Source organism: Musa acuminata, chromosome BXJ3-3 (genome assembly GCF_036884655.1).
Source record: "Musa acuminata AAA Group cultivar baxijiao chromosome BXJ3-3, Cavendish_Baxijiao_AAA, whole genome shotgun sequence".
Lineage (NCBI taxonomy): Eukaryota > Viridiplantae > Streptophyta > Magnoliopsida > Zingiberales > Musaceae > Musa > Musa acuminata.
This window is the reverse complement of record NC_088351.1, coordinates 5855806-5972500: the sequence shown is the minus strand read 5'-3', so window position 1 is coordinate 5972500 and position 116695 is coordinate 5855806. Positions and strand designations below refer to the sequence as shown.

Genomic DNA, 116695 nt, shown 5'->3' with positions numbered 1-116695 from the left:
AGACAGTCTAGTCAAAAAAGGAAAAAAAGACTTTTCAGACAATTAGAATTGATTATTTATGGAACTTTTTGATGATGCTTTTGCATATAGTTTTCATTGGCAACATATTGATGCATAGAAAGCTTCATCTAAATGTTCATATAATTAGAATTCTTTAGGACAAAAATATAGGTTGTGTGCTTTATTGGTAGTTGCAAAGTTCTTCCAAGTAATTTGTCTATTTTATGTCCTTATATATTGTTGGTGCAGGTAGCTGGTGCTTCGCTTTTTGGCTTTCTTTTGTCTAAGTATAAACTTGCAACATGCATTAAACTTTCATGTGCACTGACTCTATTCACGCTACCTGTTCTGGTAGGTTTTTATCTTTTCACAAGACACCTTACTATCCGTATCTCTTCTGGTTTTCCACACTAATCTTTCTTTTTGCAGATTGTACTGGGTCAGCTAATCAATAGACTTTCCAGTGGAGTTCTTGATCGCTCCATGTCTCCTCAAACTTGTGACAAGCCTTTGACAGCTTTTACTTTGTTCAATTTGAGAAAGATAGGTGAAAATTCTACCTTGTAGAATTTTGTATTTCTCCTGAAATCTTAATAAGGTAAGCTAATCCTTTTGAAACTTTTCAGTTGAAATTGGACTGACTGCCATAAGATATGGATGGATGGAATATAAGCATCAACCAGTTCTTCCAGCTAGTGTGGCATATGTTCTCCTTTGTTTGAATATTGCTCTTGCTCCAGGTGCAATGATGACTGCATTCCTGATACATCATGGTACGTCAACTATTCTCAACATGCAAAATTTTCAGTGACAGATCCAGTTCCACATTTAATTATATATTGCCTTTCTGGGAACTTTGTATTACTATATTTTTTTGGTCATGTGGATTAACTGTATTGCTCAGAATTGCCTTGTTCAGAGACTTACTGCTAACATAAAATATTGGTGTTAGTTAAGACTTCAAGCTCAGTTGCAATGTATTCCTATCATATGATACGGTGAAACTTAGTACAACATGATCCATTATAATCTTAGGTGCAATGAACACAGTACAGGAAGATGCCACTGCCTTCCACTGGCTTTGGCTTACATTCTGCATCCAAATTCTTTCAAGATTATCAAACTTCCAATGTTTTTAACATTATTGTATTGTGTTGTCCTAATCGGAAAACCCTTCTGAATATTTTCATTTGGCTCTCTGGTTAACACTTCATGCTCAGTTCCACATCTTAACTGTATCCCCTCTTGCCTTTTCCAAGTCCATGAAAACTTGAAAATAATTCCCTGAAGGCATTGGCCTCTACTTCTGAAGTGGTAGTATAGGTTTCTTTCCTGTTAACTAATTTTGTTTGGCTTTAAGTGAAACCATCTCTTTTGTTGCTTTAAACAAGGAATGAAGGTTTTCTCTGCCGTTTAAAAGTTATCATGTAACCTGTAGATGCTCTATTTTAGAAAGTCACAAGGAATTTATTTTGTGTATAATATGTACCAATCAGGCCAACCATATTTAAGGTGTATGAACACCCTCACCACAGCAGAAGTTCATTACAGTTCCCTGGTGAACCAAGAAGTTATGAACAGTATGCTCCATTGTAGTCCATGTGGCAATATGTGACATTACTACTGTTTACTTATGCATGTCCCTTCTTACTGCAAATTGAAACTTAGGAATAAATAAAAAGAGAATGTTGAATCATTGGATACTCTTGTTATAGTGTTGTAAGGTACATGGTTACTCTCTTAGCCTTTGTGGTTTCTCTATCTGGTTGATGGTTACTTGGAATGGCTTTCAAATAATAAGCTAATATTTGATAAATCTCTCTCAATAGTTGTGTTTGGTACTTCTCTTTTATTTTCCAATGGAAGCTTGTATTATTTTGAGTTTGCATTGTTTGTTTCCCTTTAGCAAGCTTTACTATTATGTTCATAACAGTGGATCTTTTCTGTGGATGTTGGTTATTATGTGTGAATTATGTAAGCTTTGTTGCATCTAGTAATTATCATTTTTTCTATTCTCTCCAACGTGCTGGATACAGTTTAAGAACAAAATTGAGCTTGATCATCCAAAATTTTCACACCTCACTGTGGTGCCTTTACCTGATTCCTCAACAGTTGGAAAAAAATGATTATTGTCTCTATGGTTGTGTACTTCTCAATAGTCGAAACTTTTTCTTTGTTTAATAGGAATTGCTCCATCAGTCATCGGTGCATTTGGTGGATTATCCGCTCTCATGGGTGTCGGTGCAACATTCATATCTGCAAATTTAGTCAGAAAGCTTGGCATTTTAAAGGTTCGTCTCTATCGAACCATAGCTATTAAATTCCTTATATCTTCTTGTCAAAATCCCTGATGTTGATGACACACTACATGTATCAGGCAGGAGCAGCTGGGTTGATACTCCAGTCCCTGCTTCTCACCATAGCTGTTGCCGTGTGTTGGAGTGGTTCAATATCCATGCCAGGACCTCTACATCTCTTCCTATCTTTAATTGTAAGGACGGAGATCCAACTCTTCCATTCCTACACTATAATGAAGAAGCATGAAAATGACAGACTTAGATTATAACTTGTAACCAACACAGTGACCCAAGCTCCAAATAACAGTGTCTTTCTTCGCGGTTGCAGGTACTGTCAAGATTGGGCCATATGTCATATAGCATCGCGAGCATTCAGATCCTTCAAACAGGAGTTCCTGCTGCAAAAGCTAACCTCGTAGGAATAACGGAGATGTCCATTGCGAGCCTTGCAGAGCTCGTAATGTTAGCTGTTGCAATCATTGCTGGCAATGTTCGACATTTTGGTTCTCTGGCATTGCTCTCTGTATCGTCGGTTATTGCGGCCACATGGATCTTCTGCCAGTGGTTGGCAAATCCAACAGAGGAGCAGAGAAGTCTCTTTGCCTTTGATCCTCAGCTTTAAGGTATTCATTTTAGACGTATATATTTGGTGCATTTGCAATGCATGCCATTTCTCGTAAATTATAGCCTCAACTTACTTGAATTCTATCAATTGAATTTTTCTTTTTAACAGTCCTTTCACACAAGCAATTTCTCTGCCTGCAGGTATCAAGGATACATATATCGGTGTCTCAGATTTTGTATTGAGGAGCCTTTATAGAGAGAGAGAGAGAGAGAGCATGCCATGGTGGACTTACAAGATGGACATGGCAAAAGCTACTTGGGCTAAGTTAACCCTGTATGGTGGGATCCACACTATTGCGCACTAATTAGGCATGTAAGCGGTAATATATATTATTTTTAATGTAAGAGGTAATGTTAACTCCTCAACTTTATAGTGTGATTTAATTAAGCTAAACAAGCATTCAACTTTATAGTGTGAGGCAAAAGAGCATTTGTGGCTATCGGAGTCAGTCCGTAGGTTCGGAAGATTCAAAATCTTTTAAGGTTTACTTGACACGGAGCTATGAGATTTCTTTGAGATGTACTATGCCCTTATTCTAGCACCAAGCTATTACACTAATTTTTAGACTGTTTGAGCTAGAAGCTGACATGATCATTCGAGCCTATCTCAAGATGGAGCTCATCCAATCAAACATGCAAAACTACTTTAAGGTATTCATGAAAAACTCTTCTGATACTTAAGTCAATAATTTAGTTAAACAAGTTAGACTTATTGTTCAATCTCTTTTATAATAAGCATTTGGGAGGATCTAGTTTATTTGGTAATAGAACTAATCATAATCATTGTCTTTATTGATGTCGAATCATTATATCTATTTGTTACGTCGGTTCAAATTATTGTTGACTAATATTGGGCTATTATGCTCGTGTATCATACTGTTTATCCGATATTAAATCGGTCATGTGTTGATCATGTAGCTTGGTCGTATAGAGAAGAAGTATCAAACACTACCCAATAGTACTAATAGAGTAATCATGTCATTTTTTTCATAACATATATAATAAATAAATAAAATTATAAAAATATATTATCAAAATATCTTTGTATTGATTGGCCGAATGGATTACTTAACAGGATGAGATGACCTAACTTTGTCAATATATAATTATATGGGTTTTACTTATTAATAAGATTCACTCATTGGTAGATAACTTTAGAAAGAGAGCCTATGTTGGAAAATATTGGGGGTGACATCACATGCGCAACGAAAAAATAAAAAATAAAATCTCTAATTCTCAAATATATATTCGTGTTATCGTGCGAAGATTGGTTCGTAAAAATCCACGAAATATAAAACCACGTGTGAGATAGATTATGTTACCTAGGAGATCGTATATTCCTGAATCCCTACAGATCTTTAGGAGAGGGTGAAGGAGGTCAAGCGCCCTTCTCTCTAGCGGTAATCCATACAACAGAGCTGCGATGATGCTCTTCAAAACTCTAAGTCTGCTCTGAGATGGAGAGAGGGAGGAGAATATGAGAAGAAGCAAAAGCTTTAGCCTATAAACTATTGAAACCCTCTTATTTATAGAGGTCTCCTGTCAACTTAACCATAATGGATCCTCCCCTATTGGGTATTGGATCTTCATCAAAGCCTCTTAAATTATTGGATCTCATCTATATGATCTAATAATTTAGAGGCTTATTGGATATCCAATAATTTATGGGTTTATTGGATATCCAATAAGATAGGGACTCTGACGGATATCTCATATTCGAATCTCTACTCATCGCAATGCTTATCATATGTGTGTGATCTTCTAGGCCCAATATCGAACTAATTGTGAGTTATATATATGTCAGAACTCCTTTTCGTTTTGTGAATTATTATCTCCATAATAATTCACTCGATTCATCGACTACGAACGTACTAAGTCATTATGTCGTAGTCCCCAAATGATACAGGGAAATCCAATCCATTGGATTTATCTATCCTCAGTTACTATGTACCTATAGTCCCTCATCCATCTAATATCTTAGAGACTGTATACTGGGCATAATGTTTTTAGACCCATATGGTTTCTACTCAAGTTTCACTCTAATCAGATTCTCTCGGAGAACTTTTTCTCTATCAATCTGAATAACCCTGGCCAAAGATTTGTCTAAGTAAAAACATATGAGACATTCCTCTCATGACACCGAGAGTGGATGATTCTCTATCGATACTCAATAGTCCTCGTAAGATTGACTACCACTCCTGATGACCGGTTATGCTAGATTTGGGACATCTAAACATATAAGTCTGGTATCAAAGAGTGGAGCACTCATACATGACATTCTTGGTGTCTCAAGCCTAAGGACCAGATATACCACTGGGACTACGGAATTGATGTATGATAATAATGTATTATCAACCATTCAGCATTCCGTAAGCGGATCAATTAGTGAACTTATTCCCCAATGAGCACCTATATTGTATCCTTAATGTCCTAACACGAGTAGTTATGAGACTAGCTGTATCTATCATATAGACATGTATACAATATATCAGTCTGTTCGGTTATCTCGATATCCTTCTCAAGTAACCTATGACCAAAATTATTTAGGATTCGTATTTAAAGGTGAATCGGTCTCATTATATTTTTTATATAGCCTAATAAAAAATATAAAATCTAAAAAATCCTTCAATTAAAAAAATCTAAATCTACATATACACAAAAATAATCTACCACCCAAAAATATTTATTTAATTATTTTATTAATTATATTTTAAATTTAATTAAAATAATTAATATATTTATTCTCTTAGTTTAAGTAATGTAGTGGAAAAATTTGAGTGGAACCCATTATCTCCCATTCTCTTTATCATCCCTAATTACATGTTCCAAAAAAAAGGCGATATAAGAAGAGCTTCAACCAAACTCTATTTAACTACACAATACAAAAAAGAAAGAAAAAACATTATTTTTTTTAATAAAAAAAATAACTTGGTTAAATTATAAAGGTTCCTCCAAAACCATCCATTTTAGTTATTCTCTCTATCTCTATCATTGGCTTATTTAAATAAAAAAATTAAATATCATAAAATCAACTTGATAATGATAATGTATTACTTACTTTCGTCTTCAAAATGTATCGAATTAGATTTTCAACTCTCAACGCTTAATAAATAAATTTAATATGTTATCATCAAACAAATATTTTAAACCTTACATATTAAATATTACTACATGGTTTTGAGTTATGTCCTCTTAGATCTCACATCGTATAATCTAATTACAGATATAAAAAGCACTCTTATCATTTTTTTTTTGTCTACTTTAACCATTTCAACTGTTCAAACTCATTTTAAATCTGATTTGAGTAATTATTTTCCTATTTTTATGTGTGTTCTAATTTGACTTTAGCGAATTGGAATAAGCCGGGGGATACAAGAAGAAATCGGCCCACCGGCCCGGTTCGGTACACTGTCAATTGCGGTTTACAAGATTGGACCGAATCCGGTTCAGTTTATTATTTCGGCTTCTGACCTATAAAAGCTTCTTCTTTGTGCCTCGCCGCACTTCGGAGCCTCCTCCTCTCGCCACTTCGCCCTCCGATTCCTAATTCGGTCTCGTAAGCTTGGTCTTCGATCGAGGTGGTAGATGGCGTCTAGGGTTTTATCTCGTATTGCTAGAAGCGGCTCGTCCCGCCGCTTGATTTCGCCGTCGTTCCGGCAGGAGTCTCTGGGGAATCTCTCCGGCGGCTTGCCTCCTGCAAAGGAATGGGCATCATCTACAAATTCTTCGGCCAAGGTCAGGTTTTCAACATTTTGAAAGAACTTTTCAATGATTTGTAGGTGATACTGGCAAAAACTTTCATCTGTTGGTCTCTGGCGTTTTAGTCAGGTGATGTAATTGACAGAGGGTTCTCTGGGGTTCATATTGCCCTTATCGTTTTAGATTTTGTAGTTTGACTTTGATCGAGACCTAAAAGATCTTGTCTTTCACTATTAATGTGGATCCTTCTTATATATGGAACCAATCGGGACTGAGTAGGTTCTTCCATTCATTCGTTGCTATTAGAATGGTAACTTAAGTAAACATTGTTTCTTTATAAAACTTACGTGGAATTGGTTAACTTGCAAGTCATCTTAAACTGAAAGGGCTGGGACTTCTGGTTTCTTAATGGTTTCTGATGCAGTGTAGCATCAATAGAGAACTCATAAAACGTAGTGCGGTATGGTCATTTCTGTGACAGTCATATCGCACTAGTACTCACATTATAAAACGATAATCTTGATCAAACTCAGGTTAAACCATGAGTTTGGTATCACCAAAGTAAATTTTATACCTTATTGCAGATTTCTTGTTAGATTCATGATTCATTATCATGAGAGGAACTATTTGTTGCCACTGTATGGGTTTTTCTCATAATTAATGACTTAATTTGTCAGAGGATCATCCATTTAATTGCAACATGAAGTTTGCACTACTTATACAAATTTTTCAAGACTGACCATGGCTGTTAGAGGAAACGTGATCTTTTGTAGGGTCTCTGTAGAACCAATCTTGCTTAGTTTCCTTTATTGTTCAAGGGATGTAGTAATTAGTTTCTTTAAATAGTTCGTAGAAAGAGTTGATCGGTAACTAACTTATTATTTTTGAGGCTTTCTTATAAACAAATTGTTGCATGAGAGTTTCCCAGAAAAAAGAGTGTATTGTATGTTTAGCTTCTATGTACTGTAGTTGTCATTCATCTTCTGCTTCTTTGTCGCCAGTTGTTAGTGCCACATAGAAATATGTACTTAGTCTTTTCATGTAGGATTAACTGGTTTTTTCGTTTCTCTTAATGCAGGATGTGAGAAAGGCTGAAGGTTAGTCAAATCTGTAGGTTTTGAATGCCAGTATTTATTCTTGTCTTTAAGTGAATAAATGCTGTCAGTATGTTATTACTATGTACATTTTTTTGTTGTTAAACTGTACAAATTTTACACTTGAATATGTCATCTCTTCTGCAGTGTTTTTGAATTTTGACTTTCAGACTTGTGTATTTAGTTTCATGTGATATGCATATAATGATGAGGTTCAAGAAACTCAGATGAAATGTCCTTGGTCTCATTTGATTAGTGTATTTTTTTTCTGTATGAAATTTTGTGATCTTAATTCTTTTCTTTGCTATCTACTGTATGTTTTGTCTCCCAATCCAACTGCAGCTAACAACAGTCATCACTCTTGCCCTTCTCTCCCACTTTCTGCTTGTGTTCCTCCCGTTTCTCCACTGCTCTTCACTGTCATCCTCCTTCATCCATCTTCTCGTTGCCCCATCTTACCTCCCTCTTATTTTTCTTCTATCTCCGTGGTTCAACTAATCAATCTATCATGACAATTCAGACTACATTTCAAGTACAATGGCAACTGTAGGTGTGTCAGAGGAAATATCACCGATAAACAATAGACAGTGTCCAGGATGGGAGTGTAATTATTTAAAGGATCCAAATGACCTAATGTCATCCTTACATGTTCTCTGACAAAATCATTTAAGGTGGAATATTTTGGGTAAGACAATGTCAAGTATTCATTTTGCAATAATGATATAAAACTTGTTTTGATTGAAGTTCTTATCTAAGTAATCATTTTTATCCTTAATTCTATATTTATAACTTTTTCAAGGTAAGCATCTTGTTTTCTTCGGACAAGTGCCAACCTCTCAAGCAATAAGGGACCTTGGCTCCTTATGGTGCTTAGTGCTTTGGAAAACACTTGAATTATTTTGTTCATCATAGTCAAAGCAAGATGACCGACCATATATTCTTAGGCGGTGTTCATGGATTTTCTTTTGCTAACTATCTCAGCCATGTTTGATAATAACTTAACAGGATAGGGTACTGACAGCTGAGGACCACAGCTGTCATGTAATTGATATAAACATTTCCCACTTATGTTTTTGTCTTTTTAACTTGAGAAATTTGAAATTCTTGATGAACTTGCATGAGAAGGCCTATATGTGTGTGAGAATAAGATGATATCAAGGTTTTATACAGCGATTTCAATAGGCGCTCAAGCGAGCGCCTCGCTTCTAAGAGGCGCTCGCCCGAGCCCAGGCGTCGGGCGCTTCGGGTGAGCGCCCAGGTTAAACCAAGCGATCGAACCAGTGTTTTACGTTTGGTTCGGTCTTCGGTGCTTCAGTTGGTTCGATTGAACCAACTAAAGCACCGATATCAGCCTCCCAACATCCCTCTCGTGACTTCCCCAACACTAACCCTGCTCGCGATTCTACCGCTGACATTTCCTCTCTATTGCCGCTATCGTTGCTTGTCTTCATTGTCTCTGCTCTCCGCTATCGCTGCTTGTCGTTGTTGTCGCTGCTGTCGTTGTCACTATTGTCGCTCCTGCTACCGCTGCTGCTTCTCTCAATCAGCAGCCTCAGTCTTACTCTTACACCGCTGCCGCTACTCGTTGCTACCGCTATCGCTGTCGCTGTCACTACTGTTGTTGTCGCTGCTTGCCACTATCGTCGCTCCAGCTCCCGCTGCCATTGCCGTTGTTGTTACTCTTACTCCATCTACTCACATCGACTCGATAGTATACTGTTAACAGTATATTAATAGTATAATATTAATTGTATACTAGTAACAATATTTTTTTTTATTTATTAGATTAATAATATATTATTTTGATTTTAATACTGCTAATTTTTATTTATTTGAAATTATTGTTATTGTTTTGAATTTTGAGATTTTTTGTTAATGTGATATTGTGATTCTGTAAGTTTTTTTAATTTAATATCATATTTTTTATTTAAATGATTATATTTATTAATTAATTTATATATTTATATATTTTATCGTCTCGTTTAGCTCGGGCGAGCGCCTAGCGCCTCGGGCGTTTTTGCACCTTGGCGCCTTTTGGCGTCTAACGCTTTTTAAATCGCTGGTTTTATATAACTTATATTAACTAGCTATCTAAGTTCTCTTGCCATCTGCTTATCTCATTAATTCATTATTGGTGTAGATAAAAAGTAAGTTTAATTAAGTCAATGTTTATTTGAAATTATAAAATTACTTATCTCCTCGCTTGAACTGCTTTTGTTCCAACTATTCAAGATATGCCTGGCATTGAGTGCAACCTGTCAATTTTAAATCAATGACTCGCAGAGATGTATTTGCTAAAAATTGTTTGTGCGCTTCAGCTCCTTATCGTTTGGTTTATTTTGCAAAAGGAAAGATGCTGTATATGGAAAAGTGATCTTTCAAAATTAGTGCATGAATGCCGAGGACTTTTTCCGTCTTTTTATCTGCATGCTTAACATGTATGTCATCTGTTTCTGTGCAACTTTTATATGGTGCACTAGAAGAGCATAGCATGTACTAATGCATGTTTTTGACATGAACACTAGGATCGTTTAGTAAACTTTTCAGATGGCATATGATCAACAGAAATCATGCAGTTCAGCCTACCATACATGACAGAAAGCACTGCACAATTTCTTGCTTAGTGAGAACAACTGCATCAAATTATTCTACACAAGCATCAGAACAAAGAACAAAAGAGGTTTGTATTTTGTCACTAAAGCTATGAGATCATTCATTTGACATCTTAGCTCCCCTTTCGTCCCTTGGTTCTCTTTAATGACTTATATTATTACTGTTAGTTCTAATTTATTATTAGAATATTTTTATTACATATCACATAATTTTTTTAAAGAGCCAAGGAAAAAAAATAGTGCACCTTTTACATTCTTCACAACTTATATTCTTTATTGTCTTATTTGCTGAGAATATATGAAAAAGTAGTGTAAATCTAGTGGACGTGCCTAAAGGGAATATTAATAATATGAGGTTAACATACTGAGGAAACACTATGGAACAACAAATTCTCAAGTGACTGCATGCAATGTCTTTAAGAATACTTTTTGTACCCAATCTGTAGTTAATTTTGAATTCCTTTTAGCAAATTGTTAACCATGTATGCATATACTTTATTAATAGTATGAAATTAGTATTAATAGGTAGTTTTGTGGATTGGTTTTCCAGGCTTCCAGGCTTCCTGGTTGTTGCACAGCCATATTGAGTAGCGAGAGGACACCCATTTTGAAGGAGATGGAAAACAATCAGGATGAATTTACCAAGGGACTATTGAATCTGATCTTGAAGGAAAAAAAGGTTTTGATTGTATGATAATAGATAGGATGACACCCTAAGGGAAAACACAAAGGAAGGGAAGAGAACAATATTGGTAGACAATAAAGAGATCTATTCGGTTTAGCTGTAAGGAAAAACACAAAGAAAAGGGTAGAGAACAATCCTGGTGGAGAATTACTATTCAGTTTTGGTCCTGTAGGATGGCAAATGGCAAATGCTAAAGGAGCTGACATTATACGATCAGAGATGGGGCTTCATCATTACAGTACATGTAATATGCAATAGGATTGTAATTAAGAGCTTGAAAAATGGTAAAAGACAAAGATTGTAATCAGGAATTTTAGGAATTTCCAAACATCACTTTGTTGCTGATGTAGTTACTAATAGGTGCTTTTGACTTTTTCGACCAGCCATCAATCAGGAGACTGCTACATTGTGAACCAAAATTAGCAAAGTTTGTATTCGGGATACCAAGGCTAAAAAGATCTGGATGCTTGATAATTAAAAAGGCCTTAGTATTTGATATTTAAAAAGGTTTTATCACTGATGAAGTTAGCAAATGTATTACAATTAAAGAGCCAAAAGTGTGGCAGCATAATATGGTATGGTTCAAGAAAAAAATTTGAAAACAGCAGTCATTCTTCGGTTAGCAATTAGGAATCGCTAAGGATAGATAAATATAGGAAGGAATCACTTAGTAGACCCATATATGTGCCAAGAAGCTGACAAAGATGTCATGCATCTAGTTTTTGGATGTAGCAGTACAAATTAGGTAAAGGAAGATATATTATCATTCTGCGGAATCAGAAAGCAGAAATCTTGGAGCAGGAATAGAAGTGGTGGGTTGATCATTATAAAGGAGGATCCATTGCATGTGTTGTGATGAAGTGAATTTTTGTGGCTTCAGTTTATCACATCCGGCAAAAGAAAAACTTTAAAATCTTTAAACCGAGGAAGGGCACAAGAGAATAAGTTATTAGGAAAGTAGTCTTAGGTTCTCAGTGGACAATGTTGGAGATAACCCAGTTAACAAGGAACTGATGGAACTATGGGTTAAGTTGCAAGACAAAGAAAATTTTCAGCATTGATAAACAAGCATTCATAGAAGACGAGGATTGACAGTCCTCGAGGGCCCCATATTTAAAATAGCAAAAGATTTATAAAATAAAAGTTTCCTATACCATCCCACAACTCATACTAGTTACCTTCTCTGGCAGCATGCCTAGTAAGGTAACCTCACTGGGCGATGTGCTTGGTATTGAATTGGAGGTCCGCATATTGGTCCATACTGACCAGTATAATCAATATTTATAATAGCAATGGTAAGCTGTAAAGTCGCAATCATTTGGGGTCAGTTGCATAGATCTTTTTCCACTACTAAGCTCTGAACAAAGCCACAATCGGGATTTAAAACCTTGATAAAATTTACTGAAGATCTTATCTTTTTCAAAGTTATTTATTCATCTCTGACCTGTTATTGCAGTTACAGATAATGGTTTCACCAAGCTGATTTAACTAGAAAACTTATCTAAATGAGAGTATTTTTTTAATTAATTCATGATTCATTTTATCAGTTCTCTTAGTTCTCACTGTTGATTGTACTTGTACCATGTGGTCTGCTTTATGTTCATGGCTTCTTTGTTCATGCAATAATTGTAATTGTTTTTTGATAAGAGCCATGTATCATATGAACTTCTCAGGAGAAAAGAAAAGATATATCTACAGTCGAAGATCCCTTTGATGCACCTACATACAATATTCCAGAAAAACCAGTGACATTTGCAGAGGGTGCTTCATACAGTCTAATAATACTTGCGGGTCTGGGTGTTGCAGGCTTGGCTGCATATGCTGTCTTTAAGGAGTTAATTTTTGAGCCAAAAGAGTAAGCTTTTCTTCATATTAGTTTTAAAGTAAAGATAGAAACTATAACTACAGAAACTGCAACTACATAGTATATGGTAACTCTTCCAGTTCTACTTGAAGTTTAAAGTTTTTTGAAACTCAACATGTTGAATGTAATGTATGATTAGATACTACACTCAGAGTTAACCTTGCTTTTTATTAGTCTCTGCTGCTGCTATAGTGACAGCTGCTATATCGATTGCCCATTTATGAATAAATTACAACCAAGTTTGATTGCAGTTACAAAATTATGCTGAACATCAATGGTCATCAAAAGATCTTTTAACTTTTGGTTCTTGAGTCAACAGTGGCTTAATAGTTAAAACCATTTTGTCATGCTATGCAGCAGTTGGTATTATATAAGGAGAAATATGACATGTTATCATCATAAGTTCTTGATAACATCTTGAGATGTCCGACTCTTATGTTGAGTGGGTAAACCTGCAGAATCTTTCATTTTAGTCAATATTTATTATTCTTTGTTACATGCATTTTCTGTAGACTGTACTTTTCTTTTTTGTTTTTATTATGTGATAATAAGTTGGTTTTTGTATGTAAAGGGTTGGAATTTCAGATTTAACTCACTAAACTTCAGATATTAATAAGGTTTGGAGTTTCAATTTCTGCTCATTCTGGGAATTTAGGTTCAGCTCTTTCAACAATCTTTAATGAGGACAAGTTTCTACCAAAATTCAGGAAAGTAGTATTAGAAGGCTGCTGTTTAATTAGTGATGTCTTGACATCATATTTTTGTGTGATGCATCACAAATATACAATTTAGGAGGATATAAGGCATTCATATTAATTTTAATTGCCACTTTTAGGCTGTTTAGAAGTGTGACTATTGATTTTTGACTTTAGAATCGTTACACAAATGAATTATGATGACTATACTTAATGTAGAGTCTATGTAGTACAACTGTCTTTCATCTGTCATAGCGCTTGAACAAACAACAGAAACAAGTGCTAGTGCCCACTCTGGATTGCTATGTGGATCATTGACATCCCTTGGCAGAGAAGGCAAGCTGGAAATATATTGGCTGGTATGTCTAGTGGCATGTGTCAACCATGTCATGTCATGTGTCATGAGCACAGTCATCTAATTAGCTTTGACATAAATGGGGGTTGCAGTGCCATCAGTCAAACAGGATGGAGCAGCAGATATGGACCTTTTGCCTGCTGTTTAGTATACCGATAATGGTGAAACATTTTACTTGCTTGATTCATTCATGCCACACTAGATGTTGTATCAATATTAATTGTTTGGTTGTCTTCTTTAGTTATGAAGCTTTTAAAGAAAAAAATTTTTTTTGATAGATCAAAACACATGGATTTGATTATGGAAGTATGTAATTTTAAGTAAAAGATGTGGGAACACCTTCAAATTGTTGATTTCAGCTCACATTTTCACTGAGCCTCAATGTTAGATGGATCAAGTTGGCAGGAGTTTTTATTGTTAGTTTTATTTGACAACGTGGAGTGAAGAGACTACATTTTACTAAGAAGATGATTATATTAGATGGCAAAATGCTTGCAATTGTGCAGTTATGAATTCTTTGTAATCTGGTTGGTTTTTTTTAATTGTATTTTTTTCCTTTTCTTTCATTTCTATATATTAAGAAAGTAATTTATTATGCATTTTCTCTTTACCTATTATGTAGGTACAAGATTTTCGGAAAGGCTCTTGAAAGGGTGCAGAATGATAGTCAGGTATGTATCAGAGAGCTGGTCTATCTCAGTCATGATTTCTATCAGTTGCCTCATTAACTCATTTGGGATTTTTTTTATTATGTTTTCTTTATTATATTTGTGCTCCATATTGGGTTGTCAGGTTACTGTGAGAATTGGCTCTCCTGTTACTGGCTATGGCCAAGAAAGCAGAAATCGGGCTGCTCGTCAACGTATTCCAAATAGGGTTTGGACTGATGAAGATGGTATTGAACATGTTGAGGTAATATCTCACAGGAGAAGCTTTTATGCATGTTTTAGTTATAGACCAATCTGAACTTATTAGCCAATGTGATAGTTACAAATTATAATCTTCCATTTCCATGCAATGCTTATCTGGGCTCCCTTGAATCTATTCTGGAAAAGGGTAGTTGGTGAAAATTAGCAAAACCTGTCTGGACTAAGAAAATGAGGTCAATCTTCAAATGATATTTGGATTCTGGCAAACCTCTGAGAAGGATTTTACCACCAGCCTTATCAAAGTAGATTATTGGGAAAGCAGTGAGTTTTAAGTAGCTGTAGCAAGAATTGGATGTTAAGAATTGGAAAAGACTAAAGACTGGCAATACTGGAAATTATCCATTTAAAAAGCTTTCTGCAGAATGTTCGCTTCAAGAATTGATTCTCTGAAAATTAATAGTAAGACTAGGATTTTGCTTCCAGAGACTTATCATGCACTTCCTTGGTTGTTGAAGATATCAAACGCGCATCAGGGTCACCAGGAATGAACATTTGACTTGTATCTAATTTACATATAGGTAAACTTCCATATTCGCGGACCACATGGATTTGGCAAGGTGTACACAGAAATGTTCAAAAACCAGGCTGACAAGAAGTGGACATTCACATACTTGATTGTGGAGATCAAGTCCCCGTCGCCGGCACAACTGATGCTAGAGTCATATGTTCCTGCGTAGCTCAAAGTCAAACCAGACAGTTTTATCAGGGTGGTTCTGATGGTCGCTAAAGGTGAGCCCCTCCACATCTGCTGCAGGTTTCAACCATCTGCTAGACAAAGAGGGCAGAATGCTTGTCATGCTTACATTTCATTTTTGACATGGCTGAGCTGTTCTTTTGGGTACCTCAAAACATCCATGATGATTCAGATACCGTCTAATTTCTTTCTTCCATATTGACGGCGAAGGAAAACAAAAAAAAGAAAAAGAGGTGGTTCAAAGCTAGAACTTGTGTCCTATATCCTTTTTTTCCTCATTTTTTTAATACTATGTCCTATTCTTTTTGCTTATGGCATCAAGAAAATTATCATGTAGGATGAGATGACAATCTATCTAGAGTGTAGTCTTTTGACCTATTTACAATTGGTGGAAGAAGATTGCAAGGTGTGCTCATATCAGGTTGATCCAATTATTTTGAACCCAAACAAAATGCTGAACAAATTAAACGTTCGAAAATTTCTGGCAACTGATTCATAGCAGATTGAAGCTTTTGAGCACCACAAGCAGCTGCTGGTATATATATGCCCCTCAAAAAGTTCGAGCTTCTATAGGTTCAGTGGTCCATTTAAAAGACCCATCATATTCTAACATCAAACCACTACAGTATTTGTTTTGGGCCTCCCAATACACATTTCAGAATGCATGAATGAAGAACTATAGTCATTAATGATGGAATTCGTCGGCTATGATGGATGTGAAAAAGATGGTTTTTGTGGTTTTCACAGAAGAGACAAAGAGAATTGTCAGGGAGGGCCTTAAGGTAATCGGCAACATAAGCATCTCACTATCCATGTCAGAGTCATGCATATTAATATAAGTTGATCATTTTTATTAAGTAGGTATTGTCCAATCAAGCATCAAGTTATATGTTAATATGAAGATGACAACCAAACATAATATAAATATCTTCATTCACAGGCCTGTAGGTGAATAGAAATTGATTTACTTTCTTTCAAACATGAGGATACTACAAGAAGTACTTTTTCCTAACTCAAAAGTCAATTCATGTGGCTCAATTTTTGACAAGAATGGCAGCATAATTACACCCAAAACGTTTTGGGTAGTGTACAAAGCAGTAGGTCTGGAGACTAGTGTTATTGGCACCTGGATTGAGAAGAGATCTTTGTTTGTGTGTTCATATCAGCATACAAATGTGAGGATCAAGAAAACATTTTACAGATTGAACAAAACCTATGGGATTAGTATCGCCAAATTCAGAACTCATTAAGTAAACAAATGTGAGAAATCAATCATAGAACGAAGAAAACATTTAATATATTTCCAACAAAACAAGACTAGTCATATATAATAATGCACATGAATTCCAAAACCTAGAGTGGCAACAACTGAAATATACAACATAGACTATCTGCAATCCTTTTTCCCCACAGCCGTTACCTCAGCACTCTCATGACAAAGCACGAGCTTAAGCCTCATCGACCTTCATGCAGATCCTCAGAAAATACTGCTGTTCTGGAAATGTTGTCATTGTCAAAAAGGCTTAGACCTGAGAAAGGACCAGAAGAGAACATGGACGAAGTGGCATCTGATTCAAAAGTCGTCGACGACTGCTTATTATGGGGATTAGTTGATGGGGTCGGCAAGGGATCCTGGCATTCAGCTACACGCTGCACCATTTTAAGGGACTGCACCACTTCACCCATCGTAGGCCTCTGGTTCGCCTCATGTGCAACGCAAGCTGCTGCAACTGTGCAAACTCGCACAAAATCATCCTTGGGGTACTTACCTGCAAGCCTAGGGTCTGCAAGCTCCTCTAATCTGTTACTATCACGAAGAATTGGCCGGGCCTGCAAGTACCAGAACATATGAATGCATGATTTACCGCCTGATGGATTAGTATATATGGTGGGGGCTGTCTGAAGTATGCTAGCTAGATTAACGATGAAAACAATTGGTACTTAAATAAACTGCAGAAAGATTATCATGAAAAGAATATCTTAAGCTGTCATAAAGAAATTATTATACTAACCTTTGCAGATTCTATTTAACTGTTTCCAACAGAAACTTTTTCCCTTTGCTATGTCTTTCACTTAAGAGATTATATATTTTTGTCTATATATCATTATCTTCACTGAAATTTAACTACGCCACCAACACCATGTAGACAAATGAGTAAATCAGATGAGGTAAACTGTAAAGGATCCACTAATGTATATTAACTTAAAAATAAATCGTGAAAAAAAAAATCTAACCCAAGTTACAAGGTTTTCCTGGCCAGATGGTTGTGACATATCTACAGGCCTCCTTCCTGTCAGCAGTTCAAGTAGAACTACTCCGAAGCTGTACACATCACTCTTTACTAACAGGTGTCCGGTCATGGCATATTCGGGTGCTACATACCTGAAATGACATAGGATGCAAATGGTGCAATAATATAAGTCAAAATAAAGTAACTTGAATGAAAGGAAATTGACTACTCACCCAAATGTCCCCATGACGCGAGTAGAAAGATAATTAGCACGACCTTCAGGTGCTTGCTTGGCCAGACCAAAGTCAGAAACCTTGGCGTGGAAGTTGTTCTCAAGCAATATATTGGATGCTTTGAAATCCCTGTGAATCACACAGGGTTGAGAATCCTCATGTAGGTACGCTAACCCTCTTGCAGCATCAAGAGCAATCTTCATTCTAGTTTCCCAATCTAAAGGACAGTTTGCTCCCAAGGGGCCTAAAGAGAAGGCACTTATTAGTATCACATTCGGAAACTTAGATGTAATAGAATTTAAGGCTCAAAATTAATGATACCATGAAGCCAGGAGTCCAAGCTTCCATTTGAAACTAACTCATAACACAGAAGATTTTGTGCTGAGTCACGGCAGCTGTAGTAACCAACAAGTTTCACAAGATTTCTATGATGCAGCCTGCTCAGCATCTCGACCTCAACCAGGAATTCTTTATCTCCTTGGTGTCCTCCACTGGAAAGCTTCTTGATGGCAACAGCAGTCCCATCACTCAATACACCCTTGAAGACACGGCCAAAGCCACCTTCCCCAAGCATGCTAGCAGACTCAAAATTGTTTGTAGCATCTTTGAGCTCCTCATATGAAAATAACCGTGTACTAGTGGGATGAGGAAGAGCCGCTTCCACAGACACTGTATCTGCAATCCTTGACTTCACTGCAAAGTAAAATTCTGATGAAAATCTAAATACATAAAATTATATGGTATCATAATTGATCACTAAGAAATTCAACTTATTGCGCTTAAACTAAGAAGTTCTGTTGTGAAACTAAGAAATAATAACCGTTGTCCTATTACATTAATCCACAAAATAAGAAATCATAGGAAGGATATTTGAAAGGTATCCCTGTTACCAACGATGTTCCCAATCTTGCTCACTAGCAACAAAACAAATATCTTGGGCTAATCTTAACCTATATCCAAAACTATAATAACTTCAACATGGACAGCCACCACATCTAGGCTAAACCATATCACATAAATACAAGAACCCATGTCCAAAGTTCCCATGAATTCAGAATCAATTGCTTGAGAATTGATTAATAATCAATTTAAAAGGCAACCACAAACTTGAGTTGGTTTTCGGATGTAACTTATTAGAGTGTTGACTTTTGCTTCATAGTTAATTATGATGAAATAAATAATGATGAAGATGATGATAAAACTTTAGTCAAAAGTGTTTCTTTTTCCTTTTCTGCTTTGCCAAAAGCTTGTAAGTCATTAGTTTGAAGTTTTGAAGTCATCCAAAATCATAATATTCATCAGCTATTATTCAAGGAACAGCCAATCCTCGTTTCAGCAGATGTGGATGTTAACATGTAAGCTTCAAAATCAACTTTCTAGTTCTAAACTGAGATATGCAAAAATCAATTGTCAGATGCATATTCAATTACTTTGCAACCTTTACATGATTGGTTCCTCGCCATATCTCAATTTCTGTGCAACATTTCTACTAGAATTCAACCATTCCATATAATTCTTCATAACTTAAGCTGGATGTGGATATCCTAACTTATAAGTTTAAGCAACAAAATAGGACCTAAGCATGTACCTGCTTCTTCTGCTGGTACCTCCTTCCTTTTGCTAGATGTGCAAGAACAAATTACTAGCATGACTAAAGTAACCGCTAGCAGAATGCTGATACATATCCCGATAACAATTATGAAACTTGAATGGTTTCCACCTCCAGTATCCTTGTTTGGTACAGATGCAGGCAAGTAGGGTGCTGCAGGTGATGAAGCCATGGGTGATGAAGCCCATAAAGGAGCTGGAGAAAAAAGATTGAAAAGTCAACCATCATTTCACCAGATGCCATCTGGGAATATGAAATCTATTCTAGAGAAAATATCCATAAGTTTCACTAGAGATGAAATGATATCCCTACAAAAAATTTCACCACAAGATAAATGGAGATAGATTAACATGGAAAGAGAGACATTTTTAGTATAAATCCGCTAGATACAACCAAGAAAACAAGTTCATTACAAGACAGAGAAGATGACAGCATTCTCGGATATATAGCGTGCATTAGGTACATCATAAATAACCTCTAAAATGTTGAGGAAGAACAAATGATAGTTGCATCATAAATAGAAGTTACATCCAGCAAGCTTTAGATGATTTAGCCAGGGCACTCATGGTATATAGTAATCATCTTATTGTTGACAAAACTAGTTCCTTAAAAGCAGAAACAAGTATCATGACAATCACAGAATACACTAAGCCTATAATGGTCAAAATTGATCTAGTTTCTTCTAACTAAACAAAAAAAATCAATAATCAATCAACAACACAAAAGTGCATCTGCATGTGGTTCCATTTAGGTCTTGAAGTTGATTTCAACCTATGAAGTAAACAAATGAACCCAAGAAAAGTCCAAGTGTACCGTGACAGTGGAAGAGAATGGAACTAAAGGATAAGAGAATTAAACAAAATATATCTCAAAATATAAATATGGTTATTACTCTTTTCTGAAGAAAATCATCTCTGACATCTGCAATGTGACATGTCATTTTTTCTTGTATGATTTTGAATTTAATTTTAAAATTTTGAACAAAGATATTTGTTCAATATTTCTTGTAGCTTTTCCAAAATACATTTCTAAGATATACGGATGTTAACATATGGTAAAATCGAACATCTACATGAACAGTCTTTACTAACAAGAAGTCAAATACTGTACATGAAATGTACAATTTTATGTGAGTCCCACATATCATAAATGATATCATGATTACTATAACATCAGAAGAATTGGTTGCTACTATTATAAGACAACTATGGCAGATATGTTGTTCAAGTTTATCAAGTTTAAGCATGAAACTTGTTCCATAATTAATTCATGTTGAATGATCTATTAGCTGCTAAATTGTTGCAATGTTCCACAAATTTATTTTTATGTCTGCAATTTTACCTGTTCAAAACCATGCTACATTTGTCTGTTTGATGGTTGAGAGTGAAAAATATGCAGATAGTAGATAAAAATTATCAAAGACTGCAACTTTGAAAATAATGGATTACATATCTAATAGACTGGAAGAAAAATAAACTTTGTGACAATCTAATAACAATAATTTACTATGTTCTTCTAGTGATTACCAGGAGGAGGAGCAAGTGGTCTAAACCAAGTCAAATTGAGAAGTCTATAGTCGCCAACTAGCCCAGGGTTAATGCGAACCCTATGCAGTGCAAGCGAAGAATTCATTGCAATAACTTGATCTGCAGAGAAACTTATCCCTGTATGTGGGGCTATGTCCATTGTGATATTTAACCCAAATGCACCAACAACGTAGAAATTAACAATCTCAAACTGGTCAATCCGCAGCTCAAGCTGATAAGACAGTTCTTGAAGAAATTCATTGCTCCAATTTGAAATCAGAGAAACATTCTGCAGAAAGAGCTCGACTTTCACAGGGTACACACAGTGGCAATCTTGAGTACCTTGTCTTTGCACCATGTTTGGCTCACAACATTCTGTTCCAATGAGAAGATATTAGAAATAAATATATTAGCATAGTGATTGCTGGAAAAAACAATGCCTTCTTATCTTAGTTCAGTTAGTTATTACTTTCTAAAACAGGATAATCAGATGAGAGAAAGTTTTCCATCCTTAAAGATTAAAATCAGAAGTATACACTACAGTTTTCACCAACATAATACACATTTTCAAGTGACAAAGATTTCCTACCTTTGTTTTCCCTGTCCAAGAAGAAGTCATGTTTCAATTCCTTTTGAAGTAAAACATTTATATTACAGACTTCCTGAATAAAACAAACATCGTTTACTTAAAATTATGAAAGGTACATACTGAACACACTTGTACATGAATCAAACTTTCAAAATATAAAACATGCCAAATCCTCAAACATTCTTGTATTTCTTTAACAGTCCATTGGATGTCTCACAAGCTAGAAATTAGAATCAATGACCACTAAGTGAATTGTCTGTTAATATTCTAGAAGAAGAGGCCGATGTTAAGAAGATGAGACATTAAATTTTTGGTACTATCAAGAGAAAATTAACTATAACAACTCAGAAAGAATGTAAGCAGATGCACATAGAGAAGTGTGTCGTGCAAGTTAACTTCTTTGTTGAACTACAAAAGAATGAACACAAGCTATCTTATCAGAACGTTAGAAAAAAAAGTTGAAATACATAATTTATCTTACCAGTTTCAGGAGACAATGGTGGTTGTGCCAAGCCAGAAGGAAGTGAGGTTGAGTTTGAATATACTGGAGAAGAATGGCCAACAGATGAAGGTGTAATAGCCAACTCTGTGGAAGTATGTTGGCTGTTTGGCATTGGAGGATTTACTAAACTTGACAAGTTTAAAGAAGCAGTTAGAGTGTTATAATCAGGGGAACCTCTTATTGGCAATTGTGAAGCTGCAGCCTTCTCTACAGTGTACTTCAAGTGTCTTCTACTGACCAAAGGAAGACTTGCTGGCAAGGAAATTTCAACTTTTGATGGCGTGATTGCGGAATGAACTTGGTTCCATTCATCTAAAGGAGAAGCAGCTGCCACGGTAGCGGGAGATGTGGGAGCTGCTTCTGGTAAATGACTGGTAGGTTTTGCCTCCACGATAAGTTCCAAGTGCACTACTATCAACAGATAACACAGAAAAAATATCCTTGACAATCGTTCATGTAATCCTGCATGCCACAAATTAAAGTCCAATTGAGGACTCAACATGATCAATGCATTAGCTGGTTTTTATTCAAAATAGGAAATGAAGATCTAGTTCGATAAACTAAACAATCGTTCACCAATCAGGCAAAAGTTGGCATACAGGAAACTGTTTTGTCTATTCTAACAGTAAGCTACTACTATATGCCACAAACGTAATCAGACTGAAAGCCCAAGAAAAGAGAGCATAGCTGAAGCAAATTCCAAATAAACAGCCACATTATCATGTAGGTGTTGATGTCAAGAAAAGTAGTCTTTTTGGCTTTGCAAACAAAGGTTGCATTGTGAAGATAGGCCATTACAAGAAGCCACGACTCGAAAAACTGGTTTAATCCATCCGCACCTCAAGCCCCACCGCCATTACGCACCAAACTCGAAAAATAGCTATGACACACCCACAACGTGATCTTCCAGCGAACGATCGCTCTACAACACCAAGTGAAATCAAGTAATCACAGAAACAAGCACAAACAGTACCTTTCCAGTGTGAAATCCTCGGCGCTCGCCCAAAACCCCCCATCGCCGATCACGGCCGAAAAATGCGACACGGATCCACAGAACTCGGCGTAGATCAATCCGGCAAGGGGCGGGGAGCGCATGGAGGCCTCGGAGCTGGGCAGTCCAGGAGCGGGAGCAGCGGGCACCGGCGAGCTTTACGGATCAAAGGGAAAGAGATCGCAGGATCCGGAGCTCGACGGGCTCGGTCTGGCTACGGCGAGGGCGATGACCGGGGAGGGATCGGAGGTCGCCAGTCCATGGGTAGGATTCCGATCCGTGAGCTGTTAGGGTTTTTAGAACCTTTTAATCCATGAAGTGCTCCGTTTCGCTTTACTCATTTCTCATGCGCTTTTTTTATTTGCTCTTTGCTTCTTTCTATAATAATGTTGGAGGGGCCTACCAACGCAATTTTATCCTTTTTCTCAATATGGTTAGAATAACAGTACTGTCAACTAACTGTTAAACGTTCCAATAATATATCATAAGATTTACCACTTACCTTTTATATATATTTATATTATATCAGTTGTAGAACAGACGTTATATTTTTTAGATTAATATATATATATATATATATATGGAATGACAAAATAAAAAATTATTAATGATATGAGGAGATAAAAGAAAGATTGAAAAACTTAATACAAATTATAAATAATATTTTAAATATTTTTAACATAATCAAATATATAAATTTTTAGAAAAATTTGATAGTATATCATACTCATTTATTAAAGATTAATTAAAGATTTAAAATTTTATCTGATATATTTAAAAAATAAATAACTTAGTTGTGATGGATTTTAAAGTTAAGAAAGTGATATTTTTGGACCATTTGTAGTACTCATTGTTCTTTTTCTTGATTAATTATTAGTTAACTGAAATAAAATGGAAAGAAAATTTACAACAAAATTTAATAATTAATGTTCAAACAGATATTAATCTTTCTTTTGAACTAAATCTTACATTTATTTTAGCTTATTTGATTAGTGCAATAACTTTGATTCTTGATAGTAAGATCTGACATCAAATATAGTCTTTACTATTTATCTTTAGTAAAAAAAAATAGAATTAGATTGTTGATATTGAAGTGAATAGAAACTGTTAATTTTTCTTTTTTTGTTCTTAGAATAAGGGTTCAGCACATTTGTTTGGATCAAAATTGCTGATGATTTGATGAACTTAATATAAATAATCTAAATCTTGTTGACCTCCTTAGCTCTTTCACTGATAAAAGTATTGTTTAAATAGGCTGTTCTTCAATGATAATAATAAAATCAATTTGACTTTTAATAAGCAACTATAAATAATTCATGGAAACCTTATCCATTCATTAATTATTCCCAACCTTCTCCACTTTCGGCAGCCACAACTTGAAGGAACTGTCAAAGCATTAGTTGCAGCATTCATTAAATATTAAGCAAACCTTATCTCATACTTCTCCCAAACAAATGTTCTCAACACACTCGCTACCTTTCTCTCTGGGAGGACAACAGTCAAGGAGAGAGAGGAGGGGGGTTCCAATAATAATGATTTCATGGAGATTAGTGCTTTTGTCCTCATAGTCTTTCTTATACAAGAATATTGAACTCTTGGCTTCTTTTAGATTTGGAAGCATATATAATACTCCAAAGTCATTCCCACAGAGATATGAGAGCTAAAAAGACGAGCATTATTTGTTCTTATTATAATATAATAATGTCCACCTTTGCGACGGTGGAATGGAAAATGATGTTTGTTAAGGAGACGACTGAATTATATATAAATATATATTTGTTCTTATTGTAATAAATATATACAAATAATAATGAATTATTTGTTCTTATATATATATTCATATATATATTTATATATTGATATTTGATGGGTCTAAAATATGAGAGATTTTTTTATTGGGTGTTTTAATTAAGTGTGTGATGGATATAAATTTTCTTGTCTATATATTTTCATATTTCATGTGAAATTGAGTGACAAAATACAACTAATCCCCACAAATTCAAATTGATCATATTCTAATTTAGTCTATGGTGGACTTAACCCAGAACTGTTAGACCCAGCAGCCGGTTCGGCCTATCACTCAACCATTCTAAGCCGGCACATTTGTTGAGGCCCAGTCAGATACAAATGGGCTATGTACGGGCCCAATTTTGAACGGACCATCGTATTACGGGATTTGAAGGACTGGAAGATCCTCTCCAACATCACCTTTAAATTGAATCGTTAAACTTCCGATATCAACACTTGAGTCATCCCATTACTGTCCGATGGATCACGTAGAATAATTGTAGAAGATCCTTCAACATTCAAGAGAACCGCTTACTGCGTAACCGTTCTTCCAAACTGCGTTGCGTTGGATGCGTCATTTTGTCCGGTTCTGTACGTGTTGCCGGGAGGACGGTCCGAGCTCGGGGTTGGACTCGAGTCAGCAATTGCGCGGAACGGGGTCCGGCTTCGCGAGTGGAGGAGTGCTCCGATTGGGTCGTCGACTGCCATTCTGGAAGCCCCCAGCGGAGATCCGAAGCGAGTCGAGCTCGTTCTGTTTGGTACTCGCCCCGTGCTTCCAAAACCCTAACTCGATCTCAGATCTCAGTCTTTTTTACTAGGTTTTTGTTGCTAACTCAAAGGGATTGTAGCTCGGATCCTCCGGTGGCTCTCTTTTGTTTGAGTCATCCTTGTTACGGCTACGATTCTGAAGTTGCTTTTGAAAGATTGATGCCGATGAGACTTAATTTTGTTTTCTTTTTTTGTTGTGCAGTAGTTTAGTGTTTGATTTGGAGGATGCAGCACATTCCGGCGACGATTGACGACCAGCTTTTTCTGAAGGCTATTAGGGAAGAGAGCCCATGGGAGAACCTGCCGAAGAGACTTCAACTGACGTTGACTTCAAAAGAAGAGTGGCATAAAAGGTCCCGTGCTCGGAATCATTATATTATTTGGACTAACTAGTTAGATCGGGCATAGTCTAGTTGATAGCAGTAAGATCGGAAATATGTCAAATGAAAAATAGAACTTGCAAGTTGCTCTTTTGCTCAAATTTTTTGGATGTATGCATTAAGAACTTGTGATTCGTGCTATTTGAACGGTAAAACACTTTGTTGTGACCTCTTTTCCGTTATTTAGCTAGGTTTTTCTTATCATGAAATTCTAGAATGAGCTCCATTTGCTGCATCTAATTGCATCTTTCATGAAGAGCTTACCATAACTTTATGAGAGGGTCGAAGCACTCATATCAGCATCGTAGTCAGACCTTGACACTGCACTTTTTGTTACCAACAAAACTTCAAATGTTTTATCTACCCTTTCTTGTTTGCCACTTCTGATTGTTTCCTGTAGCTGTTTTATCTGTTTCTTATGCATCTGTATTCCTAACTAGATCTTTTGCTCTTGCATTTTCACTTTTATTAAGAGTGAAGAAATTCTTGTAGTATGTTTTCCAGATTCTTATATGAGGTTGCCAGTCATTGTTATTTTGTTAATTCTGTGGGCAGAACCTCGATGGCTATGTGTTTTGATATTTTCTTTTTGGTTCCATATCTCACTTGTATGCTACAAATTCCATGGAGGGTATGTGTTGTCAATACTGAATTTTTCTTCATGGGTTGCAGAATCATAGACTACTGCATCAGGAAGCGTCTACAATGGAATCAATGTTTTGCACGTAAAGTCTGTAAAGAGGGAGAATATTATGAAGAAATGATGCGCTATCTGCGTAAGAATCTTGCTGTATGTCCTGGAACCTCTTTTCTTATTGATTCACTCATATTTTCACCAATATTTTATGAATTTACATGGATCTTCTAGCCCAGTCTGTCTCTTGACCTTTGTGGTAATTTTGTAGACCTTGTGATCTCAGCTTGTGTTTTATTTTTCACTTTCTCTTTAACTTTGGATTTATAATGTTAGGTGTCCCTGTTTCTAAATCTTGTGGATTTTTTTCTCATCTGTTTAAGTTGATATGTTTTTTCTGCAGTTATTTCCCTATCATCTTGCAGAATATGTGTGTCGTGTACTGAGGGTGTCACCTTTCAGATATTACTGTGACATGATCTTTGAAGTTTTAAAGAATGGTAATGCCTTATTCCTATCGACTCCTTTCCCTAGCTTTTTCCTCTTTTCTTTGTCTCACCTTGGAGTGGTTGCTTCTAAATTTCTATAAATATTCAGTATAGTTTTTTCAAAATATGAAGGTAATGTTGCTGGTATTTTCTATCTTCACACAGCAATGCTATATTAGTATATTGTCCACTGAATGAACTCATCTGAACAGCAATTGATTTTAACTTAACTTTGGCAGTTATTCATCACTATAATATATCTCTAAGTGCTGCCTTAAGTGCTATCTGGCTGGTGAATGGTGATAGTTTATGATGTTCAGTTTTACATCAATATGTTTTCAGACTTGAATTGCTAGTAAAGTTATCACATGTCTATAAATATCGTTGCACAAGTTTCTCAATTATATTTTGCTTCTTTCAAAATTGATATAGGTTTCTTGTCCTATAAATACTACATCCACATATACCAGGATGTGATATTCACTACTTTATGAGTTTCAACATTTTAATTCTTAATGAAGATAATTAAAGATGTCCACATATTATTTATTGTGAGATGGTTGGATAAAAGAAAATGCTATCTTGATTAGATTCTTTGTAGTGCTTAGTTTCAGCCTTATAGTCTTTTCCTTTCTGACATTTCCAATCTTTCCATGTCCTATATATGTACATTAAAAAAAAAAGGGTAACTTTACCTAAGGAACTTATACTTGTTTTATGATCTGGAAAGAACTGTATGAATATATACTAATGTTCCAAAAACATTTTGCAGAGCAGCCTTATGATAGCATCCCCAATTTCAGTGCCGCAGATGCTCTGAGGCTTACAGGAATTGGACGTAATGAATACATTGATATTATGAACAAGTGCAGATCAAAGGTCTTCTAATTCCTTATCATGTGTGCATATAAAGGGTTTGCCAGATTTCTTTTTGTTGGTGGGAATGGGTTCACTTTTGAATGTTGGTTTTTGTTATTGCTTGATGAACTTTAGATAATTCTTAGTTTATACTTTATAGCCTATATGCATGGATTGATGCAAGTAGAAAGTGAACATATTGTCATGTGTTTGACAAATCCAACTTAATGTAATATTTTGTAGAATTCTCAGTTCTTGTGTATGTATTAATATTCTTTTTATGCAATATTAGCACTTCTTTAATGAATTGGTAATACTTTAGGTATGTTATACATAGAAATATGTGCAAAAACAAAAAAATAAGCAGTAAGTTTCAATTATTTGTGGTAGAAATACATGCTTATACTTTATGCATAACATATATTATATATGTATCTGTCTATGGGAGCACATAGATCTTTGTTGAAAAAGGGTACAATTGCATGATACAGTTTGGTATAAGTCTATTCACCATTTGGTGGGGTGAATTTAATAGATGATACAAACCATACCAGACCAAATATAGTGAAATCCATATGCTGATTGGTTGTCCGATTGGTGAATACTATAATGGCCAACAAAAGCGAAAGTGGAAAGGTCATGATCTTGAGGAAGTAAAATAGTGCTAATTATCTTTTGGTTAATTGAGATTGATGAAGATAAGAAACTTGTTGGTTCTAAGTCTTTTCATGAGTAGATAACCAATTGGCATTTTGCAAGAGTTCCTTGCATACCTAGATAATAATATCATAACAACTTCTTAGGCTATTTGGTGGAAGCTAATTTTTTGTAAGTTAGATTGATGTTGAAATAGTTATTGTTGTCCTGATGAGGTAGTTACGACCACCAAAGATATACGAAAGAGCTTAGTGAAAGTCCATTTGATTTGCTCCACATATGCTCCTAGTAGGGAAGTGTAAGTTATATGTAGTGCCCTTTATAGTGGGGAAGATTGTAATTTCTCTATAGTCCCACTCTAGAGAAGATGGATTTCTATATGTGGCTTAGGTTGTTTGTCAACAATAATTTTATTTAAGCAATATTGCATCATTTAACAAGGCCATCTCCATTCAAATTGAAAGTTGCTAATTACTTCAAACCAATGTTCAAAATCTCGGTCCAAGACCTGTACCAGCCCTTCACGTTGATACAGTACCTTATTAGTTGACATGGGTATGGCTTGTGTAGACTTTTTTCATTAAGTTAAACATAATAAGAGTTAATAATCAGTAAATATACGCAAGGTTTGACATGAAGTGCATGCTGGTAGGAAGGATGTTAATATGAGGAACTTTTATCTGATTCGAGATCATACAAACCTTATAGATTTCCCTGTAGTCATCAAGAAGTTGTGTGGATCCACATGTGCTATAATCTTCTTTATGGGTGATATGACTGAAATATTTTCCCTAGTCCATGTCCTGCTGGTTTTTGTCTGTGTAGCTAGGACATAAGATCCTTAATCTTGGCTACTGTCATTGGTAAATGTGTTAATCTTTACATCAGACATCACAAAGTGTGGGATTTAGAGGGAGATCTTTTGTTAATGGACTGTACCTGTTGCTCATCAAGTATATCTAAAGGGTCAATTAATTGCAATGAACTATCTTTTCTTTGATGTGATAATCAGATGATTGATTCTGATATGCTCTACCATGACCCATGAAGGATTGACTGCCTGTAGCACAACCACGTCGAAACTGAGTAGCCTCCTGTGACCCCTTTCATTCCTCTTCCTTGACCGTCCATGGAATAAAACAAGATGGGCTGGTGGATCTCTTGCCACATCTAGAAGTGAATCACCCAGATTCTTCACTATGTTGTACTCAATATATCAATCTATCTTGCAGGCCAAGTCATCATCGTATAACTCCATAACAAATGAATCTAGCTCCTATTTTTCCTTATCTAGCTCGTAATAATGCAGCCTCAAAGATATGTTATAATGAATGTATACAAGTTTCTCCTAGCATCTGTAAGAAAGAGAAAGATGGTTGCAAACTTTTGAGAGTATCAATATGAATATAGACCGATTATGATCTCAACCAATGGGTGAAGTGGCCTGTAATAGAACCTTCATTGTACTTTCCTTGAGTTTGATGCAGATTCTCCAAATTGTATCTATCACTTAGCTGCAAAAGGGTAATTAAACAATCACATTAGAGTTTACCTGTTTAAGTGAGATGTAAAGTATACATTTTAGTTGTAATTGTGTTACCAAGATCCATGTTTTATTGGCATGGAATAGTGATCTTTCCAATAAATGGGCTGAAAGCCTCATGAAACAAGCATCTCTAAATTAACATATATAAATAAGCAATCGATGTATTACGAAGGAAATCAAGATGTACAAACATTTATTTTGTGTTCATATGGCTGTGATAGACTTCTTGAACTTGATAACTGCAGTTGCTGATACAAGTTGGTTGTAATAATCATTTTTATCGGGTTTTTTGAATCTTAAAAGAATAATAAATGCTTGAATTTGCTTTTGCATGATATGGTATTTTGGAAATTTTAATATCTATCAACTTATGCAGATGATTCCATGGATTGACATAACTTCTTTGATCTTTATTATAGTAATGTGACACTATAAATGAAGTTAATTTATGTTGTTTTCGTCTATATTTCTCTTTCTTCTTACTTTTAGTTCTAGCTGCTGCTGTTTTGCTGTTTCCTTGACTATTATGATTTCTTGGAGAGATCCAGAAAATTATGTGGAAGCTGAACAAGTCAATTGCTAAGGAATTGCTGCCCACACAGCCTGTAGATTTCCCTGTTGAACCATGGTGGGGAGTTTGCCTTGTTAACTTTACATTGGAAGAATTTAAGGTGCCCTTTCTTGCAAACTTTGTTCATAAATCGTCAGAAAGCATATAAACATCTATGATAAGTGAGCTTGATAGATGAAGTACATAAGCATAAACATCCCTGTTGAACCATGAAGTGTCACTTTTCATCCATGGACATTTGAGTTAGCACAAATTTACTTCATGAAACTAATTTAGGAATAGGATCATGAAATAAATGCCACTTCTTTCTTGATGATGCCAATACCAACTTATCATACTGAGTATAACTGGTTCTAGTAATGTAATATACTCTTGTAGAAACTCACTGAAGAAGAAATGGCAACTATAGACAAGGTCTGCAAGGAGGAAGCAAATTCATTTGTTCTTTTTGATCCTGACATTGTTAAAGGTCTTTACAGAAGGGGATTAGTATATTTTGATGTTCCTGTTTATCCTGATGATCGGTTTAAAGGTACGTACGACAGTACCACAATACATTTACCTATTGTATGTAATATGTAAAAATTGATATTAGAGAGCTATCAAATCTAGCCAATTCACAGATGGGGCTTTTTGCTTTATACACATAGACCATCTGGCAGATGTCAATTTACTGGACCCTATGCATTGTACTTGCCATATTTAGTAGTACCACGAGGTCTATTAACATAACATGCCATGGGAATATTGACAGGATTGTATTACTTGTATGAAATTAATATTAGAACAGGTAGACCCCTTAGTCTCCTGATAGTTTTAAACTTTTAGGATGGGTTATATTGGTTTTGCAACAATACATTTTGGTGGTTATTTATTATGATAGTTTGCTTTGCTCACTAAATTATCACATTGTATTTTATTGAGATATTATGCTCATGATACATTATTGTGGTCCTAATTGATACATATGGCCATAATACACATTAACATGTTATTATTTTCAGGCATTAAAAACCAAAAAACGGAAATATGAATATTTTTTATACCAAGTGTACAGATCAGTAAGGACTGAGTACTTACTAGTCTAATGGTTGACTGATACGTGGACTGGACGATTTTATCTGATTTGGTTTAATTCTGAGTGTATCGTTCACTAGCATTATCTAAGTGAGTACACCCCTAGGTAAGATGATTGATGCAGAGTTATTCTGGGCATGAGACTTACCAACTGACACTAATTAATTTCTAAAGTTTTTTTTTTAATTTTCTTAATATGGTTCCTTCTCCCTTCTTCTCAGTCGTTGACAGTTGATAGTTGTCAATAACTTTTCTTTGCAACTTCTCTTCTCTCTCTTCCCTTTGCCTTCGAGCCTTTGCCACCCCGCCCCCTGCCCCCCCCCCAACACACAACACCAAAAAAAAAAAAAGAACTCTCTGTCCTCCACATCCACCAACTCTTTGCATCACCACTCTCCTTATGATCTTGAATTGTTGATGCCTTCTCCACCTTATGTTGTCACTTCTGCTCATGTTGCCACTTTCTCCTCCTTGGGTATGTGTTACTGCCTTCTCCTCTGCCAGTCAACTTACCCCTTATTCTGTGTTTCCTCCACCTTCTCATCCTCTTCTCCTTTTTCTGCTCCTCTCTTTTTCCTCTCTAGTCTGGACAATGTTGACCCATATTGGTTATCAGTGTGTCAATCCGTACTGGTCCAATCACCGAGCGGCGTTGGCATGATTATCTGTACTGGTCCATATTGGGACTAGTACACAGTATAACAATCCTTGTATCAAGCAACATGATTATCCACTTTTTGTTTAAATGCAATAGATGTTGAATTTTTTAAAGAATTATATCAATTGCTTCTGAGTAGGAGTTTTGTTTGTTCATCTTTTGTTCAGTCTTGGAACTTACTAGTTGGAATTTCCATAGAACATTATGTGCTACTTGTTTTTATTTTCCAGAAATTCTATATTATTGGTGTTCTTAACATTTATGTTTGTTAGGTTGTTTTTTGTGAGTACCATGTTCTAACTTTTCAACACATTTTTATATGATTTTTGAAGTTTATTGTATGAATACCTCATTACATGGTAGCTCTTGGTAGATTGTGGTCATCAATTCTATTATTTGGTTAAACCTCTCTGGAGTTTGATTACTGTCAACAAGGATTGACTCAATGAGTTACATTTTGAGGTAGATGGTAAGTAGAGTCTCGAGAAGATTTTTTCGAGGAGGAAACACAAGAGTACATCCAATTCAAACACTAAAGTACATGTTTGAAATGTCAATGCATGTCATATCAGGTGAACCTGAAAGCTTAAAATTTTGCATTTACTTCCCATATAAAATCCTAAACTGATTTCTGATTTAGTAGGCACTGTATCTTCTTATGGTTTTATCAACTTTAACATGTCTAAAAAATTAAGATTAAGAATGGAGTCTTTTAACTTTTGAAAGTTAAGTTAGTGGCAAAGTTAAAGTTGCATTGCAGGAAACCAAATTCAGAATGAGTAGTATCACCCTTAGACGGCTGTCCAACTGAGAGCTTGAGACTTAATTTAGTAATTCTATAGAACAACCTAAGAAGAGGAGCAAAATGGGCATAAAACATTACATTTCACTTTGCAGTGACTTTGACATCATTTGAGGTATTATAACTTTGCCACTAACCAACTTCATTGGAAGCTGATATATAGTTAATGCAGAGGTACAAGAATGTAACAGTTGAAAATTTTCTAGAATTGCATGTATGTGATCGCCATAAAGAAAAAGAATTTTTAGTTGATGCTTTGATTTCCCAGGTATCTACAGTTTATTGTGTAAATAGGACATAGCAAGCTATCCCTACATTTGACCTTGTTATGGTAATTTTGTGAATACGACAAGCTGCTATAATTAGAGCCAACTTTGATGCAAAAATACATGATGTATTCCATGTGTCCAATCTGGAAAACAACACCAAGGAGAGCCTGATGTCACCTTAGTGTTATTGCCACCAGAATTGATTGAAACCATGTAAACATGTGGAGATTAATCAAAAGCAGCATTGCGCAATCTATGGAAGGATTTAGACTGAAGTGCTTGTTTGATGGAATGACTGCACTAAAAAATATGCAACTATGGCTTTAGAAGATCAATTAATGCGAAAATTTATATCTGCATACCCTTGGGAGCAAGGTGAATCTAATAGGGGAAAAAAATTAGGATATAGTATTTATAGGAACCAGACCTCCATCATCTTAGGAAAACTCGTAGGCAGACAGTATGACACCCTGGAGCCTTACTAGCTGAACCAAGATGTGATGGGGCGCTACTACAAGGGGCAACCATGAACACTTATTCTATCTAATTCAGAAGTTTAACTAGCTTTTATCAATTTTTGATGGGTTGATGGGATTGACTCTTAAGTTGTATTAGAATTCAGGTGAGCTCAGTCCATCTTAACCTTATCTCCTAGGGTCAAGTCTAATTTCATCCGAACTCATTCAAACATACACTTTACCAGCTTGGAATATGGAGTTATGGACAACGCATATTAAAAGGAAGGCGAAAGATTTTTTACCGCTTTGAGAGTCTCAAATGGGAAAGGATGTCCTGTTTGCCCAACCTTAGATCGGTGGCCAATCGTTGGATGTGGTCGCTGACCTTTGGAAGCAACAAACCATGCTCTAGTCTACCACTAGGTGTCGGGCAAGGGAGAATACAACAGTAAAGTTATTTTTTTTTGTTTTTACTAGGGTTCATGTCTTATTATTTAATATATATGAGTTATATGAGTTGATGTAACTCTTGTCTTGTCACTTGCATAATAAGTCTCTCTATAGTTCTCCTTTGTCTCTTGTCCTCTCCTGCACACTGATTTATCTCTCTTTTTTGTCTCTCATCTCTCCAAACTCTCTTGTCCTCTCTTTTTTGTCTCTTGTTCTTCATTCCGAAGAAAAAACAGAAAAACACGTTATAGGTGACAATTATCCCCATCATGTTCAACTATATCTGAGCATATATTATTTTCCTGATTAGCTATGGATTTCATAATAGCCTGATATGTGCAATACTTGTTAAAAAATTAGGTTTAAGAAGTTCTGATAAATGAAAACTGCTACAGCAGCGGACAACCTTAACCTTTTCCTAGTTTCCCTTTTGCCATTGATATCTCAGCATCATTCTCTCTCTTGCCTTTTCTTTTTCATATCTATCACTTTTTTGTGGATATGCTGCTTCAAGGTAATATCCTCCAATTTTATATCTAGTTCAGGCATTCTATTTGTCAGGGAAAACAAAATCCTGTAATACCTCTTGCCAACAAAATTTTATGACCACATCTATCTTTACTTGTAAATTTGCAATAGAAATGGACCTGCAAGTAATACCATTTTTATTTTTGCAGAAACCCATGTTTGTTCTTTGATGTGCACAAGTTTTATTTTATATATAATTCTCAAACCTCTATCAAAATCATAAAAGTTTCCAATGAAGCGAAGCTTGAGTTTGATGTTACATTATAGTAATCTGTGATTCCTTCCTTTATCACAATTCTCTGTGTTTATCCTCTTGTACTATGATCACATAATTGACTTCTACTTATTCAGTTTCCAGGCTGGAAGGATTTGTTTCAAACAGGGAACAGTCCTATGAAGATCCAATAGAAGAGTAAGATACATTTAGTACAATCGACAGATTGTTGAACCTATATGATAAAAGAATGCCTTTTGAAGCACTTGTAAGATATCTTTAATCAAATATATGGAACTTTTTGCAGGTTATTATATGCTGTTTTTGTTGTCTCGAGTGAGAATGCTACCGTTGCTGAGTTGGCTGCAACCCTCCAGGCTGACCTTTCTCAGCTCCAGGCTGCTGCATCATTTGCTTGCCGATTAGGCTGGGCTGTAAAACTTTTGGATCCGGAATCCATCCTTCGAGATTCTGTCATGCCTGGCTACCCTAGTAATATACTAAGTGATGATGAAGAGGCTTCTACTGCTAGCATCAACTCAGAAAAGTCTGGTCAGCATAGTCATGATCTAGTAATTGAAAAGGATAGAATGATTTCAGGCACTGCCCATGTTGCTTTTGTTGTTGATGCCAATATTACTTCCTATTTAATGATGGGATCTGTCTCACCAGGTTCGGTTCATTTTTGTTGCATGCCCATCTTCAGATTGCATCCTGATGCTTTATTTATAGTTCTAGCATTATTTTCCTTCTTGTGGCTGCTGTTGGTTCTAGGGATTGATAAACCATTTGTACATTGGGTTGCACTATACTGTCTTTCGACTTGTTTGTAACTTTCATGAGATTAGCACTCTCTATCAAAAGTAAATTTGCAGCACCTTAAATATTTTTGATGATTTTTCTCTAAACTTTTGTTATGGAAAGAAATTTTCCATTTTTTTCCTTGTAAAATATATTTAATCTTTAGAGTTGAGTCTGAGTAGCCATACAGAATTTTGGATGGTAAATTACATGTGAACTTGTTTGCTGAACTTCTATAGTTCTTTAATTTGGCTATTTTAGAATACATATGTCAATGTATGCAGTGCTAATATGAAAACAACTTATTTATAGTCTATAGAATTTTATGCTTGCTGGCTTTGTAGGATTTCTTGAGGGATTATAGAAGTACACATGAATAAGAGGTCATTATGAGTGAGTTGAAAACTCAAACAAAAAATTTTGAAGTGCAAAGTCCAAGAACTAATTATTTGAAAAAGGCAACAAAGAGGACAAGCTTAATGCTTGCTGATGAGAGAGATTTAGAGCAACAAGAAGTACCTCAAATTAGTTCATTTTTATTGCATTTCTGTTTCGTTCTAGAGGATGGAATCATAACTGTATATCCAGATTGGACAATAAGTAAGCACTTGAGAAGTCACATTTAATAATTTATTCGATTTAGGCTTTTAGGAACTTCTTTTGGAGTTTGGACCATAATAAGAATTGTGGTTTTGGAAATGGAACGTAATGAACTCATTTGGTATGCTGAGTGTGGCATGATGTCATATTTTCCTTACCATCCTGTCGAATATTTGAAGATATGAGTTGTCACAAGACGAGAGAAATATTCATGCTGACTTGGTCAAAAATGGGAATTTCATTTCCATTGGGTAGTTCAATAGTACTTAGACTAGGATTTCCTCTCATTTTTCCTAGTTTGAAGTAAAATTTTACAAAACTCAACCAGAACTCCCTGATACAATTTTGGTATACCAGGCAGTGTACCAACCTTTGAATGCAGGCACCAACTTTGAAGTGTATTTTATTTTTAATTAAGTTACACATCCAGTTATGTTCATCAAGCACCTTTACCTATTGATTTCTTCATTCCCTAGTACTATGTTCTAGCAGTACTTTAATTAAGTCAAGGTTCTTAATTTTGGTTCGTACCGATGTACTGAGCCCTACTCGGTACGGAACGTACTGATGCATACCGATGGTACATCGGTAAAAAAAGCTAAAAAACCTCCAAAATACCTGGAGATTACTGTCCAAAAATAGTGGGGTGTACCGATCGGTACACCTCAGGAACGATCGAAATCTGGGGTGTACCGTACACCTCGGTAACAATCGAAATTCAGAGCGTACCGATCAGTATGCCTCGGTAACGGTCTGATTTTGATTGTTACCGCTCGGTACAAACCTCGTACTGTTCGATACGGGTCAAAACATTGGTACCGCTCGGTAAAGGATGGTCCATGTACTGGTATCATCTCGAACTGGTACGTACCACTCATACCGAGCAGTACACATCGAATTTGAGAACCTTGAATTAAACTTTCTTAATTGACTTGTTTAGTTGCTACTTGCAGGGTTGAAGTCTCATGCTGTAACACTATATGAAGCAGGAAAACTTGGTGATTCTAGTATTGCAGAACTTTGCAGGGATCTCTCAACTTTAGAGGGAAAAAAGTATGAGGGTGAACTACAGGAATTTGCTAACCATGCATATAGCCTTCGATGTGTTCTAGAGTGTCTTCGATCTGGTGGAGTAGCTTACAATGAGAAGTTTGACATAGCGAGTAATCCAACTGATACACATTCCTTCATTGATGACATTACTTCAGTTGCAGCCGAAATTAGTATCTCTGAGGAATCTGGTGATTCTAATGTAAATGAAGCAAATCATGATGACTCTTTGGAACACGGTCATACTGAAGTTCCCCAGCCTGATTTATCTCCAGACAAATCAGACTCTGTAAATGGTTCTACTCCTGTATGTTCAGGTACTTCAGCTGAAAATAACACATGCAAACCTGATTATGATTTACAGAATGATCAGAGAGTTACGTACTCAGGTGGTTCAGAAAATGAAAGGACTGTTCTAAAAAGAAAAAGGAAGTACCGTGTTGATATTCTTCGTTGTGAAAGCTTGGCCGCTCTTGCACCAGCAACACTAGAACGACTACTTCTTAGAGACTATGATATCATTGCATCTATGGTTCCACTTCCTGCCTCATCAGTTTTACCTGGACCTTCAGGTCCGATCCATATTGGACCACCCTCATATTCTTCAATGACGCCATGGATGAAACTAGTTTTGTATAGACTGATGGTTAGCGGACCTCTGTCAGTTATTCTGATGAAGGGGCAGTGTCTGAGGTTTCTTCCTGCACCATTAGCTGGTTGTGAAAAAGCACTAATATGGTCGTGGGATGGTTCCATAGTAGGAGGTCTAGGAGGCAAATTTGAGGGAAATTTGGTTAATGGAAATGTGCTTTTGCATTGTTTAAACTCCATGCTTAAGCATTCACCTGTTCTAGTACAACCCTTAAGTAGATACGATCTTGATAGTTCTGGAAAGATTGTCACAGTGGATATTGCATTGCCGCTTAAGAACTTTGATGGATTGGTTCAACCTGTAGGGTTAGACATGAAATTAGACCAGGAGAGAATTGCAAACTTAAATTCATTGTTAAATGATCTCTCAAGCAAAATTGAGTTATATACAGTAGGTTACGTTCGCCTTATACGACTCTGGAAGGGAATACAATCAGACGTGTTAACACCAGATCATGAACAATATGAATGGGTTCCTTTGAACTTGGAATTTGGTATTCCTCTATTTAGTCCCAAATTATGTGGCAGAATTTGTGAAAGGATAGTTTCTTCACATTTACTACAAACAGATTCGCTTAGTGAGCACAATGTTGCAATGCAAAGTCTAAGAAGAAGATTACACGAATTATGTTCTGAATACCAAGCAACAGGTCCTGCTGCAAAGTCGTTTCACCACATGGAACATGTGAAGAAATCACCTCGTCAACTGACAAGCTATGCAAGTGGTAGATGGAACCCACTGTTGGAGCCTTCAACAGCAATCTCTGGAACCTCCAGTGAACACCAGAGGCTCAAGCTTGCAAATCGACAAAGATGCCAAACAGAGGTTCTGAGTTTTGATGGGAACATACTCAGGTACTTCAACATGATACTCTATATACTTCTGCTTCTGTAACATCAATTGTGAATTGGATTAATAGTTCTACTGGACTGATCTCAATGAGAATGTACTTTTGCTGGTTGGGAAGTTTGATTGAACTTTAGAATCTCTACAGAAACATTTCTGAGACTGCTTCAGTTCCAACAGTTCTATCCTGATGGACTTATCAAGCTGAAAAGCTTTTTTCATGGTCAATTTTGAGTTCCTTTTAGCTAGCGAGAACAAACTTCTCTAAATTGTTGGAAGTACTTTTCCACTTCCTAGAAATCTGATGGAAAATTCTTTTAGGTAATTTTATATTAAGATGTATTAAGCTATTTGTTACTTCATATAATAAGTATGACATTGACCCAACATTATTATATATCTATCATCAAACATGAAAATGGGAAATGGGGCTGATTCAGGTCAGAGATTGAAATTGGTGGTTATGTCTGAGTACTGGGCAGTGTGTATCAGTTGAATTTCAATTGGACCACCTGGCATGATAAGTATACCGGGCATAACCCTTGTACCAAATTTAATAAGGCCAACTTGTCAGATCCACATACTGATAACATGTACTAGTAAATACCAATCTGTACCAACCGGTGTGGTCGATATTTCAAACTATATATGTTGAACCTTAGTTCAGAATATAATAGCTGCATAATCGTCACAATTGGTTCTCATCTTTTGACAAATCTTTCTGTCTAGGGCTTAATTATGGGAATTCTATAAGTTGTTGTAGTACGTAGTCATTGGTATTTTCTTAAGCTTCTTCAAATCAGTATACAATCATCAGATGTCAAGTATATTGAAGTGAATGTTTCATTGACCATTCATGTATAATTGTTGAATCCACAATACTCATTCCTACTTTTCCAAACTTCTGCCTGCAGGGCCTATGCGCTTAGTCCTGTATATGAGGCCATTACACAACCTGATGAAGGGTCGACCCCTGCCAGTGGAGTGAAACATGAATCCGATGAGCTAGACGGCAGAGAAGTTGTCCTACCAGGTGTTAATCTATTGTTTGACGGGTCACAGTTGCACCCATTTGATATAGGTGCATGTTTGCAGGCTAGGCAACCTATATCACTAATAGCAGAAGCTTCAGCAACATCTGCTTCTCTTCAGGCAACCAGGATACAAAAATAACTTGTTCTTGAACTATTTTCCATGTACCAATTCAATTGGTGAGGCTGGCATTTCTTCTATCGGTTGTTCAGATCTCTTTCTGCATCACCAATGATTTGTTATTTCAAGTTCTGAAAATTTTCTGTTCCAGGGGTTCTTTATTCGGGCAGGTGAGTCTGGTTGTGTCCCAGTAATCTATATCATAGAGGTTACTTGCTGAAGGTTGATGATGAAGAGAAGTGGTTGGTAAAAGATATTTTAAATGCTCAAATAGACATGTGCATACGATCAGTTATACCTGGGGAGCCCAGAAGTCTTATGATGTGAATTATAGTTGCTTTAAGCAGTTTTTTGGAAGATTCTATTGGTTCAGAATAAGATGTTCAAACCTTTCTTAAAAGTTTTCAGGGAATTAGTGACACAGTAAAATGAGTATGAAAATTAAAAGAAAATAGAGGCGTTGTGGGCTTCTCTTCTATTTAGTTTATCGGCCATTTCATGTATGCACACATTTCTTCTGATAGTTTCGTCAGATTGAGTCATAATTCAACTCTATTATTCTTTCTTTTATTTTATTTTTTGTCTGAAAGCCACTCCATTCTTATATGGGAATCCAATCTGACATGTCTTTCGTTCTAATCTTTTATCATTGCAGGGACTGTTGCTATTGCAGAAATTTGTTACACTTGTAGCATGAGATTAGCATGAAGGATGCTTTTCCTTGTATAGAAATTTCTGTCTGAAAGATATAGACCACGATCTTCCATTGCATCTTTGGACAATTGGCTATAGAGATGTGAAGTCATTATTTCTCTTCCATAGAAGGTGCTATTTCCATATGAACTCACTCGAAGGACTTATGCATAGTTAAGGCCAACAAATCAATTGTTGGACGATAGAAAAGTATCCTACCATCTTATTTACTACTATTGTTTGATGATCACTGGCCTCGGGAAGATATTGCTCGTATTGAAATGGTATATTCATGTTTTTTATTCATTTGTATTGTGTCGCGTGTCATGTTGAATGATTAGGGCATTTTACCTTAAAATAAGTTTTAATTGTAGGCCTTTATCCCTCATTGATTTTTACTTGGAGGCTTTCCCTTTATTTTTTTGCCACTGACGAGAATTATTTTTCCACCAGCTCAACCATCACCCTCACCCTTGACTATCGATAAGCCACCACTAGAGTCGTCATTGCACTCTCATTTGTCTAGTCCAACACTAATCGGAGAACCTCGACTAGTTGTGCAATCGCACCCTTTGTCTTTGCCATGGCCTCTGCTCCACCCCTTCTCACCATTGCCATGGCCTCGAATGTCAGTTGTCACCACCTTGTCCTCCACTAGTAACCCCATTTGCCTTGTGCCTCCCCACCATTGTCACCAGTGAGAAGTGACAATGGTGCTAGAAGTCGTGAGGGAGCCAGAGGTCGTGGACGCCATGGCGAATGTGATGCTGATGACAGTGGTGAGGGGCATGACAACGGTTGTGTTGGAGGGAATGATTATGGTCTAAGTGTTTCGGCGTGGGTTGGATATGGTGGTGAGCGAGACTACACTTCGGTTGGATACGGTCTAAGTTTTACGTCGTACCCCTAATGATGCAGTGTACTGTGACATAAGCCTGACTACACTTCGGTGCCCCTGCACATGTTGGAGAACTACGAGCACATACGTCCCATGACAGACGGTACTGGTAAATTCTTTCTTCTTTTCATTTCCTTTGATAACAACAAAAGGAATTGAGGGGTAATTCCACTAACCGTGGAGAATTAGGCAAAGGGAAGTATACAAATGTACTATGAAATCAGAAACTCAACAGAGAGAAGAATAAAAAAAAAAGATTTCACAAAATATTGAGTGATGTCAAGATGTGGTCGGTCACGAAGGTATTTGGATCCTGTGCTCCTCTTCTGCCGATCTATGACTGGTCCATGCATCTACTATCTGTTGTGTTTGACAGACAACGACACCATGAGCAAAAAAATAAGAAAATAAATCAGTTTGTTTCGTAGAAAAAGGATGGGAAAATTGTTTCCATGTAAACTTACATGGAACCGCCGCAGCTGATCCTGCTGCTGTGCTTCTTGCAATGCCGAAACGAACTGCATCACCAAGTAGAATGGCAGTAGGATTCCGCTGGCTCTCAGCAAAAGCACCTTCAGCACAAGCATTTCCACCAAATCTTTAATTATCAGTTGACTGCATATATGTGATCAGTGGCACACAGAAGAAACCCAATTCTTACAGTGAGAACGGTAGATGCATAGTGATCGGCACCAACAGTGATCACAGCAACGAGATTTCTGATCACCAATACGATCATGAACTGCGATCAAACTTATAAGAATCAACTTCCATGGTCTAAAATATATAGCTACGGGAATCCAACTTCAGTCTGATTAACAAGCTAAACAATGTACTTCATTTGTGATACAAATTCGCGTACCATGAGGGCGATCGATCGGATGTACGAGGCATGCCTGCGCGATGCAGGAGAGACCTCTGCGCACTCGAAGTCGGAATTATTGTCACTGATGAACTCTGGGTTGTGAGGGTCATAATTGAGCCTGGGCACCTCCAAGCTTCCTCTGTTCAGGAAGAATGCAGCTGGTTAGCATCAGGGTCGAGATCAGTTCTACTGTTCAACCTTAAATGCTTATCATTATGCATCATCAAGGTTAAGTTTCAGAAGAGAAGTTGATCTGCACCCACTATATCCATAGTTCAAATCAGCAATAGGTGGGAAGCATCAAAGAAAGCTGCAAGTACAACAGGTGCAGGTGGTCCACCAGCAATGGACATGGTGGTGGAGGTGTTCAGCTCACAGGCATACCAAAAGAGAAAGGATTCAAATTCAAACACAATAATGCATATCAGGTGGGCCCCAGTGGCATGGATTCAGAATCTAGTAATAAAGAAAAGTGTCTGTGATGAGAAAGAGAGAGGGGATGATGGTCAAAAAGTTAACCTGATGGTCACACCCGCATCAACCGAGGCCTTCTTCTCAGGAATGGTATATCCAGGTTCAAATTTCTGCAAGATTTGTTTTAGTCAAGAGATCAGTTGGAAGGGAAAGCTCTTGGAATTTGAATGTTATGCAAGTTAGACTAAAGTACAGCTATATTTAAATAAGATAAGTCAGTTTGACACACTTGAAGAAGCTGCATAACATCTTTCAAAGATCTCATAGTTTTACTAAGATCTTTGGTAGGTAGAGAGGAGGTGGAGAAAGCATTTTTAATCACTGATGAAACTGTTAACCCGATAATCATAGCTTCAACAAGAAAACCATAGACGAATTCTAATCAGAAAAAAAAAATTGAAATTTTGAGAAAAATATGGGATTCAAAGTAATTCTTGAAACATCAAGGTATAATCAGAAACCAAAAACTTAGTTGCCTATTATTCTCAGTTCTCGAACACAAGTTAATTTTGAGAAGTTTGAGCTTGCTTTTAAAGGAAAAGACATCTTATTGTTGAGAAAAGGAAAAGAAAAAGGGATCATACTTTATCATCCAAAACTATGTGAGATTGAGAGGCATTTGGCCGACAAAACGCCCCAAAATCAGAAAAATAATAATAATAATAATAATAATAACAACACTATGAACAGTTACTAGCAAGAAATAGTTTTCTTCCACAGAAAAAAGCTCAAAAAGTAAGGGTAAAAGTCCTCCATCATTTGTTTCCACCATCAACCTATGCCTCTATCTATGAAGGGGTTCGAACCTGAAGGCATATCTCACAGACATTGCTTCCCTTCTCATCGCACCATCTCTGAATGCATTCCCTGTGAGCAAACTGGAACAGTGGAACACCGAATCAGCATCACCACCGCATCAAAAACACCAAATCTTTGTCCACATGTCACGAAGAAATCCAAATAAGAGCAAGAAAAGACGGAAAGCTGTTACCTTTAGGGTTCCGGAACAAGCACAGGGGGATTCCATGGTCGTGGACCTCTCTTCCTCCTCCTCATGGCATATCCTGCAGAGACACATGGAAGCAGCAGCAGGAGAACAGGGGGAAGACATCCCACGGTCATCCACCAGCAGTCTGATATCTTCTCCGTCTCCGAATGCCATCTCTCTTTCTCGGTCTCGGACTCTCCGTCGTCTCCCCTCTCCCTTTCTTCGAGCATATAAACGTGGTTTGCCATGTCCTGATGCGAAATGACCAATATGCCCCTGGGGAGACCACCAAAGCTGACTTCTTCTTCTTCTCCGTGAATTGAAACCTTCCACATTTCGATTGGACATTAACGCGAAATCAAACCTTCAATTCGGCACCTAATTGGACTAAATCGAGCACGAAAGGAAAGCAGACGGCGACGCCATTGGGCGGCCAATTTGGATGAGGTCGTGTGCTCGTCAGCATGAGCATGCAAAACTGGTCAACGATGTATACGTATCTAACACTGTTTCAATTAAGATAAATTCATTTTTTAAATAATGATCAATATATCATTTTATGTTTGGAGCTTATTATTTAGAGCCACATTTTAATATTCAAAATAATTTTACTATTCATAATTTATTTAAAATATTATTAATAAATATTTTTTTATTTTTTTTATAATTTTAATATTGTTTGGAGCCTATGGACCTTGTTGTCATCGACTCTCTTTATTTTATTGGATAGCTTATAAACGCTCTAATATCTTTTGAATTAATATAATTAATCTATAAGATGATATCTTTTGAACTATTACAAAATATATATAATCTTAAAATTATTAATATAAAAAATTAATTCTCACCTCTACTTTTATTTTATTCATCGATTCATCCCATTTAATTATCTATTTTATTTTTATCATTTCGTGCTATCTCACATGATCAATTGGAGCCAAAAAAGGAACATAAGGGAAAATTGAAAAAGAAAAAAAGATTATATGTAAAAATAAATAAAAAGATTTTATTAGAATTAAATTAAGGACTTATATGTCTAATTATAAAGGAATAATAAGAATATTCAACGTTCTTAACATCAAATTGTAAATAATAAAAATAATTATAAATTATATAAAAGTTACTCTACCCTTGTATAATTATATATTTGCCCCTATCTAATTCTTAAATTATATATCTACCCTTATAGTTAAATATTTGTCCCCTCTCTGTATAAAAATTATTTTCGAGAAGATTCTTTTTCTTCATATTTTTTTTTAAATGACACCTTCGATTGATATAATCTGAGGAATATCTTTTGACGACACAACTATAAGGTATATTATATGGACTAATCTATAAGGTAGACTAGACTGGTTTAATCGCCCATATATAAGATTTACAGTATCCATTAGTTCTAGTGTTTTTGGTATATCCAGGAAACTATAAGTTTATCCAAAAAAATATTATAACTAAGGTAAATAGATTCAAACATAGTAAAAATCAACTCATACAAAAAATAAAATTTTAAATAGGTATCCTTATTAAAGATATTTATTTTAGTTATAATTTTTTAAATATATTTATGATATTTTTTGAAGAATTAGATCGATTTATCTTATGGACTGATCCACAATGTATAATAAAAAAAATACTACTCCAATTATCTTTTCAAGAGAATATTTTAGAAATATAATAAATAAGAAACGTCATTTGAGGAATACAAAAAAATATGTATACCTCCTCGAAAACAAAGTAGCACTGCCCAAATGTCCGATATCATGTTGTCTTGTGTCGATAAGGACAAGTAATGGATTGACCAATGAAGGATTGAAGCTAGACATGCAAATAATTGTGTGTGGAATGGAGGCCAATGAAGTTGCTGATAAGGCGTATTTTGGGCCCAGGACATGTCACAATCGATGTCATATGCCAAGTCAGAATATGTACCGAAACGTTGTTCAACATGTCTTGTCTGAGAGCTCGCGACGGTGTCGTCTAACGTCGTTCCGCATGTCCCGAGACGACGGTCAATCAGAAATGTCGTCCCATCCCTCGAGGATCAACGGCCATGTCGAACCCACATGTAATCGACTCTCATACAATAGTATAAAATCCCTTGTTCGACATCCGACCGAGGGGGCGCAAAAAACAATTCAACCCACTACTGACTTACTCGTCGGAGGGACCAAAGTCGGGAATCAACGAAGGTCGTTTTTGTAGACAAACGGCCACCCCGGAGCCACGGATGCCTCGACCTGGGAATCGTCTCCAACCAGCCCAGGAATGGAGAGACGCTGCTCAACGCAAACGATGCCCAAATCGAGAAACGTTGATCAATACCCCGTCGCGAGAGCCCGATCGACCTCAGCATCAAGCTCAACCGACAGGAGACTCCTGACATTGACGCGTAGACCGGGTCACGTTGACTCATCAATCATAGCATATTTGTTCACCAACAATTGTCATTTGTCATCAGATGACCATCATGACATGGACTCATGTGGCCTACATGACTCATTTATTATTCTTTTATTATTACTAATCTTGATCTTTTCAAATCGGCAATTCCTTAGCTCTTTCTCCACCCAAAGATTACTCGATTTCTTATTATATAATTTCTCATACACGTGTTACCAATTAATTTCAAACCAAACATTTTCGGAGTTTAACTCTTGTAAATATTTTTTCTTATATATATATATATATATTCATTTATGTGTAATGTCGAACTACATATATGAATTTAAATAATAGTCTGTTTTGATTCAAATACTCTTTCACATATTAGGCAGAGGGTTTTTCACAACATTTTACATATATTAAAAATCATATATGAAAAATGTTATAGCGAAAGAAAACAAAATTTTCTTGCCTTGGGAAGATGTTACTGTTGATAATTTTAACTATTTATCTTTTTAAGTTTTTAGGTTTTCCTATAGAAAAATTATAAGAAAGTGTTGGAAAATAGAGGGAACTTAAAAGTTTTCTATCCCTCCTTTTTATTTCTTGTTCTTCTTTCCGATTTGGCCCGAAGCAATCATTAAACTATGTTTATTGGTCATTAAATAATTTTTATTTTTACTATTTTATGAGTTTAATTCTGATCCTTCTCACATAGTTTTATGAGTTTTGATATAAGAATAATAACATAGAAAAGGTCATCAACACCTAAACGTGAGTGACACCTCATTGTTACGTGATTAAACGATTCATCATCATCGTACATAAGATTTGACTCAGTCAATCGTTATCTCACGCAACACATTTTTCAAATTCAATGCTAAATGATTACATATATATATAATTAGAGGAAGCATATAATCATTGACCATGACCTCGATCCAACAATCAAATATCGTACTATAAAAATTCTAAAGGTATGTTCTCAAGAAGTTTCTCTTCCTCTAGTGAATTATACCTTCTATAATTGACATCTAATCGAATACTTCAAATCCCATATTCATTTATGATCATCTTAACATAGTGACCCAACGATCAAACATCGTACTATAAAAATTTTCAATGTTCTCATGAAGTTCCTCTTTCTCTAACGAATTACACCTTCGAATACTTCAAACCCCATATTAATTTATGATCATCTTAACATAGTAACTCATCTTATGACTTCGAGTTTACGCTAAACTTACTCTAATCAACTTTGCGCCCCTCCGCATATTAGGTAACCAAATAATTTCAGTGATTATTTGTCTCTTAGATAACATCGGCTTGAATTTTGTGATCGTTAAGCTCTTAAGAAAATTCACACTGTTACATGATTGTTGTTCGTATAAAAAACCAAAGAATCACTGAGAAAATGATTCGTTCTTCATTACTCATTCAGTGTACTTTCTATATACAAAAATGTTAAGACATAAAAATAGAAAATATCAACCTAATTTCTAGGAAAAAAAATTACATAAAACGTAATAAATTGTGTAGAACCATATTTCATAATACTATACAATAAAATCCTAAAAAAAATCTTCATTGCACAATTATTTGAATTGTTCCTTTACACCTTCTCTTTTGGATTATTTTCCTACGAATCTTTATTTGATTTCTCTTTTTTTTGGGGGGGGGATCTCCTTTTGAATTAATTTCTTGATTACATGCAAGTGTTATGATAGTTAGAAATATTCTCGAGAATTAATGCACAATAAAACTAAAACCCACCGTTAATCGAGAAACGTCATATCACATCGTCCCACACCGGACGACACGTTTCACTCCAACACCACTGGGTCCCACATTCGTGTGTCCCACGTCAGTTGTTGCGTGCAGGTAAGTAGACGCGCGGCGGTTCAGCGAACCTGTTGGCACCGTATTGTGCGGAATTCTGACACCAAACACGCTTTTATTCCCACAGTTCCGCGCCAGGTCAGCCATGCAAGTTACTCCGAGGCAAATCATTGGAAGACACCGTAGGATGCTGCAAGATCTCCCACTCGTAAAAGCCACGTACTTCGTAACCTTCTTCATATCAATCTGCAGCTAGCCTTCCCTTGCCTCCTCCGTTGCACCACCTTCTTCCATGGGTAATCTACTCTCCCACCCCTCGCCGGGCGCCTCCGGCGGAAGAGTCGTGCTCTCCGATGGCACCGTCCACGAGTTCGAGCGTCCGATCCCCGCCGCCGAGCTCATGCTCGACCACCCACGGCAGGTCGTCGCCGAGGTGCAGCTGATCTCTGGCGGCAGTGGCAGCAGCGCTGAGCTCACTCGGCCGCTTCCCGCCGACCACGTACTGAACCCGGAGAAGGTATACGCCATGCTACCGATGGCGCGGAAGAAGGCCGGGGCGTTGTCCGCCGAAGAGGTCCGCCGGATCCTGGAATCTCTCGGGGGGACACCCAGAAGGAGTGACATGAAGGATGTGGTGCTGACGGCGAATGAAGCGGTCGGACGAAGGGAATGGCCGGTGCCGGAGTTCTTGATGAGGCAGCACTCAAGCAAGAGGTGGAAGCCAAGTCTACTTTCCATAGAGGAGGGGCATCCGATGAGGAAGCTGCCTCACTGGTTGTTCTGAGGAGACAAGACGAAGGGACAGTCGATCACAGGAAGAGATACGATGGCATATGTAAGGGAAATCACATTAGAGAAGGCACCCATAGATTACATTTGGTATGTTGATAATGTCAGATAAATGTAATAGGCACAATTTACTAACCACATAATATAGAGGGAAGAGGATGACTCTTATGAGATTGATATGTACATTCAATTAATATTTTATTGGATGAAGATGGGTCTATTAGTGATCTAAAATGGGCTTAATTGAGCCTTTGACTGGAAAATAAGTGAACAATTTATTGTTGTATGGCAAATCCATTCCTTTGGTGGAGCCATGCTTGTGGTTATATTACAAGTATTGGAAGGCACTGAAATCTAGTTTGTGTTAATTATATTTATATATACTTTTAGTTCTAATTTATCTAAATCATGGTTGTGTAAATAATTATCACTCTTTTTTTATTAATAGTTTATTGTGGAAGAATATCTCGATAAGAAAATCAATAAAAAAAATCATAGGATAATCAAGTAAAAGGAATAAACCTCCTTCTTAAGTTAATCAAACCTTAAGATAAAAATCTTGTACTTTCTTTCACATAAATATTATTTTTTTTGAACTTTTCTAGATATACTAAAGAAGACCTAATGAACTTTGGAGTGTTTTTTTTCTCAATGTCTCTCTCTCTCTCTCTCTCTCTCTCTCTCATCAAAACCATGATATATATAAGGTATTTATAAAATAATTAAATATTATTCTCGAAGCAATTTGAATCCATTTAATACTTAAAACCAAGGTATGCAATACCGTATCGGTGTTTCGAGGTTGGCTCGGTATGGTATGGTACCATATACCGAGCGGTACACCAAGGCGTAACGAGCGATATACCTAATTTTAAATATTTTTTTTTCTACTGTAGTAATGTGGCACTACTAAATGTAATACTATAGCAATGTAGTACGTTAACGGTCTGTATACCGATATACCGTCGAATCGATACGTATCGTCGTATTGGATGGTACCATTCGAAATTACATACCATACTTAAAATATTTTTAAATTCTAAAATAAATAAAAAATAATTATTATATAATATGTTCAGAACCACTTCATAGTTAATAATTACACCTGAGATATGAATACATTTTGCTTATGGAAAGGACAGGAGAGGAAGAATGATTGTCCAAATTTTGAGAGCACTAAATTCAACGACGAGGCTACTCATTGATGATCAATGGGTTTAATTTTCTTGCCTAATTTTCTCGAGATTTTTCGAACTTTAGGAACACTTTCATTAGTTAATATTGTATGATATCTTGTTTCTTGTTTCTATCATACCATAATAATTGGACCAACTCAAGATCTATGATATCTTGTTTCTTGTCTTTGAATGGTCACATCTACATCTTCAATGTGGCTTAGACAAGTCTTCAAATCACCATTTTTCAACATCTCTTTCCATGTAGAACTTTAGCTTTCTGCCATAATTTGCTGACGACGAATACCCAATCATGTTGATTGACCATTTACAATGTTATCCCTTTGGCGTAGACATCTTTCCTTTGTGATGCATCTAAACATCACCTTTATTGGAGTCTCAACCTCCAATTGCCTACCCATTTAGACATAAAAGATTTTATTTTTTGGAGTTTAGTGTTTGGATTTCTAATCACCACTAATTATCATTTGAAGACACAAAATAATAATAATAAAACCAGCAATCAGAACTAATTTCTATATTAATAAAAATTAAGTCTCCAGTTCAATGTTTGTATCATATAAATTTATAACTTAGTCGGTAAAGATGCATCATTTATGATTAATTTTTAGTGTGCTACCTAATTTGATGAAAATGGAAAAAAATTATTGAGAGATAAGATGAATATTCTTTGGTTAGGCTAAGTTTGGTCGAATACTATTCTATTTTTTACCCATTTATTTTTATGGGAGGATATCTCATTGAGCTAAGTTTGGTCGAATGAATCTTATTATTTAGTGAGTTTTTAATTTTCTTTCATAAGTTTGTAAACTTTACAAATCAAACTCATGCTTTCAAATTTGAGTTAGGATCGTGGAAGAATACATCATTTCTAACAAATCAAATTATTTTTATAATAGTAACTCAAATCAAATTTGAGTTATAAAAGATATGATTTACGGTTTGCTCGATATTGGGTCTAGAGTGTCACACATATATGATAGGCATTGCGATGAGTAAAGGTTCTATGAGATATCTACCAGAGCCCCTATCTTATTGGATATCCATTAAGCACTTGAATTATTGGATCCTACGGATCAGATCCAATAAGAACCAATGAGATAATAGAGATCCACTAATCTAAAAGGCTTGGGTAGTTGAATGGAGATCCAATACTCAATAGGACAAGATCCATTAGAGTTAAGTTGACAGGAGACCTCTATAAATAGGAGAGAACTAGTGGTTCATAGGCCAGAGCTTTGAAGAGCGTCATCATAGCCCAGCTGTGTAGATCAGCCCTAGAGAGGAGGGTGCTTGACCTCCTTCACCCTCTCCTATAGATCTGCGTGGATTCAGAGATATACGATCTTCTTAGGTAACACAATCTATCTCATATATGATTTGATCTTCTTAGGTAACACAATCTATCTCATATATGATTTTCGGTTTCGTGAAATTTTGTGCACCAATATTCGCATGACGACGAACACATTTTTGGGAATTGGGGATTTTGTTTTATGTTCTTCCGCTGCACATGTGATGTCGCTCCCAAGAATTTTTCTACACATCTAACTATCCAAGTCTCTTAGATTAGTGGATCTCTATCCAATAATCTTTCATTAGCTTATATTAGATCTCATCCTTAAGGCAGTGCCCGCCCCGCATACCTACAGGAAAATCTTAGGACGACATCACATGCGCTGCGAAAGAATAAAAAATAAAATCTTCAAATTTTTTAAAGATGTGTTCGTTGTTGTGCGAAGAATGATGTGCAACATCCGCAAAACTAAATCAATCAGTAAATCCATTAAGCATTCCGTGAGTGAATCAATCAGTAAACTCATTATCTAATTAACACCTGCATTGTAATCCTAGTATCCCTGCACGAGCAGTTATGAGACCAGTCGTCTCTATCATATGTACGGGTATACAGTACACCAGTATGTTCGGTTATCTTGATGTCTCTCTCGAGTAACCTATGACTAAGATTATTTAGGATCTATGTTTAAAGACGAATCATTCTTATTATTATGATTTCATCATGATCTAATTCTCATTGCACAGATATGAACATCACAATGCATATATATAACAAGTAATATAAAATGATAAAAAATTAAATAATATAATAAGCAAAAAGAATGTGTATTATGTCACACGTGTCATCACTCACGTTATTAGCTCGTAGAATAATATGACTAGCATATTGAATGATATTCATGTCATTTTTAGTTTTAGATAAAATTAAAAAAATTTATATCCAATTTATTGGTAGTTGTGTATATCTATGAAAATGTTGGTACACAGTTATGGAACGAAGACAGAGAAGGCTAGTAAAATTTACAGAATTTTTCCTCTAAAATCATACTAGTGCTCTTTCCAAATCCCATGGATCTAACAACAGTATGAATCTTTTCAAGGGTAGGGTTCACAAAATGAGTTGAAGGTTGATATGCACAATCTGATAGCTTGAATACGTAGTTGCTATTAGATATATGCATGCCTCAACTGGTTTCAACCATTGTCTATTGATATTGCCTAACACCCTTGTAATAATAAATTGATATGAAAAAAATATCCTAAGGTAATAACTAAATGTGCTTATCAGTTTCCTAATTCTAGAATAGAAACTAGTTCACATGGATAACGTAGTCTTTGGTATATCCCGGTTATCCCCATAATCCAAACCTTTTTTTTGTTGAAAACAGCTTCACAAGCGTTTACCTATTACAGATAGATTCATGCATTTTCATATCAATATTGAAGCTATTTGCTTTCTATGGTTAGCATTTTTTATAACTATTAAATATTTATTTTTGTACTTATTCTCTGTCCTCCTAAATTTAGGATCTTTAGAAATTAAAACTAAACTTAACTTTTAAATACCAAACAACAAGGTTTTTAAGGGACTAGTTAAGAAAAAATATGAACCGTAGAAACAAAGAAAGTATGAAGATGATGGGGTTCATTGAATTTCATAATTGGGGACTGAATTGACCCCTTGACCAATTATTCGATAGGCTTAGGGTGGTCTTAGGACGTTGGCACTATGTCGGTTGGGGAAATCAATATGTGCCAATGACGATAGAGCCGAGGATTATGTCTATGTTAGTTGTAATGCATGTTAGACTAAGTAAGGTAAAAGTGGTGCGATGACTTATATTATGCATATTAACATATGTGCTTATTGAGTAAGGTTTAAGAACACCTCGATGAGGACGAGTAGATGGCTCGGAGCCGTCCCTAGAGATTAGAGACTTTGATCATTGAATATGCACTAGTATCGTATTGGTATTTGTGTCAAGGTGGATGCACCGATGTGTGATCTTTTCAATGGGTGAACGTATTATAGGTCGAGGTTAAAGTCTCTTCGCTTGAGCATTCATTGATGGGATCAACAAGTGAGCATTATAATGATATCGGACTCTTCTTCTGGTGCTAAAAATATTATAGTAAGATATCGTTGACGCTTTGGTTAATCTGATATAGTTTAGACCTATGTATGCAGGATTATCCAATGCAGGATCAAAGTAAAAACATCGAGCTCTTAATGTATTACTTACATGAAAATCAAAGTTGAAAAAAGATTTTTCAACTCAAATTCCTTTAATACATAAGTTAATAATCCGAGACAGATGAATATCACCGGTGAAAAAAAAAGAAAGAATTCCTCTCACAAATTGACTCTTATATCATACTATCAATGGATAGGATATTATAACATTCATCAAGAAATAATATTTAACCATATTTAATAAAAATAAAATATATATTTTATATATAATAACTTGTTTTGGACTCATATGCACATCAACAAATCGATGAAAGTTTTTCTTTCTCTTCGTGAATATCATATGAAGAACACATATCAGATGGTTGAAGTTATGTTCCGAATCAAATCCAATGTGTGATGAACCGAGACACGATTAGGGACTTGTCACACTTGTCATTCTTCAATGTACCAGTTATGTCCTGTCTCAGAAACCATGTGCTGAATCGAATGGATTGAGCCCGTCATATGGCAACTCAATCGCCCCTCTCCACTAAATGCCACACAACAATCGTCACCGGTGACATTACTGGGTAAACGCCAGGCGTGGGTTTCATGATGAACACCGGCGGGCAGGGGGTGGGGTCCGTTGGTGGCCCCCCACCGCCGTCGAGTAGATCTGATGTCATGCGACTTGACCCTATTCAGTGTGATGTTACCAGCTCGATCCGACCCACTAATGGTGTTTCGTGTGCGGGCTTAGGCACATCGGACTCGAGACATGCCGACGAATCTGTGGCATGTGGTTGCGTCAGACCGAGTGATGGAACATCCCTCGTTTCCGATTTGCGATCTTATCTTCTCACTCGGATGAGGCACAGTCAACGATACACGATCGAGCAAAGAGTGCTCGAGTACATGTACCAAAGGTCCCCTCCAAACGTACTACTCACCGTATCACCAGGCAATAATGTGGGTCCCGCAGTGGTATGGGCAGGAGGGTCGTTGGGTACACAGGAAAACAACGAGCCATGGTTGACTCTTATATGAATCATTTGTGATTAATTTATTAAACTTATACAAAATTATGCTTATCATTTTTCATTAATTAATCCAAGAACGCCGGACACGTGAACCCACTTAAACAATGCATCCATGCATACCGGACGAGAGAGACAGATGGGATAAGTTCACTCGGGAGGATTATTGAGAGAAATTTGACTTTTTTCCTTTCATGCGTAGCCATCAAAGATAGTATTAAGGATTGGCTTCACATAATTTGGAGGTTAATGTTGGTATGGTATAATGTGATGGCTGTCATGCACATCCCGTAAGCTTAGTCAAACGAAGGATCAAAGCCCCAATCATTTAGCTTAGGATAAGTCTCGCTGACAACTCATCGCCCGCCATCTTCCCCGGCCAGCTACTGCGGTCGCGGGCCCCGCAGAGCGTTAAAAAAAGAAATAATAATAATTATTATTATTATTATTTATATTCTCGACTTGCCTCCAATGTGATCGGCACGTGTCACGTGTGTCTCCGCCGACCAGCGAACACCGCTGTCCTCGCTGCTCTGGCGGGTCCCGCAAAAAAAAGCAGAAAAATCATTGACTGCCCTATAGCGGCCGGAAAAGCGACAGCACCGCTGAGAAGGGGCCCACATGTGGAGCCCACAACAGGGCCACATGTGGAGCCTACAAGAGCGTGTGAAAAAATTATTCATTTATTTGATTCATTCTCATGTGATCTCTCGTTATAAATGTTCTAAAAAGAATAAATAATAAGAAAAAAACATAATCACATTAAGGTTAATCAAACAAATGGTGTTTTATCTAAGATAAATTTTCATAGTTGGCTTACGGAATAATTTGGTGTTCGATATTCTTTCTTTTTTTAGTCAGATAATTCTTTCCCTCTTTTTCTTTGTCCACTTTTTTCCCTTTTCTTATAATCAATATATGTAACAAAATTAAGAACGCTTTAGATTTTGTCACGCTATGTAAATATTCTTTATACCAAAAGAAGTTTTCTTTTGTGATAATAGATGAAAAAAAAAAAAAAGGAGAGAAGAGAAAATAATAACAAAATAAATAATATGAAATCGGACGACCACCATAGTCATTAGGGCCTCAGGCATTTGAAATATGGGAAAAAAAACTATTATTTTGATTGATCAATTGGATATCTCTCATGTTCTAACATCTTTTTATAAACCTAAAGCAGAAGAAAACGAAAAAAACTAATAACGAAGAAAATATAATCTCATCAAGAATAATCAAATAAATAATGTTTATATTATTTGAAGAAGATAAGTTTTCATTTATTTATTTATCTTTTTCATTGCGCAACTAGAAAACAAAATTTAAAATTCTATGGATAATTTTCACATAGTAACTTATAGAATTTACAGGAAATTTTATTTAAATATGAGACAATTAAGGGTTCGCCTCCTCTGACTACTTATTGATCACTAGGGTGACGACGCGATAGCAGATGCGAAAGCTGTTTGCTGTTTGCTGTTTGCTGTTTTGCAGCATCACACACCCCTTCGCTGTTTGACACACACTGTCCGGTTAGCAACGGAGGGCGAATGTGGGTCGGTTACCTACGCGTGTCATTTCCAATTCGCCCCGTGTATAAATACCCACCGAGCTCCGCTCTCTCATCATTCTTCCTTCTTCTTTGCTTCTCTCGCCGTCCGTCTGTGTGGGTGTGTAGGTAGGTGTCTGGGATTTGTCAACCGGTCGGCCGGCATGACGATGGGGAGCGAGATGGAGGCGGACATCGACGATTTGCCGAAGAACCCCGCCAACTACATGGCCCTCACGCCGCTCTGGTTCCTCGACCGGGCCGCCCTGGTCCACCCGAACCGCCTCTCCGTCGTCCACGGCCCCAGGCGTTTCACCTGGGCCGAGACCTACCGGCGATGCCGCCGCCTCGCCTCCGCCCTCGCCGCCCGCTCGATCGGCCCCGGATGCACGGTGACTCTCTCTCTCTCTCTCCTCCTTTTCTACTTGAGATTCCTTTGCCTTTTCGTGGTCCTATGCACACAGGACCCTCTGAGCGTCGCGTCGACCGTCGGATTCGTATGGCTGACTTTGTTTTGGATCAGTGATTCATACAGCAGATTTATTTTGATGATTTCTTTACATTTTTTTTATTATTGCCTATTCATTTCTTTCGAATCTATTCTCTCTCCTCATTTCCTGTTCTATTTTAATTGCCTTGTCTGATCCGGTTGTTTTTAAGCGTTAAGATTCGTGCTGAGGATTGGATGTGTATGTCTGCAGTTGATTTTAGAATCAGGAAAATTAGATTACAACTTTTAGTTTATTCTTTTGATTTTTCTTAGAATTTCGGATCCTTTACTCTTCTTGCTCTGTTCTATGGTCGGGTATAGAACGGGATGCATAAAAATGATCTGTGTGGTTGTTAATATGTGTGTTATTTTCTTTTTATTACTGTTTGGATTCAATGTTTAGATCGCTCTGATTTCTCCTGGTTAGGGTTCCATATACGGTCCTCGGAGACTCGTATTGAGGAATTAATGGATGTGGATTTGATTATTCTGGATAAGGGATTTGATATGTTTAAGACTTGATTTCTTTCGCCTTCCTCTTACTGATTTGGTTTGTCGTGGTTATGGTTGTATATGGGTGGTTTTGATATCAGATGTGCGTGGATGAAGTACACTCCGAATTAGCGGATAATATTCTGCTCTTAATTTATTTATTTCCTTTTTTACACTCACGCCAACAATTTTCCTACATAAATTTTATTCATGCTTTGTATTTTATTTTTATGTCATACACTTAGAAATGGGATTAGATTTGCTCATCTACTTTACTAGATTAAAAGAAAAAAGGGTAGAACATATCATGATGGTTGATCCATATCATTGTCATTAAAATTCTTTTAACATATACATAAATGATACCGATAAATCTGCCTCATGCAACTCACAGAATAAAACATCTCTTCTTGCTTTGGAGTAATCTGCAGATGATCGTTCTAAACATATTCACATGTTTCCTTCAGTTCAAAGTCCAGAATGAACATGTTTGGTTAGCTTTCCAGACAAATAAGATTCTTGAACATGGAAATATCCATCGAGGACTTTAACAACTTGTAAGGAATATATGGTTGCTTCACCTCAAAGCATCCATCTGCTTCTCATGGTAACCATATAGATGCAGTGGTCAAATAAATATTTAGCTTAAATCATATATGTTATTCATTTTGTTAGGTGGCTGTAATTGCACCAAACATCCCAGCTCTCTATGAAGCTCATTTTGGAGTTCCAATGGCCGGAGCTGTCTTGAACACTGTCAACATTAGGCTGAATGCTGCTACCATTGCCTTCTTACTGGGCCATTCCTCGGCAGCAGTGGTTATAGTGGACCAGGAATTTTTCACTTTGGCAGAGGAAGCTCTGAAGATCATAGCAGATGAAAAGAAAGGTGCTTTCAAGCCTCCTCTCCTCATTGTTGTAGGTGATGAAACATGTGATCCCAGGGCTCTTGATCATGCTTTGAGAAAAGGTGCTATTGATTACGATAAATTTTTGGAATCTGGGGACCCTGATTTTGCTTGGAAGCCTCCAAAGGATGAGTGGCAAAGCATTGCACTAGGCTACACTTCTGGGACAACTTCTAGTCCCAAAGGAGTGGTGTTGCACCACAGGGGTGCTTATCTTATGGCTCTAAGTTGTGCTTTAATATGGGAGATGAATGAGGGAGCTGTCTACTTGTGGACTTTGCCCATGTTCCACTGCAATGGTTGGTGTTATGCATGGACAATGGCTGCCCTTTGTGGAACTAGCATATGCCTTCGCCAGGTAATGTTGCAATTTGCTGTTTTTTATTTTGATTTTTGTTTTTTTTTGCATCTTATGTGAGTAAGACTTATACTTGCCTTTTATGCTTTAACTAGTTCTGTTATGAGTATATTGAGTTGATATTTTGATCCTCATGTTCCTACTAAATAAATAATATACAAATCTGGCCTGAACTATTTTCCTGATGGTTAAATCTCCAACTTGGTCCGTCACATACAAAGATACAACATATCTGGACATTCTTTGGTAGTAGCACAAAAAGATTCCACAAGACCATAAAACAGATCCATTCAGGTAGGACAACAAGAACTGTGTCAGTGAATTCTGTGTCCTGTTTCTATTTACTTGCTTGCAATTTCTTTCTTTTTGTCAGGGAAAATTGAATTTTAGTTTTTAAACTCTATTCTGCCTTATTTACTGGTGGACTGAATGATTTGTTCATGTTTCGTTTATCAAAAGGTAATATCGTATAATTCATCAGTCATCTAAAATAAAAAGTCCACATAGTTGTAGACTTGGCCGAGGAAAGTTTTCTTGTTTTCTTGTTTTTTGCTGAGAAAAGCAGCTTTGGATTCTTAAAGCTTAATCACTTTGTGTTTTTATTTCCTTGTTGGTCTTTCTTGTTTAGGTCACAGCCAAGGCCGTATACTCTGCCATAGCCAAGCAAGGTGTCACTCACTTCTGTGCAGCCCCGGTTGTCCTAAACTCGATCGTCAATGCGCCTCCAAGCGACGCTATCCTCCCTCTTCCCCGTGTTGTCCGCGTCAACACTGCTGGCGCTGCTCCGCCCCCAACGTTGCTGGCGGAAATGACCAAGCTTGGTTTCCGCGTCACCCACACATATGGCTTGTCGGAGACCTTTGGCCCTTCCGTTGTCTGCGCATGGAAGCCGGAATGGGACCTTCTTCCACTCGACGAACGAGCACGTGTCCATGCCCGTCAAGGTGTTCGCTACGTCGGCCTGGAAGGCCTCGATGTGGTTAACTTGAAAACCATGGCTCCAGTCCCTGCCGACGGTACCACGCTTGGGGAGATCGTCATGCGAGGCAATGTTGTGATGAAGGGCTACCTGAAAAACCCAAAGGCTAATGCGGAGACCTTCGCCCATGGTTGGTACCACTCCGGTGACATCGGTGTGAAGCACCCAGATGGGTACATAGAGGTGAAGGACCGCGCAAAGGACATCATCATCTCGGGGGGCGAGAACATTAGTAGCTTGGAGGTGGAGAGCATCTTGTACGTGCATCCCGCGGTGCTGGAGGTCTCGGTGGTGGCTCGACCAGACGAGCAGTGGGGGGAGTCACCATGTGCATTTGTGACCTTGAAGGATGGTGTGGATCCATCCAATGAGCAGGCACTAGCAGAGGATATCATAAAGTTCAGCCGTGCAAAGATGCCGGCGTATTGGGTCCCCAAATCTGTGGTGTTCGGGCCGTTGCCCAAGACAGCTACGGGGAAGATCAAGAAGCATGAATTGAGGACAAAGGCCAAGGCAATGGGACCTCTCAAGAAAAGCAGGCTCTAAATTTATTTCGCTGCTTTTGTTCTGGTTTACAGTTTATCCTGATGATACCGAGCTGTTGCTGTTCCAAAGTGGTCTAAAATTTTTTTTCTGTTCCTAATCTGGGAGAAATTTCAACAAAAAGTCTTCCTTTTGATGATGAATTCGTAATAAGATTTGTACCTTTTATTGGAACTTTTGTCAGGAGAATCTGTAAGTGTAGAACTTTGTAGTGGGTTTCTCGTGGGGTTATATATATTTACTTTTTGGTTTAGCCTAACGTGAGGAATCATCATCTTCGGAGTGTAACACAAATAACTCAGCTTGGTCTAGTGGTAAAGTCAACTACTTTTTTAAACTCAATCGTATCATCTATTTGATCATGTCGTCAAGATTATTATCAAGTTATGAAGTTGATCACACTGTTAAACCGTTTATTCTCTATTATTAGAGTTGATAGATAGAGAAATATTAGTCTCAATTAAGCTTGACACGTGATGACGCAAAGAGAAAAAAGCTCTAGTCGAGTCATGCAAATATGTAACTCAATGTAAAAGGCCAAGAGAATATTACACTTGTACCATAGAATATTTTTCTTGTTAAACTCGTTATGAAAAGCCATAGGATCATAGTAATCAAGGTGAGCGATTATTTATAAAAAATTATTTATTTTATTCTACTATTAACTTGAGCATTGAAAAGATCACGTCAAAAAATTCATTTAATCTCGATCTTCGTATAAAGCCACTGAGTGATCGAGTGTTCAAGCTTTTGACCACATAAGACTTCTTGCACATGTAAGCTTGAATCGACTCAAGTTGATCCAAACATCACTAATGTCATATACATTATTTTAATACTAATGGCACATCATTCCATCAACCCGCTCAACAGACCTAGTGAGAGCACTCCCGCCTCGACCATAATATAACCAAAGCATTCTAACATCCGATGCATCCTTCGTAGGCATAGACGCCTTTAATGTATGATGCATCTTTTACAAATAAAAGCATTTAAAGCATTTGATGCGCCTATCATAGACAAAAGCATCATCACATTTGATGTATCCTTCCCAAATATAACATCTTTAATGTGCAATACATCCTTTGTAGACAAAAGCATCTCAAGTGTCTGATATATTTTCTACTAACAATAGATATCCCAACAATAGATATGTCATTATCAAACATAAATATATGTAACGTGTGATACATCCTTCATGGATGAGACTATCGAAAGTGTCTGATATATCATCCATGGATTAAAAAGTATCCTAATAATCAATGTGTCCTTCATAAACATAAGCATCTTTAACATGCAATGCGATGCATCCAACGAGAACATCTAAACTATTTGATACATTTTTTGTAAATAAAAAGTATTCTGACGATCGACATATCTTTAAGAGTTTTTAATTCATGATGCGTCCATCATGGATAAGAGAATCTTAGTTTGATATGTCCTTTTCGATAAAAAAAATATATATATCCTAATGATCGATGCATCCTTTGTCGATGCAAACATCTCTAACATGAAGCTAACTTGCCCGCAGCCCTATAGTAGGTCAATCGCATCCTCCTTCCGTCACCCGATATGACATCTCTGCTTGCTTCACAGTAGCACAGTAGCATATCAATGACAAATCTATCGCCCAACAAAGGTCTGGTCTCACAGCATCTGTATTGTAGATTAGGTGGAGAAGATGACTCCATGCAAAGAAGAAGAAGAAGATGATGCAACATTAAAATTATTGTGCTGGTATGGATCAGATGATAACACAGTTGCCCATGTGTTAGACTAGTCATATTATGTATATATATAGTTTTATACGAAAATCAAAAGTATAAATTACAAAGAAATATTTTTACTTTATCCTAATTTAAATTACTAATAAAGTAAACACGTTTTTCAAAGAAGATTTTAGCAAGAATTCGTCCGTTACCAAATTAGTGCATGTTTAAACTCGTCATACTGGAATTACTTATTAGGAAAGTTCTTATAAGCATTGTTAATATTATATATTATTATCATATTGTAATTATCTATTTTCGGATTTGGGTTACACAAAACCTGTTCTTATTTTCATTTTTTATTCAATTAATCTATGTGATTCATGATTCATGTAATCTTTAGCACCCTCGCATAATTACTTCTCTTTTTTCATTCTTTTATTTTGAATTATTGGTTTGAGACTTAGTCTCAATACCGCTAAAAACACCCAAAGAAATCTCCTTAAAGCCAACTGATTTCTTCAGTACGTGTGATGCCTAAGTAAAAGAGCAACAAAGGAAGAACAACAAAAAGCCTTATATATTGTAGATTGACACACATGTAAACAAGCTAAGAACTAAGATTGCAACTTGTGGTCTCTCTTCATGCTAAGTAAAAGGAGATGAAGAGCAAAGGCATGAGAAGTGACATGAATGCTGGCACAAGCAGCACATCTCCAATGTTTGCCTCTCCGATCACATCACCTGCACAGTGAATAAGACATATCAGAGAAGTCAAAGATTTATGACGATGAGCACACATCACTGCGCCATGTAAACCTAAAAAGTTCTAATGCTAATAGGTGAATCTGTTCATCGAACTGTTTGGTAGACATCGTTCTGTCCTCATCTGCCGCACCGAAGTCACACCGTTGCGCACCAAACTAGGACATGGGGATGGGACTCTCACCTCCATAAGCAACACGACTCAGAGTGGCGTTGCTGCTGCCATTTCCTCCTCCACCACTGCACGCCATTTGAAATATGGCTTGCACTCCTTGCATCAGTCCCGGCCTGTAGAATCCGAAGCTGGACATTATGCCATCAAAGCAGCTGGTCATAAGCATCATTTCGCCTAAGCATGGGGAGCTGCAGAAGCTGGCGGTGGCGTTGTCCTGTTGAGGCACAGTTGTGGAAGAATTCGACGTCGCGTTCGCAGTTCCATTGGTGCTTATTCCCATTGATGTCAGGCAGTTGTCGATTACCTGCAATCTCCGATAATTAATCTCACGAAGGATTTCTCATGAGTTACGAGCTCACTCACAGTTCGGTTATCGAAACAAAGAGCAGCTCTTGCAACAATCTGGATGGCATCCTGTGCTGCATGCATGATTTTGAGAAGAGCAAGTTAGGGTTTCTCGTACATAAACCCACGGATATGAGCAAACTCACATACCTTCACAGCAGGAAGAAGCTATATAAAGCAACGCAAGGGCAAAACATGGGTGCTTTAGTGAGAGAGAACGAGCCATGGTACTGAAATATGAGACAACAATTTCCTAGAGGTAGGCCAAACATATATAGCATTAGAATCTACTGAAACCCTCAGCTTGAGTTCATAATCTCACCTGCTACATAGTAGTACAGTCTCGATGATGAGATACTGCATGGTTCATTGGAGTTACTGACCATCTGCCGACTGACACTGATGCAGGAGATGGACAGTTTGGTGTACTACATTCAACAACTGGTTAAAAAGCACTCAGTAATCAAACCTAAATTGAGTTCCAATTTGAATGCATGGGAGGACTCACAATCCATGCAGCTTTTTCTATGGTTTCATTGACTTGAATCCTTGTGTCTGATGCAGTTAGGCCAGAACTGGAAACGTATGATCATTGCTTGAAGCACAAGCTTCCAGGACCATTGAAACTGATATATATATATATATATATATATATATATATATATATATATATATATATATATATATATATATATATATAGTACTCAATATTTGTACTGCATGATTGCATATTAAAAGGATTACATAGTGTAGTTTCTTCTGGTTGTGGAGCTCCTCTTGACCTGAGGTGTAGATATATATATATATATATGTATCATTCATGTTAGAGCCATGTAATTATTCCTTCTGATCTGAAGCATTGTATATATGATGCACTTTTTGCTCAGCAATATGGATTAATGTGTAATTCGATATGCTGTCATGTGAAAGACTTTTGTATTATTTTTGTTGTCTGGTCATGCCACACCAACCTCAAGCAATAAATGAGATGCATATTTTTGTCATTATGGGGAGACATATTAAAGATAAATAGATGGAATCAATTCTATCATACTTCAGGCTTGAAGTTGAGTAAATATGCTATAGAAAGAGTAGCAGTTATTAACCCTATAGATCATCGCCATGGGACGGTAAGGGAAGAACCCTAATTGGTAAAAAAAAACTCACATTCACTTGTTATGCTTTTGGAATAAGTAGGAAAATAAGAAGAATACCGTGATCGTTTTATTCTAAATAAGTATATTGAATTTTTTATATTTATAAAAACATGAATATATATATTATTGTATTTATTATCCATGATGATTGGCCTATGATCATGTCGGTAGGCGATCATTTGAGACATGTTGATCATGCCGATCTGTCTTATGCATCTCGATCATTTGTAAAAAAAAATTAATAATAGCATATCGAATATACCAAATTTTCGACATCAATCTGCAATCACAAAATTAATACGAATTCATATTCGTTAATCAATTCAACAAACTTCATAATGTGCATATTTGACGGTTGTAAAGTTAGCATATATAACATCTTCTTCCAAAAAGAAAGAAAATGAGAAATTATAGATGATGTAATAACTCAAATTTCATGTGTCTATGAAATTTGACATATCATATTCCAACCTTATGATGCTTTAGATGGGACGCCACTGCTGAAATTTTGTAGAAGAGGAAAGAGCATAAAAAAAATGTAAAGAGAAAGATGGAATGATTTCGTGGTTTCATGGAGAAAGATGGATAGCCCTCACAATCGAATTATCAAACAATGATTTCATGGTTTCGAACCCAATCGAAACTGATACTAGACGCTTAAGTTTCGGGTCTATTCCATTGGAATCGGAACTAAATATTCTAATTTGATTTTGAATCGATTAAAAAATATTAAACATTAAACACTACTAAAAAATACATATTTAAATATTAAAAAAAGTTATGAGAAGAAGCACGAGTTAATTTTAAATTATTCATAGTTAATTACCTTTAGTATTTTGATCTGTGTTTTAAAAAATTATATTGACATCCATATAACTACAAAAGTAAAATATAAATGTTCATTTCTCTAATGATATCAGTTTTACTAATGAAAATATGAAAACAATGAATAAAAAGATAATTTTAATATTACAGTTTGTGGTGATGGATAGCAATACCGCTAGGAGTTGTGGGTGGCTATTGTCGATAAGAGATGCAATGAGACGTGAGGGCTACTCTGTAGATACAGAGAGCATCAATGCAGTTGTCGAGCGGTGCCACTTGACATTTGCATCAGTGGCTCTTTCATCGCTTGACAATTACATCAATATTAATGCAAATGTAGAATGATAAAAGAATTGCTCGACAATTGCGTCAGTATCAACGCAAATACAAAATGACTCTCATCTCTTATCGTCGTTCTCCTTACCACAATAGTCACCGGTGGCCTTCAATGACATCATTGTCCACCACCACTAACGTCGTTTGTTACCATTGACATCGTTCACCATCACCGATTAGAATATTAAAATTATTTATTTATTTTTATTTTTATTAGTAAAATTAATAACGTCGGGATAAATAAATATACATATTTTTTTTATTTTTATAATAATATAAAAAATAATATAATATTTTAAAAATATAAAGATCAAAATATAAAAGATAACTAACTATAAAAGATAATATGTAATTAGCGTACGAAAATGCTTTGGAATGGGGTGGATCCCTCGAGGAGAAGAGATGTGGGGCCGAGAGATTGGGTGGAGCCAGGGAGGTTGGCTCTGTGGGTACAGGTAAGGAGGAAGGGTCAGTCCCCACTTCTGCACTGTAAGGTGGACTTGAAGAAGACTGTGAGCTAAGGAGATTCATGATGGACACTACTTTGAGGTATGTTTTGAGTGAGAGAAGCTTGTATTCATAGCTTCCACAACAGATCTGTAATCGTGCATCCATGTCTTGAATCCATCAGCTGGAACTTAGCATATTACTTGCCATCCTCAGTACATTTCCACATGCCAAATCGAAAATGGTTCATGTGGTGAGAGAGAGAGAGAGAGAGAGAGAGAGAGAGAGAGACCCAAGAATAACTGTTATAACGAAGGAATCCAAGAGAGAGAGAGAGAGAGAGAGAGGGTACAAATTTTGATGCATAATATTGTAGACAACAACATGTTTGGCACTGAGTGCGGAAGCTGTCGTCCTAAAGGAAGTCTCTAAAGAGTCTTTAGAAAGAGAATGAGAAGAATGCGACATAATTTTGCCTCTCTTGCGTCCTATTGCACTATTAGCATTGATTGCATTCCATCGCACTGGTTTGTTCTTTATGAACAATAATGGATTCTAGTTAGGGCACCATCAAATGGGTGGGAAGGGCCCACCAACTATATGTCATTTATGTAATATCTATTTCATTTCTTTGGCTTGGACCATTATGAACTCGATTCAAGTGTATATGTCAAGCCTAATATAACTCAAATATGACGTGAAATTAGAATAAACTAATACATATTGAATATTTTCCAAATAAAATGAGATAAATAGGTAATTAGATATTAATAAGGGGATTTAACATTATGTTTCTCCCAACTCTATACTTACTCAAATGTTTTCTCACTTCAACACATTATGTCTTGATTTTGAAACTTCAAGACAATCAAAATCAGTAAATACAGGAGAAAAACAATGTTCTACATTTTGAATGCTGATATTTTATAGGGTCCATATTAATGTAATGTTATGATGCTGTTTTACTATCTTATCTATTTCTTTGGTCCATAAAAGTTTATGTAATTGCAAATTTTCTCAAATACTAATAACTTACAAGTAAACAAAATATTATTATTCGAGGATTAGTGGTAATTACATTTATTATAGAATTAATCGAACGAGGATATGTAATTTTAATGTTTTTAGATATTAGATATTGATAAGGAGCTTTAATATGTGGATATTCAAATATTATATTCCTCCCAACTTTACACCTACTCAAATGTTTTCTTAATTCAATAAGTTAGCCAATCATAATGATTTAATCGACTCTTCTTGTCCGAATAATCCGAGAAGATTTTACATAATCAATCTCATAAATTAATTTTCTCTTACATTCAACGGTTACTAAAACCTACTTTACATGAGAGAAACTCTATTTAATTCTCAACTATCCAAATCTCACAATCTCTTAAGTTCTCAATGCTAATTTATACATCATATCAAAGTGATCTTTGTTGATGTAAACCCCAAATGTGTTTTGCATGACCTATGCCAAACCTAATCATCTTTTAATATCAAACTTGTGACAAGCCCTATAAAAAATTAAATTCGATTATGAAACTTTAAGACAATCAAAATCAATAATAAATATAGGAGAAAAATAATATTCTAAATTTTCTATGCTGATATTTTATTCCCTAACAAATGATTTAGGGTCCATCTTACTGTAATGTTATGTATTTTACTATCTTATCTTTTTTTTCCATAAAAGATCATGTAATTATATATTTTTTTAAATGCTAATAACGTACAAGTAAATAAAATATTATTATTAGAGATTAATGGTAATTACATTCGCCGTAGAATAAATCCGACGAGGATATGTCATTCACGGGAAAGCCATTAATGGATGTCACATTTTTTGAGGTGACGTACCAAAAAAAGTGTTCACCCGGACGCTCGCTTCAAGACGGACTCAGAAACGTCCTCCAAAGGACGCTCGAACCTTCTAGTTTCTTCGCGATACACGATGTAGCAGACGTCCTTTATTTTCTTTTTTTTGACCGAACTCACCCACCACCAGAACACCGCCCTTGACGTTACGTCCCTTCGCTAAATGTCGTATGGGTCCCACATCTGTCTCCTATCATTGGAGGGGTAGATGGGTCGGTGGCGCCAGGACGAAACACACCACGACTGCTGTCATCTTTACATACCAGCCGTTCAACGTGGAGAACACTAACCGCCTCGTAGAGTGGGACCCATCACTGGTTGAAGCAAGAGGACTAAATAGTAAATGCATTATCACTGTAATTACCTAAAGCAAAGATCGACGTGGGCTGCAATAACTCCACGAATTCTGCTACCCTCCACCCACCCATCGCCAGTTTCGTTCCCATCAAAGGCGTATGAAATCAAGCAGCAATTATTGGGCGTCCTCCTCATTCTCGAAGCATAACATGCCACCAACCACCAAACTCCACCCTATGTGACGCACAGCGGCCCATCCCACCCCCCACCCACATGTCCACTCGACTCTTATCGATGCTTCCATGTGTGTGTGGATCAAAAGAAAAAGAAATACCCTTATAATTATTACAGTAAAAATTGAACTATAATATGACTAAATTACAGATTGTGTCAACAGAGTACATATCTGGAAATCGAGAATTACTGCTGCAGATGGAGATCGTGTGTTGATCTGAGCGCGAGGGGCATTTTGGGGGTATTTGTGGAAGAGTACTCCTACAGGAGGAAGACGAAGAGGAGAATGGAAGAGAAGAGGAAGGGGGATGAGGGATTTTGGAAGGGGACGGCACCGGAGTAGTAATTTGAGGGAAGGGGAGGGCTGTAATAGTAAAAGGGGAAGTAGGGTAGGAAGGGATTTGGTGGCGGCGGCGCCTTATAGTAGACGTTGGTCGGCGGAGGGTAGTAATAGCCTCCGCCGGAAGGGGGGGCAGGTGAGGTGTAGACGTACGGCGGCGGAGGGGAGTAGTAGTAGAACGTGCCGGGCGTGGACGACGGCGGCGGAGGGCACTCGGCGGTGGACGGTGACGGCGGCGGAGGAGGAGGAGCGGGCTGGCAAGGGTTGTCGCAGGAGGCGCACATTGTGCAGGAGGTGCCGTCCCGGACGGCGGCCCTCGACGCCATCACCGGCGGCGGGGAGGCGGCGGCCGCGAGCAGCAGGAGCAGCGGGATCAAAGCTCGGGGAAACGGGAGGATCGCCATCGAACCTTTCCCCCTCGCGGTCGCCGAGAGAGGGATAGAGGGAGAGTGACGCGAGTGAGAGAGACGGGGGATGGTTCCTGAGGCGTGTGAAATAAGACCGGGAATGGGTGGGGTTTCTTCTGTCGATTCTGCCCCTCCAATGCTTTCATTTTCAAGTATATGTCCTCTCGCACGCGAGACACACGTGTGAAGAGCGGGTTCACGCGTGTGAAACGGGATTCGAGTTTACCTTGGCTTCTAAGCGGATGAGGCATGCGGTCACACGTGCGATGGATGGGTGAATCGGGTGGGGACGCGTGCCATAGGACGCGCAATAAGTTGTGGTGGCCTTTATTAGGTGGAAAAGCGAGGGAAAAGCGAACAGTGGGGCGTTTGAGAGGGAAAGGGGGCGCGCGGATGGGTCCTCTTTACAGTGCGATTCACCTTTTGCTGCCTCGTGTTGGTGGATCCTTTTGGACTACTGTATCCGTGATAACCTTGCAAGCTAAGACATCAACACATACAAGCAAGCTGGTTATGATTTGATTCGGCATCTTAGATGTACTTGTTGCTTAGCTTCATGAAGTCGAAGAGTTATCTCCTGCCTTGGTTTCAGATCGGTGTCTCCCACGGCAGCATTGCAGAGCGATAGGAACCTTTTTTGCGTGCGATATGCACACTTTCTACTATTTATTATTTGTATTAATTACAAAGATGTTTATGACGTGTCATCCATATCCACATGGTGGTGATGGTATGACAGGAATGGTTTGGGATCACCATTTGGCTACCAATCACAATGTGTACCAGATCATCATGTCAGCTCCACATGGACACCATTCTTGTGTCACATCGATGACAATGCACAACCATACCATGTCAACCTCATTAAGAAACCCTGTTCCATTACAAATTTCTTGTATTGCATATTTGGAGATGAAAAGTGAAATAATGACTTCAAAAGGTGACGATTATATCTTATTAGCTCATTCATAAAGTGTAGCCTCAAGGTCCTAAATATATTGTTAAAGATGCTTACTATATTAGTTAATCTAGACTGGTAGATCATCGTGAGGTTTGACCTTGAATCCCTCCTTAGTCATTTACCATATGCAAAAGAAATAAAATCTCAAGTGCATAAATAATGTTTGTAATTTTTAGCACATTAATAGAATATAGAGTTATAATGGTGAAGATTGTTGGAAGGTAGATGTTCTTACGTAGCAAAATGTCTTCCGACATCGGTTACAATAATAATAGATATCATTAGGCATCTATTAGGTGAAATTGAAAAGTGAAATATGATGAAAATAATAGAAGATAAGAATAATTATCGAAGAAGCTTTATTAAAAAAGTGAAAAAACTTAAATACATTAACATGTCCTCCTATTTATATAGATTAAAAGGAAGGATTAAGAGTAACTTTTGAGCTATTTGGTTTTACTAGTTTGGCTCATACGTCTTAGATTGGGGTTAAGAGTTTATTTCGATCATTTATGGTATTTTTAAATATTTTTAAATATTTTTAAATATTTTATCATAGTGATCAAAATATTATAATAGATCAAAAATATTGTAAGAGATAAAATATTATAATAAATAAGAAAAATTATAAGAAAAAACAGGTTTTTTCAAATTAGGAATTATATTTTTAAAAAATAAAATGGAAGATATCAGTTGAAAAATATCTAAAATATAAATATTTTATAGAAAAATCATCTTTTTATTTATATAGTAATTAAATAAATCATAAACCATCTTTTCGAATACCAATTAAGATGCCGAGCCTAATGTGTTGGAACTACTACGTGACGTGAACGGTCTCGATTAAACAGTGACGCCACCGCGGCCCCATTAAATGGTCACCTCGCTGCTGCTGAACCACCGCGAGTGATGCCATCCCGCTGCTTTAAATGCTCACTAACCGGTGTCGACTCGATCCATTAATATAAACGCTGAAGGAGGAGGGACGAAGAAGCGACGCGGGCAGATGGAATCGTACAAGGGCGGCTTGAAGGGGTACTGGAAGCGGCGGGGGTACCACCACGCCGACGGCGGGAAGGGCCGGCGGCGCCTTTGCAAGGCGGAGCTCGGCGGGGGAGGTCGGCGGCGGCGCCGGTTCTGGCGGATCAGGATCTCGCCGCGCCTCGGCTTCCTCCGCGCGGCCTCTCCCCGGCGGATCCTCGCCCGGATCCGCGACGCCTACGTGCGGATGATGCTCGGCTTTGCCAACTGTGTCGCCTACGGTGGCTACGGCTACGGCGGGGTCGAGGTGACGGGTCTCGCCCGGCCGGCGCTCAAGGAGTACGACGAGAAGGTGCTGGTGGAGATCTACAAGTCGCTCGTGGTCCGGGGGCCGGTCGTGGCTGCCGATGGCGCCGTCGCGCTCCGGCGATAGGTGCGCCCTCCCCTTCTTCGTCGGCGTTGGTTTCATTTCTCGTGCCCTAGTAGTAACTAATGGTGTTGAGCTATTTCGTGTTCTAATTTCACTGTCCAACAAGAAATTGTAATATAAATAAAAGAATATTCATAATTTTCTGGAAACTCCTCTCACGTCCTGACAACGTACGACCGTGATTTGTTTTGTTGTTCTTTGCATTCAAATCAACGGTGCCTGTGAGGGGTGCCTATATATGTACGACCCTTTCACCCTCGCGGGCCGTGACAACAGCAGCCCTCGTTGATGTGCCTCTGTGGAAGAAGACCTCACCCTCGACGAGGAAAGAGAGCAACGGAGGCGACCGCGGCTCCTTTCGCGATAGGTCCGACGGAAAAGAGAGTAGGGAAGGCGGTGGTAGACGCGGTATGACAGAGAGGGGGCTCAGTGGCTATCGTTGGTAGCTGAGGACTGCTTAAAATCACGGCTATTTACTTGATTCTTTAAGGTAGGGGACCGGATTTGATATTGACGAATTGGAGTTTCCGGCGTTGATGATTACGTTACGGTGAGTGGACGGGAAATGCGTTAGGAACGCGACAGGTGAGACGGTGGAATCTCTTTATGAGTTGGCTTTTCTTCCCTGTGGAGAACACCGCACACCGCTCACCGAATACTGAGCTCTGTCGTCGAGCTCTTTATTATTAGTCGGGAAGGCGTGCATGCGATTCATGCCAACCGGATTTCAATTTTTTATAGTCGAATTTTTTATGAATAAAATTGTACGTCAGATTCAGATTCATAATGGATATGAGTGTCCGTATGTGAGGTAGGGTTGTCGATGAGTCAAAGTTTTCACTTAACAAGGTTTATTTACTCTTTATGTCTGTTCGGGATGGATTTAAATATAAAAATTTTAGTTTGGATTTGCGTTTGTGTTCTTAGGTTACTATTTTAGTTTGGTTTAAGTATAAATAATTAAGTGACCTCACACCTTATCATACAAACTCTTATTTATTGTCATCGGATTAGTATGACATACAATTATGTTAATTATAATATTTGATGGTTCAATCAATTGTTCTTCACACTCAAGATAATTTTAATTTATCATCAAAAACTATCATCATGAAAGTTCTTTATATTCAAATAACTTATTTTAATTCATTATAAAAAATTATCATCGTAAAAGTGTTTAGATATGTCACTTGGGAGCTCATACGATTATTTTCAACCTTTCAAACCCTCTTGTTAATTTTACGGTAAGTTATTTATCAAATACACCCTGGCGTAATTTTACAAAGAACTTAGTTACTTCCTAACGTTGACGCTTGTTACGAGTTAAGCTAGGTTGGCTCCAAATTCTCAACACATCGACAATCAAAACTTATCATAGCAATATTAAAATTTACAAGGATAAATATATTAGGATCAAGTCGGCACTAAGAGGCGGATGAATTAGTAATTTCAATAAAAATGACGTTGATTCAAAGATTCGTTCGATAAAGTTTATATCCAAAAAAATGTTTAAACGTTCGTAAGTGATTGAGAGCAGTGAGCAAGTAAATTAGTGAGTGATGAGAATGAAAAATATGAAATAAATGGTAAAAAAAAAAAAGCACACCAGATTTATAGTAGTTTGATCGTCGTGACCTACATCCACTTTTGATTTCTCCTTTGTTAAGACTACCAACGTCCACTAATGATCCTTCTTCAACGAGAGAATACCAACCATCCTTTTACAACTCTTTTTCTTTTTTACAAGTTTAGGAGATAACCTTTTATAAGCCTTCAACCACTCTTAGATTGATCACAAAACTAAAGGAGGAGGAGGATATTAAACACTTTTTCAACACTTTTATTATCAAAATCTCAAACTTTTGTTCACATTTTTCGTGCTCTTTCATGCAGAAAAGAGTGAGATATTTATAGGCCCCAATGATTTCAAAAATAGAGTAAAAAAGTGCATCATCCTAGGTTTTCGGAGTATTGACAATGACGGTAACATCACTTGCAAATTGACACTGGGTTGGGTGATACGACTACCTGATAAAGCCTATGACGGTACCACCACCTAACAACATTAACTGCCAGCGATACCACCGTCGACGGTACTACCTTTTGATATGGCTCCAAGTGGCTGAATGAGGTATCCAACCGGCCCTTAATCGAGTTAGTAGGATTTCTTCTAAAAGTAACTCAAATTAAAATTATAACTATGATAATTAAGACTAAAACAATTATGATACACTTAATCTAATAAGTCTGGCACGTCAATTGTTCAACCAAACTCTTTGTGAACTTTCGATGATCTTCCGGCAAACTCTCAGCGAACTTTCACTGCATCGTCCGATCCTTCGGTGTATCACCGATTCATCCGGCCCGATGCCCATTTATTGACTTCAGGCTAACTTTGATTCTTTTTTAATTATTTTATCTCTCTCACGATCGTAGTTAATCTTTGTCTCACTTATCTTAACACATTGATTAGATCATTAATTCACCAATTAATTTTATCATCAAAATTCGATATTCAACAAAATATACTGATTCCAAAAGGATAAAAATAAGGTGATATTTAAACTTTGAAAGTAAAAAAGAAAAAAGAAAAAAAATAAAACGTTGAGCAAAATAGGAAACAGTTCTCTACTGCTTAAATCTCTGTTTCATCCCTTGCTTTCAATGTTGGTATCAGTTTCACATATATATTATGCAAGAGAGTCCAGTTGGATAAGCTATCTTCTCAAAAAGAGTTGGCCAACTTGGATAGGCATCAACGGTTCCTTCATGTATCCAACTTGGATTTGAATAACCATTAATGAATAATTTACCTCATAAATGTATAAGAAAAGGGCTTTCACATATCTATCCTTTTCAAGTTTGTAAATAGCATATTTGTCTTTGATACATGTAAAGTTTGGTTCATCTTTCAAGCATGTATATATTGATTGCATTTTTGTAATCCAAAAAAATTGTCTCTTCCTCCTACACAGTCAAAATTTATTCTGTAGTTAGCTAATCAACTATGAATATGGAGGAAAAGAAAGAAGATAAAAGCTGCACTTGAGAAGCTCTTCCCCTTGAGGAACATGAGGTCTCCAATTGAAGTGGAAGTTGATTGGAATCTAACTCGATAAATGAAATAGTAATGGTTTCGAGAAAGATTATTCCAAAAATGTAACAATATCAACCCTTGATCCTATTCTAATCCTTTGTCCGAATCGATAAATTTCGATCAAAGATAATTATTTGTGATCTCAAACTGACTGCTCCTTCCTCTTAAATTGGACTACTAATGGGTCCTTCTTATAGCAAGTAATTCACATGTAATGCATTATATATATATATATATATATATATATATATATATATATATATATATATATATATATATATATATATATATATATATATATATATATAAGAGAAATCTTATATATCCTCTCACGTAAACCTTCTCTCGACCTCTCTAAATAAACCTATTCCTTTCACTTATTTATATATTGTTGTTCATAGCTTTGATTACACATATTTAATAGTCCACTGAGTGCCGGTCTTGCAGCTATTTTTGTCTCGTGCAATTGCTTAGCACTATTAATGTTTCTTTCATGTGGGGTTATGTTGTCACCTCATTATCAATCAAGCATTGCTAGTTCAACTTGCTGTCTTTGTTCGTCTTCCAAATTAGGGGTAGATTCATTGTGCAACATACGTCATACTAACAACTGGGCTCCATAGATTACCATATCCTTCTCTCGTTCATTCATTCATCTGTCCCCTCACACATTGTGTTTCTCCTCCTCATCTTACTCCTTAACCTTCTTCATCAATCAATCTATTAGCCTTGTAATCCTTATTTACAGTATTTATACTTTTCTATAATTACTAAATAAAATCTATGGACAAAGATCTGAATATCAAATAACAATTAAATATTATAAATTTATTTATATTTTATTTTATTTTAAATCAATTTAAAATTGAATCGAATCGTCAACACAGCGGCAGATGAACACGCATGCAATTGATTGAATCGGGAACGAAGCACGTTGTGCATATCCAACACTTGGACATGTTGGTATACCAAACCATATGAACACTGCGTGGCAGTTTAGATAATACACGCCAATTATCGGGGCGTTTCGTGTGACTCCCAGGAAAATATCTCCCGGCCTCGAAATTCTCGAACCTTCACCCCCTTCCTCTTTATGCTGCTGCCCCCGCAACCTTAGCCTCACATTGCCCTTTAAAGAAATCCAAACCCCGCCTCAGATATTTTCTCGCACCCCGCCCCCCGCCCCCGATCTCCCTCCTGTAAGCCACATTAATGCTATAGTGGTGATCGATCTCCGTCCATGGACGCTTCCGGGCCCGGATCCGACGGCTCCTGCTACTACTCCCTCCTCGGGATCCGTAGCACCGCCTCCGCCTCGGACATCCGCTCCGCCTACCGCTGCCTTGCCCTGGTACGTCGCCCCCATCATCTCTTCCCTCATGTCTTCTTCCTTTTGTCGTTGGGGTTTCTTCTGATCACTGGGGTTTCCGAGGGGTTGGGCAGAAGTGGCACCCGGATCGGTGGGCCAAGGAGCCGGCGGCGGCGTCGGGGGAGGCGAAGCGGCGGTTCCAGCGGATCCAGGAAGCCTACTCCGGTAAGTGACGGTTCTTGTTTGTTCTCCCGACAAGCTAATTACGCAGTCATTAACGGAGGCTGCGGTCTGCTGTTCCCGCAGTGCTCTCGGATAAGGGCAAGCGCGCCATGTACGACGCCGGCTTCTACGACCCCCTCGACGACGACGGCGACCAGGTTTTCTCTATCTTTTTCCTTTTTACTAAAAATAAATCATCACGAGTTTTTAAAAATAATATTGGTTTTTTGGACGGCCAGGATTTTTCTGATTTCATGCAAGAGATGCTGGCGATGATGGACGGGGTGAAATCGGAGGTAATCTCGTTCACCTCAGTTAATCTGCGTGGATCTTAAAGAGTTTTCTGTACGTGGCACTGAATCAACCGTTGGTTCCAACCCGCGTTACGGGCGAAGAGTTGATTCAAATGACGAGAATTCCCCTGAATTTTCAATTTCTTTCACATTTTAATTGGAATATAATAATAATAAAATACGATAACTGGCAGAAGCCGGACACGTTGGAGGACCTGCAGCGTATGCTGGCGGAGATCGTGGACGGCGATTCGGGGAGCAGCGGCACCGGTGGCCACGCGAACGGCCGTCGGGTGCCGTCCGATTCGTCTAGGAGGAGCCGCAGCGGCCCGATACGCAGGTGAAGTTTCTGATCTCTGATCCGGTACTTGATTGGAAGAAAAAAGATGCAATAAAGGTGGTAATTTGTTCTACGGAGTCGAGTCAGTCGCCATGGTCGATATTTTTTGTGTTGTCCTTATCGTGTAAAGGACTGTAGTAGGTAGACGATGACCGCCAATTGCACGCACGCTTCTTCCTTGTGCGTAGCTGCTTTAGAGGTTCCACACCATGAGGTGGTCCAGATCTGGAACTGGCATAGGAATCGGTGGCTGTGGAATCGGGGAATCGTTTGATGTGGGGAGCAGATCTGAAGATATTTATTCTTATTCGCATGGGTCATTTTAACGAATGTCATCTTGACAGACACAATAGTTTTATTTGATTCTTCGTTCTTCGTTGTGGTGATCGAAGAAACTAAATAACTCTTTGGGGTGAGAAAATGAGTTTAACATCGTTTAACGTGGATCCTATGAGATGACCCATTAAATAATCTTTGAGAAGTTGACCCGAACCGATCATTGGCATGTTATGTTTATTGTCATCGGATCGTTGGTTGAACCAATGAATCAATCGATAGAATTGCATGTTTTAATTAAAATTATTGTCAAATAATTAATTATAGCAATGTACTATAAACGTGCTTAATATGATAAAATGTAAATAGTACGAAATAATTGGAAAGCGTTTAGCACCAAATGCCAAAGTGAATACGAATGAAATTAAAATATAAAAGATTGTTATGCCTTACAATATAATAAAAAACAACTATACTATCAAATATCAACTAACTAAGATGAAAGTAACAATATTTTTATACTATCTATCATGTTAATTGAGATAGTTTTATTGAAATAATTTTTGTAGTATTGCAAACGAACTCTCAAATTGGATGCGGTAAGATCACCAACAAAACTCAAAAGACTCGAAGAGGTGAGGAGATCATCCATCTTATGCCACAAAAAGATGACTAACAAAAGCCAACTTGAAGAGGGTGAAGAAATGTAATATCTTACACATAAATGGGGTTTGGAGTCTATTTCCAATATGTGAAAATTCCATGACGACAACAAACATGGTTTACCGAATGAGAACTCGGTTTTGCCATTCTCATCGTCTAGTTCTTGTATTCTTTGGCCATACAAGAATGGCGGAAAGAAGGAAACCAAGGAAGATGTGATCCCTTCCCAGTATATATATTCATGACTAACTAACAAAGGATGTCGGTTCGGGTTAAGGGTATGTCAATTATTCGGTCGAAGGTACATATTCGGACCGGACTTCTTCGTCTCGGTTGGTTCTTTCGAGCCGGGCTCATTTGTTCAAAACCATTATTCTGGATGCACGGCTTGACATGTGATTTGGTTTATGCGGTCAATAACCGACTTGATCTTGATAGCTATAATAAAGCTAATTATATTGCTTGTAATGTAGAGATGAATAACTTGTAATAAGACTACTTTGACATATCGATTCTTAGACTTCAAAATTTTATATTGAAAAAAATTTCTATATTTATGAAAGTAAAATATTTAAATTTATTTATCATAATGTCATCAATTTTATCGACGAAAGATATAGCACATGCAGCAATAACACAAAAATAATAAACAAAAAGATAATTTTAGCATTCTCGGTTAAGGCATTTGCGTTAGTGTTACTCTGAAATTGCGTCGGCACCGTTTTACAATTACGTCGACAAAGGGAGAGGATGGAAGAGATGACATAGTTAAGTTTGTTGTCAAGGATGTGGGTGATGGTCGTCAGGTTGCTCATTGTTAACTCGTCGTCCACGTTGACACGAGTCATAGAGCAATCCATTGATCGTATTTCGTCGATTTGAACCGGCCTAACCACGTTGGTTTCACCCACATGGCCCTATATACCTCCCATGATTGAAAGTCGAAGCTCTCACTCTCTAAGGCATCGGCATTTAAGAAGACAAGCGGGGCAAGGCTTTGTAGGTTGTAGCATGGGATCAATATTGTCTTCACTATATTATGTAGCTAGCGCTAGTCAATCCCTAAAAGCCTCCTCATGACCCACTTCATGGCCTCTGACATCAATCGTAGTCCCTCTATCGCCCCCACGAGACGATGTGGGGGAGGATAAAGAAGAAGTAGACGCTTTTCAAAAGAGGTGCTTTGTTGTGATCGATGAGGATGCCATTGCGTGGAACCCAGGTGTCGTTAGCGTGGAAGAGTGAGCGGGCGCCATTGCGAGTAGCAAAAAGCATGACAACAAATATGCCCTCGATGTCGATGCCATTAATAACATTGAAGTAGTTGGAGACTATGTCATCGAGGTTGTGGAACTTGTACCTAAGAGGTTACTTAAGGTGCGCGAGGGTCATTCCCAAGAGTTTCCCCTCACATCACACCGCCACCACCATCATTGATGTAGAGCATGCAGACCTTGCCCCTTTGGATCCTGACACGAGGGGGTGCCACAGATGTTGCCTCCCTTTGCCTTATCTCCTAACATCGCTCTTCGTCCTCTTCCTCATCCAATGCCACTCTCTATCTGCGTCACTCTACATCTATGTCGACGGGCATTAGCAAGAGCTGAGGCATTTGCATCGGCACAACACCATCATACGTTTGTTGATATGACACAAGGCTTTTACCTTACCTCCCACTGATATAGTTGCATAGCGACTTTGACATAGATGTCTTATCTAGAACATTAAAATTATCTTTTTTGTCAATCATTATTATGTCATTCCTGTACATGCTATCGGTCACATATTATATCTTCTATCGGTAAAATTAATGATATTAGATTAAATGAGGTTAAATATTTTATTTTTATAACTATATATATTTTAATATAAATTTTTTAAGTCTAATGATCAAAATGATCTAACTAAAAGAAATAATATGTAATTACCTCTCAGTTGTCATCGTGATAAGTTTTACTAGATGACAAAATCTTTTACTATCTTTTCCTATAAAATAACTTTTATCTTAACTTTTAATTATAAAACTTATAAAAAAAACTGACATGGTTAATTAACCTTTAATCAATTTTGGACCTTCGGATTAGATATTATTTGCAGAAGAAATAGTTCATAACATGAGAATACCCACAGTAAAATAAATCATTTCGTAAGATAATACAAACTTAAAAGAATTATTTTACATGCTTCATAGCGATCATAAAGAATTATTTTTCGATAAATTTTTGAAAAAAAACATATTTTTTCTATTTTTCCAATATGTCTTTTATTTTTAAATCCTTTGACGATGCTCCTTTTTTTATCTAATACCCTAGTCACCTGCCTATTTATCCTCTATTTTTCTATGGACTATCTATTTTTTCCTCTATTTTTCTAAGGACTATCTATAAGATGAGCTGATATAATTACAATGTTTTTAATACTGTGTCATAGTGTTTTCAACAATATAAAAAATATTATAATGTAATAAGTATTGTATCCATTGGAAAGGGAAAAAAACAAATATACGTGGATGACTATCAAATCAAGGATATTTCAAGAAAATATTATACTTTTTGAAAAATATAAAAAAGATGGTTTTTTTTAGGATAACGCACAATTCTCTTAGAATAAAACCCCAACATCCTCTCTCATCCATACTAAAATTTTTTAAAATACATACGGTATTTATATACCATACATTCTTTGATGTTTAAATATTTTCTTTTTTCCGAGCAAAATATTTTTTCAGATATAAAACCCATGCTAACTTTTTCACCAAATTTTCATGCAATCAAATTAATTATCAATCAAGAATTCGACGAACACATGCCAATCGAATATCGCTCTCTCATATATTTATGATATCTTCTCTAATTTGTTAGGTCAAGTCACACTCAAGAACCAATAAAGAATGATTTTACTGATAAGTTTTGTTATTGCCTGAATGCTAGAGTTGGTACGATTTGATTCTATTTCCAAGACGCAAGCTGATCCTAAAGACGGACGCGATAGTCTTGAGAGGTGATTGGAGTGGAGGAAAGTTTGACTAATGCCTTCTCGAGATGCTACTTGTTTGTTCGAGATGGACTCTTCAGTAAGCTGAGGTCGTTTGAGCTTTCTTGGGGTTCTGCAGATGAATCGAGGTGAGCATTGGCTTCCCTAGGATCCCCCACACAAGTGGTCGTGTCGAGGGAATTCCCGATCCGACCTTTTCAATGGTAAAATCAGCAATGAGGATGGATTAGTGAAAAAAAAAAAAATTCATCCCTTTTTAAACTTTTAGGGGTTACCTTTTATATATGGATGGTCGATGACGGGAGGCTGATGACTCCTCTCCTTAATCTATGGTTCTTCAAGAGCTCATTTATATCGATGGTTGATTGATACCTTTCCCCGTAAAGGACGATCGTAAAGGTACCGTTTGTCTAGGGTGGCATCTGTACATGATAAGAAAAATGATGTAAGGGATTAATACAATCGGAAAAGGAGGAGATAGGTTTAGCAGTAGAGATTAATGCAGTCGAAAAAGGGGGAAATAGGTCCCATCGTCAAGAATTAATGTTCCCGAAAAAAGAAAGAGATGGATTCCATCGTCAGATATTGATGCTCCATACGATCAGGTGTGTAATCTTTCCCAAAATCGCGATTGTCGGGGGTGAAAAGTTGAGCAGGGGGAGTTGTGTGGGCTCTTTTGCCATTGATACTGTCTAGGTGGAAGCGGATCGTTGGGCGTCACTTTATTTTGTATCAGATTTCTTTCTCGATTTCCTGTTCGTTCTTGCCACCGAACACAAGATAACAATGTAGTATCAATTTCCTCATCTGTGAATCATTTGTCAATCCCCATCCTCTTTCGGTTGCACTTAGTCATCACTATGGTGGCTGGTATCATATCTAAGAACACCCACCGATAAGAATATTAATAATGTATTTATATTCACTCCCCTTTCCTCTAGAAATAGTAACGTAATTACTTCGGTCAAAACATAGCACCGCAACAACGCTGTACTACTTTGACACGCAAAACTCCCATCACCCACCTACCATGTCGATCGCCCTATAAGTACTGACAAAGAGATCATCGTCTTCCACACCGCTCCTCACCCCAATAGGCTTCATTAGCTAGCTCAGCCTTTTCCATCCTCCAAACCCCATGGCTTCCGGTTCTTGGACGCTCGAGATCGAGTTCTCGGTCCAGGCATCTCGCATCTTCAAGGCCGCCGTCCTCGACTGGCACTCCTTGGCTCCCAAGGCCGTGCCGGAGTTCGTCGTCAGCGGCGTCGTCCTCGAAGGTGAAGGCGGTGCCGGGTCCGTAAGGCAGCTCAACTTCTCACCGGGTAAGTACTGCTACAAGCACGGTATATATTGGTCTGCGTCGCAGACGGCATGTGTCCAACGACGCTATTCTCTCTGCAGCGATACCATTTGGGTACGTGAAGGAAAGATTGGACTTTGTGGACGTGGACAAGTTGGAGTGCAAGCAGACGCTCGTGGAAGGAGGCCACATCGGGAGCAAGCTGGAGACGGCGTCGACCCATTTCAAGTTCGAGCCGAAGGCCGGCGGCGGGAGCGTGTTGAAGGTGGTGTCCACCTACAAGTTCTTGCCCGGGGTTGAGGACAACGAGGGGGAGATAGTGAAGTCCAAGGAGACTTTGACGGGGATCATGAAGGCCGCAGAAGCCTACCTGGTGGCCAACCCATCAGCCTACCCGTAGAGCTCCATGCGTGCTCTCTTACGTATATGGAGTGTGATCAGGCTTTGTTGTTTCTTTCAGCATATGCGAAGGTGTCTGTGCCCGAAATCAGTTCGAGTGTGTTTTAGTCGTCTGCCAAACAATAATAGACTGTGAACGAATAAAAGATCATACTCTTTTCTGCTTTATGGTGTATTCGCTGTGTCTGTTCGATCACTTACTTTTCCATTTTTTTCACTTATAATTATTGCCTCTGTTCCAATTGTTAGATGGGATACTGAAGTGAGAGAAATGCGTGATATTTATCAAACTCCGATTTTGCTCCTATACATGAGAAACTTGGGTGGAGCCGAAAAGTTTTGAATGATCGAACGACAATCTATACAAATATGGAGATTAGATGAAATTTTCGAGCTGAGAAGTTTTTTATGATTGATTGATAATCTATATAAATATCGAGATTAGATGACATTTTTAATATGATCTGCTCAAGTCGGTCACTAAATAAAAAGCGAAAAAAAAATAATTTTTTTACCAAAATAATAACCAAACTTGATTGTTGTGGTCCAATGAATTTTATATTAGGTTGATATTTATATGACTATATCCTATCCTCCTTTGTTCATTGTGCTATTGTATTATCACAAACTTAGCTAGTTATGTCTAAGTTGTGTAATGATCTTTCAAGGATCTGCATAAGTTAGAGGAAGCGTTTAACTCAGGATCCCATAAGCAATCATCTTAGTAAATACTTAATATGTAATACAAATTATAAATATAGGCTTTATAAACTTTGAATGGTTGCATGACAAAATGTTCAAGGTGGTCTGTTATAATAAAAAATTCCCACAAATGTTCAAATAACACTATTATGAAACAAGATAGCGAAATAACTTTAGATATTACCCTAAAGGCTCCTCCAGTCATATGCCACCTAGGTACTCTGTACCACTCTATGGAGCTAAAAAACTCTCAAGATGATTGCTTGAATGTCATATTTTTGGACAGTTTTACCTTTGCATGATGACTGTACACAATCTATATTTACAAGATTGAAACGACTACAAAAATCAATCAAAATGAGGTTGTCAAGCATAATGCAAGCCCTCTATATATTGTGAAAAAAATGAACAAAATAGAATGACACATATATACATAAGCATTGCATCAAACATCTTATTTGTAGCTTGGTCTGTGATATTCTCTCCCCACTTATTCTTACGATGTCCTCGTCGAAGCCTTTGCACTTTTACTTCAATTGCAATGTGTCTCTTAACTCTGAGTTGCTCTTTACTACTATTGTTGAGTAGTTGAATTTTTGATCCACTAATGTTGCATCAACTCGTCAATGACTACAACTTTGGTGTGGGGCTAATTAAGTTGTATTGATCTTTATTGGTTTTTGTGAATCCCTTAGATGGAGGAAAAGATATTCATTATTATGTATTAGTCTCTCAAATATCTCGTGTCGTTTGAATTGGGGGATACTTGTTGGAGCTTTAACAAACATACTCTCATGGACTTTAAAATTTTTGATGTCTTTTCTCTATAAGATTTGTCCATCGATTCATCTTTTACTTAGTTATTGCATTTAAATATGTTTGCATCACTTTCGCTTTCGATTGACATTCTATTGAAAAATGAAATAGACAATCTACTCTCGCTAGAACTGATCACCATTAGTTATAATTTAATATCTTTTATCTTCTACTAAATTTCTTTGAATAATCTTTAAACATGTGTATAGTTCCTCAGCTAGATAAATAAGAGAAATATTGCTCGGTTTCACCCATTCTCTTAAAAGTTAAAGCAAAGGTTACTTAAGTTTTTTTGCTTCCTTGAGAGTTATACTTCGTGTATCGAGTTGATTACTAGCTTTTGTCTACTATTTACTCTTACTTCTGAAGCACCTAAAGGTTTTGTACTAATTGCATTGAGTCGATAATTCACCTCCTCATTGCCATTAAACTTTTGAAATGCAAGAAGTTTTGCTCGAAAAGAGTAAAATTTTATCTAGACTTGGAGCAAGTCTTCGATAGTTTTGGTTGTCTTTGGAATCGTATCAACTTCGATAGTTTGAGTAGAAAAGATATAGCACAATGTATTACCTACTTTGTTCCTTGGTTGAGCACTCATACATCGATCTGAAGTCTCTTCTTTTCGGCTATCTTGATGAGAAATATGTCGACACATATTTTATAGCCATCCCATCATTTGTGCGCTACGTGTTCTTCTTAGTTCGTTTGTTCTCGTGGTGTCTCTTACGTGAAGGGTTTGTCATTTTTCTGAATGTTAATCTTGGATGCTCGCTCCTTTAAGTGACTAATTTCCCTATGTCTCTATACTTGTATTCCTCAAATGATCTTGCGTATTGACTACCCTCAACGCAACCCCACTAGGTCCCCCATATTTGCATGTCACATATTTCTAAGTGCGTTTATCCTGCTCTGATTTTATTTGTCATAGACTTACTTAGTTTTGCTGAAGTCATGTGATACCCTTGCATTCTCATCCGTAAAGGGTTAATCTCCTCGAAATCTCTTATAGTCCCTTAAAGATTTAAAAAAAAGGGGGTTAGAGAAAGTGTTTAACTCGAAATCTTACAAGTAGTCATTTTAGTAAACACCCGATAAACAATATTAATTATAGATATAAATTTTGTAAACTTTGAATAATCACGTGACAAAGGGTTCAAGATGGTTTGTCGTGGTCAAAGATCCGTACAAGTGCTCATATGATACTATTATGGAACAAGATAATGAACTGTCCCTAGATATTACTCCAAAGGCTCATCCAGTTATGTGTCACCTAGGTAGCTTGTATGTGTTACATTAGTTAACACTCCATACTATTCTACATAGTTAGAAAACCCTCAAAATAACTATTTAGATGACTTATTTTTGGATAATTTTATCTTTATATAATGACTATACATAACTTATGTTTACAAGACTGAAATAATCATAAAAAGCCAACCAACATAGGACTGTTAAATCTATTATAAGTCCTCTATATGCTATGTAAAATATGATTATAATCGAAAGATACATATATGCATAAGTTATTACATCGAACATCATATTTATAGCTTTGTATATCAGTTCTCATAATTATTATTAAACTTATTTATCTTGTTTCTTGTATAAGAATATGCCATCATCATCGATTTTTTCTTATAAGCCAAGACTCTATCAAAGATTTCAAAGCCCTTAATATAAAAAATATATATTTACGGAAAGATTATGAACAAAAAGAATCCCAATCAAACGTCTAAAAATACCCCAAAAAAATCAGAACAAATGCTTCGTGAATTTGAGAGAAGATGACGAAGGATATGATATGGACTCCCCAAAACATACTAATTTGTGTTTTTTTTTATTGACAACAACAACAAAATTGTAAAGTATGACCATCGATCTCACCTCACATATTGTTCTCACACAGATTGAAAACCAACAACAAAAGACTTGAATAAGAAAAACAAACAAACAAACAAAATTGACAAAAGCTTTATTGGTTTAGTCACACATATATTTTTATTTTCTAATTTGTTGGACCATGTCGGATTCAAGACCATATAAATTACAAATTACAATGGGTTACCTATCTAGATTTTCTACTATATTGGACCATCTCATACTCATCACCCAATAGAAAATACTAAGCACAACAAACTGGTTGGTGAAGTGCTGCGTGCTCTTTCACATACATTTCATCGACATATCTAGATTTTCTATTGCGTTATACTTTGTCATATCTAAGAACTTTTCATTCTTAATTCAGTCAAAAGATTTCTTCCCACCTCCCAAAAGTAATATGTAGATAATTCCAGCCAATAAGATCATACCAACAACGCAGTACAATTTTGACATGAAACCATACCGCCACCTACCATGATGTCCATCTCCACCTATAAATACCCACCCCAAACCTCATCTTCCTCACCACCTCAAGAAGCTTCATCAGCCCAGCCTTCTCGATCCTCCAAACCCCCCATGGCTTCTGGTTCTTGGACGCTCGAGATCGAGTCCTCCGTCGAGGCATCTCGCCTGTTCAAGGCCGCCGTCCTCGACTGGCACTCCTTGGCTCCCAAGATCGTGCCGGAGATCGTCGTGAGCGGCGCCGTCATCGAAGGTGAAGGTAGCGTCGGGGCCGTGAGGCAACTCAACTTCTCACCAGGTAGTGATCCACTTCCATCATCCCTTTGACCTCCGTTACAGCAGGGAGCATACGGTAACTAACGTTACTGTGTGTCTGCAGCATTACCATTCGGCTACGTGAAGGAGCGGCTGGACTTTGTGGACACGGACAAGTTCGAGTGCAAGCAGACGCTCGTGGAAGGAGGCCACATCGGGAGCAAGCTGGAGACGGCGACGACTCATTTCAAGTTCCAGCCGGCAGCCGGTGGGGGATGTGTGTTGAAGGTTGTGACCACCTACAAGCTACTGCCCGGGGCTGAGGACGACCAGGGCGAGACGATGAAGTCCAAGGAGACGGTGACCGGAATCATCAAGGCCGCGGAAGCCTACCTGTTGGCCAACCCTGACGCCTACCTGTAGAGCTGCATGCTCTCTGTCTCGGATATATATATCAGGCTTTCGAGTTTCTTTTCTTTCAGCATCACAAAGCAGTCATGAAGAGAGTGAGTGCGTTTGGTTGTCGTATTAAACAACAATATATTGTGAACGAATAAAAGATAATGCTCTTTCTAGATACGATTGGTCTGTTCAGTGTCGCAAATTTCTCCTACAGAATTCAATGTCAGAATCATTTGCAATCTTGATAGGTGATGAGTTCTCATGATCACTATGGACTCATTGTAGTCTACAACAAAGTGTTGATGAAACTACTAGTTTTATAGGTGACGTGCTTAATCAAGAAGAGTTAATCTGAATTGATATTTATATCGAATAATAAAAATCTGACTTAACAATCTATCAAGATAAATCAATAAATAAATATTTGTCAAATCAAATAAGTAGAAAATCAATTCAAATAAGAATTACGCTGTTCTCATCTACCAGAAGAAGTGGGTCAATGCCAACCAAGAATTCTGTAGGAGAAATTTGCGACACTGAACAGACCAATCGTATCTAGAAAGAGCATTATCTTTTATTCGTTCACAATATATTGTTGTTTAATACGACAACCAAACGCACTCACTCTCTTCATGACTGCTTTGTGATGCTGAAAGAAAAGAAACTCGAAAGCCTGATATATATATCCGAGACAGAGAGCATGCAGCTCTACAGGTAGGCGTCAGGGTTGGCCAACAGGTAGGCTTCCGCGGCCTTGATGATTCCGGTCACCGTCTCCTTGGACTTCATCGTCTCGCCCTGGTCGTCCTCAGCCCCGGGCAGTAGCTTGTAGGTGGTCACAACCTTCAACACACATCCCCCACCGGCTGCCGGCTGGAACTTGAAATGAGTCGTCGCCGTCTCCAGCTTGCTCCCGATGTGGCCTCCTTCCACGAGCGTCTGCTTGCACTCGAACTTGTCCGTGTCCACAAAGTCCAGCCGCTCCTTCACGTAGCCGAATGGTAACGCTGCAGACACACAGAAACGTTAGTTACCGGATGCTCCCTGCTGCAACGGAGGTCAAAGGGATGATGGAAGTGGATCACTACCTGGTGAGAAGTTGAGTTGCCTCACGGCTCCAACGTTACCTTCACCTTCGATGACGGCGCCTTTTACGACGATCTCCGGCGCAATCTTGGGGGCCAAGGAGTGCCAGTCGAGGACGGCAGCCTTGAACAGGCGAGATGCCTCAACGGAGGACTCGATCTCGAGCGTCCAAGAACCAGAAGCCATGGGGATTGGAGGATCGAAAAGGCTGGGCTAATGAAGCTTCTTGTGGTGATGAGTGGTGTGGAAGACGATGATCTTTGCGTCAGTACTTATAGTGCGAACCGGCAAGGTAGGTGGGTCGTGCTTGGGAGTTGTTGCATGTCACCAATGTACAGCGTTGCTGCGTTGATTCGTTGACTGCAGTCGTTCTTTATGGAGGGAAGCAGTAATCTTCTATATGAAATGTCGGATGGAGAGCATGCGAGGTTTCACATTTCAGCTACCAGTTTGTCGATTGGAAAATGCTTCGTTGCTGAGGCATTCATTAGTATATTAATATGTATTCTGGTAAGTGAGTGACAGTGTGGAAAATATAGATGAGGAATGAATAGTGAATTATTTTGTATTCAATCCTCGAGTGTGACATGATCCAACAACTTAGAATATATATATATATATATATATATATATATATATATATATATATATATATATATTTATTTATTTATATATATAATCTACCAGTCTATGTTTTGATGCTTGACTTATAAGTTTGTGATTGATAAATGAAAAGTATTTAAGGAATTAAAAAAATTAAATAAGAAAAATAAAAATTAGGATATATGGAAAAAAAACTAAAGAAAGAATAAATCACCTTACCCTGCTGATAATAATAATATTATTATAATACCGATAATAGAGTCTCACCTTTCATTGGAAATAAAAAAGGCCCGGAGAAAAGCCGACTCGAATCTGAACGAAATCACGAATTGGCATGGCGGACGATAATTCTCTCGTTCTAAAACCCTAAATCGACGCGCCCAGGAGTCTCGACTCGCGTGCCTGCGACTGTACTCCTTGCCTTCGCTCTCGTGCCCTACTTCGTCCGATTACCCGGCGGCTCTCTCTCTTCGAGATCAATCGCCGCTTGACCGCTGATTCTGCGAGAACTGGTTCGATATCTTCTCCTGCTCTGCTCTTTTCTTCCTTCTTCTCTCCTCCCTCCACCGCGACCTGGAACTGCCACCGCTTCGCCGCCCTACGTGCTCCTCGCTCTTTTCCTCCTTCCGAGCTCTTCGCCCTCTCCCCGTGGCCGCGAATTGGAGACGCCCTACCCACTCCCCGCTCTCCCTTTTCTACCTCTCTCTCCATCCTCCGTCCTTTAATCTCTTGGAAGAACCGCCAGGCTTGCCCTCCTCTTCACGATCTGGAAGGACAGAATACGAACAAGTGTCTCGTCCCCGTCCCCTCTCCTCTCTTGTTTTCTTTTCTTGATTTGGGGTTTCGTCTTTTCTTTATTCCTTTCCTTTGTTTCCGATAGGTATTGTCCAGTGCTTTGGTACGCCGGCGCCTAATTCAGGCCAGGCATCAAAATTGGGCAACATTTCTGTGATTTAGTAATTTTGTTCTTTAACACTTGATTTTTTTTCCCGCAGTTTGTCTTCTTTGGCAAGTGAATTTCTTGAATTTGAATAAATTGGTTGAGAATGAGGTCGAATGTTGCAAATAATGCTGATCATTCTTTGGACGAAGTAGCATTGCTAATGCTGGCAGGAATCGAGGAAAGCTGGAAGTATGTGCTGTTCTATCTAATTCTTATGTTTCGTAAATGTTGAGTTGATGACGTTTAACGTATAATTGATACAATTTTTGGTTCTTGTCCTGTTCAGGAGTTGTGATGGCGGTGGAAGCAATGCGATTATTTTACCGGGGAAGAAAAAGAACAAATTGAAAGTAAAGAGCAATGTAATGAACAAGTCAATGAATCTCGTTTAGTCAGCTATACTTTTTTTAATTTTACCAATTGTTGTTCTTGGGTGGCGTAAAAGTATTTTTTGTCCTTGTTTTGGATTTTAAGAAGGCCAAGAAGAAGGAAATTCAAACTCTGAGCAAATCCAAGCAAAGGAAACTGAGACAATTGGAGGTGAATTGAGAAAAATTCTCCCCATTGTTTAGTTATCTTCATTTACTGGTTATGCTTATATATTAACATGTGGTTTTTGCAGGAGGAGAGGCAAAAGAAGTTGTTGCAAGAAAAAAGCATTAAAATTTTGGAGTATGTTGCCTTTTCTTTTTCTAGTTTGATTTTGTGTTAACATTTTTTGAATCTCTGGTATCATTTATTGACAATGTTGAGTTACCTATTTACATGATGACTTGGTGCAGGGAGCACAAGATTTGGGATGGTGCATATTCTCTTTTGCATTCTTCAGGAACTATAGGTCGAGTATGTGGAATCAAGCTAGTATCATTTGTTACATTGTGCTTGGATTTATCTTTCTCATTCTATTGAGTAATGACTTCCTGATGTAGGCTGAGACTTTCAAGGAAAGACGATTTCGTGCTGTACAAATTTCCAAAGCAGGTCTGGAGGTGCCTGAAGATATATTGCCATTTAAGGGAAACCACCATCCAAATGTCTTTAATGATGATGAAGCCGCCTTGGAAGTTGATCCTATTCAAAGCCTCCGAAATGATGTTGGTGTTGACATCACTCTCCCAGAAAAATGTATGAAAATAGATGACAACAATCATAACTTGTCTATTGATGTTCCATTGCCCTCTCCAAAAGTTAGGGAAACTAACATGAGTGCTTCAGTGATAGCGGATCAGAAATGTTCATCAACCACCGCTAGCTATGATGGTTATGACAATCTTGCACAGGTGGGCATTGGCATACAAGTCATTTCTCTATGCTTCTATGTGCCACATCCTTTACCAGACTTCTTATCAGTGGCATCATGTTCTTAACATCTTCTTGATAACTAGCCTATACCTTTTCGTTCTGGTGGAGAATGATTTTTTTTCTGTTTCTTTTGTCTGTTTACATCTATTTACATCTTTTCTTGATAAATGTTGTAATAGTAATTTCCATGTCTTTTTTTATTTGCATCTTCGTTTTCTTCTATCTTACAAAAATAAAATTCTTTTTATTTGCATCTAACCGAAATGGATTTTCAGGTGGACTATAAATTTTTAGTACTTCAGATGGGTGTAACTTGTTGGACCAGGACCCATCACTAATGACTCCTTTTTTCCGATAGACCAATATTCTGCATCATTACTAGCTTATATTTCTTACAATACAGCAATTACATCCCTTATTTCCTGATAGCATTGTGTTTACTAGGAAATGTTGATGTCATGAGCATTCCTGTCAAGAGCAGGGCCACTGTGGTCCCTGTTGTATTCTTTCATACGTGGATGTGTGGACTAACTTAAAAATTGTAGAATCAGGATCCAGAGATGATGTCCTTCCAGTTCTGACTAATGAGTAGCTTCTTAACCTCCTTGCAGGATAATATGCTAGGGTATTCAGATAAGAAATACCAAGAAATAGAAGGCATTACTGATTTGACTGTTCAGGAGCATGTTAATGCTACCACTGTGGTCCATATATCACGGCCACGTGAGGTTGAAGAACACAGAAAAGATCTCCCAATAATCATGATGGAGCAGGAGATAATGGAAGCTATTAATGAGCATTTTATTGTAATTTTATGTGGAGAAACAGGATGTGGTAAGACTACACAGGTTCCTCAGGTACACTTTCACTATACATACACCATCTCACACAGTCATTAACCTTATTTTGTGATATTAGTAGTTTAATACTTCCTATGTTGCTGAATATACATTATTTCTTGGTGGAATGACATGCTGCAGTTCTTGTATGAAGCTGGCTTTGGTTCAAGTCTTCGTAGTGATAGAAAAGGAATAATTGGAGTGACCCAACCACGGCGTGTTGCAGTTCTTGCCACTGCCAAGAGAGTGTCATTTGAACTAGGACTTGGTCTTGGAAAGGAGGTTGGTTTTCAAGTTAGGCATGACAAGTTGATTGGGAAAACCTGTTCCATCAAATTCATGACTGATGGCATTCTGCTTCGAGAAGTTCAGGTTCTGGAATGAAACTTCAGTTTGTTGTATTTGTGTTAAAGATATTGTTATCGTTGCAATATATATAGATTGATATTCATGTTATGTAGTCATATTATGATAGAATGAAATTTCATTATCCTCACAAGTTCAAATTAAGAATGCAGCCATCATATTCACTTGCTTTGTTGCAGAAATCAATGGATTTAAATGTCTTTTAATAAATAAAAGTAAAATATTTATTGTTCAATGGTAGTAGTAGAAGCAAGGTAGTTATAAAAACATGTTTTGAGATTGAAATCAGAAGAATGAGGAAGGAGAATAAGTAAACTTGCACTGGTTTTAAGATTAATGCAAGTAACTCTAATTGTCTGTCTAATCTGATGGCCCTAGATTGGTTGCTTATCATAATACCTTATGTTATCAATCTTGATTAAATACGTGACAAGGAAAAAAAACATATTTTAGTTGAGACAATTCCACCCTTTTTGGCTACTATTTTTTGTATGTTAGGTTTGAAGGTAATTATAATAATTTCTGTGATGTTTGTGGCAGTTCTTTCTTTAAATTTTAAATTTTTATGTGCAGTAAAGTTTTCATCATGTAATTCACATAAAAATGGATAAATGATGTTTGCTTCATGTTTTTGTTGCTCATAATTAGATTTATAATATATAAACTTGTGATCTGATCTTCGCTATCTACACAACGATACATATTGAGATTGTTTTTAATGTGATCTGTAGAGCAAGAAAAATGATATGTTCTCTTGAGTCTTGAGTAAGACTGTTGATATTTTCTTGTATGGTTTTTTACGTGCCGATAACAGATGCAATTTTAAATTGGACCCATGGTGCACCAGCTCGGTTGAGCCATATTTGACCAATTTTATCTGGAGAATCAGGTGTAATTGGCATATAATATTAAAAAATCCATGAGGACCAGAGCAGGGATGAATCACTTAACCCTGTGTTGAAGCTTGTCCTGCCTTATCTTTAATCACCTTACCCCATGTAAAATCCCAGCCCCTGCAATTTCATACAAGTAATTTCTCCTACTTTTTTACAAATATGATTAATGCATGTGTCAATGACATGTGTATTACTACCATAGGCGGAATAGGTTGTGGTGCAGGTGAGGGGAGGAACCAGTACTATCAAATTTTGTGTGCCAGGAATGGGTTGAGGTTTTTGAGTGGTGGGGCCGAGATGGTTTGAGTGAAATCTGCCAACACCATCCTTAATTGACGGTGCTACCTTAAGCTAGAACTATAAAAAGCATCACCTATACCCTTTGCCTTCCTTCTGTGGAGGAACAGAAGAATTGCCTAAGTGCATTTCTCCTTGTAACTGAACAAAAGAAAATTACGGTTATACATATATAACGTTGCGAAGTTTGGAAATAACATATTTGTCTTTACAAATTTTCATATGACAAACATATTTATCCCTCCAAATGTTAAAATCCATCATCCATCCAGAAAACCCAAGCTAACCACTTCTTTATGTGGTTAACATTAATTTGTTGAGTTAAAGAAATATATAATATAAATTCCCCTAATTTTTTTTAGCATCGTAATGTGTTTTTAAATGATATTAATGTAAATCAGAGTTTTAATTGACAGCTAACTTACAATGGTGAATGGACATTAACTACAATGACATCTGTACAAATTTTTAGGTTTTGGAGGAATATGTATGATAAATTTCAATTTAGATGCATAAATGCAAAAATTACTGACTCTGGAGGGATATATATATGCAGTTATACGAAAAAAAAAAGCTTATAAGTTGACTTGAGGTATTTATCCAGAATTGTGTGGAATACTACTTTGGCACAAATTATCTGTGTGCGTATGCTGTCAAACATTTACATGTGTATGATATTTGTCTTTGTTGCTAAAGCACAAGAGGCAGAAATTTTAACCGCTGAAATCATAATTTATTGATTGCAGTAATATGTATAATCCTTACTTTTAGATCTTTGATCATTTTCGTCTTCGTGGTCAAAGAGTCATTTTGAACTGTTCAGCACACAATTTCACTTCAGCTGAATTCAGCTCAAGCACATGGTTTACAATTAGGATCTGTCAAATGATTCTATTTATGTACAGCAAGCTAATATGCCAATAAACTAGAGTTTATCTCTTATCTCACTAAAATTATTTTAGAGTATTATGTTATAATATTGTCCTTGCTTGAAAAATGTGTTTCCACCTTTGCAGAGTGATTTCTTGTTAAAGCGGTACTCTGTGATAATCCTTGATGAGGCTCATGAGAGGAGTTTGAACACTGATATACTTATCGGCATGCTTTCTCGAATAATAAAACTTCGCCAGGTTAGCGACATTTCCTTTATTTGCTAGAAGCTACCTCCAGCCTGTTATTGATTGACATAAAAACATATGGCAGAAATTATATGCTGAGCAGCAAGAGAAGATTTTAGCAGGAGAAACAATAAGTCCTGAAAACATGGTTACTCAGTTGAGGCTTGTGCTTATGAGTGCTACTTTACAAGTTGAGGACTTCAATTCAAACAGGAAATTGTTCGATCAGAACCTACCTGTTCTAGAGATTCCAGTCAGACAATTTCCAGTGACAATTCACTTCTCAAAGAGGACTTGTCAGGATTACTTGGGACAAGCTTATAAGAAGGTCATGGCCATCCACAAGAGGCTACCACCGGGTGGCATACTTGTGTTTGTCACTGGACAGAGAGAAGTTGAGTTCTTATGCAGGAAGTTACGTAAAGCATCACAACAACTAACTAAAAGGTGTTCAATAAAACAGCCAGACAATGAGTTGACTGCAGGCTTAGAAGCAAATATGAAGGAAATCAATGAAGCCTTTGAGATGGAAAATGATTTGCCTGATCAGCAAACTGACAGATTCAGCTCTTATGAGGATGACAATCATTCAGATGTTTTTTCTGTTTCAAGTGGCTCAGGAACAGAGAGTGATCTTGATTCCGAAAGTGAAAATGAAGACACAGTCAAGTTGGAAGCACCGGAGAAGACTGGTTTGTTGTTAGATTTTCTAAGAGATGTTGGGAGCCTCTCTTCATTGAAGGCTTCTTTTGATGCTTTATCAGGGAATTCATCTGAACCTAATTGCCATGTGGAACCAAGTTTTCCAGTTGCTTCTGACTTGGAAAATCATTCCGAATCCAGTTCTCTTTCTGCTGGCCCATTGTACGTTTTGCCTCTTTATGCAATGCTGCCTGCTTCTTCACAGCTTCGTGTGTTTGAAGAGGTACCTGAAGGAGAAAGACTTGTGGTGGTAGCTACTAATGTGGCTGAGACTTCTCTGACCATCCCTGGTATAAAGTATGTAGTTGATACTGGCAAAGAAAAGATCAAGGACTACAACCATTCGAATGGGATGGCGACATACGAAGTTAGTTGGATAAGCAAGGCATCAGCTGCTCAGCGTGCAGGTAGGGCAGGGAGAACTGCACCAGGACATTGTTACCGCCTATATTCATCTGGAGCCTTCAGTAAAGATGAGATATTCCCAAAATTTTCCTGCCCTGAAGTATCCAAAATTCCAGTTGATGGTGTTGTCCTTTTAATGAAGTCAATGGGTATTGATAAGGTGCTAAAATCTTCAGTAGTTTGCTATATACTTTTATTGTATTTATTGACATTGGTTGGTTTGAACTTAAATGCTTCTTAATGTCGTTCTAGGTTTCAAATTTCCCGTTTCCAACTCCTCCCAACTCAGAAGCTTTGCTGGAAGCTGAACATTGCTTGAGAGCCCTTGAAGCTCTTGATCTTCAAGGTAGACTTACACCAATGGGCAGAGCAATGGCACAGTATCCCATGAGTCCTCGTCATTCTCGAATGCTTTTAACAGTTATTAAAATTATGAGGAATCAGAAAGGCTATGCCAGGGCGAATCTTGTTTTGGGAAATGCTGTTGCTGCTGCAGCAGCATTAAGCTTTCCAAACCCTTTCATCATACAATTTGAGGGGAATCAAAGGACCAATAATGATATGGATCTAGGAGAGACATTGGATACCAAGAAAGATAAAGAGGAGAAACAGAGGCAAAAGAAGTTAAAAGCAATGGCAAGAGAGGCTCATGCAAGATTTTGTAACCCCAGTAGTGATGCTTTAACGATTGCGTACGCATTGTGGTTGTTTGAGCTTGAAGCAAACCCGGTCATATTCTGCAGAGATAACTCACTCCATCTGAAAACAATGGAAGAGATGTCCAAATTGAGGAAACAACTGCTACAGCTTGTATTCCACCAGAGCAAGTTCAGTGAAGAGTTCTCATGGAATCATGGAACTCCTGGAGATGTGGAACTGTCTTGGAGGACTCACTCTGAAAAGCAGCCTTTACTGATGACCGAAGAAGAGCTCATAGGACAGTCTATATGTGCTGGTTGGGCAGATAGAGTTGCAAAGCGCATACGAACTGTTAAAAAATCATTAGAAAGTGATACAAAAGTCCGTTCTGTTCGATATCAGTCTAGCGTTATGGAAGATATGGTATATCTGCACCGCCGGTCTTCTGTTTCTCAAGCAGCACCAGAGTTTCTGGTTTATACTGAACTTCTTCAGATGAAAAGACCATATATATATGGAGTGACTACTATCAAGTCTGATTGGCTTGTCAAATATGCCAGTCCTCTTTGCACTTTCTCAGCACCTCTTACGGATCCAAAACCTTATTATGAACCTCTAGGTGATCGAGTCTTATGCTGGGTAAGTCCTGCATTTGGCAGACATAACTGGCAGCTCCCATTGCATAGTATACCAATCAAGAATGACATTCTTCGACTGTCTGTATTTGCTTCAGCATTGCTAGAAGGGAATGTATTGCCATGCCTAAGATCGGTTCAAAACCTCTTGGCTGCACCACCATCTAGCATGCTGAGGCCTGAGGCATTGGGCCAAAGAAGAGTTGGGGATCTTCTGAACAGATTGAAGGTTGGATCAAAAATAATTGATAGCCGAGCTAGGTTGCGAGATGCCTGGAGCAAGAATCCTCAGTTCTTGCGCTCAGAGATTCAGCAGTGGTTCCAGGAGAGGTTTCATAACAAGTTTGGAGAACTTTGGGAACTGATGCACATTGAGGTTCATCATGAAGGACATGAACTTTTCCCTAAAAGGGCCAAGAAAGAAAGGAAGATGAAATGATGCAGATTTTACCTGTCCATGGCATCCATAGTATCTGAAAAATGCAGGCTTGAATGAGCAGAGATTGTTACCTTAAGGTATACATGGTTTTCACTACAATGATAACACTCGCTGGGTACTGAATTTGTAGGATTGACAAAGTCTCGTAAGAGGCATTGCTGGTTATTGGCTTGTCTTGTTTCCCAAGGAAAAAGCACAACTCTTCTGTCGATAATGCTTAACTTTGTGGCAAAGTTATTCAGCTTGTCTTGTTGATGTTGTTTTCCTTATTCTGTGATGCAGTTCTGCAGATCGACTCACCAAAGGCCCATTGTCTTGTTGCCATATGGCGCATGAAGTCAGTCCCATATCTGTCGCACCAGCATCTTAAACTCACAGCTCAAGCTGGATTTATGCGGGACGGTTGACCCACCACAGCAACAATCCATGAGACATGGGTTGGTGGGGTTTGATGAGCAATACCTGAAATTTGGGTTGGTGGGGTTTGATGAGCAATACCTGAAATTTGAGGATCAGCTTATCGTTATTCTTGTTTTCTAAGTTATCTTTACCAATTCTTCCAATTTTCTTTTTAGCAATGGATTGTAAGGGTATCATTTTTGTGAATCCACACAAAGTGAAAGAGTTCAGCGTTGTACTTTTTAGTTGTATTTAAAGTATCACATAAGAAGAAAGACAGCAATCCTAGTGGAGCAGAAGCGAAGGTTTTGTTTTGTTTTGTTTTTTTTTTTTGTGTCGTTGATGAGACAGCCTAATGGTTAAGGCATAGATTATTAGAAGCTCAAGTCGTGTATGTAGTGGTTGAACTAAGGAAGTAAAACGAGAGAAATTCCTCAATTTCATCCTTTGATTGTTTTTCTTTTCCTGATCTTGAAAAGGCTGTAGGGATTCTCTCTCTCTCTCTCTCTCTCTCTGTTCGTGGGTTTGGAGAAGAGGCTTCTTCGTTGGTTCTGTATCGTCTGTGATGATGGCTCCATTCTTCTGGTGTATAGTATTTTTCTTGAGATGCTGATTAGTTCAAATCATTTCTCTGTCGAGTGATTCCAATGATGGACTCTGCCGATCCTTTCATTATCTTCAATATAAATCTCAAGGTGTGCATGCAAAACTCCAGACCAGGATTAGCTTGGGGAAATTTATGGGATTGAAATCAGTCAAAAAAATAATGCAAGAATAGTAATAAATTCTAAGAATACCATAAAATGAATATTTAATGAAAATGTCCAGTTTTATCACCAAAAGATGATTTGTTGATGGAATTATTATTAAATATTTTTTTAATGATGAAGCAGCATTTGTCATTAATATTTACAAATCTAACAAATATCATTACTAATATTCTTTGGGGATAATAATTTCGCCAAATGCTATTTTGATCACTCGAGAGGGATATCATCCATTTTTATATTTATATTTGTCTCAAAAAGGCTTCTACTTGATGACAAGTACACATTCCATGTGATGATGTAAAGCTGCTTTTGTCATCGATCATTACATCTGCTCATCATCCACTCTCACCAAGCGAGTTGGTGCACTCGCCCCTCATGTCTCGTTAAAGTATCATCCCAACTTTAGCCTCATTAGTTGTCTCCGTAAGATTGCTACGCTCGAATCGAATCTTACGATGAGCGAGACCACACAGATCTATGGGTTCCCGGGAGTTCTTTACTCCCGTGTGCTGCGTACAGAGTACTGTAAAGCTTACTCTCCACCATCTCCGGTACTGAGAAAGGGCCGCGGACCACTTTTCTCGGGAAAAGGTGGGTTTTCTCTCAGCCATTGCCCTCACTGCCCCCCCGCTTTTGTACAAGAAGGGTAGAAATCTGGAAAAGAATTGGGGGAAAAAAAGCGAGCTAAATCACCCCCCACGATCTCAGACGGCGCTCCCCCTTCGCATGGCAGAAGAGGAGCAAAAGGAGGAGAAACCCTCCCCTCCCATCATAACCCTAAAGGTACTGTTCTCTCTGGTAATTATTTCTTCCGACTGTTTCGTTCTGATCGGAAATCAAGAAATCTTGTTCTGAGATTCCGTTCTTGCGCCTTCTCTTGATCAAAGATCTTATCTTTTTTGTAGGAAAGCGACGGTGACAGGGAGAACACACTTTCTTCTCGAGTAAGTGTGCTTGGGTCTTCCGTGATTGTTTTTAGAGTGCTTAGATCGTCCTCTTCATCATGTTTTCGATCCTTATTTTCTTTGTTTCTTCTGGTTGGATCTGTAAAGGTGATTTCTTTGCTGTGGGGAGATTTGACTGGATCGGCACTGGCATTTGAGAAATGGGTAGCGCTGGTCCGTAAGCGCAGCGGGAAGATTCGGCCATCAGGTTTTCCTCACCGGCATCCCAAGGGTGAAACAATGCCTATCTCGTGCTTCGTTACTATCCATCATCGAAGGTACTGCTTAATTAAATACATGATGATGATTATTATTTAGACTACTTCTGGTTGAATATTTGATTAAATCTATATTGCTTTTAAGATATTTTCTTGTATTGCTTCAATCATGTGGATAGCATTCCTTTGATGATGTAGACATTGTTTGTCTTGGGGGAAATGGAGTTTGCAAGTAAAACATCCTTTTTGAGTATTTTTTTTCTTGAGTGCGCTTTGAGTAAATTTTTTATACCGTTTCACCTAGTAAAGTCAGCAAAGATAATGAAAAAGAATCATGCTACTGCATTTACTTATGGTTTGTGATTGTACATTCTGCATTGCCCTTTTCATCTATGCCCTCTTTGCGATTCAAATATGAAGAACCTTTAAACTTCTTGGTTAGACTATTAGTTTCTTTTTCTATGAAGACCAAGATTTACTATACTCACTGAATAGATCTACGTTATCCTCGATGGAAACAGCAAGTTTGTTGTCATGATACTATAACAACCTGTTATGTTGTGATTTTTGTGGTAACTATAATATCCTACTTGTTTGTTCAAGCTTTTATTGTCTGGTTTTTGTTGGTATAGAAGAAAAAATAATGATGATTTGAAGTACTTGTTGTCACTTGTTGAATGGTGTGACGGAGAGACATCTTTATCTTCATGTAATTCAGTGGAATTTTGTGATTACTGTTGCAAAACTTTTGGAGGTGTTTCTTACGATGTCTTCTCTCATATTAGTTTTATGTAAAAGAATATTTTATTGGGAGGAATGATTTTGTGGGGCTTACCCAAAACATACTAGTTAAATTTTGTTATTACTGTTGCAAAACTTTTGGAGGTGTTTGTTATGATGTCTTCTCTCATTAGTTTTATGTAGAAGAATATTTTATTGGGAGGAATGATTTTGTGGGGCTTACCCAAAATATACTAGTTAAAAACAAGTGTAACAGAATAAGTTGTGTCAATAGGATTCTACCACCCACCTGAAGGAATTATATGCTGTCTTTCATGTTCATTTTATGTAAAAATGATCAAATCTGAATTTTTATGGTTTTAGCTAATGGCAAATCAGTTTGAGAATGTATTTACTTATGGCACATGCCACATAGTGATAAATTATGTCTTTTTATATATCACACAATTTCAAACATTAATGCGAAGTGGCAGTCGACAAATAATCAACTTTTCCTTAATGTCATTAACTTAGATACATTATAATTGTTGAAACATTTTTAATTTGTTTACTTCTCTTTTGACAGTACTGAAATATCAAATATGCAAGAATTAAGTTGTGATTCAAGTAATATACAAATATGTGTCCAGCCTCCTGAGATGAGTTTGTGGGAAAGGCTTGGAAGTGCTTCTGTTTTGGACATCGAATCCAATGATTTCTCTTGGGATGCTCTAATGTCTCTGCATCATACAGAGCATACAAGCAGCAGTGAGCATTCTGAGGATGAGATGAATAAAGCTATGGAGGTATGTTGTCCTGGTTTCGCCCTTAAATATGTGTGGCTAGATAAGTTGTTTAATTACGAGAATGTTGTGAATGGTGGCAATGGGTAAGTTTTGGTTAGCTACACAATTGAAGCCACTCTTCCAAGATTATTATTATTTCTTACCTTTTGAAAGAGACTGCATCATAGAAGTTGCACCATTGATTCCTATTATAGAGCGACTCAATTCAGTCCTTTTACACTTCTTTAATGATTTAATTCCTGTACATTGGAAAGATGATCACTGTTGAACCCATATCCATTAGGTCTAACAGCATGGAAGTCAAAACCATTACTTAGTCTAAATTATAGTATCGAGTGCTGATGCAATAATGCCAAATCCTTGATATGTCAGCGATGATCTCCCTCTACTTTTCCTCTTCCTCATGGAGATCAAATTAAAAATTCATTAAGTGGATTGTTGTTGAATATTGTCCTCAAACAAGTTTTAGAATATTTTCAATTAGCAGTCTCCCAGATTGCAAAATAGGAATCAATGTTATCATCATAGGTTACATGTGTTCTAAACTGATGAGAACCAAGACAGATGGAACACAGGTGATTCCATCTTACCACTTGAGATTTGTTTGGCAGCAATAGACCTCAGTGGAGTGTCCACAGTTGATTCATATATGGATTGCTGGGTTACAAACTATCTCAGCATTTCAAGAATATATGTATATTTCTTCTTATAACACTAATATGATCTGGCACAGGTGACTGTCAATTCTGGAGGAGTTGTTTTCTTTGCTCTATTCAACTCTAATACTGATGGCCTAACCTCAAATGAAGCAGCAGCGGTAATAAAGATTGCATCCTCCAGGATGGCCACACAATCGGAGCGCTTGGGTTATGAATTTGCTAGATGGCTTGGAGTGCATACACCTCAAGTCTGTACCTTTTTCTTTATCAAGCCAAAAGAATATTTTCTTTGTAACAAATAACTGTATTTTGGCCCATGGCAAATTAATGCAGGCAAGAGTGGTACATAATTCCAGTCCTGAATGGCATCAGATTAAGGATGCTACAGAAAAAGCACGAGATGCAGCAATTTCAGCCAGAGATGAAGTTGGTGAAATAACTTGTTCAGAGTTGTTAGAAGCTCTTGAATTGAGTCGGTGCCTTTTCCTAATGAAGTATGAGAACCATATGCGTCTTTAATTGTTTTTGTGTTGTCAAAGTTCCTCATCAGACTTCTATTTTATGTTCTAGCTATGTACATGGATCATCTCTTCTTGAGAGCTCAAATGCATTTCAAACACGGGAAGCCGCTGCAAAAGCTGCTGCAGCACTTGGAAGGGTTTTGATGTTAGATCTTATACTTAGAAATGAGGATAGACTACCTTGTCCTCAACTGGGGTGGCGGGGCAACTATGCAAATCTCTTAGTTGCAGATAAGGTGACCTCTGAAAACATGGATGCAGTGTGTGAAGCCAGTTCTGCTACTAGAAGCTGTGGACCACAGGTTTCAAGGTTTCTACAGAAAGAGAAAAGATCTAACTCGGCAAATGGAAGGTTACATCCCCATGTCAAGGACCCTTCATGTGAGAGCTCGGATTCATTCAGTGAGTTCAGCAACAAATTGGTTAAGATAGAAAATGCAGAGGATTACAACAATGGTGATTTTTATGTTGTGTCCATTGACTCTGGAGTGCCTCGACGGCCACCTGCAGGAAAACGCGCAAAAGATCAGGAACGATATCCAAAGCTCGTTGAGCTGTTACTTAACAATGTGGATTACTCTTCCAATCTGTTATATGAGATATCCGGAGGTAGATTGGGAAATCCTGTATCTGGTGAGGCTAATTCACCAAACTTTTCCTGCTCTTCCCTTAATGATACTGACGCTGCAGCGATTGTTAATGAATTTCGTGGAGGATTTCGTGCAGCTCTTAGGGACCTTCAGAGTTTCCATTTATTTCTCCTTACACTCTACCAGAAATTGGATGGCCTTTTACGTGTTTTTCTGTCAATAATTAGTAAAAGCTCTGGAGATTCTGACAGAGATGATATGGGCACTTTGGATTTACCTTCTCACTCGGCTGGATTTGGTTGCAGTACTCCCTCACCTGCATGCAAGCAGCACATTGCAACTGAATTAAGCAACTGTATAATGCAGAAAGCTACTCCAAAATCTTCACCGCCAGGATCACGAGGAAGCCCTGAATCAGTTTCTCCTATCTCTCGTGAGAACTGGAATGGCAGATACTTCAAAGGAAGTGAAGAACCTTCTCGTAGTCTTCGGTTGACAATGAAGCTTCGTGATTTTCACAAGTTGCCGAAGGTTAGGAATTTGTTAGAAGAGATTCCTATCTGTCAACATCTGTTAGAAGAACAAAAATGTCTTGCTATTTCATATTTCCTGCATAACATGGCATCATTTTTTTAACACTCCGTTGTTATGTTTGTAAGATAAATTAAAAGGTGAAGAACCTAGAATGCAACTAGAAATGATAAATTTGCCTGATTCTCATAGCTTTTACTAAACTATATATCAGAATATTTTTTTGTGTGTTTGATTTTGCTCTTAGCTTCAGTCTTCCTATATAATAAAATTTCCCACTTCCCAAATTTGACTGTGCATGTCTCTATATGTATCAGTAGTCTTTTGCATCTTGGAACTCATTGTTCTGATGTGTTTCTGAACAATGTGTATACTTATTTTTTTTTCATGAAATTCTGGTGATGTTTTTTTTCTCTAAATTAACTTCCTGTGTTATTGAGAATCTTTACTACTTTTTTATATTATACGGTGTGGATGTATGCTAACCATTTTGCTAATGTGTACTGCCGATTGTAGGTAGATGCTGAACTGAACAAAGAGATTGACGAGTGGAATGCATTGCTTCGTGCTGATGTGGTTAAATTTTGCCAGGAAAAGAATTTTAATACAGGATTCTTTGAGGGCAGTGATAATAATATTGTCGTTGATGCTTATGAGTTGAAGGTAAACTGCACAACTCCTGTCCTATTTCAGTACCAGCCCTTAATCTCATCTTTGGTTTCTTTTCAGGTCCGACTTGAACATATTCTCGAAAGGATAGGTTTGATTTCTGATGTGGCAAGTACTGAGAGGCCATCTCTTGTTACAAATAACCTGTTTATTGGTGGGGCTCTAGCTGCAAGGTCCATGTACACCCTTCAGTACTTGGGGATCACACATATTATGTGCTTGTGCTCAAATGAGATTGGACAGTCAGATTCTCAATATCCTGACCTCTTTCAGTACAAGAACTTCTCAGTAAGTCTTTTTTAGATGTAATTAAGGTGTTAGATCATAGATGACACTTTGGGGGAAGATAATTAGGGAGGTTAGAAAGGGTTGGTCCCCTGGAACTTGTGGGGCTATCATAAGCATAATCAGGTTTCATATGGTCTTTGTTTGTGTCATCTTTAACTATTTTCTCTGTGTTAGGACATAGTTTCACTTAAGTGGATTCTGATCGAATATAAGGTTGATATATTAAATTAATTACTAATACAAGGCATACTTTACTGGTATAAAGATATCCATGAAGGCCAACATAAGCATATTCTTTTGTTTCTTACTTTCTAAAATTCCTTTCATGATATCTTGATGAATGTTGAAATTAATAGTCAAACAGTTTCATAGTTTTTAGCTGATATATAATGGTAAGATTGCACCTTTGCAATCTAAGTGACTAGGATTTCTGAGCGTGAAATAGCTTCTCTGATTGCAAGGGTAGCAATACTTACATTGACCCTCCAAGACACTGGATTCACAGGAGTTTTATACGCTGGGCTGCCCTTCTTAGCTGGGTGCTCCATATCTAATGTTTTTATAGGGTACAAAACTTTAGTCTATGCCATCACTGTTTTTTTCTCTGGAAATATTATGCACTTTAAAAACAATCTGTCTAAAAACAAATTGATGGCATGTCCAGATAGGTGATGAAGAGGATACAGACATCAGCGATATCTTTGAGGAGGCTTGTGATTTCATTGATCGTGTTGAATACTCAGGAGGAAAAGTTTTGGTTCACTGTTTCGAGGGAAAAAGTCGGAGTGCAACTGTCGTGCTGGCTTACTTAATGCTAAGAAAGTGAGAAAGCTATCTGGCACGGTTTATTTGTCACTGTAGTACTGATTCAAGTTTCAGAATCTCTCATGCTACTCTATTCTACTATCAGGGGTTACACGCTATCTGAAGCATGGAACATCCTGAAGAAGGTTCACCGCCGAGCGCAGCCCAACGACGGCTTTGCTAAAGTTCTTTTAGATCTCGATAGAACAATACATGGAAAGACTTCTATGAAATGGCAGCACAAGAGACCTGTGATGAAGGTGTGCCCAATCTGCGGAAAGAACGCTGGCCTGAGCACAAGCTCACTCAAGCTCCATCTCCAGAAGTCCCACAAAAGGATTTCCTCAGGGAGCGTCGATAGTGCCATGACAATGGAGATACAGAAGGCCATCGAGGCGCTCAAGATTAATCATGGAAGCAGCATCAGTCCAGCTCAGAGGCAGCCTCAATCCATCATCGGCAGATTCTAGCATGAGAGACAGGGAGCGTCGATAGTGCCATGACAATGGAGATACAGAAGGCCGTCGAGGCGCTCAAGATTAATCGTGGAAGCAGCATCAGTCCAGCTCAGAAGCAGCCTCAATCCATCATATGCAGATTCTATGATGAGAGAAGCTTCAGATGAACAAGGCATTAGTGGCATGGTGCTGCTGCTGCTCATCGAGATCTAATGATCCAATCCAACCTAATAATTGTATGGTGGTGTTCTTGTGCAGCATCGCTTGATGGTCAGCCATGTTACACGGTTTCAGTTTGTCTCTTAATCACTTGTGGTTATACAAAGACGCAAATCAATCGAATATGAAGCCACTTTTATACAAAATGCGAAGGCGTAATAGACAGAAGTTTGGGTAGAGTATTATAGATCCTCTTTTGTAAATATGTTTCTGGAAGTTTAGACCGATACATTGTTGTTGTCACAACAAAAAACTCTCACACTTTCGTCTCTCTTTCCTCGTCAATCTTTCTCCCCTAAATTTTCAGCTTTTAATCTTCTCTCAGTGGCTGTTCTAATTTGCAATCTGTATATTACACTCCATTATAGTTCAAAAATACATCTCATGCCCATTTATTACACTCCATTATGTATATAAAATCCATCTTCCCACGGGGGCCGCCAGCCAACTAGTAATTAAGACATGTACGAAGTAACATCATTTCCATTAGAAGCCACAATGTAGAGCTCTCACACTACATACTTTCAAGCCCAGCGGAGCCATGCACACGTCGGGCCATCTCCCAAAGCATTCTCCTGAGAGCCCTGGAATGAGGCAAGTCGGGGTCGCCCGTCATGGCCCTCTCCCTAAACATGGCCTCCGCCCGTGCCAATGCCTCATTCACCGTCTCCTCCACCATCATTCCATGTCGTAGCTCGCTCCGCTGTCTGTCGCCCGGGTTATCGGCTTCCTCGTGTCCGCGAACTCTATCTCCGCCAGCGGCGACGGCTTATGATGCTTGTAGTACTCCTTGTAGTCCTCCTCCTCCTCTTTCTGCTGTTCTCAGTGAAGAGGTGTGCCGTCGGGGCCGACACAGGACACGTCGGCGAAGACTACGGGCTCGGGCTGGTGCGAGAGCCGGCGCTTCTGCTGCAGGGATGGCGCCCCCGGCGGGACAACCTCGTGGCTCTCGAGCTTGGGAGACGGAGCAAACGGCGGGATCTTGTCGCTGAGGCTATGAGGCAGTTCCGTGTCTTCCTCCTTACGTTCCTTCCTCTGCTTCTCCGCAGCTGCTGCTGCCTTTGCCGCCTCTTCAGCATCATCACCCTAACATCACCCACGCATGCAACAGAGCGTAGTTAGAGCTCGTCAATCACAACTAATAAAGGGAAGGGAAAATAGGTAGTATTCGTATAAGAACCTGAGGGTCTTCGGAATGCACGGCGGTGTCAGCGGTGCGGGCGGTGGTGGAGGAGAAACAAGCACGTACAAGAGGGAGAAGGGATGTGCGACAGGCGGGGAGGACGTGAACGGATCGGATCCTCTCTACGTGCTGCATCTTCGCCGCCGTCTTCTTTAGGCTTCTCGAGCGCTCCTCGGAGACTGCGGGAGAGATGTCGATTGGATTTAAACGCGTTTGTGAGCGATCGGTCATAAGACGTGACACGTGGCAAGCGAAGCGGAGCACGTGTGTTGCACAAGAAGCTACCACGACACAGGAGAAGATGACGTGGCGAGAGAAGAATAGACCACCTTTACATAGAGGTTTCTCGAGGATGGAAAGCTCACCGAATCTAATTAAGATTTCAGGAATCTATCACAAGATCATATATCTATGTCAAGCAGCAAAAGGTACGTAAGCAACCTGGTAACTTCAGCCTCAATCTAACATATCTTAGAGAGCTTATTGGAAGCATTACTAGTGATCAAAAGCAAAAGAGCTGCTCGATATAATGACCATCAAAATTTAAATTCACTCGAATGCTTTGCAGCTTTTGGTGAATCATCTATCGACAGCCAAATTTGGTGACAGAGGCATGTTTATTGGAAATTAGCAAACAACATCAGTGCTCATCAACTGCAAGAGGGACAGATTTCACCTGTCATTTGAAGAAGAAAATGCAACATTAATGCCAAGATTATTTTCCTGGAAGAAACTGGAGTTCATCTAACATGCCTTTTCATCAAGTGGAGTTCAAAGTTCGAACTTACCAGCTCTCTGAATTGTACTATGTAGAACATCTCAAGATAGCGCCGCGCCTCGCGCCTTTCAAGCTTGGACACATATTTCCAGAAGCCATAAACCCCAGCCAGTGTCATTAATCTTTCCGAATAGATCTTCCATGTATACCTACGCATTGCCACATGATGTTATGTCATTAATTTGCAGCAAGCTAGAAATAAAAGATATGCATGTGTAACAACAAGTAATTCATCGTGAAGGACCTCTCATAGATTCGACTCGATCCTCCTTTGGATATGCTATTCCAGTAGTCAGCATCTTCTTTGCAATGTTCAAAAAACTCAACCATGAGTGCAGCAGCTTTATCAGGATGATGTGGATCTATATGGAAACCTGATACCCCATGCTCGATAATTTCTGCAGGACCTCCATGACAAGTAGCAAATGTTGGGAGACCGAAAGTTGAGGCCTCCACCAGAGTGAGGCCAAAAGCTTCATAGAAAGCTGGCTGTGGGAACAAGGATGTAAGTGATTGCATGGTTTAAGTGGCAGAGATCATCTTGATGACTCTAAATATTACCTGAACGAAAGCTCCACGGGTATCAGCTATGTAGCGATAAAGCTCACCGTTTCTTGCCCTGTTCATTTGTGAAGAAATCCAGTGGAACTGGCCAAACAAGTTGTAGGTTCTTATGAGTTGGTGCATCTTCTCAATCTCTTGGATTTCTTCTGTGCCATTGGATTTCTTTACATCATTGTGACCAGCAACTACAACAAGATTTACCAACTCTCTTAGTTTTTCGCTCTTTCCGAACAACTCAACCAAGCCTGTAATGTTTTTCACTCGGTCAAGCCTTGCCATTGAGAAGATAATGGGCTTCGATCGGTCATCCAACCAACCACTGCAGTAGCAAGAAAATAGTTAAAAATGACAGTAGAGCTATAAACAAGGAGATTAGAACACAAAAAAATTGTTCTTTATCAAACATGGTGGTTCCTAGAAATTATGCTTGATATGATTCTTGTAAAATTATGACTTTCAGACCTACATAATTCTGTGAGAATTTGCAACAAATAAAAGGTAAGGTACAAGACTCAGAATTGCCGTGTCAGATATCGCAAAAGAAAGCAATGAACTGATACCAAGGAGCGAAAATGTTGAACGTTTGACTAAATCAAACGCTTCCTAGATTTTGCATTGCCAGGAACCTCACTAATTTGGATTGTCTTTTTATCAGACCCCATATTGATGGAATCCTCGTACATTCATTTACTAGGAGTTTCAAGCTATTATAACTTAAAAGGTACACAACTTTTCAAGGGTTTCACCATAAGATTATCATGTATCATTTTACGATTGAGAATATTACTTGAGATCATTAGAAGCCTTACAAACGACAACTAAACTACCAAATCAATAAGAATATTTTATGTTTTTTATCTCGAGTCATTTGTTCATAAAAAAAATGTATAATGAGATATTTACATGACCAATTTGCTTAATGCTGCACTCTAAGTGATCCAGTTTCCTCTAAAGAACTGAACAGAAAGAGTCCAAAACAATTTACAGATGGTAAATTTCCTTATGACACGAAGATGGTAACCACACATCATGCATATGGTACAAGGAAAAGGTAAAAGGAAACCTGTATTATCAACATGAAACAAGATATAAGGTATAAGTGAAATTAAATGTCACAACATACAATTATTCTAAACACTAGAAGTTTCTTTTGATTGATTTTACATAGGTTTGAAATACCAATCTAACCTATATGTACCGACCAATATTTACTAATCTAACCAAGAACTACTATCAAATCATATAGTTCGGTATCAGATGATTTTTTTCTCTTTTTTATTTTTCTGTGATACCATATGGTATTTGTCAGTACACAGGCACCATACAATCTAAATAGTTGTTGAAAGCGATATCAGACTGAGTTTGAAAATGTTGCTATCAATACAAAACATGCAGCTGCAATCTTTATCACTCGTTCATTATTATTATCACATATCATTCCTTATTTGTAAAACGAATATGCCTGGAGACATAAATATACGCTAATGCCATTAAAATAAGTTTAATAGTGCAAAAGAAAATCACGCACAATAAGCTGTAAATGATTGCATCATGAATCTGATCAATGGACCAAATAAAATCGTTGTATAGCATATAAGGTGATGAGAAAATTATCAATATTCAAAATCAGACAACCAATGTAGATACTAAAAACCATGATATATGTACTCACATGTGTTCATCACATTGCTCTTGATCATAAAGCAATTTTTTGATTGAACCATGAAGACAAGTAAGCCTTCTTTCCTTCTCTGAGTATGGAAAGTAAATACCCATATCCACTCCAGGGGAGACTATATTGAACTTTGGATCAAAAACATCAATTCCATGGACAACACGATATAAACCAGGTAGAGTGAAAGCAGTATGGCTCTCATACTGTCCGACTGCATTATTGCTGAAATAGAGGCAGAATATTTTATATAAGATATCCAGAAGAAACAAAACTAGCATTCCGGAAGCAGCAGACTATGATAAAAGAAGTACAGCAACCAAGTCAGTGTCAAGAATTGTCATACAATTCTGTCATACAACCTCCCTGCATTGAAATAGACTTAAGTTTCACATTCCAAGGTAGTGTCTGCTATCCCCAGCTTCTATGTAAAAATAAAATATTTATTTAATAAATGCATGGTCATGAATGTCCTGTTTGTCAATACAAAAGGTACTTGTCATGTTACTCAAGGATCCATTGGTGTTTACTTGATGTGGCACTCACCAGATTGTGTAGAGAGTATGCACATGGTACAGGGCATTCTTGTTGAACTGAATAAACTAGCCTATACAGATAGGCTTGAAATGCTTAGTCATGCAGATCCAACAATGGATGGACATACTAAGGTGAACCATACACAAAACTCGGTACAAAGGTACCAACGGAACTGTGTCAATACTAGTTCTCCACAACTGATTAAAGTTGCTAGATCCACAGCACCTCACCTGATATTAGGCAATGACCTGTGGGATTAAGGCAACCATGGGTCATGATGAAGAATCCTCAAGCTTAATTGCTGCCAGTGAGGGCTTATCAGTAGAAATGATGGCTGCCAGAAAGGAAGACATAAAGAAAAGGAAACTAGTGGGATACACAACAGGAGTCGATTCTGTGTTAGAACAGTGGAGCATATGACACCACTGTCACATACCACACCAGCAGAATTTTGGCACCCAGAATGGCATTCCTATACTACAACCAGATAGGCACATTTCCAATAAAATATTGCAAAGATGGACAGGTTTAGAAAGAACTAATGAAAGTTGACACACACACACACTGATTCAGTGCCTTGGCATAACATCATTACTGGTTGGTAACTGGTTTGATTACAACAATTAACTTTAATATTCCATGATTTAACATTACATGGATCTTTCACTACCCTTGAAAAGATGCCTTCAGATCCATGCTCAAAAGATTGTTAGTTTTCCACCAAATCAAGTTTCGAAAAGAGAGTAACATTTCCATGATAAATGGACTAATTTGCATCTCGAAAATCCATCTAACTGTTGCAGTCTAAGTACAAGCATGCATCTGGCAATTCAAAGTACTTAAAAGTAATTAAGCAAAAATATATAGTTATAGTAGAAAAAATATGTCAGTAGAAAAAACTTGCTATATTACAGAATAAACAAAACATTCTCTCTAAATGACAAGTTATAAAAATACAAATTTATCCAGGAAATTGGGCAATGTACCTTCCAGCAATTTCTTGGTAGGTGCTAGTGATTATAAAATCTGCATTATTCATGGCAATTAGATCAGCAGTGAACTGGCATGAAAAATGGTACTTGTCCTCATACTTCTTCCAATATATATCTGAATCGGGATATTTTGTCTTTTCCAGTGCATGAGCAATGTTGCACTGCATAAGAGTTTATCAATGACATGTACAATACAAAAATATACTGTTCAAACAAAGAACATACAACAATTATGACTAACCAGAGCATACCTGGGTAATTCCAAGTTTATAAGATAACAAAGAGGCAACAAGATTTCCATCACTATAATTTCCAATAATTAGATCTGGAGCACCATGTAACTCTGCAGCAATTTCACTTGCTGCATCCTATAAATAGAATGAACTGTCTGTCAGTAAGCATCCAAACTAATTCAAATCAAATGATAAAAAAACAGCAATGGCAAATTATAAAAATTAAACTTATCTCTTAATTGGACCACAAAAAAAATATTGTAACATATTGGATGGACTATTACATCCGTGGCATAGATGCCAAACACAATTTTCCATTTAAATGATATTAACAGTTCTGGATTTTGATGCTCGGTGTGAATGTATCAGCAAAATTTCATAGCCTCACTATATAAAAAGAAAAAGGTTCTTACTTTTGTAAAAAACTAATTTTTCATTAAAAAAACTCATTTAGGTTATCTTGCCAAATCAAACAATTCACCAAGCATTTGAATCTGATACGTCACAGTAAATGGCAAATACTCAGTGCACATAACTAATACAGGGATAAATTATTTAGTTTTTTCAAGAATACCTTACAAGTACTAAGTACTGTTATGTTTGTTCATGAAAACCATGGTTGACCGATTCCATGACTGTTAAGAGCAGCCTCATTAAACCCTTCATGAAAATACCATGGAACTTTAGTGAGTGCATGCAAGTTAGACTTCAAGATTGTTTCTTTTCAGCCACATATTTAAACCCTTCATAGGAATACTTAGCCAGTTATTGGAACTTCATTTTGTTTCTTTTTTCACATTACATTTTTCTTTTGACACTTTGTTTCTTTTTTCACATTATATGTTTCTTTCTGACTTTTGACACTTAAGCCAGTATTGATAACACCAAGATAAGAAACAGCAGAGCAACCAGATCACATATTAATATGAAAGCACAACAGTGTGACAATTTTCCAGTAGTAGTTAACTAGTTATTCATGTGTAATGGGACAGAGAGGCAATGGCATAACTATGAAAAAGATAAAAAAGAATAGAAAATGGTCTAGGAATCCAAGACTAATCCAGACAAGGCTTTTTGTCTATATGGTTTATCCAAATCTTTCAATCATGTGATCAGATCCTAGGTAGATGTCAATCAGCTAGTAAAATTTCCTCCTGTTCGGAAATTTACTCATGCTGTTTCAAAAGGGAACCTCAAACCCCTTGGTTCCCTCTGCCCACTTCAATTTGCACCTGTAAGCATGTATTTCTTCCAAAAAAGAATATTTGTGGAGAGAAACAAGAAATAAATATGAAATAGATCATAAACTCACTAATTGAAACAAGGGTTATGATAGAAAATTTTTAAAATTTAGTTGAACTTTAGATCTGCAGGAAACAAATTCTTTCAAAGAAGATTAACTAGTAGTGAAATTAACAACACAGGCAAAAATTCTGCAATAAACTAGATCATGGAGAAACATGTACAATGAAGAGAATGTCAAATAATCTGCCCCTAACAATCTCAATCTAGAATCATCACATGGTTTCAAAGGATCTATAAGGCCTCATAAATTTTACCTCAGCAAACTTCTCCAAGTAAGGCCATACATCAAATCTTGAAATCCATTTCTTAAGAATTCCCTTTTCAGTTTTAAAAGGCACCCGCAAGATCCAAGTATGTTGTGTTCCACTGATTCTTTCAAGCCGTTGATTGCATGTTGTCCCTTTTGCATCAGGTATGAGCCTGGTAACCTTCAATTAAAAAACTTAACAGAAGAAGTAAGAATGCATAAATAAGAATCAGCATGCACAATCGATTACTAGATTCACTTACAATGAGGATTTTAGGATAAATATCCAGCCCTTGTTTCTTTATTCTCAAAAGCATCTCATTTTCCAATGCACGAACTTGATCCAGTATGTAGACAACCTGTACAACAGGTTTTAAACATTACTTGCTTGAAACCCTCATAATTCTACAAAGACATCAATGTAAATATATTTTTCTCCATGGTCATCTTATACAACTGAATAAAAGAAGGAAAACAAAACTACAACTTAATGTAGGAGTACTACCTGCCCTCCGGTGTCCGGTAAGCCTAATACATTAGCTTGGCTAAAGTACCCATGGGGTGAAAGAATTACAACATTGAACACCATGGGAATCCTCCCTAGAAACATCTCCAGAGTGGAAGGATCAGGAGCCTGAAGGATGTCCAGAAGAAGGTGAATCATTTCCAGAACACGTCGAGCCGTGTCACCCCAGCCTCTCTCCAAACCCATCTTTTGAAACCTATAAATAAACTTGTAAAAGGTTGTAAATAAGCTTGATAATAGATATAATTATCTTCACAACAGAGCATAAAGGCCCTTTTGCATGAAACATAAGCTGAATATTCTTTTCCTTCTAAATGAAGCTCAAATAGAAATCACCAACTTAGCAATGATATGGGGTCAAACTAAGGTAATCATACTGTTTGAGGAAAATAACAGAACTCTGTTCATGGACGGTATCCACTACTTATAATGAAATTAAATAACATGACATATAGATATTGTTCCCAATGTCTCTTTTCTCCAGAAATGTAGTTGGTTCATTCGAGCACTACTTATAATGAAATTAAATAACATGACACAGATATTGTTTCATTCAGGCACATTCAATGTCCAGGCAACCTAGAACAGGCAGTGGATGAATGGAAGTTTGTTCTATAAAACACTTGTTAGTACAAAAAAGAAAACACACCTGATACCATTTTTGAGATTAATAGTCATGTCCAGTTGACATTACATGCTGAAGAAGTAAAACCTAAATGCAACTTTGAAATATATAAAACTTAGTGAACGTTGTTAAGATTATATGAATTACTATATAAAAAAAAAAAGATAGGAAAAGCAAGTGACCATTCTGTTTCAGTGCTTTGTTACTAAATACTTTTCTTACACATAAGCAAACTCAGAGAATGGAGTCTCTGGTGGAACCATAGACAAATATTCATCGGCCTTGGTCAGAACAGACTGAAGCCTGGACATGCTTTGTATCCTATCATTCAACATCATGACCTGCTCAATGCACAATAAAAACAGCTAGACCATCAGATTTGAAAAGTTGGAGCTCTTAAACATTCATCGACAGGTAATCTTACATGATCCTTATACTTGTGGGCACGGAGGAAGTTAAGCAGAGGCTCCAAGCAATCCTTGTTATGGAACATAATGGATGAAAGATGTCGGTTCAGGAACTGAACGCCATTGCCGATTGACAATGACTGGATTGGCCGTGGGAATGAAGCATTGAATGGTTCGAAGTCCAGCTCCAACACGTAACGATCGTTAGACCTTTGAGTTCATTAATAGAAAACACTTATTTCAGCTTAAGAAAAGAGTATGGTTGATACAAGAAACGTTTTATGGAGACCCACAAATCACCGCTTACCATTCATCTTCTAGCTCTTCCTTGAACTGAAGATACTCCGACACACTCAGCTGCTCGACGCTAAGCTCATGGACATTAACCCGGACATATTCCCATATACCAGGCCTGGGGCGGACGGCAATCGCCACGAATGGTGGCAGAACTACAGCTTCCTAATTCCCGTCGGTGACCAAATGAACAACAAACATAAGAATCTTTGTTAAGCATTTGGTATACCAAGTATCAAGAAAATTTAAAAAAAGGAGGAAATTGAGCAATAAATGATTTAATATCACAGGGGAAATGATAGTTAAAGAAAAAAAAAGAGAAGTTTTTGTCGGTCTTGGTGTTTGGAAATTGGAATCAACAATAAAAACAAAGCAATTGTGGAAAAAGACACCTTTCTGAATGTCTAGGTCGGTAGAAATCAAGAAGGAGAAGAGCGAATTAAGAGCACACAGACATCTTCTTTGGATGTCCGCGTGAATGGCCTGAATCGGACCTGGGCGGACTTGAGGACGTCGGAGAAGGGACCTTCGGAGAGTTTGGTGCGGGCGTCGTCCCCGAGGGTGGCGAGGGCGTCGAGGAGGTGGTGGGGCTGCAGCAGCCCCTTCCCCTGGCTCACGTACCTGCAGGCACAGACCAATACAAATCACACCGAACCGCAGAAATTGTCGGCACGACACGAGGTGGAGAGACCGGAGCGAGGGCGGAACCTGGACAGAAGGGAGACGAGCACGTTGCGGTAGGCAGACAGGGTGTCCTCCACCCTCTCCCTCATGCTGGGGATGAACCCAAGCTTGGGGGTCCCCATGCCGCTTCTATACTCTTCGGTTTCGCAATCGAAATCACAGGCGAGGAGGAGACGCGGGAGAACTGTTGTGCATGAGTAGAGCGGAAGTGTTTGGTTCCGAGCAAGAAGGTAATGGCTTTATATAATATCATTTTTCATGCAATGTTGACTAAGGGGATTATTATTTTTTTATTTATCTGTTTTATTATTATTATTATTATTATGCAAAATAATAAGAATAAATTTTCGAAAAAATCCTCATTTTGAGTGTTTTTTTTTATGGTTGGTGCCCTTTTTCTTTGTTCTTCATACATTGCTTATTCTATATCTCAAAATATTTCTGATATGATAAAAATATTTTTTTTTTGTCTTTTGTATTGACTCGGTCCATAAGATGAATCAATCACCAGTTATAGTATCATCTAACACAAATAATATTTTTGATATCTTCATCAAAAATATTATAAGTATAAAATAAATTTAAAATCCAATATAAACTAATTTACTAAACCTTGGTTGAGTTTCAAATATGTATTTTTATTAGTAAGGATAATA

General features: G+C 37.6%; 17 protein-coding genes across 32 annotated transcripts in view; 11 read left to right on the top strand and 6 right to left on the bottom strand.

The window, feature by feature from the left end:
• LOC135633354 (solute carrier family 40 member 2, chloroplastic-like) overlaps window positions 1-3318 on the top strand; it is an 8607-nt gene extending 5289 nt beyond the window's left edge. For all 3 annotated transcript variants that reach the window (XM_065142724.1, XM_065142723.1, XM_065142725.1), the window contains 7 exons: window positions 250-351; window positions 430-547; window positions 627-773; window positions 2185-2291; window positions 2378-2491; window positions 2626-2920; window positions 3063-3318. In XM_065142724.1, coding sequence (XP_064998796.1) covers window positions 250-351; window positions 430-547; window positions 627-773; window positions 2185-2291; window positions 2378-2491; window positions 2626-2919 — 882 coding nt within the window. In that variant the 3' untranslated portion in view covers window position 2920; window positions 3063-3318. The remainder of the gene's footprint in view (window positions 1-249; window positions 352-429; window positions 548-626; window positions 774-2184; window positions 2292-2377; window positions 2492-2625; window positions 2921-3062) is intronic.
• A 3093-nt stretch (window positions 3319-6411) lies between these two features.
• Window positions 6412-15963, top strand: LOC135632738 (probable mitochondrial import inner membrane translocase subunit TIM21). The gene is made up of 7 exons (XM_065141488.1): window positions 6412-6656; window positions 7699-7717; window positions 10240-10394; window positions 12685-12866; window positions 14548-14596; window positions 14718-14837; window positions 15373-15963. Exons 1-7 carry the CDS (start codon window positions 6507-6509, stop codon window positions 15529-15531), a joined length of 834 nt encoding a protein of 277 aa, XP_064997560.1. The 5' UTR covers window positions 6412-6506; the 3' UTR covers window positions 15532-15963.
• Window positions 15964-16823: 860 nt separating this feature from the next.
• Window positions 16824-23576, bottom strand: LOC135634147 (proline-rich receptor-like protein kinase PERK15). The gene is made up of 8 exons (XM_065144403.1): window positions 23212-23576; window positions 22218-22700; window positions 21148-21522; window positions 19601-19816; window positions 18334-18705; window positions 18013-18256; window positions 17784-17931; window positions 16824-17378 (listed from the first exon to the last, which is right to left on the bottom strand). The coding sequence occupies exons 1-8, from the start codon at window positions 23252-23254 to the stop codon at window positions 17004-17006; spliced, it is 2256 nt and encodes a 751-aa protein (XP_065000475.1). The 5' UTR covers window positions 23255-23576; the 3' UTR covers window positions 16824-17003.
• A 2060-nt stretch (window positions 23577-25636) lies between these two features.
• LOC135582555 (uncharacterized) lies at window positions 25637-41051 on the top strand. Of its 7 annotated transcripts, XM_065142921.1 has the most exons (12): window positions 25637-25775; window positions 25988-26138; window positions 26838-26955; window positions 27203-27299; window positions 28060-28166; window positions 30897-31019; window positions 31298-31451; window positions 35513-35573; window positions 35683-36047; window positions 37730-39332; window positions 40239-40535; window positions 40628-41051. In XM_065142921.1, the coding sequence occupies exons 2-11, from the start codon at window positions 26011-26013 to the stop codon at window positions 40495-40497; spliced, it is 3015 nt and encodes a 1004-aa protein (XP_064998993.1). In that variant the 5' UTR covers window positions 25637-25775; window positions 25988-26010; the 3' UTR covers window positions 40498-40535; window positions 40628-41051. The 7 variants fall into 7 exon arrangements, with proteins under 7 accessions (XP_064998993.1, XP_064998990.1, XP_064998991.1 ...); XM_065142918.1 differs by having other exon boundaries at window positions 40239-41051; XM_065142919.1 differs by having other exon boundaries at window positions 25748-25835; window positions 40239-41051.
• Window positions 41052-42174: 1123 nt separating this feature from the next.
• LOC103977658 (uncharacterized) lies at window positions 42175-44608 on the bottom strand. Its single transcript, XM_009393232.3, has 7 exons — window positions 44398-44608; window positions 44213-44284; window positions 43452-43516; window positions 42930-43071; window positions 42729-42809; window positions 42532-42639; window positions 42175-42427 (listed from the first exon to the last, which is right to left on the bottom strand). The coding sequence occupies exons 1-7, from the start codon at window positions 44566-44568 to the stop codon at window positions 42362-42364; spliced, it is 705 nt and encodes a 234-aa protein (XP_009391507.2). The 5' UTR covers window positions 44569-44608; the 3' UTR covers window positions 42175-42361.
• Window positions 44609-48684: 4076 nt separating this feature from the next.
• LOC103978072 (uncharacterized) lies at window positions 48685-49638 on the top strand. Its single transcript, XM_009393774.3, has one exon. The coding sequence runs from the start codon at window positions 48908-48910 to the stop codon at window positions 49397-49399; it is 492 nt and encodes a 163-aa protein (XP_009392049.2). The 5' UTR covers window positions 48685-48907; the 3' UTR covers window positions 49400-49638.
• Window positions 49639-56737: 7099 nt separating this feature from the next.
• Window positions 56738-60681, top strand: LOC103977657 (acetate--CoA ligase CCL3). The gene is made up of 3 exons (XM_009393231.3): window positions 56738-57050; window positions 58316-58906; window positions 59535-60681. Exons 1-3 carry the CDS (start codon window positions 56823-56825, stop codon window positions 60429-60431), a joined length of 1716 nt encoding a protein of 571 aa, XP_009391506.2. The 5' UTR covers window positions 56738-56822; the 3' UTR covers window positions 60432-60681.
• Window positions 60682-62699: 2018 nt separating this feature from the next.
• LOC135633220 (uncharacterized) lies at window positions 62700-63670 on the bottom strand. The gene is made up of 4 exons (XM_065142433.1): window positions 63573-63670; window positions 63441-63496; window positions 63087-63381; window positions 62700-62881 (listed from the first exon to the last, which is right to left on the bottom strand). The coding sequence occupies exons 1-4, from the start codon at window positions 63646-63648 to the stop codon at window positions 62781-62783; spliced, it is 528 nt and encodes a 175-aa protein (XP_064998505.1). The 5' UTR covers window positions 63649-63670; the 3' UTR covers window positions 62700-62780.
• Window positions 63671-68704: 5034 nt separating this feature from the next.
• Window positions 68705-69463, bottom strand: LOC103977656 (leucine-rich repeat extensin-like protein 6). The gene has a single exon (XM_009393230.3). The coding sequence runs from the start codon at window positions 69338-69340 to the stop codon at window positions 68858-68860; it is 483 nt and encodes a 160-aa protein (XP_009391505.2). The 5' UTR covers window positions 69341-69463; the 3' UTR covers window positions 68705-68857.
• A 1778-nt stretch (window positions 69464-71241) lies between these two features.
• Window positions 71242-71864, top strand: LOC103977655 (uncharacterized). The gene has a single exon (XM_009393229.3). The coding sequence runs from the start codon at window positions 71311-71313 to the stop codon at window positions 71716-71718; it is 408 nt and encodes a 135-aa protein (XP_009391504.2). The 5' UTR covers window positions 71242-71310; the 3' UTR covers window positions 71719-71864.
• A 4104-nt stretch (window positions 71865-75968) lies between these two features.
• On the top strand, window positions 75969-78435 carry LOC103977654 (chaperone protein dnaJ 6). Of its 3 annotated transcripts, none has more exons than XM_065140691.1 (6): window positions 75969-76163; window positions 76256-76346; window positions 76428-76501; window positions 76583-76639; window positions 76831-76976; window positions 77822-78435. In XM_065140691.1, exons 1-6 carry the CDS (start codon window positions 76053-76055, stop codon window positions 77853-77855), a joined length of 513 nt encoding a protein of 170 aa, XP_064996763.1. In that variant the 5' UTR covers window positions 75969-76052; the 3' UTR covers window positions 77856-78435. The 3 variants fall into 3 exon arrangements, with proteins under 3 accessions (XP_064996763.1, XP_009391503.2, XP_009391502.2); XM_009393228.3 differs by lacking the exon at window positions 77822-78435 and adding an exon at window positions 77118-77339 and having other exon boundaries at window positions 75970-76163; XM_009393227.3 differs by lacking the exon at window positions 77822-78435 and adding an exon at window positions 77115-77339 and having other exon boundaries at window positions 75970-76163.
• A 3543-nt stretch (window positions 78436-81978) lies between these two features.
• LOC103977653 (pathogenesis-related protein 1-like) lies at window positions 81979-82776 on the top strand. Its single transcript, XM_009393226.3, has 2 exons — window positions 81979-82231; window positions 82311-82776. The coding sequence occupies exons 1-2, from the start codon at window positions 82048-82050 to the stop codon at window positions 82607-82609; spliced, it is 483 nt and encodes a 160-aa protein (XP_009391501.2). The 5' UTR covers window positions 81979-82047; the 3' UTR covers window positions 82610-82776.
• Window positions 82777-86533: 3757 nt separating this feature from the next.
• Window positions 86534-87303, top strand: LOC135632484 (pathogenesis-related protein 1-like). Its single transcript, XM_065141094.1, has 2 exons — window positions 86534-86767; window positions 86849-87303. Exons 1-2 carry the CDS (start codon window positions 86584-86586, stop codon window positions 87145-87147), a joined length of 483 nt encoding a protein of 160 aa, XP_064997166.1. The 5' UTR covers window positions 86534-86583; the 3' UTR covers window positions 87148-87303.
• Window positions 87304-87678: 375 nt separating this feature from the next.
• Window positions 87679-88453, bottom strand: LOC135632630 (pathogenesis-related protein 1-like). The gene is made up of 2 exons (XM_065141261.1): window positions 88215-88453; window positions 87679-88133 (listed from the first exon to the last, which is right to left on the bottom strand). Exons 1-2 carry the CDS (start codon window positions 88396-88398, stop codon window positions 87835-87837), a joined length of 483 nt encoding a protein of 160 aa, XP_064997333.1. The 5' UTR covers window positions 88399-88453; the 3' UTR covers window positions 87679-87834.
• Window positions 88454-89123: 670 nt separating this feature from the next.
• LOC103977649 (ATP-dependent RNA helicase DEAH13) lies at window positions 89124-98233 on the top strand. Of its 6 annotated transcripts, XR_010495180.1 has the most exons (14): window positions 89124-89327; window positions 89811-89947; window positions 90045-90120; window positions 90233-90298; window positions 90381-90430; window positions 90541-90601; window positions 90688-90883; window positions 90974-91038; window positions 91672-91917; window positions 92041-92271; window positions 94475-94588; window positions 94662-95843; window positions 95936-97473; window positions 97679-98233. XR_010495180.1 is itself a non-coding variant. In XM_065143970.1 (12 exons), the coding sequence occupies exons 2-12, from the start codon at window positions 89862-89864 to the stop codon at window positions 97394-97396; spliced, it is 3924 nt and encodes a 1307-aa protein (XP_065000042.1). In that variant the 5' UTR covers window positions 89124-89327; window positions 89811-89861; the 3' UTR covers window positions 97397-98233. The 6 variants fall into 6 exon arrangements, 1 of the variants encoding a protein (XP_065000042.1); XR_010495179.1 differs by having other exon boundaries at window positions 90045-90108; window positions 90688-91038; XR_010495178.1 differs by having other exon boundaries at window positions 90236-90298; window positions 90688-91038.
• Window positions 98234-98931: 698 nt separating this feature from the next.
• Window positions 98932-106277, top strand: LOC103977648 (dual specificity protein phosphatase PHS1). The gene is made up of 11 exons (XM_065143844.1): window positions 98932-99348; window positions 99471-99509; window positions 99618-99787; window positions 101034-101253; window positions 101987-102160; window positions 102246-102406; window positions 102483-103554; window positions 104071-104217; window positions 104284-104511; window positions 105176-105333; window positions 105422-106277. Exons 1-11 carry the CDS (start codon window positions 99292-99294, stop codon window positions 105783-105785), a joined length of 2790 nt encoding a protein of 929 aa, XP_064999916.1. The 5' UTR covers window positions 98932-99291; the 3' UTR covers window positions 105786-106277.
• A 185-nt stretch (window positions 106278-106462) lies between these two features.
• LOC135633875 (sucrose synthase 4-like) lies at window positions 106463-116237 on the bottom strand. The gene is made up of 16 exons (XM_065143845.1): window positions 116064-116237; window positions 115850-115976; window positions 115369-115520; window positions 115079-115271; window positions 114877-114995; window positions 114009-114225; window positions 113767-113862; window positions 113511-113684; window positions 111970-112086; window positions 111713-111879; window positions 110190-110414; window positions 108515-108836; window positions 108198-108442; window positions 107964-108102; window positions 107173-107851; window positions 106463-107078 (listed from the first exon to the last, which is right to left on the bottom strand). The coding sequence occupies exons 1-15, from the start codon at window positions 116159-116161 to the stop codon at window positions 107816-107818; spliced, it is 2427 nt and encodes an 808-aa protein (XP_064999917.1). The 5' UTR covers window positions 116162-116237; the 3' UTR covers window positions 106463-107078; window positions 107173-107815.
• Between the last annotated feature and the right edge of the window lie 458 nt (window positions 116238-116695).

Coding starts and splice junctions, on each gene's coding strand:
- LOC135632484 (XM_065141094.1), top strand. CDS start 86,584: ATGGCTTCTGGTTCTTGGACGCTCGAGATCGAGTCCTCCGTCGAGGCA. Junction 86,768..86,848: donor GCAACTCAACTTCTCACCAG/GTAGTGATCCAC, acceptor GTGTGTCTGCAG/CATTACCATTCGGCTACGTG.
- LOC135632630 (XM_065141261.1), bottom strand. CDS start 88,398: ATGGCTTCTGGTTCTTGGACGCTCGAGATCGAGTCCTCCGTTGAGGCA. Junction 88,134..88,214: donor GCAACTCAACTTCTCACCAG/GTAGTGATCCAC, acceptor GTGTGTCTGCAG/CGTTACCATTCGGCTACGTG.
- LOC103977654 (XM_065140691.1), top strand. CDS start 76,053: ATGGACGCTTCCGGGCCCGGATCCGACGGCTCCTGCTACTACTCCCTC. Junction 76,164..76,255: donor CCTACCGCTGCCTTGCCCTG/GTACGTCGCCCC, acceptor GGGGTTGGGCAG/AAGTGGCACCCGGATCGGTG. Junction 76,640..76,830: donor TGGACGGGGTGAAATCGGAG/GTAATCTCGTTC, acceptor GATAACTGGCAG/AAGCCGGACACGTTGGAGGA.
- LOC103978072 (XM_009393774.3), top strand. CDS start 48,908: ATGGGTAATCTACTCTCCCACCCCTCGCCGGGCGCCTCCGGCGGAAGA.
- LOC103977655 (XM_009393229.3), top strand. CDS start 71,311: ATGGAATCGTACAAGGGCGGCTTGAAGGGGTACTGGAAGCGGCGGGGG.
- LOC103977657 (XM_009393231.3), top strand. CDS start 56,823: ATGACGATGGGGAGCGAGATGGAGGCGGACATCGACGATTTGCCGAAG. Junction 57,051..58,315: donor CGATCGGCCCCGGATGCACG/GTGACTCTCTCT, acceptor TCATTTTGTTAG/GTGGCTGTAATTGCACCAAA. Junction 58,907..59,534: donor CTAGCATATGCCTTCGCCAG/GTAATGTTGCAA, acceptor TTTCTTGTTTAG/GTCACAGCCAAGGCCGTATA.
- LOC135633875 (XM_065143845.1), bottom strand. CDS start 116,161: ATGGGGACCCCCAAGCTTGGGTTCATCCCCAGCATGAGGGAGAGGGTG. Junction 113,863..114,008: donor TACCGGACACCGGAGGGCAG/GTAGTACTCCTA, acceptor CCTGTTGTACAG/GTTGTCTACATACTGGATCA. Junction 107,852..107,963: donor TAGTACAATTCAGAGAGCTG/GTAAGTTCGAAC, acceptor TTCAAATGACAG/GTGAAATCTGTCCCTCTTGC.
- LOC103977653 (XM_009393226.3), top strand. CDS start 82,048: ATGGCTTCCGGTTCTTGGACGCTCGAGATCGAGTTCTCGGTCCAGGCA. Junction 82,232..82,310: donor GCAGCTCAACTTCTCACCGG/GTAAGTACTGCT, acceptor TTCTCTCTGCAG/CGATACCATTTGGGTACGTG.
- LOC135633220 (XM_065142433.1), bottom strand. CDS start 63,648: ATGGCTCGTTCTCTCTCACTAAAGCACCCATGTTTTGCCCTTGCGTTG. Junction 63,497..63,572: donor AGCTTCTTCCTGCTGTGAAG/GTATGTGAGTTT, acceptor TCATGCATGCAG/CACAGGATGCCATCCAGATT. Junction 63,382..63,440: donor TTTGTTTCGATAACCGAACT/GTGAGTGAGCTC, acceptor CGGAGATTGCAG/GTAATCGACAACTGCCTGAC.
- LOC103977649 (XM_065143970.1), top strand. CDS start 89,862: ATGAGGTCGAATGTTGCAAATAATGCTGATCATTCTTTGGACGAAGTA. Junction 90,121..90,232: donor AATTGAAAGTAAAGAGCAAT/GTAATGAACAAG, acceptor TTGGATTTTAAG/AAGGCCAAGAAGAAGGAAAT. Junction 91,039..91,671: donor GTTATGACAATCTTGCACAG/GTGGGCATTGGC, acceptor ACCTCCTTGCAG/GATAATATGCTAGGGTATTC.
- LOC135632738 (XM_065141488.1), top strand. CDS start 6,507: ATGGCGTCTAGGGTTTTATCTCGTATTGCTAGAAGCGGCTCGTCCCGC. Junction 14,597..14,717: donor GGGTGCAGAATGATAGTCAG/GTATGTATCAGA, acceptor TTGGGTTGTCAG/GTTACTGTGAGAATTGGCTC. Junction 14,838..15,372: donor ATGGTATTGAACATGTTGAG/GTAATATCTCAC, acceptor ATTTACATATAG/GTAAACTTCCATATTCGCGG.
- LOC103977656 (XM_009393230.3), bottom strand. CDS start 69,340: ATGGCGATCCTCCCGTTTCCCCGAGCTTTGATCCCGCTGCTCCTGCTG.
- LOC103977648 (XM_065143844.1), top strand. CDS start 99,292: ATGGCAGAAGAGGAGCAAAAGGAGGAGAAACCCTCCCCTCCCATCATA. Junction 101,254..101,986: donor AGATGAATAAAGCTATGGAG/GTATGTTGTCCT, acceptor GATCTGGCACAG/GTGACTGTCAATTCTGGAGG. Junction 102,407..102,482: donor CGGTGCCTTTTCCTAATGAA/GTATGAGAACCA, acceptor TTTATGTTCTAG/CTATGTACATGGATCATCTC.
- LOC135582555 (XM_065142921.1), top strand. CDS start 26,011: ATGCAGCACATTCCGGCGACGATTGACGACCAGCTTTTTCTGAAGGCT. Junction 35,574..35,682: donor TATGAAGATCCAATAGAAGA/GTAAGATACATT, acceptor AACTTTTTGCAG/GTTATTATATGCTGTTTTTG. Junction 36,048..37,729: donor GATGGGATCTGTCTCACCAG/GTTCGGTTCATT, acceptor TGCTACTTGCAG/GGTTGAAGTCTCATGCTGTA.
- LOC103977658 (XM_009393232.3), bottom strand. CDS start 44,568: ATGGCATTCGGAGACGGAGAAGATATCAGACTGCTGGTGGATGACCGT. Junction 43,517..44,212: donor TCTGTGAGATATGCCTTCAG/GTTCGAACCCCT, acceptor CAAATCTTGCAG/AAATTTGAACCTGGATATAC. Junction 43,072..43,451: donor GATGCGGGTGTGACCATCAG/GTTAACTTTTTG, acceptor CTTCCTGAACAG/AGGAAGCTTGGAGGTGCCCA.
- LOC135634147 (XM_065144403.1), bottom strand. CDS start 23,254: ATGGGGGGTTTTGGGCGAGCGCCGAGGATTTCACACTGGAAAG. Junction 22,701..23,211: donor GAGGATTTCACACTGGAAAG/GTACTGTTTGTG, acceptor TGTGGCATGCAG/GATTACATGAACGATTGTCA. Junction 18,706..19,600: donor GGTACCAGCAGAAGAAGCAG/GTACATGCTTAG, acceptor TTTACTTTGCAG/TGAAGTCAAGGATTGCAGAT.